At 39.7% G+C, this 144,179-nt stretch overlaps 4 protein-coding genes, 1 long non-coding RNA gene and 1 other non-coding gene across 12 annotated transcripts; 1 reads left to right on the top strand and 5 right to left on the bottom strand.

Annotated features, from left to right (window-relative positions):
• Positions 1 to 30,876: 30,876 nt before the first annotated feature.
• On the bottom strand, positions 30,877 to 42,879 carry LOC128074498 (uncharacterized). The gene is made up of 3 exons (XR_008203214.1): positions 41,641 to 42,879; positions 33,071 to 34,235; positions 30,877 to 32,602 (listed from the first exon to the last, which is right to left on the bottom strand). It is a non-coding gene; the product is annotated as an uncharacterized LOC128074498 (long non-coding RNA).
• Positions 42,880 to 51,523: 8,644 nt separating this feature from the next.
• Positions 51,524 to 62,977, top strand: PTGER4 (prostaglandin E receptor 4). Its single transcript, XM_052670376.1, has 2 exons — positions 51,524 to 52,861; positions 60,796 to 62,977. The coding sequence occupies exons 1-2, from the start codon at positions 52,031 to 52,033 to the stop codon at positions 61,387 to 61,389; spliced, it is 1,425 nt and encodes a 474-aa protein (XP_052526336.1). The 5' UTR covers positions 51,524 to 52,030; the 3' UTR covers positions 61,390 to 62,977.
• A 4,039-nt stretch (positions 62,978 to 67,016) lies between these two features.
• TTC33 (tetratricopeptide repeat domain 33) lies at positions 67,017 to 108,542 on the bottom strand. Of its 5 annotated transcripts, none has more exons than XM_052670387.1 (5): positions 108,413 to 108,542; positions 107,879 to 108,107; positions 87,866 to 87,947; positions 76,304 to 76,435; positions 67,017 to 69,720 (listed from the first exon to the last, which is right to left on the bottom strand). In XM_052670387.1, exons 2-5 carry the CDS (start codon positions 108,097 to 108,099, stop codon positions 69,370 to 69,372), a joined length of 786 nt encoding a protein of 261 aa, XP_052526347.1. In that variant the 5' UTR covers positions 108,100 to 108,107; positions 108,413 to 108,542; the 3' UTR covers positions 67,017 to 69,369. The 5 variants fall into 5 exon arrangements, with proteins under 5 accessions (XP_052526347.1, XP_052526346.1, XP_052526349.1 ...); XM_052670386.1 differs by having other exon boundaries at positions 108,446 to 108,541; XM_052670389.1 differs by lacking the exon at positions 108,413 to 108,542 and adding an exon at positions 108,231 to 108,390.
• A 358-nt stretch (positions 108,543 to 108,900) lies between these two features.
• Positions 108,901 to 129,644, bottom strand: PRKAA1 (protein kinase AMP-activated catalytic subunit alpha 1). Of its 3 annotated transcripts, XM_052670367.1 has the most exons (9): positions 129,479 to 129,644; positions 123,734 to 123,875; positions 121,610 to 121,703; positions 120,620 to 120,764; positions 119,238 to 119,325; positions 118,158 to 118,382; positions 115,496 to 115,982; positions 114,353 to 114,479; positions 108,901 to 111,988 (listed from the first exon to the last, which is right to left on the bottom strand). In XM_052670367.1, the coding sequence occupies exons 1-9, from the start codon at positions 129,606 to 129,608 to the stop codon at positions 111,744 to 111,746; spliced, it is 1,683 nt and encodes a 560-aa protein (XP_052526327.1). In that variant the 5' UTR covers positions 129,609 to 129,644; the 3' UTR covers positions 108,901 to 111,743. The 3 variants fall into 3 exon arrangements, with proteins under 3 accessions (XP_052526327.1, XP_052526328.1, XP_052526329.1); XM_052670368.1 differs by lacking the exons at positions 123,734 to 123,875; positions 129,479 to 129,644 and adding an exon at positions 122,091 to 123,348; XM_052670369.1 differs by lacking the exons at positions 119,238 to 119,325; positions 120,620 to 120,764; positions 121,610 to 121,703; positions 123,734 to 123,875; positions 129,479 to 129,644 and adding an exon at positions 118,824 to 119,231.
• Positions 129,645 to 133,946: 4,302 nt separating this feature from the next.
• RPL37 (ribosomal protein L37) lies at positions 133,947 to 136,548 on the bottom strand. Its single transcript, XM_052670397.1, has 4 exons — positions 136,422 to 136,548; positions 135,615 to 135,750; positions 135,294 to 135,378; positions 133,947 to 134,169 (listed from the first exon to the last, which is right to left on the bottom strand). The coding sequence occupies exons 1-4, from the start codon at positions 136,422 to 136,424 to the stop codon at positions 134,100 to 134,102; spliced, it is 294 nt and encodes a 97-aa protein (XP_052526357.1). The 5' UTR covers positions 136,425 to 136,548; the 3' UTR covers positions 133,947 to 134,099.
• Positions 134,256 to 134,335, bottom strand: LOC128074681 (small nucleolar RNA SNORD72). The gene has a single exon (XR_008203268.1). It is a non-coding gene; the product is annotated as a small nucleolar RNA SNORD72 (small nucleolar RNA).
• Positions 136,549 to 144,179: the final 7,631 nt, after the last annotated feature.

Genomic DNA, 144,179 nt, shown 5'->3' with positions numbered 1-144,179 from the left:
AAAATGAGATGGGTTCTTGACCTGTTTTCTTCAGAATATACCTAATTTCAATCTAATTCACTTGAATGACTCACAGGCTTGAAGAAGGGCATGTGCTGAATAGGGGTTTAAATCTCTGCGATGTCAAAATACTGATTGACGTCATTTCAAAGAGATGCTTTGCTTATATTGTCCAGAACTTCATACAGTGTATTGTTACATTGTCCTTTGGCTGAATGTGTGGCCTAGATTTTGGCTGGGAAAATCATTACTGTTTCAGAAATTTTCTTCCTTGAAATCTTTTCTTTTTTTTTTTTTTGTCTTTTTATTTGGAGCCTACCTCGATCTGCATTCTGCAGTTTAAGCTGCTTTCTTTTCTTTATTGCTGTTGAGGCAGAGTTAGTCTGACCATAATTCTGTTTAACGTAAATTAATAATTACTTTTCTGGTAAGTCTCCAGTGCTGATAGGACTAGGTCAAATGCCATCATCCACTGCTAATGGAACAAATTTTAAACAGCTCAGAGTGGAATTCAGGTGTTAAACAAGAGCTTGGTCATACACTCAACACATGTGCTTGTAAATTAAACAGCTCCAGTTTAATTAAACAATATCACTTACCTATGCTGTCACTGCCTAGGATGTTTCATATAAGCTAAAGCTAGAGGACAGTCCTAGAACTTTATTGCATGCTTATACGTTTGTGCAACCACAAATCCTTTCTGATATCAACTACATACTCATTCCTGTACAATTTCTAGGTTAAATGCATAAGTAACGATAAAATCTATGAAAAAAAAAAAATGTATAAACATGGACAGTTGAAACATTAAAAGAGCATATAAACATATGCAAAATTTTCCTTCCAGTAGGACAGGCCATAATGTTGTGTCTCACTGTTATTACATTGATTGATGTCAACTGATTTGTTAAGTAGCAAATAATAGTGTATAATATTTCTTTCAATCTCACACAAGATAACTAAGAAGAACAGATTAAATTCCAGCATGCAGAAGTATTTCAGAATGACATTGGAGACTATAAAGGGAACTTTAATGGCTATTGAAAAATGCTATCATTGAATTTTCAATTAATAAATCAAGAATATGAAGAATAAAGCAAGCAGAAAAGATGGAAAACAGCCCATTGTAAAAAATAATTTAATATTTATTCCAGGTGTGACTTTACTACAGAAAAAGAAGAAATAGCACACACATAAAAGAGAAAGAAATTGAAAGAGAAGAAATTGAATGGGCAGTTCAGAAACACATGACAGCATGGCTTAAACCCCATGATCTCCTGTAGCCACTGAAGGTCAGGAACTGGAGTGCTGTTACACACGAATTCACACTAAGGATGCTCGAACACTTAACCAAGAGCCCAGTAGGCAAAGAGTCCTAAAACTAACTTCAGTGAATTTCAAATCAGTTCCAGTTAAAGACCAGTTGCAGTTACATGTAAATTCATTTCTAGTCTTCCACTTGTTTCCTTAGGGGAAAAAAGTGCATGTGTGCACTTGCACACAGACAGAAGTTATCCAAGTCTCACACTACATTTCTTGCTTTCTTCTGCCAGGACAGAAGTGATGTGCCCAAAGAGTTTTCCAACTATGTAAAACCAAAACATATGCATTGCCACCTGGAGAGCAGAACTGCTTCGGGACTTACTCTGTGAGGTCAGCAGATGATACAGCCGAGTAATACCCTGGTGCTTTATGCAACAGTGTCTCAGTTCAGGAATTAGTCCATTCAAAACCATGTTCTACATTCTCAGCCAATGAAACATGGCAAATGAATCTGTAACCAAATAAGACTACCAAGTCAAATGAAGAAAGACACTGGTCATGGACACTGGGTACAGAAATGAGAGATTTTGACTTTCAAAAGTGGCTTCTAGCAGCATTAAAATAGTGAAAGATTAAAAAAAAAAAAAAAAAAAAAAAAAAAGTTGTATTTTCCTTTTGAATTACTATATAGACCTGAGAAATATGTACACACAAAACATAATTTCACAAGCCCAGAAAATAAATATTTATTTCAGAATTGCTACATTGTTTAATTGAAGTCATAATGTTATTTAAGACACTGACTGAACATTTAAGACATTGAAGTGCCTAATTCATGAAGGAATCACTTAAATGGCAGAATATGTCTAGCAGAGTGGAGAACCAAGAACCTAAAATATGACTATTGGTAATATGTGATATTAAATGATTTTCAACCGATTTATTTCTGGCAAGAATAAAGTAAGAACAAAAAAAGTGAATGTAAGAAGATACAGAATAAAATTCAAGGCTAAATAACACAGTAGCAAGAGTCATTTCTGAGGAGATTTTACTGCTGAAAAGAAAATTTCAAGATTATGGGCAGTTTTCTCAGTGGAAATAAGAAAGAAGAGGAGAGCTTGCATGGCAAGCACTGAGTTCTGGAAGAATTAGGTTTCTGCTTTCCTCATTAGAGTCTTCTTCTTACCTTGCATAATTATGTTCGTTTACTGACAAAATAAAGACTGCCATAAAAATAATGTGCCGTGCATGCCATGTATTTGACACAGAAGCTTCCCTGAATTGTGCAAGACAGAATAGTCATATAGAACTGGATGATCTAATTAAATAATCTAGCTGAAGGCCTCCAAATTAAATTCCAGATATTCTTTTCAAACTACTTAAGGAACTGAGCAAGTAATCCATATATTATTACTATCACCATTACCATCTCTGAAACTATTTCTCTTCTGTGGTTACAAAGTTTTTCGAAGCTACTTACACAAACAGCTGTGCATAGACATACTTTTGTGGATAGACAGAACATTGTCCATCTCCATCCAGCATCCATGTCTTGAATGTTATGTATGCATATGTAATATCCATAAGACAAGTAGACAAGCAGTATGTGTACTGTGTAAGAAGCACTATTTTCAGTTGACAGACTTTACCCTGCTGAACTGCATCTCACAAGAGAAACTTCCTATTCTCTAATTATCCCTGCACACTTAACACAGAGGGATATTTTTGCTTAAGGCCTACAGGTTGCTATACAAAAGTGAGATGGGTGTGAAATTTCTTATAAGAGTTATTGCAAGAGGTCTATGGAAGGAAAAACACAGGCAATCAAAAGACATAGACCATTGTCTCAATATAACAATGCCTATAAATGAGACTTTATCTTGAAAGTCATGATTCAAGAGAATTTAAAGTAAACTGTCTCTTTTCTAAACATTTTCTGACAAAATTAAAACTTCACAAAATTGCAAATGACTATTCACTGTTAAAAAAAAAAATAAATTGGATTTTGATTAATAAAATGAACCTTTGTTGCTGAGCAAGAACATTTATTAAACTGTGCTGTTAAAGAAGTTAGGAATCTCTAATACCTGTATATTATTTATATTATGTCAATAGTGAAAAACAGCAGTGAAAAATAAGTGAACATCACCTAATGGAAATGTTTTTTTCAGGAGCGTTATATCTAAAATTCATAGCATAGAAAGGTCAGCAGGAGTCCTTCTGTGGATTCAATTATAATTCACTTAAGTACCTTTCTATTTATGCTGCATCATGTAGATGAAAGTTGTTCTTTCTATACAGTTCTACAAGTTTCACTCTGAAAGGCAAGTAATTTAATACAGGACTTGCATGCTTTCCACAGAAATCCTTTGGCTGCCCTCCTTTGAAAACCCCTAACAGTTTGGATTCCTTGTGCAATCAGCATGAAAGATTTCCTTCTTATATTCCCCCGAGACCAGTTTTAATAGTAGCTTCTCATCTTTGCAGTGTAGCATTCCTTGGTCTGTTAGGTTTTAAAATTAATTACCAGTTACTTTTTTCTCACCAACCATGTTCTCTTCTATAATGGAAACAAATGTCAGTTAGGACTCTATTTTAACATATATCTTCTCCTTTTTGAGTTTCCCATAATTAAAACAACTTTGGCTGCCAGGGTACAGAAAAAGAAATAGATACAACGTCAATAGATTTAAAATTTCCATAATTCTCTCTGATACTTATTTCTGCCAAATATTTGCTTTTCCATTCTTTTCAGACAAGAAAAATGCAAATTAATGGTTCAAAAGCATGTTCCTTGTATCTTTACCAAGATTAAATTTCTGACTAAAGTCATTGATGCAAAAATTTAATTACACTTAAAATTATGAAAAAAAGATTGATTCTATTTCTTTATAGCATGTTAATTATTGATTTAACCAAATTATTTTGCTAGGAGTTCAATAGAACAGAACACTTTGTTATTACATGCTGAATGAAAGTGAGAACAGTGTTTAATCTTTAGCATTTAACTACATATAGAATAATATATTCTACTTTCTCTGGGCACTAATATATAACTAATAGCCTTTCTCTGAGATGTACTGAATTGATCCTCTTCTATTTGTAACCTAGCCTTCAGTTCATATCATCATCAGTTAACCTCTTCAACATTTAATTCATGAAAGTCTAGTCTCAAATCCAGCAAAGCAAAGTACTTACACACTTTAATTAGAATTAACATATTTAAGCATATAATTAGTCCTAGCATTGCTATGCAGCCTAACAGACAAACTGTGAGATATCATTTTTATCTCGAGTTGAGCATGCAATTAAGGTCATCATTAAATCAAGTGTGCTCACTCATCTGAGGATCGTACATCAGGTCTCACCTATAAGCACTGCATCTACTTCAGGTCTTCTTTCCGGCCCCTCATGTTGTGAGAGATTGTGCACGTAACAGGATTGTTAACAAATAAAATTACTTATCAGTGAGTGTAACTCTTTGAGATTCGTAATCTACAGCACAGTCCTGTTTTGGACATTTTATAGCAATACCCATTAGCAAACTCATTCCCTATTTTCCTTCACATGGTGATCAGAGAAACGCTTTGAATAGCGCTTAGCTCTCTTCAGGACAAACAGCCATTGGAAGAGATTGGAATAACTAGTAGTATTGAGTTCACCTACTTATACAAGGGAAGTTAAAGACCACCAGCTGCTGTTATATAAGCTTTTTTATTTGTTCACATATATATTCGAATTTTAACAGCCAACACAATAAATACTACAAACAGATACCGATCTTAGAGCTTTCTTGGGAAAACAAAATCTATACAGCCATCATAGCTCACAACAATCTTTGAACATTTCTGTTGGAGTGCATGACTGCACTGAGACTACAGCTTGTGATGTAATGCTTCATTATTCTAATTTATTTATCAAGTTTCACTGTGTGAACTCATTTCAGTGGCATAAAAGCATTCCTCTTTCATGTGGAATGACCAGCTGGTCACTGTTTAACACATGCTGACTTCTCTATGGAACAGAATACAATAGCACACAACAGGGCACCAAGGATAACTTTCTGGTCTAAGTATTACAAAAAAATAACCAGAAATGAATCACTGCTGAATATAGTGCACACCAATGCAGATGAGCTCTGTATGGCAAAGAAGGTAGTAACAGTGTCTTCTAATGGGATACAAGCAGAATAGAAAGCAGATAAGAGGAAAAAAATTGGCTCACTTCTGATGAAACCCAGTAGCAGCCCAAGACAAGGACAATTTCTGTCCAGAAAGATACTGCTCCCTTGACTACTAACCCTTAAATGAGCATGAGGAGGAGTGACTCCAGGTTCCACTCCTTCTGATCACTCAGGTGCATTGTTTGCACCTGAGCTCCCTGAGTTAGCCATGCCTTCATACCTGGTGCTTAATCATTGGTTCAGGCCACGTCCAGGTAATTCTGCTTCAAGCTCACAATAGAGTTTAAGAGTGGAAGCTGTTTGAGCTGTAACAACCGTGCCCTGGTTATGTTTGTGACCTTGTGAAACGTGGGCCCAACAAAGGGCAAAGTCAGAACCCTAAACTTCAGAAAAACTAACTTTCAGAGTAAGGAGTTATTGGATGAGATCCTAGAGAAGATGTCCATGAGGACAAGGGAACTGACTTGAATTTGTGACTGTAAGGATGCTTTTCTGAGAGCACAAGAGCTTTCTATCAAGCAGTATAACAAATTAAGCAGAGGAGGCAGAAAACCAGCATTGCCCTCTCTGGTCAAACTGAGTGATGAGAAGAAAATGAGTAGGCAGTGGAATCAGAGGCATGTGGCTTGGGAAGAATACAGCGATGACATTCAAATGTTTAGAATGAGTATTAGGAAAGCAAAGGCACAGACTTAACTGAAATTGAACTTAGCAATGGAGTTAAAAAAATAACAAGAAGAGATTTGACAAGCACCTTGATCAGAAGAGACAGGCAAAGGATAATGAAGCCCCTCTGGTCAATGAGAAGGGAGAACTGGCTTCAACAGACATGTAGACAGCTGAGGTAATCACTGAGATCTTTTCCTCAGTCTTCACTGGCAGTCAGGCTTCCCAAGCCTCCTGTGTTCTTGAATTTCTAGGTGGGGGACAAGGGAGAAAAATCCCTACCAGTGCAAGAGCAGAGTCAGTCTGAGATCTCCTCAGATTTGTACACTAACTGTGTGCAAGTCTATGGGACCAGATGACATACATCCCAGAGTCCTGAAGGAACTGGCTGATGTACTTACCAAGACACTCTCCATAATGTTCAAGAAGTCATGGCTGTCAGGTGAAGACTCCAGTGACTGGAAAAAGAGGAACATCACACTCAATTTTAAGAAAGGTAGAAAAGAAGACCCAAGAACCCACAGGCTGGTGAGCCTGGCTTCTGTGTCTGAGAAGATCATGGAGTAGATCCTCCTGGAAGTTATGTAAAGGTGCATGCACAACAAGGAGCTGAGGCACAAGGGCTAGCGCATCTTCACCGAAGGCAAATCATACCTGATCATTATGGTAGCTTTCTATATTGGAGTGACTACACTGGTAAACAGAAGAGTAACTGACATCAGCTACCTGGAATATTGGAAAGGTTTTGATATGGTCCTGCACCACATTCTTGTCTCTAAATTGGAGGGACATGGATTTGAAAGTATACACAGACAAGGAATTTATTGGATGGTTACAGCCAGAGGGTTGTGGTCTACACCTGGATGGTCTACATCCAGGTGAAAGCACATCATTAGTGGTGTCCCCCAGGTGTCCTCCAGCCTTCTGAGCTGCAAGCATACACTGCTGGTTCATGTCATGCCTTTCATCCACCAGAAACTCCCAACTTCTTCTCAGAAGAGCTGATCTCAAGTAATTCTCCCAGCCTGTACACATATAGGGGATTTCCCCAATCCAAGTGCAACACCTTGCATTTCACCTTGTTAAATCTCATTTGGTCCACATGTGCTTACTTTTCAATCCTGTCCAGGTCTGCCTGGGTGTCATCTTTCCTTCTTTTGTATCAGCTGTACCACTCAGCTTGGGTTCATCCACAAGCTTGTTGATGTACTCCATTGCTCTGTCTATGTCATTAATAAAGATACTGAAGAGTACAGAACACCAATGAATCCCGCTCATGAGTGGCCTTCATCTGGACCTTTGACCACAAAAATAAGAAAGTACAGAAAGTGTACTTTTTGTAAATTATAGTATAGTAACTTACAAATGAAGAAGATTTTAATAACTAATACGTTTTATACATTTGAGACTGGAATCTCAAATCAAACTGACAACTTGGGAAGTAGATGAGTCTAGTTCCCATCTCAACATTATTTTGGTAAAAAATAGAGTAATAACACATTAAATTCTTCATTGGAGTCTAGATACTAGAATGACTTATCATCCGTAAGGGTGGGTAGTAATAGGACAGTAGGAAACAATTTTAAACTGAACGAGGGTAGATGTAGACTAGACTAGATAGTAAAGAAATTCTTTGCTATGATGGTGGTGAGACACTGGAACAGGTTGCCAAGTGAGGCTGTCAATGCACTCTCACAGGAGGAATTCAAGGCCAGACTGGATTGGACATTGAGCAACCTGGGGATTGGAACCAGATGATCTTGAAGGTCCATTCCAAACCAAAGCATTCTAAGGTCCAGTGTTGTCCTATAATATTCCTGTTCAAAATTTTTTTAACATTTATGAAAGATGTTTTCTCTAAAGACAAATGGAAAAATATTGACTCCAACATTTCTCCTCATATCTCTGTGATTCAGACTACCTAACAAAAGCATATGTCTCTTGATCAAGAAAAGAAAATATGAATGACTTTAAACAAGATAAATCTTTGGATTAAATACAAATCACTTTTTAATAGAGGCTAAACCTTCTCAACTGCTGATAGAGGCTCTGGGACTTCCGCCCATAGAAAATTGATCCTGGACTGAATTTTTCATTATAAGAAACAGCTCCTGCCTTCCATTTACTCATATCCATTGTGAATATATTCACTAAACTTCCTCTGCTACCATTCTGCTTTCACTCAAGCACTCTGTTTGTTTGTTTATCTTCTACAGCATTACATATTTTTCCCCTCCTCTTTTTTTACTTTACTTTTTCAGCTTCTTAGCAGAATGGTACATGGTCTATCGTTATTTCAGCTGTGGGTAAGGTCTCATTGTTTTCCACTCAGACATAGAAATGCTTTCCGAAAACAGTTTGCATTTGCAATCTTTTCAGTCTACTTCAGTATTAAAATTTCCCTTACTCACTGTCTTCATGTGGTTTTTCTCCTATAGAAATGACTATTGTCTGGTCTCCAGAGAGTACAGTTGTGCCGCAGCACCTTTCTCAGCTTGCGTCACTCGAACATCATAGTCTGGAAAGGGTTTTCCATTTTGCGGTTTACCCATTTTATTTCCTTTGCCTTCTCTGAATTCTTAGCAAGGAGAGGTTTTTTTCTTTCTTAACTGCAGGGCTTAAGGGATCACTACATTGCAGTTATTTGTGGCTTGGCGTTCAATCACTTTCTCTCTCATCTTACAATACTACCCTCCCACCAGTTCAAAATTCTAAGGTAGCTAGCTTCTCAACATAAGAAGCCAGAAAATTGAGTGAAGAATATTTCTTTCTATTTTTTATTTTCATTTAAGTCTATCAGAAGCGGAACACCTTTGTAGCATCTGGAAAAAAATGGTGCAAAAGTGTACTACCTTTGTAATCTACAAGCACAAAGAACAAAGTCACAGCCCTTTATACATAAGTCACAGCTTGCCAGTGTGACCTTTAAAGAGTTCTAATGCACTAAGTCTGATCCGACACAGCCAGCATGGCTTCACCAGGGGCAGATCTTGCGTGAACAATCTGGTTGCCATCTACGATAGAATGACGGTATCAGTGGACAGGGGAAAGGCAATGGATGTCATCTACTTGGACTTCTGCAAAGCTTTTGACATGGTCCCTCACATATCATATCAATCATATCATATCATATCATATCATATCATATCATATCATATCATATCATATCATATCATATCATCATGGAATCTTCCTTCTCTTCAAATTGGAGAAGTGTGGGTTTGAAGGATGGATTGTTTGATGGATTAAGAATCTGTTGACTGGGCTCAGGCAAAGGGTTGTGATGTCAAAGCGTTCCATGTCTGTTAGAGGCTGGTCCTAAGCGGTGTCCCCAAGAGTCAATCTTGGAACTAGTGTTCTTCAACATCTTTATCAATGACATAGATGATGACATCAAGTGCATTATCAGCAAATCTGTAGATAACACCAAGCTGAGCAGTTCAGTCAATATATTGGAAGGAAAGGAAGCCATCCAGAGGTGATGGACAAGATGGGGAAGTGGACCTGTGTGAACCTAATGAGTTTCAATAAGTGCAAGGTGTTGCATTTCGGCTGTGAACGAGAATCTGGGCATAACCAGCAGCCCAGAAGGCCAGCTATATCCTGAAAGTGGTGGAGAGCAGGAGAGAGAGGTGATTATCCCCCTCTACTCAGATCTTATGAGGTCCCATCTGGAGTAGTGTGTTTAGGCCAGGAGCCCCAGCAGAAGAAAGACATAAAGCTCTTGGAAGAATGGGTCTAGAGCAGGGCCACTGAGATGATCAGAGGGCTGGAGCACGTCTCCTATGAAGAAAGATTGAGGGAATTTGGAGAAGAGAAGGCTCTTGGGAGATCTCACTGTGGCCTTCCAATACTTGATGGAAGCATATAAACAGGAAGGGGAATGAATGCTTACATGGGTTGATAGTGATAGGACAAGGGGGAATGATTTTAAACTAAGATGCGAGATCGAGGTTAGATATTAGGAGCAAGTTTTTCACACTTTTCCTTCCTTCACACTTTAGGGAATGGTGACTAAAATTAACTAAAAATTAACTAAAAGTTAATTTTTAAAGGCAGTGATACTCATTTACTAAAACACTGGCTATGTTTCTGAAGTTTTTACTTGCTAAAATGAAGAGGCACTTAGTTTCAAGAAGCTCATGGAGATAATACTGTCTAAAACTAACACAGCCTCAGCTGTTTTGGCAGAATTTTTACACGGTTAGAAATAGTCATGGGACAGCAATATTAGGTGAACTTCCAATCTATGGAAATCAACACTACCGTCTGTAATAGCCTGCAGATATCAAACAAGGTCCAGTACAATGATAAATAGATAGCCATGAAACAGTCTTTGTATAGCATGAAAGTCTAAATATTGCCAGCTTTTACTGTAAACTAACAGAAGTTTTTCTAGTATCTTGATGTTATTTTATTTTTCTGCGCAACACAATCTATTGTGCTAATGCAGATAGACTACTTCAGGGAGTAGGATGAGATTAGTGTGTTAATCTACTTTAAATATTAAAAATTATGAATTTTGCAGTGGAATATGAATTCATTTTAAAAGGAAAAATTTTCTCCAAGTTTATCTGAAGTATGCAGTCCACTTTGCTGCATGATTAAGAAATTGAATTAAGGCCTTCAAAATACCATGCCTGAAGTGGACACTCAGTTAAACTTTATTCTTGGAAACATATGTTCTCATACAGTTAACTTACAGCAATAGACCCCTAGAAATGAATTAAATTTCTCTCTTGGATTCAGTTAGATTTGGATCATATTATTAAACATAATCAGTTACAGAAACTACCGTCTAATTTTGAATAACAGAAAGAATTGATCTGTAATAATTCTAGAATAGTAATAATACAAATAATAATAGAAACAAAGATCTACAGTGCAGCAGAGACAGCACTACAGATCCAACCACTCATCCAATAAGAAAGGCTCTACTCTTTCACAGTGAGTAAAAATGCATATCATAATCAATTGAAGGGCACTATTGTCATTTCTCCCAGAAACCAAATGCAGAGAGCACAGCGCCTTCTACACCACAAATATATATGAAAGGGAAAAAAAAGGAGCTACTTCATCAACAAAGCTTCCATATTTTGGTTTGTAGTGCTTGCACTCTTTAAAATTCTCTTTGAAACCCCTTATACACATTATCTCTCTGAGACATCAAATATTGCCAAGGGACAACATTTCTTTCAGTTGAAATACTGTTTCCTGAATTCAGATCTGTCAATAATAATGAATTTAAGAACAAAATATAAGAAAACAGACATTCATTGTAAGGGTATCTGAAATTTTTCTCCCTTGTTTATAAATCAATTTATAAAGGTTGGTGGAGAGTATTCTCTCCTACTATATGATAACATTATTTATCAGTGGAAAAGGCTACATAGTACATTGCATGTGGTCTTTAAAAACATTAACTACTGGATACATAAAAATGATTATGAAACTTCACAGTTTATTTATGCTGTTGACATTGCTGTTTTTAAAAGTCAAGACTTTTGTGTAATTACTTTGACTTCCCTATACTTCCAATACTTGCTAGTGTTAGAACAAGTGAATAAAATACTTTGCCACCTATTTCAATGAGAAAGTGTCTCTTGGATCATAACACAGTGAGATCAATTGATAGAGCTTTAAAATATTAAAATAAAATAATGTCTATTCGGAAGAATATTATTAGGAAGTTAGGTAATGTCAAGGGATGGGACAGCACTGTCGGAAGTTGGAAGGCTCAGAGGAGCATCTGTGCTGCTCTAGGGAGCACCATGGGTTCAGGAATATGTCTGAAATGCTTATATACCTACACACAAAGTATTAGGAACAAAACAGACTAACTGGAAGCTTTGGCCCATTCCCGAAGTTATGATATCATTGGAATTGATAAGACCTGATAAGACTAGCTCCATGACTGGAGTGCTAGGATGGAGGACTGTAGACTGTTCAAGAGCAATAGGCAAGGCAGGTGAGGTGAAGGTGTTGTACTGTGTGAGAGATTAAAATGTATGGTCCTCTCTATTAGGAGTGTAGTAGAGAGTCTCTTGGCAAGGACTAAGGGAATGGATCACAGAATCACCATATTGTTAGAGTTGGAAGGAATCTCTGAAAATCACCACATCCAAAACGTGTGCTAAAGCAGGTTCCCTACAGTAGGTTACACAGAAAAGTGTCCAGGCAAGTTTTGAACATTCCCAGAGTGCTCTCCCCAGTCTCTGCAGGTAATTTGTTCCAGTGCTCCATCACCCTCAAATAAGTCCTCTATCTATTCAGATAGAGCTCCTTGTGTACCAATTTGTGTTTGTTATCCCTTATCTTGTCACTGGGCACCACTGAAAAGAGCCTGGCTCCTGACACCTGCCTTTCAGATATTTTAAAATGTTTGTAAGATTCCCTCAGTCTTTTCTTTTCCAGGCTGAGCAATCCCAAGTCTCTAAGCCTTTCCTCTTAAGCAGGTTCTCCAGGACTCTCATCATCTTTGTGGTCACCTGCTCAGCTCTCTCCAGAAGTTCTCTGTCTTTCTTGAACTGAGGAGCCCAAAACAGGAAACAGTATTCTAAATGCGGCCTCACCAGGGCACATTAGATGAGGAGGATCACTGTCCTCTACTTGCCGGCCACACTCGTATTAATGCACCCCAGGACACCATTGGCCTTCTTGGCTACTAGGGCACACTGCTAGCTCATGACCAACGTGACATCTATGAAGACACACAGGTCCTTCTCCATACAGCCCCTGGCTGAGGGGCTGGTGCATTCCTCTGAAGGTGTGGGAATCTGCACTTGCCCTTGTTGAACCTCATCAGGTTCCTCTCTTCCAAACTCTCCATCCTGTGCAGGTCTTGCTGAATGGCAGCACGGCCTTCTGGTATGTCAGCCACTTCTCCCAGCATTGTATCGTCAGCAAATTTGCTGAGGTGCATTCTATCCCTTCATCCAGGTCATTGATGAGGATGCTGAACAAGATTGTAGCCAGTACTGACCCCTGGGGAGCAAAGGCCTCCAACTAGAGGTCAACTACAGGCCTTGATAGCTAGAGGCCTCTGCACCACTGATTACATACTCTGAGCACTGCAAGTCACCCAGTTCTCAATCCACCTCACTGTCCAGAATTGACTGTGTTTCAAGAATGATATTTTAAAAGCCCCAAAGCGGGAAATCCTTCTGTGCCATAAGAAAGGAGAGCAGAAGACCAGCCTGACTGAACAGGGAACTCCTTGAGAAGGCTGGAATAATAATAATAATAATAATAATAATAATAATAATAATAATAATAATAATAATAATAATATTCAAGGTCAGGTTTCATAGGGAGAGCAGAATATGGGAGTTTGCTTCTGCAGGGAGAAAAAACGAAAAGCCAAAACTCAGCTGGAGTTGGCACAGACCAGCATGGTGCCAGACAACAGAAAACTCTTTTTAAAGTTTGACAGCAGCAAGAGGAGGTCAAAAGGAAACACTGATAGTTAAACAATCACAGAATCATAAAATTATATAGAATCCTTAGAGTTGGAAGGGAACATTAAAGTCCAAGTGAACAGGGGTAACCACAGATAGATCAGGGTGCTCAGATCCTGATCCAGCCTGGGCTTGAAAGTATCCAGGAATCCAGAGAATAGCAACCACCACTTCTCTGGGCAACCTATTACAGTGCCTCACAACCCTTACTGTAAAAGACTTTTTCCCTATATCCAGTCTAAATCTCACCTCCTTTAGTTTGAAACTATTCCCCCTTGTCCTGTCACATTAGATCTTGCTATAGAGTCTGTTCCCTTCTTTCTCACATCTTTAAATACTGGCAGGCCATGCTCAGTTCTCCCTGGAGCCTTCTCTTCTCCAGGCTGAACTTCCCCAGCTTGCTCACCCTGATGTCGTAGAGGTGGGCTTCCACTCCTTGGATCATTTTTGTGGCCCTCTTCTGGATGTGCTCCATCATGTCCACATCTATCCTGTACTGAGGACTCCACATCTGAACACAGTACTCCAGGTGAGGCCTCACCAGCAGAGAGAAGACGGACAGGATCACCTCTCTCACCCTACTGGCCCTGCTTCTTTTTATGAAGCTCCAGATACAGAAGGTTTTCTGGGCTGTGAAAGCATACTGCTGGCTCACGTCAAGCTTACCATTCACCAATACCCCAAGGTCCTTTTCATCAGGGCTGTGCTCAACCATTTAATCCACAAGCTTGTATTGTCAGTGAGGGTTGCCTCGACCCTTGCATTTGGCTTTATTGCACCTCATGAATCTGTCTATGTCCTGCTGGTTAGCTTCCCTTCCTCAGGTATGCCAACCACATCCCACAGCTTGGTGTCATCTGCGAACTTGCTCAGGGTGCACTCAACCCTATTGTTGATGTCACAAGATATTAAAGAGTATTGGTATCCCAGCACTGACTCTTGGGGGACACCACTCATCACTGGTCTCCACCCATATATGGAGCAATTGACCACCACTCTCTGAACTCAGTGTTGCAGCCAGTTCTTTGTCCAGCCAGTTCTTTGTCCACCAAAAAGTTCACTCATCAAATGCACATCTTTCCAATTTGAAGAGAGCAATGTTGTAATGTATTGAGGAAGGTGGCTGCCTCAACAAGTAACGGGGAGAAAGAGATAGAGGTGTTTAATGCTCTTTTTGCCTCCATTTTTAATAGTAATACTAGACCTTGGGCTGCCTGGACCTCAGACTTAGAAGACCATCACTGGAAGAAAAATGACTTTTCACCAGTGGTCACCCGATTTGTAAGGGAACAGCTGAATCAGCAAAATGTTCACAAATCTATGGTGTCTGATGCGGTTCAGCCCAGAGTGCTAATGGAAGTAGCAGACATCATAGCTCAACAATTTAGCAAAGGTTGTGAAAATCTATGGAGTCCAGTCATTTCTGACTGGAAGCTAGTTAGTATCATATCCATCTACAAAAAAGGCTTGAGAAAAGACAAAGAAAACTACAGACATGTCAGTCTAATCTCAATGCCTGAAAAAATTCATGGATAAAATTATGCGTAGGTGCTCCTGAAAGTCGGTTAAAGAACAAAACTATTTTCAAGCATAGTCACCATGAATTCATCAATGGAAAGTCCTGTCTTAGTAATTTGATCTCCCTTTATGATATGAGCTGCTAAATGGATGAAGGCAAGGTAGTGGGTGCAATCTTTCTGGAATTCAGTAAGGACTTTCACACTGTCCCTCATAGCATCATTCTGGACAGATTGTCACACTGTGACAGGTTCACACTACATAAAGTGATGAACTGGCTTTATAGCAGAGCTCAAAGGTTTGTAGTGAGCAGTGCTAGATCTCAGTGGTAGCCAGTCACTGGTGGTGCTCCTCATGTGCTCAGTTCTGTGACCAGTCCTGCTCAGTATTTTTATCAGTGATCTGAATGCAGAGATTTCAGCAACTTTGCCAATGATCCTAAATTGCAAGGTGCTGCTGACTCTCTGAGAGGGTGAGAGGCATTGCAGTCGGATCTAGATATCTTGAAGTACTGGACTATACTCAATAGTATGAAGTTCAACAATGGAAAAGCCATTGGAAGCTGCACCTGGGGCACTGAAATGCCAGATACAGGCACAGGGGGAGACAACTGGCTGGAGGGCAGGTCAGCAGGAAGGGACCTTGAAGTACTGGTGACAGCAGCTCAACATGAGCCCAGGCAGCCAAGAGGGCAATCCACACTGTGGTGGACATTGAGCACAGCACAGCCAGCCAGGAGTGATTCTCCTGCTATATTTAGTGTTGGTGTGGCCTCACCTTGAGTACTGTGTACAGTTCAGGGTTCTACAAAATAGAGAGCATGAAAAACCACTTTTATTTTTTAGCTAACCAAGAAAAAATGAGAGACTAACTAGAAGACAGGACTTCTTTAAGTAGTTGTTTTATGCCAGAGTAAAATGTTCAGAGAATTATATAACAGTTTTCTACTCTGAGATATATTTTCAAACTTGGTACAATTCCAACTGTGAACTGTACTTGGTCTAGGAAGACTCATTTTATATGCTGTACAGTAGCACCAGAGCATGCAGCCAAAGAAGTTGTGGAATCATCACAGAGTTTCTGGACTTGACCAGTCGAAGTTGTAACTCATCTAACATTAGTGATAGTCTTGCTTTGTGCAGGAAGTTTGACGAAGTCCAAACACATTTCTGTGACCTGAAATAAAGCTAGTAAGTACTCAAGAGATCAAAACTAACATATACAATATTGTCTCTCACTGTCTATGACATTTTCTGTGAATGGTTTTTACCTCTATTCTGCCAATGCACAATTTCCCAAGCAATTTTCCAAAGCAGATATTTGAAAAGGAAAAGTCCTTTTCAAAAGTAACCATAAAAGTTGAAATTATTTCAAATCACACCACCTTTTCCTAATACCGGCTGAAGGGCTGAAGGGTTGAAGATTAGATAATGGGTATCCTGATTGGGATTGCACTCTAGCCAATCTGTTTTAACCAACTTCCCAAGTAAGTAGTTACCAGATTCCTACCTATGTAAGCCTATCCATGAAAATGTTCTTGAGAGAAGGGATGTTGAACAGATTGATCATCGCAAGAGACCTGAACAAATATATCTTTACAATGAGAAATGAGTCAACTGCATGAGGAACATGCTGTACATGGATATGCAGGACAGAGGCTAACTTCATAAGAACCTCAAATTGTGTGCTTGGCAGTAAGGGGAGTACATGAAGAAAACAAAAAGATCCATGTCACAGATAGGAAGCGCTGAAGAAATATTTCTAATTTAAGATACAAGCGAAGACTATGACCACGAGGTAGAGAGATGGGAGTCATCGCAGTGTTGTGAATGCCCATGAGATTTCCTGAAGGAGTCTTTATTTTTTGAAGGTCATTGAGTCCTGTGCAAATATTTACAGTAATTAGATTGTACAGTAATTGTTTGGCCAACAAACCATCTTAGCCCATGTGGCTAGATTGTAATGCATTACCCAATGAAACCAATGGAATGATGTTCATTAACTACCACGAGAATCATGGTCACCCCAAGGCTGTTGGTAACAGCTCAGGGCTTATGACTTAGATTTCCATCGAGAGGATTTTACAAACACAGGAATAACTTAAGGCATCTGAGCAGTACCAGTGAAGTCAATGCAACTAGTCACTCAGAAATTTGCTTCAGCTGACTCATAAAAGAAATAAGGACTGAAACTCTGAGCAAGTTAACTATTGAAATAAGACCCTTCCTTTGAACAAGGCTCTTCAACAGTTTTCAGAATATTGTTCTAGCACATCTTTTAAAAGCATTGATAAACAGCTTCTGTCAAAGTTTATTCTGAATTATTTGTGCTGTTTTTTTTCAGTAGTCACATTTACTCACACTTCATTTGATTAAAGCAAGCTGCCTACATATTCATTGGCTTAACAGATATTAGATTATACATATCTCTACATATCACATCACTTATAGCCTATGGCTGCACAGGTCATGAGCAGGAATTTAAATTAATTTATTTAGCCTTCAGGCACATTGTTTTTCCTATAAACTAGTACATGGATATATCTAGTGTCCAACTTGATGAGATTACAAGAAAAAATGCACAGTATAATTTTGCAGAGCTTTGTCAAAAAGACTTAGAGTAGTTTTTCCACAAACATCAGATTAATGTGCTTAAAAGTTTTGAAATACTTTTTTTTTTTTTTTTTTTTTAATCAAAAAAAGAGCTGTCATATTACAGGAGCTGGTACTGTTTAAGATATTATATAATATCCTCAATACAGTATTACATCGTATCCTCAGTTTGCAGTTCAAAGTTAGTACATGTATCCAAACTCTCATTTTCATGAAATTTATGTAAATATTTATGCACATATATTAAAAAGCTGCAGAATATCTACTGAAATCTGTTGTATCTGCTATAAAGTGACACTGTAAATTTAAAAGAAAAAAAGTTTAAGTAAGTCCAGTGTAAGAAAATCTGCAGCAGCAGCATCGAATAATAGAAGCTGTCATTTCAAAGGACAAAAAAATGTTCCTGATTTGTTAGCAGTACTTATGGTTATTTTCTTATATATATATAGTAAAAACCACCTGTTAACAAGGTCAGTCTTGAGCTTTGCACACTGAAGAATGAATCCACTAGTATTCCACTGAGAAGTTTAATTGATGCAGCTGATTTCCTCTAGTTCTGTTTTAGTCCACAAATTCCATAGCAGCCCAACTTGCCTTACATAGGGTAATGATCAAGTATGCCTAATAAGATCTAATCGCTGTTAATGTTCGAGCCACCAACACATTTGCAAAAAGGTGACTGCACAGGTAGCTGTGTTTTTGCAGTAACACTAGCTAGAAAATGCAGACTGTATCATAGCACGTAAATCTAAAAGTGGCCATAACTACTATGGCATGTTGTGGTTCATCAAAGAAGTATCTGATGAAAAATGTTAACAGAAAATATTTTTTTAAGTCACAAGAAACATTTTTTATATCTCTATACCATTTCTTACCTAGTTAATATTTAGCACTATTAATTTAAATACTTTCTTATGAGTTTTCTTTCACATGAGAAGCTGTGTTAACATACAGCTCTGTAAGATTTATGTTTAACTACCTCTCTTAATTCTGATGACAAAAACAAGGACATCCATGAACTTATGTTATGGAAAGTATCTCCTCTACTGGAACTGTAAACAAAGGGATGTTCCACTATCATTTCAATTCTGGCCTGTTTTCAAATATTATTTTTTATTTTATATTTATATAAATATTTATAAATATTTATAAATATTTCCATATTTATTTTAATATTATTTTTCATATTAAAAAAAAGGAAAATTTGGATACCTCTCTTGTAATGTTACTTTTCCAGGATTTTACATAAAATACATTTCATAAAGAGTGAAAGACTTTTCCTCTATTAAAGTCATAAGAAAAGTATTTAAACTGTATTTAAAACAGTAAATATCTTGTCCTTAACTCAGGAATCCACATCCTATTACTGGCCACGGTAATCAACGTGGTGCAAGTTTTACCTGAACAACAGCTGTTCACAGAAAGTGAACAAAGTTTGTTTCTGCTCTCCTATTTGCACAGTAAGTGGGCTTAGCTTGAATGTTGGATTAAGATGTCACAGTGATGCAATGGATTAACAGGATAAAACTAATTTTTCTATACCAATAGTTCTTTCAGGAGAAAATGGTAGAACATATGAACAGAACAATGCTGCAAATTTTAAAACTGATTTGAGATATTTATCTGTATTGATCTCTACTGAAAACTTTCATTATGATAATACTTCTAGAACACTGGTGGCCCTAACTTGCACACTATAAGCATATAAGAAGTTGCATTTCCTCGAAATAAAAAGATTCAAATATTAAATAAGTAAGTCAAAAGCAGCATGTCTTTAAAAAAGTGAGAGAAATGAAAGTGAGGCAAAAAACAAGCTCATGCTACTGTACCAATAACAGCATCAGGGGAGTAGACATCTTCAAGACATATCATACAAAACGTATTTGTTTTTAAGCTTTATCCAGAAGTCTGCTATTGCTTGTTGGCACTCAGAGCAGCTACCCTCACTGCTTGGCTCAAGTGGGACTTCACACTGTTGTAAAAAATTTAAAGGCTCGTATTTCTCTTGCCATGGTAAAAGCACATCTACTGAAATCAGTCAAAACAAATGCTTATAAAAGTTGGTAGACATGAAAAGAAATTCTATTTCCTTAGACTTGAGACACCAAACTCCCCTCAGATCTCTGTTTTCTTTCAATAGGGAAAACAAAAATCTGATTCTGATATGGAGAATGCACTTACTCATGAGGTCTCCTATACACTGTAATGCAGGTGTGTGCCAGAGCTATGTGGGTATATATAGTGATAAACCTTATAACCCATTACTCTTCTTTTATTTTTTTATTAATTTAATTAAACAGCATCATCATATGGGTATCACCTGTCTCAAAGGGGGAAAGAGATCCTTGCCCAGGAGCTGGCAGAACTGCAGAGTAGGCTTTAAACTAGACATGAAAGGGGAAGTGGATAAAAGCAGGCCCGCTAGAGATGAGTATGGGGGAGCGGTAATGGGAGTAGGGGTGAGGCGAGAGGTTCAGCTGAAGTGCATCTACATCAGCGCACGCAGAAGAGGTAACAAACAAGAAGAGTTGGAAGCCATTGTGCAGCAAGCAAGCTATGACCTAATTGACATTATGGAAACATGGGTTGTAGTGAGCTGGGGGTCGGCCTCTTCTCTCGTGTAACTGGTGATAGGACCGGAGGGAATGGCTTCAATTTGCGCCAGGGAAGATTCAGGCTGGACGTTAGGAAATACTACTTGTCTGAAAGAGTGGTCAGGCAGTGGAATGGGCTGCCCAGGGAGGTGGTGCAGTCACCGACCATGGAGGTGTTCAAGGAATGTTTGGATGCTGTGTTGAGGGACATGGTTTAGTGATTGGTACGACTGGAACGATTGGTGATGTGTGGATGGTTGGACTGGGTGATCTTGTATGCCTTTTCCAACCTTGGTGATTCTGTGATTCTGTGATTCTATGATATTGTTGGTGTATGTTCAAAATACTTTCTTCAATTTAATCTACAATAAACCAGACCTACTTACAAAGCTAATATGTAGATGAAACTTGACACACTAAAACAGAATCATCTCACTAGTTTTCCTTGGTTTCTTTGGAACCAAAGAGGAATGAAACTGACACAATAAAATTTTGTTATGGAATCTAAACAGATACTCATTATGTATGTATTAAAACATGAATGATGCTTAAATAAGGAATGAGCTGAGAAGTGAAATTCTACTAGGAGTTTGTCATTTGTCATGCAGAAGAAAATCACTTTAGAGCTCAAGAGAAGCCTATCCACCTTCCGGGACAGTGACCCTTTGCACAAACATGGCACAGTATGTTTCAGTCATCTTTTTGTCATCCATCTGAAAAAAGTACAAGAACTATTGAATACTCAGTTTGTGCTAACAATATGTCTAGCTTACACTTTGGAAACAAGGAAAATATTAATCTGACAGCAATGTAGTTTAAAATAAAATGAGTTATGGGCCAAAAAATGAGGCTACAACCATCCCTTCAGCAACTTTATAAAACTGATATACTCCTGCCCTCCTGAAGGTCTTAGTGCTCCCAAAAAAGAAAGTCATGAACATATCCATGATTTGCAACAAATTTCTCCTCATTCCTACCATTCACCTCTGGTGCCACTTAACTTCCGATTGTAGCACGACTACAGCATTTCAGAAACGCCGTTTCTTCACAGAGCTGAATACTCACAAGGGCTGCCTCTTCCTTAGCTTCTCCCAATCATTTTCTCCAGTGCAACCTCCTATATGTTCTCTCCACTGCTTCCACAATGTACCCAGCTCCTACTGTACTTATTAGAACATAATCTGAATTAACCTAGATTTCTTGGTCTCTCTCACATTACTAGTACTCTAGCATCACAGTGGATGTTAGCACAGATACCAATGAGCAGAGAAACTTTTATCTCTAAAGAAGGAGAATTATTTTACTACCTAAAAGTAGACTTTTTTTCTGCTGTTCATCCTCAGTGCCAGACCTTGCCCTTTCACTTTCTGATCAGAGAGTTCCATTTTTTTTAAGAGAAAAAGTCTACGTCACGTTTTGAAATTGATGTTACATATATGGATATATGCATTATGATTGTTGCCACTGTTTTAAATTATTAGGGGTTGTCTGATGTCCCTTTTTCAGCTCTCCTCCCTGCTGTCCGTCCCAACTGCACACATCGCCTCTGTACCAGGGTCAAGGCCTTAAGCTTTCTGACAGTCTTTCTCTGATTACATTTGATTTATTAGCTTCAATTCTAATGATATTGTATTACGGTATGTTATCTTGCATTCCAATTCTATATTTAGTAAATTAGTTTGTTTCTTCTGGCAAGGGATGTGAAAAACAATAAGAAAACCTTCTACAGGTACACTAGCCAGAAGAGACAGGCCAAAACGGGCGTACCTACTTTGGTAAATTTAAAAGGAGAACTGGCTTCAACAGATGAAGAGAAAGCTGAGGTGCTGAATGAGTTCTTCACCTCGGTCTTCACTACTGGCCAGGATTCTAGTCTTCTTCACGTCCATGAACCCTGCATCCCCAAACCTCTTTGTGGGGACCAAGGAGGTAAATCCCTCCCCACTGTAAGGGCAGAGCAAGTCCGAGAGTACCTCCTTAGACTGAATGAATACAAGTCTATGGGGCCAGATGGCATGCATCCCAGGGTCCTCAAGGAGCTGGCTGAGGTGGTTCTCGAGCTGCTCTCCACCATATTTGAGAAGTCGTGGCTGTCAGGTGAGGTCCCGGATGACTGGAGGAAGGGTCACGTCACTCCCATATACAAGAAGGGGAGCAGGGAGGACCCAGGGAACTACAGGCCTGTGAGTCTCACCTCCGTGCCTGGGAAGATCATGGAACAGATCCTCCTGGACAACATGCTCGATCACATAAAGAATGAGCATGTGATCCGAGACAGCCAGCACAGTTTCACCAAAGGAAGGTCATGCCTAACTAATCTTGTGGCTTTCTATGATGGAGTGACGGCATTGGTGGACGAAGAGAAGGCGATTGATGTCATTTACCTGGACCTGAGCAAGGCCTTTGACATGGTCCCCCAACACATCCTCATCTCCAAATTGGAGGGAAGTGGATTTGATGGGTGGACGACCCGATGGATAAGCAATTGGTTGAAAGGCCGCAGACAGAGGGTGGTGGTCAATGGCTCTATGTCCAGGTGGAGGCCAGTAACAAGTGGTGTCCCCCAAGGGTCTGTCTTGGGACCGGTGCTCTTTAACATCTTTATTAAGGACATCGATGAGGGAATTGAGTGCACCCTCAGCAAGTTTGCTGATGACACCAAGCTGATTGGTGCGGATGATACAGTGGAAGGAAGGGATGCCATTCAGAGGGACCTCGACAGGCTGGAAAGGTGGGCCTGGGTGAACCTGATGAGGTTCAACACAGCAAAGTGCAAGGTTTTGCACTTGGGCCGGAAGAACCCCAGGCACCCGTACAGGCTGGGAGGAGTGGTCCTTGAGAGCAGCTCGGCAGAGAAGGACCTGGGGGTCCTGATGGACGAGAGACTGAACATGAGCCAGCAGTGCGCTCTGGCAGCTCGAAAGGCAAATGGGATCCTGGACTCCATCAGGAGAGGGGTGGTCAGCAGGGACAGGGAGGTGATTGTCCCTCTCTACTCGGCTCTTGTGAGGCCCCATCTGGAGTACTGTGTCCAGGTGTGGAGCCCTCAGTACAAGAAAGACGTAGAGATCTTGGAAAGGGTCAAGAGGAGGGCGACTAAGATGATCAGGGGGCTGGAGCACCTCCCCTATGAGGACAGGCTGAGGGAGTTGGGCTTGTTCAGCCTGGAGAAGACTGCGGGGTGACCTCATTGCAGCCTATCAGTACCTGAAGGGAACCTACACCCAGGAGGGGAGTAAACTCTTCAGAAGGGCTGACAACAGCAGGACTAGGGGAAATGGATCCAAGTTGAGGGAGGGAAGATTTAGGTTGGATGTTAGGGGGAAGTTCTTCACTAGGAGAGTGGTTAGGCCCTGGAACGGGCTGCCCAGGGAGGTTGTGGATGCCCCGTCCTTGGACGTGTTCAAGGCCAGGTTGGACGAGGTCCTTGGCAACCTGATCTGAATGTGTGCGTTTGGTGGCCCTGCTAGGCAGGGGGGTTGGAACTACATGATCCTTGAGGTCCCTTCCAACCCGGGTGATTCTGTGATTCTGTGATTCTCAGATTGTTGCCACTGTTTTTAATTATTTGGGGTCCCCTCTTTCCCCTTTCTGGAGACTTCTGCAGATTCACAAATGCCTCTGCCCTGCTGGTCATAGAATTGGGCCGAGCCAGCCCATAAACCATTGACAAGAACTTACAACACTTTTGGACACAGATGTAGTGCAAAACAGTGCACAGGGTGTTCTATTGCTCTGGATCACAGCAGCCTTCTCACTTTGTTTCTTTCATTTAGCTATTTCCCATGGGCTCCACTTCTCTGACACCACTTAACAAATTCTGCCTCTTTGCTATCCCCTTTCTCTCTTACAAAAATGTAGTGGACGTTACAGGTAGGACTGTATTCATACGTGCAGTCTGCACACTCCAACTGTGGGACTACTTTAGCATATTTGGATTCAAATTAACACAGAGAATTTCCAAATTTTCTGCAAATTCCAAAAGTTACTTAAAATTATGAAGCCAGAAACCGATCCTTGTCCTTCCAATATTTATCAAATAAAATAAGATTTCTATACTACAATATGCCCATTTCTCTTCAAAGGCAAATTCAATTACATGGGATTTGTAAAGTAATTTCTATTGTTTTCATATATTTCTTGCATTATTATACGAAAGTATAGAAGGCAACCTGATCTACAAGAAAAAGTTAAAGAACTTTAAGCAGCTTTAAAGAACTTGTGAACTTTAATTCACAACTGAATGTATAACAGAGATTTTTCTTTTCTACTCATTCCTTCTAAAACAAAGAAGGCAAAAAATGTTTTTTACACTACACAGAATTGTGCTTCACCAACATTTTAACAATGAAAACCACAGCTGGGAAGCTGGGATGTTTGGATGCTTAACAAAATAATGATATGACAGTAAACAAAGTCCAAATTTGCTGAGGCTACTCATGTCATCTCTCCCCAGCAAGCATGGGGGGAGATTTCCTCACAAAATCCTAGGAATGAAAGAGATAAAGACGTCAGTAAACTACAGATATCAGGGAATATAAATACTGGAAGCATCAGTGGAAAAAACAGAAGGCTTGGGATTTTCCCGCTCTTTAACACTCAAACCGGTTTTGTTTTCTGGTGCTCAAATCTGTCTTTCTGAAAAAAAAGCTTTATGTGATTTCCCAGGAAAAAAAGTATTTTGGTTCTTCTCAGTGTTGGAAAAAATGTCAGTTGCATCCAGCCTGTAAAATCAAGTGATTTCACATATTTACATAACCTATGTATTAACTGGAAATGGTACAGCATGGAGAATAATAATTAGAAATAGCATGATCTGTGAGGAAATTGTTTATGCTAAGGAAGGAAAGACTGAAGATGAAATCTTAAAGCACAGATACCTTGGTAATGCAAAAGAGAGCAAATAGTCAATCCTCAGTGCTTTTCATGAAGAGGAAAAGAAGCAACTGTTTTATGTTTCTGGAGCAGAGATTAGGTTTAAATAATTGGAAAGACATCAAACATTCTATTTTCTAACAGTATGGATAATTTAAGGTCTGCAACAAATTTCTCAAGATGTATTATCAGAGGACTTCAAAAATAAACAGTGTGAATAATAATAATAACCACACTTTTCTCTGACTCCTATGACTCACATACTCTGATACTCAGCTACAAGTATTCAAGAGTTCTTTTTGCCATGGAAAAAGATGAGAAACGGGTAGTAATTAGAGAAGTAGATCTATGCAGCAACAACTTGATCGGTCTGAAGTTCACATGTTACAAAGCAATGGGGAACAGAACACGTAAACTGATTGTCAGCTTATTAAAATTAAAAAAAAAAAAAAAAATCAGGCTTCTGACTAAGTCAATTTCTAAATGACACTAAAGAAAAAGAATAGAAAATATGTGGTCCACAAAGAATTGCCATAAATCAGTTTGATAACATAAAAAAAGAAAGGAGTAGCAATAAGTGGTCTTTTCTTCTTTCTTCTTTTTTTAACTCAAAAAGCTGAACAGAGTAAGTTACTTGTTACTGTTTAAATATACATACCTGAAAGAAAACTGGCACAAAGGCTGAACAGTAAGCAAGAAAAAACTGCAGGTGCTTCAAAGTTACTTAAAGTGGTCAAGTCCAGACAGGACTGTAAGAAGTTTACAACAGAAACCTCAGCAATCACCAAAATGGCAAATGAAACTCCATGCTGGAACTTACAAAATAACCCAGGTTGGACAGAAGAAAAAGGAAGACTTTCATCATCCTAAATTAAATGTGTGAAGCTGGGAAGAGTCTGGTATCACTGCAGAAAACTCATTAAAGACCTCAGCTCAATGCTGAGCTGTGGTAAAAAAAGCAGACGTGATGTATGGAAGGATAAGAAATAGGATGGTGAATAATACAGAAAGTATTGTAGTGCCATGATATAAATCAGTGGTGGAGTCTCAAGTGGACTGCTGTGCATGTTTTGGATTTCCCAGTCTTTAAAAGGACATTACTGAACTGGTAGAAATCAGAGAAGAGAAACTCGGTGTAGTGAGAGGTGTCCTTGCCTAGAGCAGGGGGTTAAAATGAGATGATCACAAAGGTCCCTTCCAGCCTAAACCATTCTATATTGTATGAAAAGTCAAATGGCTGGAAACCTCATCTGCAGTAATCAGAAAAGATGAAAAAAAATTACTCAGCTTCTGAAAGAAACAGACTGTCAATAGCAAGTTTTCTCCTCGATGAATTATGGAGAAAGCAAATACAAGTTTTCCTTCTCCTTGCCTCCTCTCAGACACAAGAACAAGTTCATTAACTGACATGAAAATATTACAGATTTTAAAATGATAGGAAATACTCACATCTAATACACTGTATATAGAGGTAATTGAAGCCATTGAAGCCATTGAAGCCATTGAAGCCAAGTACATCTGTGCATTCATTTTCACCTTAGATACAATCACAAAATTACAAGATGGTTGAGGCTGGAAGGGAACTCTGGACATGATCAAGTGCAACTCTCCTACTCAATCGGGGTCTCCAAGAATGTACTACTTGGCATTGTGTCCAGACATCTTTTGAACACCTTCAGGTAAGGAAAAACCACAACATCATTGGACAATTTATTCCTGTGCTCTGATATCCTCAAAGAAGAGAAACTTTTCCTCATGCTCAGTCAGAACTTTCTGTGTTCCAGTTTGTGCCCATTGCCTTTCATTCTTTTGCTGGGTGTTACTGAGAAGAGCATAGCTCCACCCTCTTGGCACCTTCCCTTTAGATACTTACGTACTTTGATCAGAACCATCTGAGCTTGTCTTCTCTGGGACGAACAGACCCAGCTGTCTCAGCCTTCCCTCACAGCAGAGGTGCTTTTCATCATTTTAGTGGCCCTTTACTGGACTTGACCAAGGAGCTCCATATCTCCCTTATACTGGGGAGACCAGAACTCTGCACAGTACTTCAGGTGTGGCCTCACTGGAACAGAGTAGAGCAGGAGGATCCCTTCTCTTGACCTCCTGGCCACTCTCCTTTTTGTGCACCCTAGGATAACATTGACCTTCTCGGCCAGCAGGGCACACTGCTTGCCCATGGCCAGCCTGATGTCCACCAGGACATCCAGGTTCTTCTTCGCTGAACTCCTTTCCAGAAGGTCAGACCCTAACTTGTACTGGTGCACCTGGGTTATTTCTCCCTGGATGAAGGACTCCGCACTTGATTTTGTTTAATTTCAGGAGGTTCCTCTCTGCCCCTCTCCCCAGCCTGTCCAGGACTTGCTGAATGGCAGCATGGCAATCTTGTGTGTCAGTCACTCCTCCCAGTTTTGAATCATAAGAAAAACTGTTGTGAGTGCACTCTACTTCTTCATGCAAATCACTGATGAATAGGTTAAATAACAGTGGACTCAGTATTGTCTCCTGGGGAACACTGCTAGATAGAGACCTCCAAATATGAAGTAATTAAAAGAAAGATAAATAAAAACAACTGAATGTTAAGAAAACTTGGAAGAAACAGTAAACCAAGTAGATGAAAGGTGTAAGCCTAAGAGGCAGACTACCTTCTACTTTACAAGCAAGTTCTTGTATTTCCTTAGCTACCTGGCAATGGCCAGAGTTGACAGCAGTTTGCTGAACCATATCAACCACAAAATTAGTGTTACTCTGGCCCTTTCCCTGTGTCTGTGAGAGAAACAAAGGAGTGCTGTGTAATGTATAAATGCAAGACATCTAGGGATCCCAGAAAAGGAAAGAGACGAAAAATCATCATCATATAATCATCACAGAATGCCTTGGGCTGGAAGAGACCTTAAAGACAACTGAGCTTCAACCTCACCTGCCATGGGTTGATTGCCACCCACAAGATCAGGCTGTCTGAGGCCGCATCTAACCTGGCCTTGAATGTCTCCACTAAAAGAGACCCACGACTTCTCCGGACAGCCTGTGTCAGTTCCTCACTGTTCACTCACTGAAAAATTTTTCCTCTAGCTTCTAATCTAAGCCTTCCCTCTTTTAGTTTAAACCTGTTTCCCCTTGTACTATCACTATCAGACTGAGTAGAAAGTCTGTTTCCCTCTTGCTTATAAGCTCCCTTTAACTGCAGGAAGACCACAGTGGGGCCTCCCCTGAGCTTTCTCATCTTCAGACTGATCAAGCCCAGCTCCCCCAGCTTTTGTTCATAGGAGAGCTGCTTCATGCCTCTGACCATTTTTGTGGCCTCCTCTGGGCCCACTCCAACAGCTCCACTTCTTTTCAGTGTTGCAAGCCCCAGACCTGGACTCAGTACTCCAAATAGGGCCTTTCAAGGGCAAAGCAGAGAGGGAAAATCAGTAGTTCTGCATTACAGCAAAGTGCTGGCATAGGTCTCAGGAAAGACATTTCTGCAAGTTTTAAAACTGACTTAACAGTGTTATACAGACAGGAAATCAGGAATTTGGTTTAGAAAAGTACTCTAACTCCAAGAAGGCATTCAGAAAAGTAACATATTGCATTGTGTACACCTAAAGTATTAAAGAGTTCGATGCAAAATTCACCTTGTGGCTTTTATTCTCTAAATTTTGGAATGAAACAGATACAACTCTCACCTTCCATAATGAGCAATCTGAGATGTAAATTCAAGGAGAAATCTTCAAGGATATAAACAGGAGTCCCACTTTTAGATCCCACAGATTTTCAATGTACATTGTGAATTGAGTATGCAGCCCTGCAGTAATTCTCTGAACAGTGCTAGGTTTCTTTTGCTTTAAATAAATGTGTTGCTTTGGGGTTTTATTGGTTTTTTGTTTGTTTGTTTGTTTCTTATATAGGCATACTAAATGTGGCTTTTGGTGGTAACCAAACTACTTAACTTTTGGTGGTATTTTTTCCTTTACATCAGAGGGAACATCAAACAAAATACAATTAGCTATCATTATTTTTTTATCACCGTGGTTACGAGAGTCCCAAATGGATATATACTCTTATCTCATCCAGAAAGCCTTTTTTTGTTCCAATGCACTTGGCAGTTCACACATAATGAAATGCGTGTGACATTCAGGTAACGTCAGAGACAGCACATGGCAACAACATAAAAGCCATATTTGGACAGGAAGGCAGACTGCCGCCTTCTACTGCACAAAGACTTAATAATGACAACATCATTCTGCAGGATTTGCATGACTAAAATTAGGCAAAAACATATTCTCCATGAAAGAAAGGCAAGGCAGTGTACAAACAGTAGCCAGAGGCAGCTTCAGACGTGTCAGTTCAGCTGTGCAAAGAATGTGCCAGTCCCACTGCTGGAATAATTTCCACACTTAACATACAGAACGAGTCATTAAAAATGAGGGGGAGTAACATGAAAGGGTGAGGCATATGGCACACAGTGTGCTACCACAGCATACCATATATTCCAGATAAAAGCATGCATTAGAAAATTCATTTACACTTTCAGTGCTGACAAGGACAGCTACTGCCAATTAACCTCCTTCTCCACTCCAACCTCAGTTTCTGTTTCAGGGTAAATTCCTGGCCCTAGTGAGTCAATGGGAAATTTGCCATAGAAGTTAGTAGGAACAATATTTAACTGCTGTGGCTTCTGCAAGTGTTTTTATTCCTCTAATTTGCATATATATACTTATGATATACTTTACTGCAAACTACTTGCTTCACCCCCCCACACTACTGTCCTCAATTTTTTTTATTAGCTTGGAACAGTAATGTCTGGAAAGTATTCCACCATCTGGTATATTACTATTAGATTCAGGAAAACTGGGCAGGTATCTACGGGGTAGAGCTCCTGCCTGAGAGAACATCTCATCTCTAATTCCAGCCCTTCTTTGAGCTTTGTCTGAGCAGACACCCCACACAATGAACAAAACAGGGCATGAACCAACGCAGCTACCGGAGGTCTGCGTGGCACAAGACACCGCAGCTGAAAGATCTGCTGGGTGCCATGACAAGAGTTTTCTCATTTTTCCGGGCCTAATCCTGCTGCGCAGCATCAGTGGAAACTTTACCATCCACTTCTGCTGTAAGAAAATTTGACCCTGGATTGCAATTTAAATCCCAAATCTTTTCTCTAAAAAAAAAAAAAAAAACAAGTATTTTTAATTCATAGATCACAGCCCCGGTAGTATTTTAAGTATATAGGATCAGTTCCAAAACTATTAGGAAATGGTACTCTTCTGTTCCAGGGAGACTGTTCACTCTTCAATACAAGCATTATATGGATTCTTGTTAGTAACTGATTAATACTGATATACATTCCATTTAAAAGTACACCAATACAACACATTTCTCCAATCCGCTGCCCTAAAGACTGTGTTTGCCCTGCAGAAACCAGTTTCAGGTTTGAGGCAGTTTGGGTATATATATATATATGTATTTATGCCTGTGAATAATGTGGAGAAATACGAGTAAACTCTGAAGAAATTGCTGGTATGGAATTCTTGTCACAAACAGGTGAGCACAACAGAAGGTTACATAGAAAATACAATGAGTAATATATCTCTCAGTGTGGATAATTTAATTTAGGTCAGAAATAAAGGGTAAAATATTCCCTTTGAACAAATTCCACGATTATTTCAAAATATCATCTGTACAACACTTTCTCACACTGCATAGTCCAATGGCACTATCTACACATTTGGGTACAATTTGCATGAAGAATGGTATGACTCAGTTTGTCTGCACTTTTTTATTTATTTTCTACTTAATTTAATCATAAAACTTAATCACAGAGATACAATTGTGTGAGCTTTAATTTCTTCAACAGAAAATAGAAGTGCCTATTTTATTGCAGCTACTTTGAACAGACCACAAGAAATCCACACAAATACAAGATGACTTTCAGTGACTCTACACACGCTCATACTTGTAAAAAGTATTTTTTATTAATTTCCTGTGTGCAATTCTGCTATTTAGAGAACATTAAGAGCTATTATTCCAAACCAATCTGCATTTGGGGTGAAATTCTGTGGTTCTTTAGCAGTCCACATGTGCTAGACACACTCTTTAAGCAGGAGTGGATTTTCTTCTTACATCATAACATACATTACGGTTGTAGGGCAACCAGAGAGAAGATTCAAGGTCATTGTGTAGAACTGCAGAAATTGTGCTATGAATGCTTCAGTGTATAAATGAAAGTGGGACAAAGGAGGAATGGAAGAGAAAACCAGGCAAATTTTGTAGAATCATAAGATAGTCATGCAGAATCACAAAACCACCAGAATCATAGGGGTTGGAAGGAATCGTTGACTTCAATCCCTCTGCTAAAGCAGATTCTCTAGAGCAAAACAGTGCTCTTCTAGCAGTATCACTCACCTCCAACATGGCATTTAAAAATGAACAGAAGAAAGAATTTAGCTTTTCGAGGTATAAGCATCTTGCAAATTACTTTCTTCTTGGTGCCTGCTGATAATGTGACCAGCCATGAAAAGCATTTATTCAGTGCAAAAGATTTATGATCAATACTTTAATTATAAATCAGTTCAAGGGCAATCAAATATATTAACCATGTAATTTAAGGTAGAAGTTTCTAAAACCAAACCAAAATAAAAACTTCTCTGCAGCACCCTCTATATTTATTATGTGCCAGAATGGTTTATAAACAAGAAAATTATATATTAATAATGCTGCAATACAGCTTTAAGAGGATTAAATATATTTCTAGAATGAGGTCTAGACCCAGACTAAACTGTTATCTTTATGTTCCACTTTCGATTTTGTGCTAGTAAAAAGCATTCAGAAGAAGAATTTCAAGCTGCTGGTTTTTGCATTTGGAGGTTTTTTTTGGGGGGGCGGGGTTAGTTTTGGTTTTGTTAGTTATTTTGGGAATTTTTTTGTACAAGACAATTCCATTCCAAGAGGATGCTGACATTCAGATTTTCATCCCTCTGCAGATAACTCTCGTAGTTGCTATCGACTTCAATAAAACTAGGCTTCCAAATGTAATTTTTTAATGGTATTTTACAAAATCACTGAACTGTAGGAAGAGACCACTGGTGATCACAAAGACCAATGCCCCTAGATCATCAAGACCAATGCTAGAGCAGGTTCCCTACAGTAAGTTACGCAGGAAAGTGTCTAGATGGGCTTTGAATATCCCTAGAAAGGAGACTTTACAGCCTCTCTGGGCAGCCTGTTCCACTGCACTGTCACTCTCAAAGTAAAAAAGTTCTTCCTCATGTTCAGATGGCACTTACTGTGCTCCAGTTAATGCTCATTGCTTCTTGTCCTGTTGCTGGGCACAACTGAACAGGAGTCTGGTCCCATCATTTGACAACCACCTTTTACATATTTATTAGCATTTATAAGATCCTCTCTCAGTCTTCTCTTCAACAGGCTGAACAGCTGCAGGTCTCACAGCCTTTCCTAAAATTGGATACAGAAAGATTATATAAATAATGGCTGTTAAAACATTACAGACAAACAAGAAGATGGTATTAGAAACCTAGACTTTAAAATGTAGCTGTAGCTTCATAGATGCAATGAAACCAGAAAAATTCTGGAAAAATTATGGTAACTATAGCTGTTTCTTTACCTTCTCACTGAGAGAAAAATAACATTAGAATGACAGTCTTACATTTCAATGATCACACATTCCAATATCAAACTGGTATTGTGCTGTAAGATTCAATAGTCTAACTCTTTTAGAAGGCATAAAATAAATGAGATAGATATTTCTTTGATAGTAGAAAATTCTAAAAGACCATTCTTCTATTCTTTCTTCCACTTAACAGTCTTGTATACATTTTAGCTCCAATTGAATCTATACCACCTTGCATGCATGAAGCAATTTAGGCTAAATAGCAGTGTCAAAATGTCTGAAAGAAATTATACCTGCTGACAGTGAACAAGATGATCAAGAGTTCAGGTCTGGTAGATGAGTCACTTTTTGCATGACCAGCACAACTTTATATCATACAAGAAAGATTTGAATCAGTAGCATCACATGTGGCACAGGCATTTGGAATGTCTTCTGATATGGAGATAATGTGTTGGTGAGATGCATTTAATAGCAGATGACATCAGAAACAAAAACTAAGAACAAATAGTCCCTTTGTACCTTGGCATAGTCTTCACCATACTGCAACATTAAAAATTATTTAATCTCACAGATTCCATTATTTCATTTCATTGCTCACTGCTAACTCTTTGGTTTTAAATATGATGAAAATTGGAAGATCTGTAGTAGCTGTCTTCGGGTGAAAATGTGCTTCTCTAAGCCCATATTTTCCTTTGTTTCTCCAGAATGTGCAGTTTAAATTGAGAGCCAAAGCACACACAGAAACCTCAATGGTTAAAGAAAAGCATTGGCCAGAAGACATGTGCACATGAAAAAAATTTCTCATTCTGTTCTCTTTTTGTTCCTTGGAACAAGCTTGTAAATCAGAGTTGAAACTCAATCCCTGTCATTAATTCATGAATAACATACGTACGGTGCTTAAAGCATAAAAAACACCAAGGCATCTTGTAATACAGTACTATTTAGTCCTGTTTTAGTCATATGACAAGGCACTATCATCTTCCAAAAATGATAAAAAGAAGATATTTTATACTGAAAAAAACAATGTTTTCAACCTTGTCTCAAGAAAACATATTGCAGAAAACAAGCACACAACATTTCCTTCTATTTTCTTTCTACATCTTGAAGATCTGTAAAAGTTTCTAGAGAAAAATAAAATGAAAAAGATGTCATCTAGAAAATTAGACCGAGTTCAACATGGAAAAAGCAATAAGAACAAAAGAGACTAAAGGAAAATAAGCAAAGCTATAAATACTGGACAGCTACATAGTTGGGACACACAGAAAAGACTGAACTAACTTTGTATAGTGTTTCCCACATTGAATCCAAAGACAATAATACTGAAAGCACTGGTTTCAATATAGGAGAAGCATGCTGTAGGCCTATTATGAAGTTTGACATAAATTTTCTGACTCTTCATTTCACGATGGTGTGATTCACATGGGTAGCAGTTGCAGAATCAAACCCATTCTCAGGTTTCTTTGAAACAAAAACAAAATTTTAATTTGGCTTGCACATGAGTTCTTAAAAAATGAAACAAATTGCATAAGATAAACACCTAAGTGATTTAAATATCTCCACAAGTTGACTGCATTGAATTCCTTTTTGTTCTTGTAGCTAAGAAAATGCAGTAGTGTTAGTTTATGGAACAAAGTTGCGGGCAACCAGTTAAATTCATAAGCAGATGGGGTAGTAAAAGCAGATTCTTATTTCTTATTAAAACAGACAATCTGGGGGCAGGATTCATCATTTTGTTTTAAGAATCAAGTGTATTCTCAGTAAGTTATCAAGACTTTCCTTCAGGTAAGTGGAGACAAACAAGCATTCCCTGTAGACAATTCCACATTAGCCCAGGTCAAGCCTCTGGCACTTCAAGTACACTTAAGCTCAGGCTGCTGCAGAGGATAATTGTGACCTACCGTATACACACCCCTGTTGGACCTTGTATGTTCACATTCTATGGGATCAGGGAACAGATTCAGCTGAAAATGAACCAAAAGTGCTCTACACAACTCTCTTTCAGAAACAGAAAACCCAGTATGAGTCAAAAAACACATATAAAATAAGCCTATTTGAGTAACTAAGTATGGCCATATAAGGCCATATAGGCCTTATGAAAGCTGAGGATGCTGAGGCATGTAAAACACAACTACGAGGCCTTCAAGCACACTGAAGGACTGTGACCACAGCCTGTGACACAGGCATCAAGTCAGATGTTGGTATAAGACTCCTGGAACCCTTTACAGACAGGTTGCAGCCCTGACTTCTGTCTTCCCTATCCGTCCTCCACCCCATGATATCTCCACCTGTCACTAGACTTACATAGTGTTGGTACTGCATATTAAAATGTATATCTGAAACCTAAATTTCAGTATTGCTTTTAATATATATTTGTGCTCTTTCTTAATTGCATCAGTTCCAATTTACACATTCATATGTACACACATACAACAGCCCCTGAAGTCTAGCGTGTCTACATGGTAACACCCATCTGTAAGCCTCAGATCTCCCTCTTCCTCTTTCTGTCTCTCCAGCTGACACACATATAAAATGTTGTGCAATTAATCTTACAATCCCATTTTAGTCAGATTGTTTGTTTTCCCTTCTGTTCCAAGTTGTTGTCCATTGCCGTGACTACAGACAAGTAGGCATGTTTGATCAGCTAACTATGCTGGATTACGGAAGAAATACTTTATCCAAGAAATAAGACTACTAAGTGTTAAAAAATGTGTATCCTTCCAGTCTTCTGAAGTATCTATCTCTCAATGTTAATGTCAGAAATCAACTCATGGCACACAAAAACTCTTAGCTATCCATCTTCTCCCTCTTTCAAATCTCATTCAGGAAGGTTTAGCTTTATAAAAAGCAGTATAGTTTTTCAAACAAAAGCTACTGTAAGCAATATATACACAGAAAATGTTTGTATTACCACATATTTTGGCAACAGAAGTCAATCCACATTTGCAAACTTAGAAGTGGAATATTTCATTATTGTGTCATTTTTTTCCTGTTTTTGCAGTGTGCAGTAGAAGGAAGATTCAGATCAGAGACACTATGTAAACACAGAAGGAGCCAGTGTTCACAGAAGTCTCTGAGATATTAAGATATGTTGACACACACTCGAAGTGAGAATGAAAGGGGAAGAGAGAGGACATTTCTCAGAAGCAAAAGGACAGAGGAAGAGGAGGACTTTACAATTAATAGGCAAATGGTGACATGGATATTCCTATGACTCAAGAGAAGAACAAGGAAATGCCGGACTTGAAGAATTCTTGGAAAGCAAAACTGAGGCTACCTAGCAGAGAAATGGTTTTAAATACATCTTTCATTATGTTACTAATAGGTAAAACTGAAAAGAAGCAATTAATTTCCTCTGAAGTGCTTCTTCAGTCTGTTTTCCTCAGATGAAGGACATAGAAACTATACTCTAAGCAGTATGCCTCCAGAACATATAATTCAACAGGTGAAGATCTGTGAAGATCTGCACAGAGTCATCATTTGGTTAAAAATCACCATACCAAATGTTTTTCAACCTAATCTCTATGAAAGCAAAGGTCTGCCTTTCAGCAATCCAAAGCAGAAAGGCTTAAATTATCAACATAATTCAACTACACAACAGTTTCTGAAATGCAGACATAAGGGCGTCAATTAAAACCTTTATTACACTTTTTTTAAAATGGTTGTTATTTTTGCCAAAATAAAATATCTGGCTATCATGGGAAGGACTCAGGAACAAGCTGAATATCAAATACCAAGAGGTAATACAAAGAGCAAGTTGATAACAAAGAGCAAGGGTAAGAGAATATATTTCTGCTCAGTAACGCTAACATAATCTACTCAACATGCAAAAAAATTACACACCTTAGTGAGCCATCCTAACCTGAGTGCATAAGCTTCTTAAGTAATTTAGTGAGCCTATTATGTCTACTGGAAATAGACCTGCTCAATTGTTCATTTCCCTAAACTGTTCATTTGCTGACAGTCTAAATCTCTTGTGCAATATTTGAGCCTTCCAGTTACTGTAACAGCAATTTTAACTTTCAGAAGGCTTCCCTTTCCTCTTAAAGACTGAAATTTGTTTTGCAATTCAGCTCATTTTATTTATAAATATTTAATTTTCATTTGCCTCCTTAAAATTTGTTCTGAGTGGATAGTAACATAAATTTATTATGAAGTGTATTTATCTTTCCCTACCTCATTAATGCTCAAGAGTTCTGCTGCCTCTATTAAGCATACTGCTAAACAAACTTCTGGAAGCTGAATCCATGTGAATGGAGAAATGAAGCGTAAATTCAGGGTGCAGTTCTTTTGTTCCCCTCTCCAATTTCTATCAAAGTCACATGCTCTGACAGATTTCAGAAAAGACATTAAAAATGTTGATGTGAAAGCAGGAGATGTGATCTGGAGTAATTTCAACCTTCAACAAATTACACCAACATTATCTCCTGGAATAATCTGAAGTGGCAATTCATAAATCACAGAATCCATACAGTGGGTTTGGTTGGAAAGGACTGCAAAGTTCCAACCCTCTGCCATGCGCAGAATTGCCAACCCCTAGATCAAGCACCAGATCAGGTTGCCCAGGGCCCCACTCAGACTGGCCTCTGACACTATAAGCACTGAACCAACATAAGAAAGAGAATGAAAAACTTCTTTAAAATGAAACAAGAATATCTGTACTGGGGTTTGTAGTTGTTACCAATGTTATTTGAAATATGTTACCAATGTTATTGTTTTTCTCCAATGTTACTTTTCATTAGCTTTGGTCACTGTTCCTGTCTCTCTGAGATACAACTAAAATAAGTTCAAATCAAATCTGAGGCTGCTTGAGAGAGAATGAACTGAAGTGAAGCAGAAGAATGAATGCAAATAGTTTAAAGATTAAAAAAGAAAAAAAAAAAATCAAATGCAGTTTGTCGGTGAGGATTAACTGACAAAGAAATAATTGGATGTTTAGCCTATTCATGTGCGTCATCATGACAATGGTTAGTGACATTTTCAGTGTACCTTCAATTAAACCAATCACATACAGTAAATATTCTGAGCATAAATATACTGAAAATACTGGCCAAACAGAGCACAGCACTATTTTTTTACTTACGTGCATCGCTACAGTTTTATACAAACAGTCACAATTCATTGAATTTTATTTTTTATTTTAAAATATTTATGTTTTAAAATGGCTGGTTACCTTGGCTGGTTATCAAACACTCTCTGATCTCTCCAGTTAGGGTGAAATCCGACAGAAGTTAGTAACTGGCCAGTTCCAGACATATCTGGATACATTTTCCCCCTAAGACCACCTTCACAGCTACTTTTTGTTTTATCAGAAATTCACAAAATGAATCAAATTTTCCCATAATAAATGAATAATTTGACAACTGGAGAGTAAAAGGCTTAGAAGATATTAAGTCAGCTCTGAATTACAAAATCAGAAACCACTGCAGTGCTAAACACCCTAAGTACAGCTTCTGCGTACATCTGTCTGAATGAAAGCTATACTGCTGCTGGATTAATGCAGTACAAAGGGAAAAAAATAAAAGAATACAGCAAACATTTAACAGAAGTATTGAAAGCATAAGTGCTTCTGCCTCCGTGCCTGTGCAGACCAAAGGGGTAGACAACGTGTGTTAGGGCTGAATGAAAGTGTATTATGCTCTTGAATCAGTGGGAAAGCATATAGCCAAAAATACTTGTACTGGCACTCTTGAAATGTCATGATGATCCATTTTCTTTGAAACTGACTAACATTAATGTATTTGCATCCTTGAGATAAAACAATCAGTGAGCTTTTAAAAAGTTCATCTTGTTCCACTAAAACAGATACTGCAGTTCTCTATATAAGTAAAATATCCATCCATTTGTCAAACAGCGATGTTTCAGACATCTGAGTATGTTATTGCAACTGAACTTAGGGTGGATTTTGAAGTTTATAAATGATGAGGTAGTGTTTGAACTCATTCTCTTCTTACTCCCAGACAAAACACAATGCTCAGAAATGCTGTGAAGGTTCTACAACAGTTGCACTTTTTCAGAATACCAAAATACCATTCACTACAGATACTTCTGGCATTTAAGTTCCCCGAATAGGAGCTACTCTAAAATTTGATGCCTATTCATCAACTTTGATACTAGATAATTCTACGTACTAGACATATAAAGAAGTCTCATACGTTATTTCAGAAATTTCTGAGTTTTCATGGGATTCTCTTAGCTACTGAATCAGTCTTACCAAACACAATATTTAGTTAGTAAAGCTTGGTGACACTGAAAGCAGTCTACCATAACTGGTTCGGTATTCTTGACTATTTCTGGATTTGGATAAAATATGTGGTTCACGAAGAAGTGTTAATGTTAACATCCACATCAGATCACTTATAGAAGTGTAACTGATTTGGTTCATTCCTACCACTTAAATCTTGGTACATTCACAAATATTGATAAAGCATTAATTACTCAAAAGGTGACTATAAATGACTTTCCAGTAAAATGATCAACAACAAAAAAATAAAAAAATAAAAATCTAGATAAAATAGATTGATTTGTTCCTGTAGGAAACAAAGAGGGAGCAGAAAGATCACTGATATAATCACTGTTATATATTAAGTCAGTTAACTTCCTATCAGAAAACACTCCAATAAGGAAGTGATGACAGCTAAAAACAACCTACTGAAGAGAATGCTAACATCATCAGTTTAGAACAGATACAGGAAATAGTATATTTGAAGGAGCAATTTTAGACATGAAGTCTGGGAGGAAAAGAAGGAACTAGCAGATTCTTGCAAGAGTGAGTGGCAACACACAGAAATGGGAAGCTGTGACAATAGAAAACACAAAGAGGAGGGTTCAAAATGTTTGTACAACATGGAAAGCAACAAAGCAATAATAGCTGCACAGGAAATTGCATGGGACTTTAAAAATGCCTTACATTTTCAGTATGGGCACACATGGTTAGAGCTATATGAGCACATAATGGGAATTTAGATGCTTGATTTGGTGCTTATGTTCCAAAATCAGATGCTTAAAATTATTACTGCTAATTAATCCTGAATATCTATCAACACACTCAGCTTCTATTGCTCAAGATAGCTAATCAAGATAGCCATCTCCAGTACCATCTTAACCTTAATGATTTTCATTTCTGTTCATACCTATGGACAGTTCCACATTCCTCTGCTTCCCTCTGCTGTGATACTCTAATCGAGGACAATCTTAGAAAACCAGGCTGAACACAAACTGCAAGACTAATGATGAGCATTCCCTGGAGCTAGGGCTTACAAACTATGACTATACTCCCAGATGTGTGAGCTAATCTGTAAACTGATCTTCTCTTGCTCTTCAAATTAATAGTTAATTATTCGATGTAAAGCAAAACATCTTCAAAAGGAGACACGGCAACTGTTCCACCTCAGAGTATTTCATAGCCAGGATACTTTCCTGGAAGATGGGAGACACTGATTAGTGCTCCCTCAGGCAGAGGAAGAAACTGAGCATAAGTCTGCTGCCATTTAACTGCTGAGCTAGTGCATAGCATGTGCTGGGAGTGGCAGGCAAGGAACACAACACTAAGGGGTTTTGAACAAAAAAAAGACTGTACGGCTAATTTCAGGAAAGCTGAAGGATACTGCAGTATCTGAGTCTCAGACAACCACACAACTTAAGGCTCTCTCTAAGCTTAAGTCCTTTTCCAGGTATACCTCTAGCAGCTCTCCATTCAGCTTGCCGAGATTTGCCATGTAACTCTCCTTTTCATAGGAACTTCTACACGAGTAACCACTATGATATTGACTGATGCCTAACACCTAGGCACTGCAGAACTTTAAGCTGAAGCACTTGTGCTGTTCTTTAGTGAGTGTGGTGCCTGCTGAGTTAGGTGTCCTTGACAGAAGGAGGAAATACATTGGTGGCTGCACATATCTGGGTGCACACAGGGCAGTAGAGTTTAAAAGTGAGTCCTGACTGAGTGCACACTCTGTAACCAACAGAAAGTCACAAGGAAATAGTGTGGGAAAAAAAACCCAACCTTTTTGATACACAAATAGTTAAGTTCAGAGAAAAGAAAGTTCACTTGACAAAACAGTCCTGTTTGACCATAAGCCATGTTGTGTTTCTCTCTTCAGTCCCCAGCAGTCTTATCACCAAACCTGCAGAACTAGCTGTCTTCCTGAAAGCTACCATCTCACCCTACAGCCCTTCCTTCATCTCATTCATAAAAATAACAAGATTAACAATTAATCATTCAAATAAAGCACTCTGTGTCAATCTCTATTCCTGAACATATATTAAATTGTTATTTAAATTATTTTTAACTCGGACTGTAACTTCCCCTAATTAGGAATATCTCCATAGTGATACAGACTGGAACATTTCCAAGAAAATCTGATTTATATTAAACGAGTATCTTGCTCATCTAATTAATATTCATCAGAAAATTATGCAGGAATGCTTTCCACATGGCATACATGTCCAGGAACTGAGTGATACATCACACACATTCCTTTCAGATCTGAGATGACAGAAAGGGTGTCCTACAACACTGCTATACTTGCACCTGCTCAGGCAGGTGTTGGGCAAAACATTACTGCAATAAGCAGTATTACAGATATACATTCAGAAAGAAGTTACAAACAAGAGGGCATAAACCTCTGTTATTTCCATAGGCCACTATCATCCAACAAGAAACACTGCTTTTTATGTTGTTTTCCATTTTTTTTCTTGTCAGCATGCCTAACAGGGTCTTACACAGCACAGAATTGCTTGGTACAAAACTGAGATAGTATTGTTCTGAGAATTATCTTATCATTTCCAGGATTTGACATTAGTCATGAACCCGAAAGTCAGTTTATCTTAGAAAGGATGGGAAGCACAAGGAAATTTCACTTACCATATTTTAACAAGTATTCCTAACATATAATCCTTCACATGACATGATGGCCACTTCAGTCTGATTCCTTTCTTCCTCCTCAGATCAGACAGCAGCCACTCCACTTCCTAAGACCCATCCTCAAGTTCTCAGGTAATTCTTTCAGCTGAAACCAAATCAAATAAAGAAACCAACCAACCAACAGAACTACACCTGCAACACTGTAGAGACACTGTAGAGTGTGTAGATTTTTTTTCCTGCTACACAACTAGGAAAGAAGAACATTAAGTCCCTTGAAAATTTTCAGACCCAACAGTCTTTCTCAAATTAATATCAGGCTTTGAAGCACGGCACAAGAAATCACAAGCCTGTAGGATCACAGGTAAGTTACTCATACCGTGTGAGTTAGGTTTTCATCACAATACCAGAAGTGTTACAGCCACAGAAGCTGTGGCAACTGAATGTTTAGACAAGAATACTCACATTATATCCACTTCTCATCTGAAATGTGCACACATGTAAAACTCAGATCCAATTTAAAGATATACATACTGAAATAATATAGAAATGAACAGTGACAATGCCAAGGTACATAAACCAAGGTTTATCTTGTGAAAAGTTATATTCCCATTGACATGTGGAACTTCAGGCTGTTGCAATCAAAAGGCGTGTTTGCAAGTCTAACATTTATAATTACACAAACATTCCCCCACCCTGAATGTCAAACATACTGAATGCCTTTCCGACAGTGAGAGGCTTTCCAGCTGGTAAAGAAAACAGCACAAGGAATTCAGTTGTACATTAATTCAAACTATTATCTATCCACATCTCTAAATCGAGGCTATTTTCTTCGGGCTACTCTACTAAAGCCAAATGGGCAGATAGAACATTTAAATATTTATGAAGATTCATTAGAAAAAGCTGAAAAGTATTACTAGATTAATACATGCCTTTAATAAATGGTGAACTGTTTGCTGTAGAAGGCAGTGGCTCAAAGGTTACTTATGTCTATTTAAAATATATTAATTTCTAACCCATACATTCTCCGTCTGTGAAAAGCTTCCATTCTTAATTAGCCAGACATTAGCCCTTTGTGAACACTGTTTCACTGAACCAGTGAAACAGTACAAAGCTCAGACTAAATGCATTAAACGAACAATAAGCAGGCCTCTCTCCTCCTACTCTGGAAGGCAACGTGGTCACCTGAGATTGTAAACGACTGGCAAGTCACAATTCTGGCACTAACCCCTTTGTATGACTCTGGAAAAGATGCCTCTGATTCTAACACCTTCCTTTCTCTGTTTTGCGTTTAGACAACAGCAGTCTTGGAAAAGTTCTGAGACCTGGAATCACCAGCCCTCATAAAACAACGCTGGCTGTAAGGAACATATGCCTGCTGTAAGCAAAGATCAGATTTGAGACCATCTAAAGAATCTAAAGGTGTGCAAGTACATGGGACTCGATGAGATCTATCCCTAGGTTCTGAGAGAACTGGTGGATGAAACTGCCAAACTGCTATCCATTGTTCTCACTGACTGGAAAAGAGGAAAAATAACTCCCACTTTCAAGAAGGAAAAAAAAGAAGATGCAGAGAACTGCAGACTAGACTCACCTCTGTGCCTGCTAAGATCTTGGAGCAGATTCTCCTAATAAAGCACATCAAAAATAAAGACAAGGTGATTGGTGATAACCAACATGGCTTTACCAAGGGTAAATCATGCCTGCCAAACTTGGTGACCTTTACAACAGAATTATATCAGTGGATAAAGGAAGAGCAACTGACATCATCTATCTGAACTTGTGCAAAGCATTTGATATCCTGGTTGCCTAATTGGAGAAAAACTGGATTTGAAGGATGGACCACTTGATAGATAAGGAATTAGCTGTACGGTTGCACTAAGAGAGAGTTGCAGTCAACAGCTCAATGTCCAAATGTAGAACAGTGACAAATGGTGTTCCTCAGGGATCAGTCTTGGAACTAGTATTATTTAACATCTTGGTAGGTGACATGCACAGTGGGATTGGGTGCACATTCAGCAAGTTTGCAGATGACACCAAAGTGAGTGGTGCAGTTTATATAGAGGCTAGAGGGAAGAGCTGCTATCCAGAGGGATCTGGACAGGCTTGAGAGTTGGGTCCATGCCAACCTCATCAAGTTCAACAAGGCCAAGTGAGAGGTCCTGCACCTGAGTTGGGACAATTAAAGTGCAAGTTGGGCAGAGAATGGCTTGAGACCAGCCCTGAGAAGGATTTCAGGGTGTTGGTCAATGAAGGATTCAACACAAGCCAGCAATGTGTGCTTGCAGCCCAGAAAGAGAAGTATGTCCTGGGTTGCATCAAGAGAAGTGTGACCAGCAGGTCGAGAAAGGTGATGCTGCCTCTCTATTTTGCTCTCCTGAGACCTCACCTGGAGTACTGCATTCAGTTTTGGAATCTCCAGCACAAGGACATGGAGCTGTTGGAGCAGGTCCAGAGGAGGGCCACAAAACTGCAAGATGGGGAAAGAGTCTAGAACACAGAGGGTTACAGCTACATTTGACTTATTAAATTGCCTGCCTGAGACTGACAGCTACAGCAGCTTACAAACAGCACTGCTCTATGACAATTACTTTGTATTAAAACACCAGAGAAAATAGAACTCACAAAGTGTCCCTGGTAGTCACCACACACTATCAGTACAGCAGAGATCAGTGCAAGGTGGACACCACCAGAGTGCACAAACATATGTGCTTCTGAGCATCAGCTGCTGTAGCAGTGAGTCCAATGGCAGAAATAAGGGTGATGGATTTGACCACCAGTGGAAGAACTCCCAACTTCATAGCAGGCTTTAATATCTGTATGCTATGCCTTAATACTACCAGTAAGATACCCTTGCCTTAGATAAAAGGGGTAAGATCAGTTGCATCATTCCAGATCTCAGAGTTTTTAGGCAACTATAAACAAGCCAAATATTCAACAGGAACAAGTCCATGCATTCAGTGCAAAAGGCTTTTGTGTTGTATCTACTTCACCAGCTGCCAAACGAAAGTCAAGTAGCTCTTAAGCATTAGGCTGATAATGAAACTGCTCTCAGCAAAGGCAAACTGCAGTAATTCTTAAAGGACAAATGAAGTGCTTTATGGCAGAACAGAAATGGAACTGCTGTTGAGTTTGGCTGACTTTTTCAATTCCAAACTAAGAACAGACTGTAGCCTAGCAGTACGTTTCTGCGTTTGTTCATCTGATGAGGTCAGTCAGTTGAAATTAATTTTTATTACTCTATATCAAATAAGAGGAAATGAGAATCATTAAGTTACCTTTCCTAATCAATTCCTTCAACACACCTGGCTTCCCAGAGGATAAACTACCCTCTGCTGGAATAACAAAGAACTTACAGGCAAGAAAAAATTCCTTATTAACTTCACACAGAGATTCTTGAAAGCATTCAGTTGCAAACACAGCCTGTCTGTTGCTGCAGGCTTACTAAAGCCGGGTTTTGCTCCAATAATTTTGCAGCAAGTGTCATCTTAGATAACCCATGATTAGATAACCCATTTAATACATTAATCATTCCCACAAAACTTACTTTCCTTAAATGAGCATGGATTTTTTTCTAAGAAACAAGCTACTGATTTACATAGCATCCACTACGCTTGTTGGTTTGTGTTATTTTTCTTAGCCCTGGAATCTTTCAGAATTCAAAGCTCAATGTGATATAATTCACATCATGCAAGATTTGATTACATACAGGAGTTACATATTGAAGGAAAAGTTCCTGAATAATTGTAATGGCAAGTACTTAAGAAAAAAAAAAAAAAAATCTTTCCCAAAGAGTCCAGCCACAGTGCTCACTAGGAAAAAGCCATTGCATAGCACTATTGTGAATTTACTAGCTGCTCCAAAAGTATTGCCTTCCATTTTACTGTGTTCGCCCACGACATCAAAGGCAGATGGTGGTGATAAGGCAGTAGAGCTTGAACCTTTCCACCAATACCCTGATACATTTCGTTGCTCTGTGACAGATAGCAACAGAGGGGCACTCTGATGAAATGGCATCTGACATGAAAGAACAGATGAAGCAAAGGTGCGTCACAGAATTCCTCCACTTGGAAAAAATGGTACCCACTGACATTCTTCCTGACATGCTTCCTGAAAGTTGATGGAGACCAAACAGTGGATGCAAGCACAGTGAGGCAGTGGGTGTTGTGTTTTAGCAGTAGTAACACTGACATAAAAGACAAGCCATGTTCTGGATGGCTATGCAGATTTTAATGAGTGCAGAATGCAGGCAATTCATCGCTGCAGAGCTAATGGTAGAAATTATACTGAAAAATAGTGTTCTGTAGCTGAGAATTTGCTTTATCAAATAGTGTTATTGTGGTCTTTGTATCTGTTGTAGTTTCCATGGAAGTAAAGAAAAGGCATTAATTTCCAATCAACTACTTGTCTTGAAAGCTGGAAGTACTTTCAAGCCAGCCCCAAAAGGCAGGATGGTACAAGAAGAGACTTTATTAAATTTGCTGATCATGGCTACCACCAAGATTCAAATCACATGCCAGGCCAGCCTTCATGCTGCAGATTCTGCCTTCTTTCCAAAGATGGTCCAGAAGCATATATGTCACCTTGAGACTACTGACAATCTTCTTGAAGTGCTTAACCAGCACAGAAACAGAAACTTCAGTTTGTATATAGGTAACAGATTTTTGAAAAACATCAAAGTCAAGTAGGAAAACAAGGAATGGAATGGTACAGTCATTATGAACTAAGCCACATCCCCGGCTCTTAATCTCACTGCAAAAATCTCAGGTCTGCTGATTTCATCAAAGTTGTTATATGGTTTTTCACAGTTGGTACAAGTTTCAACTTTCAAACACAAACAAAAAATCTCAGTTCTTTCTTCAAAACTGCAGAAAACAGTTGTTAACAGGCTCTTGGGCATATGTAAAGGAAAGAAAAAAGATGGAAATGCCACTTTGTTGAAATTTCCAGCACACAAACATTATCATGGAATTACAATAAGGATCCTTGGAAAGAAACTTACCTCTTCAAATCTCTCACGGAAAAGAGGAAGAGCTAGTCATCAGTCGGACCTGTTAATTAAAGACTTGCTGTGCGCTGCTGGGTTCTGTCTGCTTCCACCATGGCCATCAACTGCCATATACAACAAAACGAACAGCCCCTACACCCCTGCTGAAAAAGAATAATAATAATTACTAATACATCTTCTAAAATTCCCCCCAAAACAATCCTGCATATGTCCTAAAAAGCCATTCCTTCGTTTCAACGAAGGTGCAACCGTCTGTGCCCCAAAGGCATTTGTAACATTTTCGTCTGAATAGGGTCTAACATATTCATTTATTTGTAACTCATCAGGCAAGATCCCAGCTAGCCACAATTACTTCACTGGACTTAAATAAAGAATAGATGTTAAAAGCAAAGTATTTGTGTGCTTTTATGAACTTCCCTTTCACGCTTTTGCCCCTGAAAGACAGGTAAACTTATCTTTAAAAAAAAAAAAAATCAGAAAAAAATAGTACATGGATATAAGCAATGAGGAAGAGTTTAATTTTACATATATAGTTTCAAAGAAATTAGTTGAAAACAACGAAACAAAAATTAAAAGCGTTTTTACTCATAAAGCAGACTTTGTAACTTCTAAAACAGAAGTATGTTCCATGAAAGTGACAAATGTTATTACAGAGGAAAAAGCCATTTGGTGTGCCATACAGATTAATAGCCTAATTTAAACAGGGGGAAAAAAGAAGAAAAAAAAAAACAATAAAACTTGACAAATATGGAACACGTGAGTGTGCAGTAAATTACAGAGCTGTATCCTGTGGGAATGTAGAGGTGCCTTGCATGCCCACTCACCATCGGCTCCTCTCGCAGCTGCAGTCTGCGGCTACCATGGATGGTCACACAGAGAGGAAGAAGGCAGTGGTGGGGATTGCTCTCACAGAGCAGGGATACTCTTTCCTTCTCCGAGAATTCCCCCACCAGGGAACGCCCCACGCATCAAGCTGTTTTATGAAGCACAAAGAAAATGTACCAGAAGTACCACTACTGCTAGTCAGACTAGCAATAATCAGAACTCTTAACAGAAATCTAATAGCGGTTTATTTGCGCATCTGACACACCTAAACCTAATACTGATCTACTCGAAGTTATAAATCTAATACTGTAGTATCCACGATGATGCTACGTAAAAGTTCACAGGCAGAAAAATGCTATGTGCTTCTAGGTGCTTTAAAATACAGAAAACTGTATTTACTTACAACAGTATTTCCATTCCAATTCCATTACAAAATCTGCTCCTTCTTTTTAAATATTTATTCAACTTACTTCCTGTCTTTTATTTCCTATTGATTAATAAAGACCATTATGTAACTCTCGGTTCAGTCTATTTCTACTGCCTATTAATTTTATTTTGTCATCCAGGCATAGTTTAGTAACAGCTATTTTAATGTTGTTGGCTTTTTTCCTTAAAAAAACTTTATTTTGTCAAAGTATAATAGCCGAAAAAAATTTAGCAACAAAAGCAAGAGGGAAAATTTCCCACTGAAGGAAAATGTTTGAGAAACTGGTAAATAATTCAAGAACATTATTGAACGTGAGGCATTAAATGGGCATTTACCATGCAAATCATCTGTCAGGTCTGAAATACATGCCCAGAGCTCAGGACAAAGTTTCCAAAATTGGCTCTATATCCATTTCTATCAGCCAACTTACAAAGCTGGTGAAAACTCACTTCTGCTGGAGCTCTTAAGAGCATGCCCAGGAAAGAAGCCACCAACATGCAAGCCTACGTGAGCTTTCTGGTGTCAAAACTACACACATCTCCACACACTCAAGACCTCCGCGTAGGTTATTTGTCTGCGGTTTGACACTTCTGAGCAGTGTAGGTAAGGTTTTGGTACCATCAGCTGGCAAAAGAGCTTTAAGAAGGCTATCACGTGGCATCTGAGACATGCTGAATAATTATGAGCCTCCTACCACACCACAGAAAAAGCCAGGTACACTAATTTAAATCTCTTTCACCAAGCTAGAAAAAAAAAATTAAGGCAACTAGAATTTTATCCTCCCCATTTTCAGGAAATGTCACTCTTCTGCTTGAGCCAAAGAATAACCTAATGTATGCCTGGCCTGATTTAAATACTACAAACGGTAAAACAATAAAAACAAATAAAACCAATAAAACCAACAAAAGAAAAACATTTATTAATGAACTGTTCCACTGGTTAATAGGTCTTGTGCTTTAAAAGTCTTGTTTGTTATGTCAGTCACGACCTTGTGCTAGTAAACACAAAGCACATTTAAATCACCTGCACTAGAACAGTTTGCATGTATTTCATATATCATGTTTTCTCATCTACTAATTTTTAATGGGCAGTTTTATTCCACACATGATTACCACTCAGAAGCTGCTTTTTTTAATAGATATTCTGACTTGCCACACATGTGGTTTCAAAGAGAAGCTGTCTGATAGTGACTCAGTGATTCAGCATGTGACACTATTGCTGTGACAGAACGAGTGCTCACCTTCCGAGTGCAACTTCTTCGGTTTTTCAGTTTCTCTTTCAGTATCTTCTTTCCTCTAAAGTCTTAACGTGTGATTATGATTTTCATCCTGACTAGGAGTTCTACACATCAAAGCCATTAATTCAAAGGGAAATTCCTAAAACTTAGTACATGTTTTTAGTAACTTGAGAAGTTTTACACAACGGATAGATACAGTAGGGTCACATGTGGCCTGTCCCACAATATTGTGACTGATTTCCACCACTCCCTAAAAACTAGCAGTATTTAAAAAAACTGGCCTTGCTATTCTTGCACTCGTAAATGCATTTCTGTTGTTTCTTCACTGCTTTCCCTGATTTGTCTGCATTTTTAATTAGCTCTTTAGATGTATTCACTGTAAGGCAAACCTGGTAGAATGAAAAAAGGCATTCATTTCTTCACATACAAACTTCAGCACCATAGACTTCTGTAAGACTTCTGAAGACACACACACACACACACACAGTCTGTTCTGAAGTATTAACATAATTCACAAGGTTTGGTCTGCTGATAAGCAAAAAGTCAAAGGAGAAGCTGCAACACAGAAGACAAATGACTTCCTCTACCCTTAGTCATCAAAAACCTTTGCACACCTTCAGGGGAGCCGGGCGATTCCTCTCCAATACTGCTGCACTTATGTGAACTTAATGGCATATTATGGACTCTCATACCAGAAAACCAAAGTTTCAGTTTATGAAAAAACAATAAAGCAAACATGTACAGCTGGTTGGTCACACGGCTTGAATTCACAGCTTGCTGGGCACTGGGGCATTGGAATACCAGGCCAAGTGCCCCTTTCCTGCAACACATGGAAAACTATTTAATAGATAAGAAAAAAGAAACCCTTTGTGCAGCGCTTTCCTTTGGAAGTATTTTAGGCTGCTTGTAATTTGTTTCTGACAATTAGGCAAGCTTAACTGAGCAACCTCTCCTCCCACATGTAGCTCTGTGCTCATGACAGAATGATTTTCCAATTTAGAAAAGCCAGAACAGCTGTCATACCAGCCAAACAAATACCATCCTATTTATTATCTCAGAACCACTAATACAGCCTATTTGTTGTTTTAAAACCTCTTTTCCTAAGAATTAACTTTATTTCCAAAGTAGTAAGATAGCAATACTACAAAACCGAACGACGAGATAACAAAAATTTATTTTCTTCTTTGTGTCCGTTCACACAACACTGAAAGCTGAAATCGTTCACCCTCTTCCTTTCAACAGGCAGTCTCACATATTTTGCTCTGACAGTGCTTTTGCTGTCGATATGTTACACTGTCACAGGCCTAAAAAGAAAAGGGAGATGGAGGGTGGTTGAAGACAGTTGTACATCAGATAAGAGGTTCTTATAAGGATATAAATTTCATGCTCCAGGGTACAGGTTTTATATCTTCTGCAGGAGCTGATACCATCTAGCGCAAGGGAAAGGACACATGGCCAGGCGGGCGCGGGTGTCGGATGCGGTGTAACGCTCTGATGACCATGTTCCGGACCTGACATGACAGCATCCTCCCTAAGAGGAACACCATGCAGGTATGCGCCTGCTGCAGAGCAAGCTTTTTGTTGACAATTCTGCTCCAGGAACCCAGCAAACAGCACTCCTTATGCGAATTTCACCAGACAGGTGTCAGATGACACAGTTTTTATTCTTCCATCAGCCCGACTGGAGGATGAACGATCATAAGGAGGCTTTGTTAGATGGTATAACTCTATTGCCTAGTGTGCAGGTGGTTTTCTTATGGTCAAACTAAAAGAAGCATTTGACACAAACGTACAAGCAGGTCCCTCGCACACACACACACCCCCTTCTGTGCTCAGTAACGCAATTAACAGGGCTCTGAAGCCAGCTGGAAGCAACACATGGACGACAGGCTATGAAGAGAGGCTACGGCTGGCAGCAGGAGATACCAGGCGCGCTGCTCTGATGCAAGACTGTCTCACGCCCGTTTGCTCTGCGGTATGGCCCGGCTCTACCTGCGCTTATCGCTTCGGTAACTCGCCCAGCTTCCCGCCTCGCCCGGCCCAGCCCGGCCCGCCGGACGTAGCCGGGACGCGGCTTCACCCAGAGGACTGTGCGAGAAGCCCTCGCCGCCGCCGACTGCGAGCTAGGCAAGAGCCGGCGGCAGCCGCTCGGCCGCGGGGATCCGGCCAGGTGCCTCCCGTCCCTCCCGCGCCCCACGGCCCCCACCGCCTCCCGCCCCCGCGCTCCCGCGCCCCGCCTCGCCCTGCCGCCAGCTCCGGGCGGAGGTGCCCGCGCCCGGCCCCGCGCAACCTGCCCTCCGCGGCGCGGCCAATGGGGCGAGAGGGCGGGGAGGAGCGGCGCCGACTGCCCCGGCCGCCTCCGCCCTCCGCGGCGAAACTCGGCGGGAGCGCGGTGGGGAGTTAGACGGCGCCCGCGCCCCGCACGGCAGCGCAGCGCCGGCGGGAAGGAGGGAGAGAGGGAAGGGTTGAGCGGCGCCCACCGCGCTCCGGACTTTCCCGCACCGCCCCCGCCGACACCTGGGAGCCGGCCCGTCCTGCGGCGGCGCTGCGCCCTCCGCGGCGTCGGAGAGAGACGGACGGGTGCCGCGCTCCGCTCCGCCGGGCTCTGCGCTCGGGCCGGCCCCGCTGCCCCGGGCCCCTTAGGCGCGGCGTGGGGAGAAGCGGAGGCAGCGCTCGGCTGTCCTGGCGCTCCTCTACGGCTCCTCTCCTAGACTTTTTTTTTTTTTTTTCTTTTTTAACTAAACCAGACGACTTTTTTTTTTTTTTTCTCTTTCCTCATTCGATTATTATTATTATTTTATTTTCAGGCTAGACTGTCCTCTCCCTAGTTCCGCTTTTTCTCCCTCCTTCCCGATTCCTCTTGCCTCCCACGACCTCGCAGTAGCACGCGGGCACCATGTCCTACTACTCCACTACCATGGCACCTGCCAACGGCTCTGCCAATGGGACTGCCAGCGCAGCTGAGGGCAGCAAGCCTGCCACCATCCCCACCGTCATGTTCATCTTCGGCGTGGTGGGCAACCTCATCGCTATTGTGGTGCTCTGCAAGTCCAGGAAGGAGCAGAAGGAGACCACCTTCTACACGCTGGTCTGCGGGCTGGCAGTCACTGATCTGCTGGGGACCTGCCTGGTGAGTCCAGTCACTATTGCCACTTACCTGCAGAATCGCTGGCCAGGAGGAGTGGCACTGTGTGAATACAGCTCCTTCATCCTCCTCTTCTTTGGACTCTCTGGCCTCAGCATTATCTGTGCCATGTCTATAGAAAGGTACCTTGCCATCAACCATGCTTATTTCTACAGCCATTATGTAGATAAGAAGCTGGCAGGGCTCACACTCTTCGCCATCTATGCTTCCAATGTGCTGTTCTGTGCCCTCCCCAGCATGGGGCTCGGCAGATCAACCTTGCAGTACCCTGACACCTGGTGTTTCATAGACTGGCGAGCAACGAATGCCACTCACGCAGCATACTCATACATGTACGCCGGCTTCAGCTCCTTCCTGATCATGGTTACGGTGATCTGCAACATCCTGGTCTGCGTGGCCCTCATTCGCATGCACCGTCAGTTCATGCGGCGCACATCACTGGGGACAGACACCACCTCCAGCCGCTTATCTGACTTTCGCAGACGCCGGAGCTTCCGTCGGATGGCCGGAGCAGAGATCCAGATGGTTATTCTGCTCATTGCCACTTCCCTGGTGGTGGTCATCTGCTCCATTCCTTTGGTGGTGAGTAACATTGTGCAACCCTACTTCTTTCCATCATCCACACTGCTGAATCTTTTCTCCTCCTCTTCTGTGCCTGTAGGTCAGAATCATGTTTAGATGGTGCTGCAAACTCTTAGCGTAAGTCCAGTGCAGTTAGCACGCACGCATGGTAATAGAAAGTTGTACTGGTTTATATTTACAAGGAAAGAACCCACGCTTATACCAAGCCCTAGACTACTTTCATTGGTTGAAATGCAGTGCCAAAAATTCTTAACAAATTTTCCACTGTTTAACTGGAATCAACACAGTGAAAATTTCACTGAGATCTGAGGGCACTTGAAAGTTCACTCCCAAAATTAATTTGTGATGAGTGAGGTTTGGAGCTGGCCTGCTCTTCGGATGCCTCTTGTGTTTCTAAAATATGTGCTGTTGCTGAAGGATATAGCAGTCCTTACTATGTGGAAGGAGGTGAACGTTCTATTTGCATGGCACCAGCAAGGTGCAGAATGCTTCCCACCCAAACCCAGAGCAGAGCTTCCCATCCAAAGGACCCACTGGGGAGGTCCCACGCTATTTCACTCCTCCAGCAGCTGTCCTGGAAGGCTGGAAGCAGCCATGCCACTTGTTGCTGTCATTTTTAGTTGAGTGAGACTTGCAAGAACCTGGCCTCATGGAGCTAGAGAAATACAAGAGTGCCAAACAACATTACCACTAACTATTTGCTAATTTTCTGCAACAGCTGGTACAATTACTGCCACTGACTTCAACCTGCGGATCCTACTTTCTTCTGTTTTTTCACCTTATCGCCAAGGAAGACAAAAAAAACCACCAGCTCGAGGCTCAGTTTTCATGTGCCGCCCACCATAATACAGCTTGGCGAACTTCTCTCTCTTCCTGGCTTAGAAATGTTAAATAGTTGGCTTGCCATACTCGCCACCTTCCAAAATACAGTTTAGGGAGCCAAGAAGTTGTTAGACATAAAGCAGCACTGGAAGATAGATTGCTTTGAGGGAGTTTGGTGTAGATGGAAGCTATTCCACAGTCTCTGTATTACAGAGGGTTTGCGATGTGTGTGATGTATGAGTGGCCGTCAGGGGATGTGAAACAGCCATGCTGCTGCGTAGTAAGGAAGTTCAGAGAAACACATCTGCAGAGAACTTGGAGAGGTCAGTGAGTCCATCCCCCTATTCAGAGGAGGGTGTAGTTGCAGGGGCCAGGCCAGTTTTGCCACATTACTGAGATAAACAGGAGCCAGCGGAGTGTGGCTGTGCTGGAGCACCAGCAGCTGTCACCCAGTGCTGTCGCACCTCCTGCAGCGCTGTGACTTCATGTCATGCTGTGGCTTAGCTGAGCGCTTTGCCATCTGTTTGCTGCTTGTCATCTAAAGGAAATGGAAATGTGCTGCTCGAGCTGTGCGCGGGCTGTCTGCGAGGCACGCGTGTGCTTGATCGAGGAACCGCGCGCAGCCTGTTACACAGTGCAGCAGCAGAAACCTCATGGGTAAGCTGACTTGCAACACTGGGGGAGTCGGATCATGAGGTACCAAGCCCCAGCATAGGGTTTTAGAAAAAAGCCAAAACCTCATCCCTTGGAGGAGCAGCTAGAGAAAGGCTGAGGATGCAAAATGAAATGTTCCTGTATGTTAGGAGCAAGATATCTTACAGAACAAAAAAAAAAAAAAAAAAAAAGGAAAAAGAGGGAGGGGCTACCAGAAAGGAAACTAGATTGTTAACAGTTCAAATTAATGATCCTGGGTGGGGCAAGAGATTTATTATTTAAACAGTGGCTGCTGAAAACCTTACGTGCAGCCGAGAGCATGTGAAGATGCAGGTGACAAAGTTCCGCACACTGTCAGGCCTTGATTCTGCTGCTTACAAAGGCATGGTGTTGCCTTGAGAGTGTTCACATGCAGTTGTTTTTCTCAGCTAAAGCAGCAGACTTCTGTGTGCATAATGAAGTAAAAGAATGTCGTTTTGCTATCTCCATATTTGACTCTGAAGTGTGCTGAGGAAGAGGAAAAAAAAAAAGTTTTCTTTTATGGCACTTGTAGATACATCGTTACAGAGTCCAGTATGGTTGAACTGCTCCATTGTAAGGGTAGCTTTTGTCAGCCTCCTGCTGTGGGAATAAGCCACAGCTGTTTTTGTTTTGTTACACCATGATGATGTCCCTGGAGCCATTCAAGGCCAGGCTGGACGGGGCTCCGAGCAATGTGACGGAGCTGTAGGAGCCCCTGTTCATTGCAGGGCAGTTGGACCATACAGCCCTTACGGGTCCCTTCCAGATAGGACGATTCTATGATTTCATGTACTGCTGCATATGTGTATTATTAAGCCCTCTGCTTATAGACGGAGGTTAAGCATTCCAAGATAAACTCTGAGCAGTGACACCTTCATGTTTTACATACTTAGCGAAAGCGGCAGAGACAGGAAAATCACTAACTTATACGTACATTTTTATGACTCAGAGGAGTTCCCTGGAGTTATGGGGGGAGCCCACACCGCAGAGGAGACTGCGAGGCTCGTTTGTCGCGCGGAGCCTGGCAGACACAGGAGCATGCGAGTAGCAAGGTGGTGGTGGCATGATTCAGATGCACAAAGCCGGCTCACAGGGTGCTCGGTGACTGAGATTTTCTGACGGGCTGATTTCCTACTGATGATTTCAGCTGAATAAACTATCTCTGAAGTCAAAGCAGAGCAAGTTCTGAGCAAGATACAAACTTTAATACTTTAGAGTGAATGCTTTCACAGTGCAATAAATTGGGAGATAGAGGGAGCCCGGCATTTATCAGTATTTATAAGAGTTTAACCAAAAAACCCTACATTTAAAAATTCTAAATACTCTGAACTACTGAGAAAAAACTTGTCTTGATTGAAGAAGTGTTTAAAGAGCAGTGAGCTGAGTCACAGAGATCAGCCGTTCTCAGTAATGACGCTGCAGCTCTGAGCTTACAAATAGGGTTGTTCAGCATTTTAATGATTTATTCATAAAATCATCAAAATCTTACAGTGATGTGCTGTAGCAAAGCTATTGAGGATTGTACAAAGCACTGAATGAACATTGAAATGAAGGTGGATCAGATTTATCAAAGGAAAAAGAGCAAAAAAAAGCTTTATCTATAATAACCTGCTGTACCTATCTATATATAACCTGCTGTGTTCTCAGTGTACAGAACGTGGTTGGAAAGCATGAAGTCTGACAGGAATTTAGGAGTGAACTGGAGAAAAGTACATGAGCTGTATGCTGCCTCTCACCTGCACTTCACTTTTTTCTTTTTTTCATCTTTTAAAACTGTGAGTTTTTAGAACATAGGATTGATATAGGTAGAAGTAGTGAATGAGGCACATTAGGTGGTACTTTATCAAGAATGTAGTGGAAATTGCAGCCCAGCCCTTAAGAATGACTATCAAGAGAAAGTAGGCACACACTGCTGATAGTATAGTTCACTCCAGCGATCTCTCAGACATTCTTAGGTTTACAAATGCATGACGTTTTTCTTATCCCGACCTCTGCATGCTGTTGAGTTGCACTGAAAGTGTAAATAAAATGCTGTGCTTCAGGATGTGTGTGTGGTCCATCTCATGAAATAATCAAGAGTTTCTAACATGAAGTTTAGTTGAGATAAAAGTTTGGGTTTTCGTTTGATTTGGTGTGGGTCCTGCAGCCAGCAGCACGGTGGCAAGCACAGCTACTGGGCCATCTCTTACAGCAAGAACCCTTAAAGGCAAAGGGTGCTGGCTCCTAGAGATGAAAATCTTGTTTCCTGATTTGTATCATTTAAAATTTATTCTATTGGCATGTGGGACATTTTAAGAGGGGAGATTATTGCACCAATTGCTCTGTGACAGTAACTATACAAATTGCTTTATAGTACTTGACAGAAATTGAAATCATGATTTGCATTTGTATTTAGTAAAAAAAAAATGCAAAAGCAAACCATGCAAGGGCTGTGTTTCTACCACTACCTATTGCTTCAGCATAAACTCAACACACTGTGGAGCAAAGTGCTGCTTAACCTCTCCTGTGAAGAAAGGCTGAGGGAGGCTCCGGGGTCACCTCGCTGCGGCTTTGTAGTACCTGAGGGGACTGATAAACAGGAGAGAAAGAAACCTTTTACATAGACAGACAGTGACAAAGTGGAATAGCTTCAAACCTACAGAAGACAGATCTGGACATTTAGGTTAGTTGTTAGGAAGAAATTCTTTACTCAGAGTGTGATGAGGTGCTGGCACTGCTGCCCAGAGAGGTGCCCCATGCCTGGAGGTGCTCAAGGCTGGGTTGGATGGGGCCCTTGGCAGCCTGAGCTAGTGAGGGCACTGCCCGTGGCAGGGGCTGGAGCTGGGTGGCCCTTGAGGTCCTTTCCAAACCGTTCTGTGATTCTAAGGTTTATAACATTGCAAAGAAACCACAGATACTTTCAAAATATGTTGCCTGAATTCTGTGGCTGCAGATATATCACATAAGTCTCAGTTATTTGAAACATGAACTGTTCTCATTTGCTTTTTTCTTAAATTAGGATTTCAAATTGGAGAAATTGGAGAAATTCAAACAGATAATCAGCTACTGTAATATAAAAATATAATCTACTTTCTGAGCACTTATTTAGAACATAAAAGGCGATATTCCTTATCATGCTATAACCTGTAGGGGAAGACTCATAGCCAAAAGAGGTATATCTGTTGCTGTTAGTGTGGATGTTTTACCAGGATGTAAAGAAATGTTAAAACTGACATTCCAATGCAGATTTTATTTCTACTGTGTTGTGATTAACAAGTAATCCATGCAATGTGTCCGAGCTGGTAAATGCATTTGACTCTTTGGGGGCTTCTATGAAAAGATGTGGGACAGTTCAAAGTTTTCATTAAATGGGTGCTTTTTAGGAATCTGTCACCGCCATGCCACACACCATCAAAAAGGAATGAAGCCTACAGAGGTAGCATAAAGCAAGCTGTATGACTTTTTTTAGCCGCAGCGTCAGCACTTAGAGATATTTGTCCCTGATCTCTGCCAGGCAGAGAATGGTGAATAGAGTGCCTGAGTTTCAGCTGGTGCTTATCAGAGGAACAATCCCACCATTAAATCACTGGTGTGCAACTTTAGCTCTAAGTTAAAAGGGGAAAAAAAAAAAAGAAGAAAAAAAAAAGTCAGGTCTCCAGAGCTGGTCTGTGTGCTGCCTTCAGAGTGTGCGCCCGGCTCAGAGATGCGGACGAATCCATCAGGAGAAGCTCTGCCTGTCACACCTGTCGGGTTCGTGGCAGCGCGAGCACCAAGGCTCCAAGGCTGCTGCTCCCACAGCGCTGTCCTTTCGGCCGCTGGCTGCGGGCAGGTCGCTGTGCCGGGATCACAGCCCAGCGCTTGCACAGCTCCAGGGTGTATCTCTTGCCTAAGGGGAAGAGGAGGAACGATGGGAAAGAAATGTCATGACACGGGTTAAATTTTTAGGAGAACTTTGTCCTTCGTGTGTTTACAACCTTTTACAGTTTTGTTTTGTTTTTTGGGGGTTGTTTTTTTTAGGTATGGTTTTTTTTTTGTTTTTTTTTTTCTGAGGGTGAAAAAAATTCTCATAGAAATGGCCAAGCATATTTGAAGAGCAGAGTACAGCCGGTGCCATAGTCGCATCGGCTCATCTTCCAACCCCTCCGCGTGGAGGAATCCCGGCTGCTGCTTCAGAGGTTCCGAGCCCGCGGCTCTGCGAACGGGAACGGAGGCCCAGAAGGAATTCCCGCCGCGGCCGCGGGCTTGTCCTCGTGGTCGTGCCCTGCGGCAGCGCTGCCACCTGGCGGTGCGCCGCGGGACGGCCGCTGTGGGGAATGTGACGGCCATCCGTGCCCGCCGGGAGAGCCCGCTGTGGATCTCAAGCTCCTCGGGCTGTTCTCGCAGCTGGCGGTATGCAGGATTCATCGGTGATGGCTGTCAAACAAGAGAAGCAGAAGGTTGGAGGCTGTGTAAATACTGAAAAAAGCTGTAGTGAGTGAAGCCTGATCAAAGTGAGCTGAGGGTCAGCCTCTTCTCCGTTGTAACTAGCGATAGGGCTGGAGGGAACGGCCTCAAGTTGTGTCAGCGGACATTCAGGTTGGATGGTAGGAGATACTGCTTCTCCAAGAGAATGGTCGGGCGCTGGAACAGGCAGCCCATGGAGGTCTTTTCTATAAAGTAAAACTTTATAGAACTCTATAAAGTAAAATCACAGAAATAGACATTGCTGGGTGTGCAGGATGCGTGTCAGTTGTGTCTCTGGCTTAACAGAGGATAAACTAGTTGTCAAACAGCCACCTGCAGTGTTGAGAACAATTAGGAAGGATCACTGTATTGCTCTATAAATTCATTATTTTCCCATATTTTGAAATTCCTGTGGAAAGGTTTTGTTACCAGTGAAGCTGGATGAATGTGCTGAGAAAGCAAATAGGGAGGATTATCAGCTTCATGTCCAGTCATTTGGGGTTCTGTGCATAGCAGTGCTGAAGAAGGACTCTGCAGTGCTTTATACGTACTTTGCCACTCACACTCTAAATCCTGACAAGCAGAACACAAGCAAGCATGGCTCTGCTGCAGGAAAATTTCATCAAAGAACTGTGATTTTTTCGTTTTTCCAGTCTTGCATAGGTTCGCAATCACAACTTCTAGTAAAAAATTATACACTTGCTTTTTCTCATGTTTGTAAGCTCATAGCTAGGCCAGACTTTACTCATCTCAAGAGCCAAAGTGGAGGTTTTAGAACATCCATAATTGTGCTACTAGATTTTCACTGTGTCATGTAAGAAGATAATTAAGGGATTTAATTAAGGAGTATGAAGAATACAGCGTCTTCCTTTGTCAGTTATTTTCAGTGGCTTTCCTAGGCCTTCCTAAAATTCCAGACATTGCATAGGTCTTGTTAAAATGAAGAATAGCTATTTGAGACTTAACACACTTATATGATGTCATGCTCCTTGTGGACACCGAAAATGTAACAATTGATACCAAAGAACTGGATTGTGCTCTACAGCAGCATTTTCAGAAGTGGCTCCAAAACAAGGGTAGGGACTATAGTATTGTTTTTTCTTGGATTCCATGGAAAGCCTGAAGGAGGCATTTCTGACAGGATCCAAAGCAGTCTTAAATTTTTTGCATGATAAACTGGAAGTGCTAATTCAGTAGTCATCTAGCAGCTGCTTCAAAATCTTGAATTCCTAACCACTTCATATGTATTTTTATGCTTTGCTAATTAGAACCAAGTGCCAGCTCATCTAGGTAAGCAATGCACTCCAGTCCAGTGCTGGAATCATCTAATCGTATTGACGTATTAAAAATCTTCTACCTGAGAGACCTTTCATTTTGTTACTTTATTTTTTTTTCCAAAACATGCTGTAACAAGAAAGCCACTGAGGTTACACAATTTCAGTAAGGACAAGTGCCAGCCGGAAGTATTTCTGTACTTGGCAGTCAACAGCTCTGGGCTTGTTTCTGGAGAATAACATACCTGGATTATAACCTTAGTTTCAGTTTGTTTTTGAACACACAATTATTAGACCTTTGCCAGAGGAAACAGTTGGCTACGTCCCTCAGAGGACTCTGATATCTCTTTGCAAATAGCATAAGACCAGAGGTACAGTAAGGAAGCGGGATATAGCTGTAAGTTGTAAGACTTTGTTCCTGGGTTATAACCATTAACAAGGAAGTTGTAAAAGCAGCATCCAAAAGTTGAAGATTCGAGGATTAGTTATGAGGGGTTAAGAGAACGTCACTGCTTTCTTACTTGCAGCACATAAGATCAATTTACAGCAGATTAATCTCTGATTTTTTTGCACTTTTGAAAAAAAACCTCACAGTTGCCAATCTCAGCTGTATTGCTTTGGCAGCCTTTTTTCTTGTATCTTGCAAGTTGCAAGTTGAGATCCATGCTTTGATATATAATCTTTGATTTCCTGTCGCAGTTGTAAAATTTTGCCTTTATCCTCCCCCTTCTCTTTCAATAGGTCCGTGTCTTTGTGAACCAGCTCTACCGGCCCGAATTAGTGAGAGATGTAAGGCAAAACCCTGACCTGCAAGCCATCCGCATTGCCTCAGTGAACCCCATTTTGGACCCCTGGGTCTACATCCTTCTCCGCAAGACTGTGCTCAGCAAAGCCATTGAGAAGATCAAATGTCTCTTCTGCCAAATTGGAGGAGCTCGGAGGCAGCACTCGGGGAGCAATTTCAATTGCGTGGATGGTCGCAGGACCTCTTCTGCTGTGTCAAGTCAGTCACCCTCTTTCATCTCCCGTGAGCTGCGGGAGATCAGCAGCACGTCCCAAACACTGCTCTATCCCCCAGAGTTAAGTGAGAGCAGTATTGGCGGTCGTGTGCTGCTTCCAGGCCCCAGTGCAAGTTTGGCTCAGTCTGACACTACATCCGTAAGGACACTGCGCAGCTCAGAGACCTCAGACTCCTCACAGGGGCAGGACTCAGAGAGCGTCCTCTTGGTGAATGAAATCAGGCCTGGTGCTGGGGTCAGCTCTACGTCCAAGGGCAGTCCCCTCCAGGTCACCTTCCCCACTGAGACACTGAATTTATCAGAGAAGTGTATATAGCAACAAAAGGCATCAACCCTGGTGATCTTTCCTGGTACATTGGAAAATTGGTGCAATAGATAGGCATTCTACCTATTCAAGTGGAAAGGGGATCAACTATGCTCCAAAGGGCTAATTTTCTCTTGCCATGTGATGGGTACATTTCTTTTAGACTACTGAGGACTGTGTGGAATAGACACTGTGCTTTGTGCTGCCATCAGAAGTTATACAAGATGGGTCTAATGAGACTGGAATCACAAACATGTCTTGTTCTGGGTCACAGGAGAGCTACTGGGCTTCTCAACATAGAAAGATCCATCACTTTCTTTTCCTTTTTTCCTTTCTTTCTTTCTTGCTTTGTTGGTTTGTTTTGTTTTGTTTTTTTGATTTTTTTTTCATTTCTTTCATTCTCTTTCCAAATCTGGTAGAACTGTGTTTTTCTGTGGCTGCTCAGCTATCAAGGTTTGGTACTAGAGCAGAATGTGAGGCAACTACTAGAAACTAGACAGAGCTACTCTGACAGCTGCCTGCAGTAGGATTTCAAAGTGTCTCACTAAAGCATGAAAATGTGAATTTTTACTGTTGTGTATATATCAGGTTTGAAAATATTTAAAAGTCTATTCTTCTCTATGAGAAGGGTTCTTATTAATACCAGGTATATAGAAATGATTGCCAGCCTTCTCTTCCCCATTATTTCCTGCTGATAAGACATTCTTGGTTTAGATTTGTTGTCCGTGCTAGATTCATGGTTGATAATTCTTTAGCTGAAAATATGTAAACACTTTGAAATGAAAATGTACATACTATTGAGAAAAAAGAAAACATATCTTCAGTTAAGAATATTCCTTTTCAGCGTATGTACAAGCCAGATTTTATTTATGTGCTGATAATGTTTCCGTGTATAAACACATCCGCTCCTTGCTGAGTACTTCGGCCCACGTCCTGCACACACTTAGGCACACACTTAACAATGCCCATCCGAGTAGCCCTTCTGCTGCCAGGGAGACTCTCATGTAAAGTTAAGGACATATAGAAGTACTTTAATATCAGGGCCTAGAACTTTCAACCCCTGGTTAATAGTCATAATATTCACTTTAGTTAAAGCATCACTGATGTAATAAAGGTATTTTTTCATAACATTTATCATTTTACTTTAAATAGTAATTAGAATTTTATGACTCTGTAATCTGATATTCCACCAAATAAATGTATGATACCGTGGAAGTAGAATCTTCATTTAAAAGCATAAGTTATATAGAACCAGCTCCTGGTCTTGCACTCCCTGTACATTATTTGTTCCTAGAGTTTTAATGGAAAAGACATCACCAAAAACAGCTGTTAACCAGTGACAAAAGGACTTCTGGTGTTTTATTTTGTGAGGTTAGATCTTGTTACAGAAATACTGTTTACTAAAATAATTCTGTACAGATATTTGGGGATGTTTTGTCAAATACTAAGCATGTTATGCTGCTTAAAGTGTTCTTATGTGATATGCTTTATTGTAATTAAAATCTTGAGCCTTATGTTGATGACATGTTTAAGCAGTTGTATTGACCAAAATGATTTTGGAGATCACGATTAAATGGAAATGTTCTGCTTGAGATCAAAAGTTTATTAGTCTGCCATTCGGTGCCAATTCCCTACTTTAACAAGCCACCCTTCTGGAGCACCTTGTGCTTAGCTGCTTCTAAAACCTACTGGAAGTTTCCAGAGCTCCACAGAACAATTACCATCAGCAAGAAGGAGCCATCTTAGAAAACGTGAAAGGACTATCACACAGCCATGAAAATCTCTCAGAACGACAGAAAAATCAAAACCCCCACTCAATTAAACCTCAACCTGCCTATTTCCCTCTTGCACAGGAGCAGTAGAGTTTATTTGTACGTAGGAAGTTATGCACAAATATTGCAGCAGAAGCTACTGCTGCACTGATTAGAGAACAGTGCTACTGAAGTTCCTGCTGTAGCTGCAGGTATATATCTGCCTTTGTCTTTGCAATTAAAGCATTTAGCTGTGGTCTGCTACTTGCTAGTGACCAACAAACAGCCCTCACTGTATTATCTAAGACAAGGAACAGAACCTGACAGTCTAGTTTCTAAAGGCCTGTGCATTACTGATGGAAAATAGTTTGTTCTGATAGACTTCTAAGCAAGAATAAGAAAGAGGTGTTCTTTCTTCCCTTTGCAAAAACAAATGGTAAGTCTTCCTTCTCCCCATAGCATTGCTGATTTACCAGTGCTGGGCAGGACTCACAAGCCCACATCAGCATTAGTTGCCTTAGGAATGAATGAAAATCCCCCAAAAAACCATGTTAATGGAAAATGCATTAATTCACAATTCAAAAGTGTCTTACTCCAAAATCCTATCTCTGTGACTCCATCAGTGGTTTATCAGTGCTGGGCAGGACCCACTAGCCCACATCAGCACTAGTTGCCTTAGGAATGAATGAAAATCCCCAGTCAACCCACGTTAATGGAAAACGCATTAATTCACAATTCAGAAGTGTCTTTTTCCAAAATCTTATCTCTCTGACTGCATCTTGCCAGTCCCACCACCCCCAGTCTCACACCCTTACTTCCAGCATTCTGCTTCTGCCCACAGCACAAACTGCAGCTTCACCAAACCTTATACCCCACACCTAAACCTTTCCCCAGACTCCAGACCCAAAATCCATTTATTCCCCTGTCCTCTGGCATGGTGTGAACAGGATGAGAGCCATTATTGGTAGGAAACTGGTAGAAATCAGTTTCTATGAGTATTGTAAATTAATTTGAACCTATGATCTGTAAATGAGCATTACAGTTGGATCCAGGTTTAAGGAGCAGAATATAGTGTACTTAGGCTCCACGCATGGGCTCAAAGATCCTGTTACAACCTAAGCTTATACATCTCCACGGTCTGCAACACCAGTGCTACTATCAGTGCTGTAAATGCAATGCCAAAGTGATAACGATACCAATGTAACCATTATCTTCAAATGGCACCACGACATCTTGATCAAGAAGTCTTCTACAAAACTTTTCAGCCAATATTCTTCTGCAAAACTGAGTATCTGATTTACTTAAAGCAGATTTACTTTTCGAGTTTCAAAATAACAACAGACCTTTTCCACTGCTAGGCCCTGTTATAGTCCTGTCAGCTTTATCAGATAAGAAAATAAAATGAAGTCAGAACCCCAAGCTTACTGAACCTCAATACAAAACTCACTCCTTACATCCAGTTTTTCCCTTTGACCATTTACTCTCTAGAATTCAAAGAGCTACTAGAATCACTTCTTTCAGAAAGTCAGCCCCCTAAACCAGGACAGTCAATCTGCCACAATGGAATTTCTGCTGCTTAACAGGCCAAGAACTTCAATCCACTTGAGAATGTGATAGCCAATGACACCAACCTACAGTAAATCTGCATAGTCCAAGCCCACATGCTTCTGCTTTCTTGAACCCCAGTACTACGTAAGTTCACAGCTCTTATATGATCTAGAAATAAAACTCATTTTGACCTTCTTACCATTACTTTTAAGATCTGGGGGACACTAACCTCATGTTGCAGGTACATTTTCAGTGCTACCTTTCTCATCTTGATCCCAAACATCAACAGTTACTCAAGGAAGTTTTAGGGATGAGAAGAACAAAGTTCATTTTTTTGCCTTCCATAACCTGTTTTAAAATCCAGTCCCATATTGTATTATTAAATTAGTCGGTGTTATCTGATCCATACTTTGCCCTCTAATATTGTTGGAAAGTATTCTCTCTCTGTGTAATCTAAGTATTTCTGATTATTACCAAAAAGTAACCTTCCTATATATTTCCATAGATACTACAACAAAAAGTAACACTCTGACAGAGCAAATTCTCAGATTTGCAGAACAGTATTTTTCAACACAGTCACCACCACTAGCCATGTATTTTCCCCAGCCATGAACAAGAGCCTGCATGCTGCGGAGGTGACCCACTGTTTCACAGCTGCTATGATGGCGTTGCTGCTGCTGAAACTCTCACGGTGCCAACATCTGCTCACTGGTATCTATCAACATTCAGCAAGCATCAATCACTGTCAATGGATGCCATTTTTTTCTGCAGAGGAATTCAGTGACACACCTCTGCTTTATATGCACTTCCACTTCAGATGCCGTTTTGTTACGCTGCCTTTCTGCTGCTGTCTTTTCCATCTGTTGTTCCCACGGTAGAAAGGTTCAACCTCTACTGTTCTAACATCAACATCTGCTTCTGAAGTCGTAGGCAAACACAATAAAATAGGAGACATCACCTTCAAAACAGCCGTCATCTGTTCAACTTTCAAAAGATCATTATCTCATTCCGTAGGGGTGGAATTCATATACTCCGTTTCAGTATCTGAAGCTGACACCTAGTCAGCCACTTCAGGCTTCTTTTTTATAGTCAATGGAACTAATTAAGCACCTTGATTCAATTTTTCCAAAGATTTTTATCTAACATAAGGCACATGAATGTCCCTCTAAATTACACATTTCTTTCCAGATATGGAATTTCTTTCCAGATATGATGCTTGGCTCAACATGAGCCGACAGTGTGCCCAGGTGGCCAAGAAGGCCAATGGCATCCTGGCTTGCATCAGAAACAGTGTTGCAAGCAGGAGCAGAGAGGTGATTGTTCCCCTGTATTCAGCACTGGTGAGACCGCACCTCGAGTACTGTGTCCAGTTTTGGGCCCCTCACTGCAAGAAAGATATTGAGGCCCTGGAACGTGTTCAAAGGAGGGCAACAAAGCTGGTGAGGGGTCTGGAACACAGGCCATATGAGGAGAGGCTGAAGGAGCTGGGAATGTTCAGCCTGGAGAAGAGGAGGCTCAGGGGAGACCTCATTGCTCTCTATAACTTCCTGAAGGGAGGCTGTAGTGAGCTGGGGGTCGGCCTCTTCTCTCGTGTAATTGGTGATAGGACCAGGGGGAATGGCTTCAAGCTACGGCAGGGGAGATTCAGGCTGGACATGAGGAAGTATTACTTTTCAGAAAGGTGGTCAGGCACTGGAACGGACTGCCCAGGGAGGTGGTGGAGTCACCAACCCTGGGGGTGTTCAAGGAAAGGCTGGATGTTGCGCTGAGGGACATGGTTTAGTGGGAGCTATTGGGAATAGGTGAACGGTTGGACTGGGTGATCTTTTAGGTCTTTTCCAACCTTGGTGATTCTATGATTCTATGATTCTATATAAAATTTTCCAAGTGAAAAAGTCAGATTTAAATCCTCAGCTGTGTGTATTTTGCTCTTTAACTACCTTGCTACATTTCAGCATTTTCATATATGTACGATTCATATGGAAGACAAATATACAAAAGCTACTGAAGCCACTGACTGTGAGTGATGATTATGAATAATAAATTTCAGTTAGTAAAGTAGCAGTAGTATTTCCCTTTTTGCTTTCTCCTTCGGATCACATTCTTTTGGATACTCCTGAGATGCTCAGAACCGCTTACCACTACCTTTTATTAAATATTTTTCTTACGATGGCTTTTTTTTAAAACAAAACAAAACAAAACAAAACAAAACTACAACTAGTCAACATGTCCAGCAGAGACAGAGGAAGCCAACTGATTATATGACTAACATCCTAAAATGGTCAATGGTTTAACATTCTTGTTACTAGCTAAAGAATAAACATGCATCACTACACAGCAGAGAAGTCACTATTTTATTCAAACATATCCAGAAAATCCTGTACATGCAAAAAATGGCATGCTGTACAAAAAAAAGGAGAGAGGTTGCAGTATCAGTAGTGAAGCTTCCTCCCTAAGAGTAACATGTTCACAATAACTTATCTGCTATCTGTTTCAAGATATTACTGACAATACCTAGAATTTATAACCTCGTGACATCAGAATAAAAAACACACTTAGAACTGCGAATGGGAACAACACCCCCTCCAGCCCAACACAACTGTTGAGCCTGATGGTACAGATGTGCACTGCCAGAACTTTGACCAACAGCATTGAATTCAATAGTAGTTTTGCAAATCATTTCAGTGGAAGCAGAAAGAGTGGTAACAACGACCTGTGCAAGGAATAAGGGAGTCCCTTCCACATGAGTAAATACACAACACTGATACAATTAGAGAAGGCAAACAAAGGAAAGATTTACTTGGCTACAGCCAAATTGCTTCAAAATGGAAAATTGAAAATGTCTTACAACTTTTTTGCACGCTTCCTTTTCCAAACAGAGAACGTCTCTTCTTTGAAGAGAGTTATCAAACTCTTCTAACACCTCCTATTGCTGAACAGACTGTATTATTTGTTACAAAAAAACAAAACAAAAACAACAAGATGAAGAAATTATACAGCAGAGCATTTCAAACAAGAATAAGATACCTATTCAACGAGCATTTAAAAATCTATCTCAGAACTGAATAAACAAAAAACATAGTATGGTGATGTCTGATATTTTTTTAATGGTCACTGTAATTATAATTACTTTGGATATTTAAATGTGAAAAAGTGCACATTATTTGTGGGCATGCACAGAGATCTAAAAAAATATGCATGTATTTGCAAAAATATAATGAAAGCTTAGTCATGTGAGAACATGGAAATTAAGTCTTTTAAAAGGATAATTAATTTCTGCAAAAAACTTAGCCGTCCTCTTAAGAATTAGCAATATTCAAATGAACTAAGCTGTGAGTTGGGTGACTTTTCTACAATAAGCATTCTATTGCAAAATTCACCATGCTTCATGGCAACAATAATATATATACATTTTTAATAGAAATCAAGTATTAAAGATGTAGAGATTTCAAAAGGCTTCACTGTTATTTTAAGAATTTTTTTCCATTCAAATTATTTCAAAGTGAATATTTTAATATTTAATATTTAATATTTATTTAATATTAATATTCACTTTAATATTTTAAGTGAAAATATGTTCCCAACCCTGTTCAGTTCAGTCTGGAGGCTCTCATCTCTATCCTGTCTCCTCTGACAATAAAAAGAGGGTAGTCTTAGCAAAGAGTACCATCAGAGAAACTGCCTGACTTTGTTTCTCTAAATGGCTTGTTTAAGGAACCAGTAGCAATCTTCCCCTAAACAAAGATGAAGTCTAAGCAAGCACGTCTCATAAGTTTGTTCAGTTATGAATATCCACCACAGCATCTAAAATCCAGAAAGAATAAAAATGGAGACTCAGCCAATGCGGCCCTGAACAACCGAGACCATAATTTAATTGGCAGCTTCCAAGAACTGTAAAAAGAAAACTGATCCCCTTTATAAGACTAGCCTTACTAAGAAAGGAAAGGCTACATAAAATGTACAAATATCTACTTCCAGCTCCCAACATTTTACTTGCAGCAGTATTTGTAGCACAGCACTGAAGAAAAGCCCAGTTTCAGTCTCAGCTGAACTTCAGCTCTTCTACTGAAACATTTAATAACAAAGAAGCATCCAGGAGCTTGTTCACTATAGCACTGCCTTTCATGTAGTGTTTAACCATTCCCCTTTGAAAGCAGCATGAAAGGCTTTACCAATTTTGTTTGAATTACAGATCAGATCTCCAGTCCATCACAGACACAACAAACACAGAAGTTAAAGTCCATCTCTGCTTCATAGAAAACAACCCCATAGGAAAATAAATGAAAATAAAAGCTTCTGATAACAGAGAACAGTTCACAGTTCACAGAACAGTTCCAACATAGCTGGAAGATAAATAATGACTAAGGATTGAAATATATATTTTGAAATCCCTTTTTCTCTTGCATTTTAAATAAGTTCATTAATTAGTCAGAAAATGTAGACGTTAACCTGTAAAATTATGAAATATTGTAAGGTCAGCGAGCGAAACTAGTCAAGTGTTTTAACATTACATTTCTTAATGAGATTCTCAAAATAAAATCTTGGGTTTCCTCTTGAAAAACAACTCACGTCATTTTTTTTTTCACTTTACAAAAGAAAAATGATTTCAATCTTCTATTTTTGCTTAAAAAAAAATCAAAATCCAATGTGATAAATGACATTTGAAGCAGCACCAACAATCCACAGGGCTGCCCTATCGGGCTCTGATAAAAATGGATTCATCAGGAGTTGAAGTGCAATTCTCTTTCTCAGTAACGGTTTCTACCGTGCCTGAAGCAGAGACGATCACTACAGTTTTAGCTTCTGAAAGAGCCTTCTCCTTCTCTGCAATGGCAGCACAGACTGCCACAATTTCATCACTTTCAAAGTCATAGTCTGGGATCGATGCTTGTGCAACCTCTTTTCCTTTGGCTTGTGATTGCACTGCCTCAGTCTGTGTTGCCTTCTGCTGTTCATGTAGTTTTCTTGCCCAAGAAAGGTCCTCCTTCCATACTTCAGGGTTCATTGGAAAGATGTGTAAGGATACCTGAAAACTCCGGATTGCCTGCAAACATAATAAGGAAGAGGGATTGGAAAGTTTGAAGCCAATATATTTCATCACAGAAATTTACAGAGAAAAAAAGAACTATGTACATCATTTGAGCAAAGCAAAAAATGATTTCACTATAATCTGACTTCCGAAGAATATTCTCCCTCAACTCTAAGTTCAATAGCAGCATTAACCCCAAACAACACTGCATGCAAGTGTCTGAAAACACCAGGAACATGAAAGCACAATCAACAGACCAGGTATTTGGCAGCAAAGATAAAATAAGAGTTCATATGTCAAAAACAATACTGCAAATAAGTAGAAGACAAAACTATTGCATTATTGTATTAGTCTAAAAATCAGCACTAGTGGAGGAGACCCACTGTTCTGCAGTTGCTATGATAGCATCGTTGCTGAAACCAACCCACCACCCACCACCCTCACTGTGCTCATATCCACTGTTTGGTCGCCATAAATGTTCACAAATATTAATGAATGTCAGCAGGTGCAATTTTTTCTGCATAGAATAATTCAATTCCATCCTTTGGCTTCATGTGCATTTCCATGTCAGACACCACTGTGTCAGACTGCCCCCCTCTGCTGCCATCTGTCACACAGCAACAACATGTAATGGGATATTAGTGGGAAGGTTCAGCCTCTGCTGCTGTACCACCAACATCCTTCTCTGAAGGCTTGGGCCAATACAGTAAAATAGGAGGCATCACTTTTGGAGCAGCCCTCATATGTCAACAGTGAAAAGAGTGACTTCATCTACTGTGATTTACAGGCATGTAAGTATTTTACATCTATGACTTTATTGTCAGTTATGGAAGTATCCATCTGAATGATCAAATTCTTCTATGGTGAAGCATATAAGCCTTCCCACAGGGTGGAAAATCAATAATTATACTGCTGGTAGTATTCGGGGACAGTTCTAACAGCTTGCATGCAGTGACTATAAAGACATGAGCAATTATCAAATACTGTGTTCATTCATTATTTATAAATACAAAAAGAATGGAAATTAATTTGAAAAATGACTACTTTTCATCTGAATTGACAGAAACTGCCAGTTCATTCTTCTCCTGGCCACAGTAATACACAAATTCCACAACATGAACTCAGCAAGAACAGACTAGATACAGATCAGATCTTAAGAAATGCTGATTGTGCTATCAGTATTACTGAAGTTGTAATAGGCAGCCTTTCAGTTCCAGGAAAACGGAAGACTTTATAACTGGTCCTCAGCCAGATCTGAAGTATAGGAGCACGCTGGAACTTTAAACAGAAGGAGTAGTGCAGTTTAATTCTTGCAGAACAATGTCATTTTATTCAACTTTGCTAATCTTCATTTCCAGGGATAGATGAGCTACAAGTAAACACTAAATGCTCTTTTTTTTTCCTGTTAAAAATAAATGTAAACAAACACCATCTGCCTTTAAGCTTTCCAAGGAAGGGGTCTCTTAATTAAAACCTTTCTATATAGTTCTGTTAAATTTTCTATGTAGTTACGTTTGTGCATATTAAGTGACATTGAACACAGTAGTAAAAAACAGATTAATATAAGGCAACACTTAATAAGCTGAAAAAGCTGCCCTCAGAAACGTTCAACAGAAAATGAGCATCTTTGTAAATCTTCACATCCCACTTATAATTTTAATAATTACAAACTACTGCTGAAAGCAAATTATCTTGTAGTAAAGCCATTCACATGGATCAGTTCAGGAAGAGCCACTTTCACATTCTGTGCTGATGGAGACTATACACAGCTGACACTGGGGCTTACCCAACTCACACCTGACACTAGTGCTTATAGCAAGCTTTTATTTTACATCTCAACAAGAGTCTACCTGACCTATTTTAAAAGCTGTCCAACAGTTGAGATGTACATACAACTATAAGCAATCTTTCTCCGTATCTAACACTTACAGATGGACATTTTTCCCTAACATTCAACATAGCATTTTATTCCAATTAAAGTCTGTTATATCTTGTGCTATTCACAGTGACTACAACTCATTTTCACAGAAATCTCTACTATATTTAAAGACACTGACCAAATGAAATCCAGATATTTTCACTCTAATTACTTTATATAATTTAATCTGAATAGCAAATGCCTTTACCTATTTCAACTTTAAACAAGCTGATTTTTTCTATGCTGATTTCTGTTCCAATTATTTATTCTTTTCAGTAGCGATTTTTAAATTGAAAATTATTTCCAGCAGAAACACTAATTCTGCATTCAAGAATAAGCTGAACAGTTTATTATCTGCAGTTCTTAAGTTCATAAATCTATTTTTTTCAGAAGTATCCTTGCAAGACACTGGGGCAAACTCTGTGGAAACATCTGCCTTAGGCTGGCTTTACCTTAGAGATCTGTTCAGCTCTACTGCAGATAGGCATAATCCAGTTTCATTGTTGGAACAAAAAAAACTATCCCATTCGAGAACATTTGACTCCTACCAAATGATACTGCTAAATAGGATGCATCCCCAAGAGTGGACACAGATCTGCTGGAAATACAGCTGAAAGAGCACTTAAACTTTCAGAAACTTGTTTGCTTTTCTGCAAACTGAAAATAAAAATCAGCTCTCAGTAGAAAGGACTTCCATGCATTAAAAATACATCATAACCTTGTATCACTGAGAGGTACCTACTCTTGAAAAGGATCACTAAAAGCTGTTGAAAAGAATTCAACATAGCTCCTTTTCATCTGACAAAGTCTTTTATTTTCTCTCAAACTTCAGCTTAATGCTTCCCAAATCCTATACATTAGAATATGTACGTGGCTGGCATGTAGTTCTGTACACCAGAACAAGAAATATGTCCCGTGCTTTCTTTTTTTGTTTATCTCCCTACAGAAAAGTCTTTTATCAAAACCTGATGCAAATAATGTAATTTAGAGTTTTTGTTTCACACTTCAAATGAAATTACAAGAAATTCTAGGCCAAAATTACAAATCAAGTAGCTATTTTTTCAATTGCAGCGCTTCCTTTTAATTTCATTTGTGCACATAAAAAAAGTCCTGATTACTCTCATATATCTTATTAATATGCTTAAATAACTATAACAATAATCTATACATTATGTTGTAAAACAATAACCATCACAGCACTGTAGTTAAATATTTTAATTTCATATGAGTCTAAAAAGAAAATGTGAGTTACCTGACTCAAGAATTTGGCAGGAACACAACCAGGTTTACAACCAGTTTACAACCACAACCAGTTTACAAATGCTAAATATAAAATGAAACCTTGTAACATTCTCTTAGGTTAACAAATATATTCTGTTAAAAATGTAATAATTATTCTTTGCATGACTCCTATCGCTACATAAAAGCCCTGACACAGAAAAACATATTCTCTAAAAATGAAAGAAATAAGCACGCATCATTGGTTTCCATTTATGCATCTGCCCAATGTTATCACAGTTATCAACACTCCAGATTTGAAAATGAGGACCCAGTCCACAGTAAACTTACATCACAGAATGGACGAGGTTGGCAGGACCTCCGGGTCCATCTGGTCCAACCCTGCTCAAGCAGGGACACTGAGAGCAGTGTCTCCAAGGCCATCACCTGGTGGGTCTGGGAGATCTCCGATCTGGGAGACTCAGTAGTTTTCAGTTGGTTATTTTTTTTAATGCTGCATTTGCTGTGTGCTTTTTGTTTGTTTGCCTGGTGGTTTGTTTGTTTATTTATTTATGGTTTTTATTCTTTCACAGAAAGTATGCCTCACTTTCTCTCATGGAGAAAACTGTTCCAATGAAGAACAGCTGTATGAATTTGTTACTTCAGAGCGTTATCAACAATACAGTAAAATTCACCCAAAGACAAACATTTACAATTACAGAAATGGACTAAGCTCAACTATGCATTTCTACAGTTTCTGTATTCACAGTGACATTTACTCAGGTGTGCTCTTATAAGTCAGCTTCGAGAATGTAAGAAATTACATCTTACTTGATATGCACTACATCCTGCTTTTTTGTAATTAACTCTTATTAGTGAACTGATTTACTAAATTCAGGAAAAAAGAGTGCATAGCTTCTCTGAAAGTTAAATAAATTGGGGCTACTTTACCTCATTTTGTCTCTGTCACAAGTTTAATCCTCCACAAATCTTCCATTTGCAAGAAATAAATATATTACACACAATATAGATTAGTTTGTTTGGAAGTTGTATTTCAGACAGAGGAAACAAAATCAAAATACAGTACATCTTTTCCTATGAAAAGTACATCATTCTCTGTGAATTAATAAAAATATTTATGACAGACCATTTGGCAGGATGTGGGCAGTGAGGAAATACACTGGAGTGAAGAAAAGGAGATTTGAAACAATAAAGCACTGAAGCTGCTCTTGAGAAGGGCAGGAGTTTCCAAATCTCAGACATTACAAAAAGCACTGACGTTCATGCTTTATTAACACTTCTTTGTAAAAAATTTAATGCAGTGAAAGATGAGAATATCATGGCAATGAAAGGCTAATGGGAAGAGTATAATTACAATAGATAATTTGTTCAAGAAGTCTCCACAAGTTCAATACTTACGAAATTATTTAACCTTATAAGGCTTCTCCAGTCTTTTCATAGATTCCTTAAAAATTCTTCTGTTTGACAATAGTGAGCATTATCTGAAGTTTATAAACAACCCCAATGCTATTCTTTGTTTGTGAGAGCACTCTCATTAGGAGGCAATTCAGTATGCCTTAAACACACCAAAAAGCAAACAGTGCCTCATGTTAAAGCACTGGAGATGGCAGCAGGAAGTTACCCATCACCAAGCTCCCTGCTCTGACACCTCAGTGTCAATACAGCGTAACTATAGGTGCACCTATAAGGGTGTTTTAGTTCAGATTCACAATGTACTTTGATGCAAATCTCTGTTCCAATTTAAAATGCTTTGGTTAGCGCTGGGGACTCAGACAACCCTTCTGGTTAAATTCCACATTACACTCCAAGATAGCCCCTGAAACTCTCCAAATAGAGCTAGTCTGAATTAAAACAAAATGAACACAGAGTGTATATTAAGTCCCCAGCTATACTTACTGAAGATATTTGCTCTTGTTGGAATCATGCATTTAATGCAGCTGAAGCTTGCATGGCCTGGTGTGCAGACCTGGTGGTGTAACTAAAATGGGTATATCTGTAATTTTGATTGCTGTTATTGTAGCTTTTTTTCTGTTTTTCTTTTTTTTTTTTCTTTTTTTTTTTATAGAATAAGCAGCACCAGCTACCTGGTATTCTTGCAGGAAATAACTTTGAATTTCCTGAGACTAACGTATTTAAAATCTCAGACATAATTTACAGTGGCAACTTTAGGCACTGAAAAAAAAAAGAGGATTTATAGATTATTAATGCAGACATGACAGCCCATCCGCCCTTGCCTTCTGCAACACAAAAACAATGCAATGTCACCAACTATTTGACATCATGCAGATATGGATTTATATTAAATATTTCCTGTTTTGATACCGTGACAACAGAAGGCAGAAGACTACACATATATCTGCAACACTCAGCTTCTACCTCATGTTATTCTCATGTTTTGCCCTTTTTTAATTTCTTTTTTTCAAATACTGTACCCTAAGGTAGTTTAGAAAAAAATCACGCTCTCCATGATTTGTTAGCTTCACTCAAAAGCATCTTAATTTATGCTTGAAAAGTCTTCTGTTTAAACACTGCAACTTTCCAGAAATACTCTAATGACAATATTATTCATTTCTATAAAACCAACACTCAGCTACTCAAAACAAAAACAAAATAAAGCCACTATCTTTTTATCTGAGAGCCCATTACAGTTTATTTTTCTAATTGACTTTTGTGAACATATCTGGACTACAGAGCTCATTAACTCTGTTTCCACACTTTAACATGCAGACAGCTATTTAGAGTTGGATGACCTGCAGACTGTGGGTGATTTGATGTAAGGGATGTTTCCTCTTGTATCACTTAGCATGCCCAGTACAGCACCATGGCATTCAGCAGGAGCTAGAGAAAAGCTGTACTCCAGCTACTGCAGAGCACCCCAGCCTTTTTATTCTCTTATTAGCAAAAGCATCAATTTCATCTCCCATATGGAGTCATGGAGCCACAGGGATGTGTGGAAGCGCACATGTGATTTGCTGCACTTGAAGCAAGAAAGCAGGAGCTAGGGAAAACAAGATATCTTCTAGCAGCTGTGCATAAAACTGAGGACAGGTATCACCTGGGACTTTACAGTACTTTCAGCTCTAAAGCCTGGTGTGTTGTGTTGCAACATACAGCATCTAGAATGTAGCATACACAGTTACATCACTGAAATTATTCTGCTGCATAAAGCCACCACTTAAGCACAGCATACAACACAGAAAGCTTTGAGCTAGGCAGGTCTTACACAAGCCTGGCAGCAAAACCACACAGGAAGCATTTGCGATAAGCAACCAAGTAGAGGGGCATACTGGCAACAAACAGCAAACATCTTTTTCCTTGCCTGCTTTCAAGCTACTTACGGCTATTCAACTGCCTTGGTATTTCTGTACTTTCACTCTCTCACACACAATTCAGAGGATGTAGTTCACAATTTTAACATGTCAATGTTATTTATTTTCCTACCAGTGCTATCTCTCCCAGTCCAAGCTGGGCACGTCCCAAAGTCTGCCAGGCATCCCAGGAACGTGGGTTCCTCTGAACAGCCATTTCTGCTGCATGCACTGCTGGGAACATTTCATGTAAAGACATCAGAACCTATGGCAAAAAAATAAGAGGAATAAGAATAAGCAACTGAAAACAGAATTAGGTTTTCTGGGATTACTCAAGTAACCACCATTTTTCCAGTATTAAAGACAGTTTCATCTCACCTATCTTTTCATAGTCAGCTGTCTATGACACTTATACTTGCTCCATAGCTCATGAAGAGAAACAGGCATGCTACAGGATGATTCATCTTAACTGTTCCAGCAATTATCCTAGAAGTAGATTAATTGCTTTGGAAGGCATCCCCTCTTCCTCCCTACAAATCCCATGCTCTGTAAAAGAATATTAGAATTGTGGCATTACACCATGGGACAACATCGAGAATTAAGCACAATAAATAAGTACTGTTGCAAAACTCCTGAGTTTTACTTTTTCTTTTTAATAGAAAATTGAAATCTACCCAATAAAGTTACAGTGCACATGATAAAATTATGGGAAAAAAATGGTAATCAGAATGAAAACAACAGTGTAACAACTGCAAAAATGTTACACGAGAGACAACTTGCTGTTGAAGGATGCTTTACTTAGATATGAAGTCATCTTCATAAAAAAAATTAAAATAGTGGTTTCTGAACATGGAGATCACTTTCACTCAGCACTGCAGGTTAGTATGGGCCCACTACTACTCTATCCCTTGTACTGAATCTTCATAACTTAGAATATAAATCATAGTTAACAACTCATAATGTGGCTCAGAGCTTGCCTTGTTTTTCCAAGACCTCCATGAAATTGGCATGTTACCTGAAGACCTGCATCACTCTGAGATCATTATTTCAGACACCCACATGCTATGGTGATAGGTAACAGCAAAAGAAACAATGACAACTGCATTCCAACAGCGTGATGAAAAAGTTAACCACACAAGTAAGACTCATGCATGGCTAGCCACTTTCTTCCCAATTGGTCAACCCTCAAGCATGATAAATAACAGAATACAACAGCACAGCTGCTTAAGTGTAGAACGCATTTAACCTTACTTTCCCATAGTATATTAAACAGACAAATATGAGTGTGGTGTAGAGCAAGACTCAAATTCAAGTATCTTGAATTAATATTAACTTTCATTCACAAAGTACTCGCACAACATTACAGTAGCAACAGTAAATAGCTTTTACTGTAGAAAGTAAACTGTGCATGCAAGAAATTCAGTAAGCGAAATCTCCAATAAAGCCTTTGGATCCATACCTGTCATCTCTTAGTAAGACTTCTTCTAAAGAGTAGTTGCATGGTTTCACTTTAACTCAACAGGCTACATACTGGAAGTTAAAAATACCTGAACTGGTTTCACTTTAACTCAACAGGCTACGCACTGAATTCAAAAATACCTAAACAATTTTAGGTACAACCCCCCACAGCTGTAAGTCACTTCATATCATTTTCTCCTCTTTTTTTTCCTCAACAGTTATCAACAACTGTGCTTTCTCATGAAAAAAATAATATAATGAGTACTGTGCATTTTTTCAAAACTTTCAGTTTAACTGCATTTTTCTGGGTATCTTCTTCTGACTGAAGCAAATCCATTAATTGAGTCAAACTGTTACTAGTGGAGAGGTGTACATCCCACCAAGATCAAGTGATTCTGCACCTCTCAACTAGCTTTTACATTCATCTCTTAATGTGTTTATTCTCGTAACAGAAGATAAACCCAAGTATATAACCACTTGAATAATTTTATCTCTCTGAGTAGCCAGTATTTCTTACAAGTACTTTCTACTGCAACAACTCCAAAATACCATTATAAATATTTAGGATGTAATTTGCAGTGTTGAACGAATTTTACTGCCTTGTCTCCTGAACTACAACCTTGCTGATAATAATGCATCCCAATTACTATACTTCCATCTATGTAAAACTGCTGTGTGCATTAATTTAGATAAGTTGCTTTAAAAGTACTCCTCCAAATCATGATGGTAAACACTGTGCTAATAGCAACTATGGCATCAGATTCTCAAGTTACTAAAACATTAATTTGAGTGTTCCAATTAGCCACCCAGCACAATTACATTTTTCAGTTATTAATAAAGGCACACACCTGTACTTGCCAGCCATTATAGATAAATAATCTTAATGCACATTATTTTCATGCAATTTTATTTTCAAGCAAAAAGTCCATCAAAATGAACATGCAATGGCAGATCTGAATGTGTGCAGCTTTGTTTTAGGTTACTCCACATGTGACATTACCGTCACTTTAATAAAACAGACTGCACACAAATTTACTTTATCGTCTTTTTAATAATCTTTATATTTTGGTTCCTTTTATTTATTTCTTTTTTTTTTTACTGTCACTCTGAGTTGGTCAAACATGATATTAGCATAATGGTCTACTTTTCTGCCTCCCACTAAGATGCTTCTAGTCTTCGTTCATCCCAGTCCATCTGCTTGAAATACTTGAGATGATGTATGATCATCTTTCCTTCAGATGTGCAACTGCAACAGGAATCTGTCAACCATTAGTGCTCCTTACACCTGCAGCATTAGAATGCTGGCTGCTAATCTTCTAATTTTATCTCTTCATTATTACAATCAGTTCTTATATTAAGATGTTTGGTTATACTTGGATATTTACCTTCACTGCTTTGAAATAATTCTTCTGAAGAAAACTAACTAAATAAAAATTACCACCCCCAAAGGCTCCCTCCAAAATAAGCACTCTGTGATTTGGCTGAATTCCATTCAGAAGGAACTACAACAAGAATGCATCTTGTTGGGAATTCTTGTCAGAATCCAGACACATACAACTAGAATACATTATCAGCAACTTTGTGTAAAGCTCAAGTTACACTCAAACCTATTTCAACGGTGGGAATTTTTTTGATAGTGGAGATGAATAATTGCGCCCTTTGCCAGTCACGTCCACAAAAACTCATAAAAACTCATATTACTAGTGAAAGCAGGAACAAGCAAACATTATTTTAAGTCATGAATCATATCACAGAATCACAGAATGGCATGGGTTGAAAAGGACCAGAAAGATCATCTAGTTTCAACTCCCCTGCCACAGGCTGGGCTGCCAAAACTGTAAGAATAAATCAGACTTGTCAGAATATTTATTTAAAATGCACCTTTATTTTATTTATTTTTTTTTTTTTAACAGAAAAAAAAGACATTCAGTTGCACTAGGATATTTTTCAATGACCAGACAAATAGCATGATCCTTCAGAGGAACGATGTATTCTCAGAAAAATGCACCAACATTACCTTTCATTTGAGAGAACATCAACCTTTTACTTGTCAAAATTATGCTGGGGAAAACCTCCATGAAGAGACAATCCTATTAACAAAACAGATCTTTGTTTTGAAGCAAGATATGCCAGGAAAGAGCTATTTTGCCAAAATTACCTGCCTGTATAGTGAGGATTAAAATATATTCCTTAATGAATGTCCTCTCTAAGAGCTGACTCTCTAAGATTCTGTTTCACTTCTGTTACTCTAATTTCTTGTATGAATATTCTTTTGCAAAGTCCATTAGCAAGGCAGCACTCAGATTTCACAATTAAGTAATCTTATCCCATATATGATTTATTTCTAGTTATAGTGAAGTTTGTGTCATTCACAGACATACATCTGTGAAGTCTTTATTTTAGGAGAGAAATGAACCGATCTATTTAAAACACTAAAATATTTATCAGTTTACTAGCTTGCACAGCAGAAGTAACATTAGAACATTACATAATTACTGTAAATCACAAAATGGCTAATAACAGACATTACAAGAAAGCTACAAATACATAAAAATACAGAAACACAACTCTGCAGAGTCAATATAATACATACAGCTACAATATTGATAGAGAATACACGAAGAATCTGGTAATTCCTTTACTGAATTTCATCAACTGCTGCACAGACTAAATGCAGTTCATGACCACAAGAACTTCCAAGTAGGCAGATGCTGTGCCGTAATCCTCTCAGTAAATCTCCCTCCTCTTAAACTTACACAGGTACTGAGTTTGTGCTGTAGCATGATGTACTGTTTTGTTTGGAAGTAATTCTTTGTTTTAATTAGTAAGCTTTTAGATTTTTTCTTTTTTTTTTTTTTTTGCAATCCACAGAAACGTACAGTAATGCCATTTTAAAATCAACAGATCTCAATACTCATTGGTAGCAGAATTTCAGTCTGTTACATGAAAACAGCATCTTAGGACTGTCTGTCAGAAGGGTATGTTAAATTCAGTTCAGTTCATACCTACATTGAGTTCACAAAATCCGGATGTTCTGGGTTGGAAGGGACATTAAAGATCATTTTGTTCCAAACCTCTGCTCTGGGCAGGGTTGCCACCCACTAGATTATGCTGCCCAGGGCTCCACGCAGTTTGGTGTTGAACATCTCCAGGGATGAGTTCACTAACTGTAAAAATCATGTTGGCCAAAGGTCTGTTCCAGCAAACAGATTCCAGTGGAACCAGGAACAAATTATTCCTACATCTCTCTTTTTTTTTTTTGCTATATTTTGTCATGGATGAATGCGCAGCAGCCAGTCTGTTTTCAACAACCTGCCACACATGTAGGCCTTGTATTAAACTAAATTTCATTCTCTGTAATATAAACATATATTAAATACCAAAGATCATACATCTACTAGATATAAACCAGCAACTATTATTAGCTGATTTGTTATAACCTTAACTGATTAACAGATTATGAAATCTGTCCATTTCTTAGGAAGCTTGTCAATTTTTTAAGTATGAAGAGAGATGAGTGGAAGTTGAAATTATTTCTTCATATGCAATGGATTTTTTCTACAGCAATGGATTTCTTAATCCTTAAGAACAGTAGTTGGAATGATTTAAATAATGGACTTGGCCTATAAAAGAAATACGTAGCTGAAATCCTGTTCACTGTATGCCAATTGAGGATGCTGGATGGTTCAGAAAGTAGATCAGACAGCTGATAAACAGCCAGAAAGCTTACTAAATTGAGAGAACTGTTTTTTCTGTTGTTGTTTTCATCTGTGTTCACTCATTTCTACAAATATCTAAAAACAACTGTACTGTATACTTTGGGATCCCTTTAAAAATGTATTAACTTATGGTGGGGAAAAAAAACAACAGTCGTAGATCCTCGTCTTCCCTCTCCCTGCAGTACTAAACCACGTAGATTCAGTGTCCCTAAGAAACAGCACAAATGCTGTCATAGTTGCATGGCATGTTTGAGAACATGTTATCTGAGATTTCTGCAGTACAAGTATCACTGGATGAGCAACATTAGCCAGGTGAACTCTCAGGAATTCTACTTGAATTCCAGGAGAGTTCATTACACAGCCGAACCACTGCCCTCTGATATGCCTCTTCCTTCAGGAAAGATTCCTGGTTGGTCCACTGCACAAAGGTTCAGACTCAATTTCTACAACTCCTATGTATTTTATGACTTCTTATAATTCAAAGCAGCAGTGAAATAATGCACTGGATGTTTAAGAATTAACGACCTTCTTAAAGACTGAATATAGGTGAGCTTCCTACACTCCTCTGAACAAAATGCTACTGATCTAGTATCAGAATTAACAATAGGAGACAGGGGTTTTTTTCCAAAACGTTTAAATAATAATAGTACAGAAACGAGCTGCTCACATAATCATTCACTTGCTATCCAGCATTTTCAACAGAGAAGCAGTTAAAGCTGGTAAGGGAAGATGAACTATAGAAACTGAAACATCTTGCACGAAAAGGAGAACAGTATGTGCACCCCTAACTTCCTACACATCATAATCAGAGATCAAAGAGTAGCTGAGAGCAATGAAAAGAAACTCATCAGCTTTCATGGATTTTGAACCAAGATTCAGTTGAGCAACTTCACAGATCCCATATGGCTTTCTGGAAGTGCACTTATTGCAAACTGTCACTGACAACTGAAAACTTTAAACGCTATTTCCGCTCTTCAGAAATTAGGAAAGATGTTTGTCCCACATCAGTCAGAATACAGATCTTTTAATCCTTTCCATAAATATTTACAGATTCCTACTATGTCATTAGCTTATTTTGCTGAGCTGCATATTAAACAACAGAATATATACAATGTTACTTTGTTGCTGATAAAGCAAATACTGATGAACTGGGAAACTGCTATATAACCCATACTAAAATTATAAGCCTTGCAGAATACACAGATCTTAAAGCCCATCCACAATCTTTCATTCCATGTTAAATCTCAAAAAAGAATGACTTCACAGGGAGATTTTTCTTTACTGACAGAAAATGAGTACAGGCCATAAAAATCCTCTGCACGCAGTGAAAAGTTACTCCTAACATGAATCACTCCCTCAAATATATGACTTGCACCAACAGTGATGAACTTCATAGGCTCTAAGCACCAGCCAAGGCCCTGCAGAAATTGGTGTTCTTCCAAATCTGGAGGTACCTAAACTTTCCCATTTAGCTACACAGTAATAGCTTTAGTAGTTGTGTTGGTATGCTGGATAGGAACAATATACTCAGTCAGAAGACAGTTTCATTTAAGCATTAACCACAGTATTTTTTCAATGATTTAAGTATTCCTATTTCGGCAAAAATGGATTTTTACAGCTCACATCAGTGCATTAAAAGTAGAAAGATATCAAATTACACCTTAAAGTAATCAGCTTCCAGTAAGCATAAGTCATACCACAAATAACATCTGTAATAGTTACTTGTGCATACTAAACAAATGCTGCTGATTTAAACTTTTGTTTAAAAAGATTTAAGAAATAATTTTATGAAGTATACAATTTTGTACATAGACGTATCTTCTACTGCAATGTGAATAAGAATGTACTATGGAACAACAAAAAGTGAATACAATGAGAAACAGTCAAACTTCCCAGCTGTGGTTCCTTCTTCAGCAGAGAGCAAAGTTCACGCTGAAAGTAAAAATGTAAATTCTCTTATTAAAATCATAGAATCATACAATCCTTAGCATTGAAAGGGACCTTTAAAGGTCATCTAGTCCAACTTCCTTGCAATGAACAGAGACATTAGAGCTAGACTCTAGATCTGAGGTAGGTTGTTCAGAACCTGGTCCAGAAAGTCTCCAGGGATGGGGCATCCAGTGCCTCAGCACCCTCACTGTAAAAGATTTTTTTTTCCTTACATCCAACATAAATCTCCCCTCTTTGAGTTTGAAACCATTTCCCCTTGTCCTATCACCACAGTCCCTGCTAAAGCATTTGTCCCTTTCATTCTTATAGCTTTCCTTTTGATATTGAAAGGCTGCTATCACGTCTCCATGAAGCCTTCTCTCAGCTGAACAGCACCAGCTCTCTTAGTCTGTCCTTGTAGAGGAAGTGTTCCATCCCTTGGATCATTTTTGCTGCCCTCCTCTACACACTCCAACCGGCCTATGTCTCCCTTGTACTGAGGACTCCACATCTGGATGCAGTACTGCAGGTGAGGTCTCACAGTGTAGAGGTGCAGGATCACCTCTATGCTGGCCATGCTGCTTTTGATGCAGCCCAGGATATGGTTGACTTTCTGGGCTGTGAGGGTACACTGGCTCATGTCCATGATATTCTTTCAGGTTTTGCTCCTCTCCAACAGTATCATTAAGCAAAGAAATTTTACAAAACCGAATCACAATCATTCAGCCGATTTCTGAGTCCTTTCTGGTGAGCTGGAAAGCAAAATGCCGTCTTCTACCAATTCACCTCAAATCAAATTCAAAACTAGGTAAGATCTAAAACTTCTGTAGCTGCACACAACAAAAAACTCCTTCAGCATTACTACACTGAAAGCAACTTCTAATTTTTCAATTAATTGCTCTACAAAATCTAACTCTATTCAGTTTGCAGACAACAGAGGAGGGGTAACAAAAAAAAAGCCACACTGACCACAACCTGTGCTTCTTTTTGTTTTCTTTGTACTAGAATCAAATACAGTAGCAATAAGGATTTGAAAACTGAACAACAGAATCACAGAATCACAGAAACACCAAGGTTGGAAAAGACCTTCAAGATCACCCAGTCCAACCATCCACACATCACAACAGTTCTCACTAAACCATGTCCCTCAACACAAAACCCAAACATTCCTTGAACACCTCCGGGGTCGGTGACTGCACCACCTCCCTGGGCAGCCCATTCCACTGCCTGACCACTCTTTCAGACAAGCAGTATTTCCTAACATCCAGTCTAAATCTCCCCAAGCACAGATTGAAGCCATTCCCTCCAGTCCTATCACCAGTTACATGAAAGAAGAGGCTGACCCTCAGCTCACTACAGCCTCCTTCAGGCAGTTATGGAGAGCAGTGAGGTCTCCCCTGAGCCTCCTCTTCTCAACACTGAACATTCCCAGCTCCTTCAGCCGCTCCTCATAAGCCCTGTGCTCCAGACCCCTCACCAGCTGTGTTGCCCTTCTTTGAACCTGCTCCAGGGCCTCAATGTCTTTCTTGCAGTCAGTGGTCCAAAACTGGACACAGTACTGGAGATGCGGCCTCACCAGAGCTGAGTACAGGGCGACAATCACTGCCCTGCTCCTGCTGGCAACACCATTCCTGATGCAAGCCAGGATGCCATTGGCCTTCTTGGCCATCTGGGCTCACTGCTGGCTCGTGTTCAGTCCAGCATCAATCAATACCCCCAGGTCCATTTCCTCTGCACAGTCTTCCAGCCACTCTGCCCCAAGCCTATAGAGTTGCCTGGGGTTGTTGTGGCCAAAGTGCAGAACCAGCATTTGGCCCTATTGAACCTCATCCCATTGGCTTCAGCCCAGCTCTCCAGCCTGTCCAGATCCCTCTGTAGGGCCTCGCTACCCCAGGCAGATCCACACTTCCAGCCAACTTGGTGTCATCTGCAGACTTACTGAGGGTGTACTCAATGCCTTCATCCAAGTCTTCAATAAAGATACTGAAGAGCACAGGCCCCAGCACTGGCCCCCCGGGAACACCATTCGTGACCGGTCTCCAGCTGGATTCAGCTCCAGTTACCACCACTCTCTGGGCCCAGGCCTCCAGCCAGTTCTTTATCCAGCCAAGAGCATACCTATCCAAGCCTCAGGCTGCCAGCTGCTCCAAGAGAATACCGTGGGATACAGTGTCAAAGGCTTCGACAGGGTCAAAACCAACAAAAAAAACAACAGTTACATAAACATTCACTGATCTACAGTTTTAACTTTCTCTTGTACTTCTCCTGGATTTAAAAAAGCATATGCTCACTAAGGAAATATGTTGCTCACAATTAAGAATTTAAGTATTAACTGAGAATTCCAGAGAACATGAATGAAGAAGAAACAGCTCTCACTATTTCCTCTGATACAACAGAAGTCTCTCCCAAAATCTGAAAATGCATCTATTGTTCTACATTAGCATAAACAAGATTTTCGTATTTTCAAAAAAAGAAACCTAATGTGTCATGTGAGGAAAAAGGCCCTGTTCACTCTTGTTTGAGCAGTCTTTGTAAATGCAAAGATATACATAACAGTGCAACTGTGCATCTTCCCCAAAGCCTAGTAAGCTATGTTCTACAAACATAATAAAACACAGGTGACATTTTCAGAAGCTTGGCAAGTATTTTGTTTCCATCATGTTGGTTACAATGTTATTTTCCTAAATAATGAAGAATAAAAAATAATTAAAAAGTAGAAAAAATGTGATGGAAAGATGGACAATAGTCTTTATCACCTGAAATAAGAAATGCAGCTTCTACAGGTATTAAACACAGGAAAACAATATAAGAAATCTGAAGCCACACAATCCTTGTTCTCATTCTTAATCCAACTTTAAAACATTTTTGTAGAACAGCATCTTTATTTAATGTGTGGGTAAAAGCAATTTTGTATCTTGTCACATAGATAGCAACAGGAATTTCACCATCCAAACAGAACAGTACAACCTGGCACTTTTGCCACCTAAGCTACAAAAAGAAATCAGAAGTCGGTACCATAACTTTAGTGAGGTGTTGATGGATGCAAGCCTTTGGCTTTGATGAACTTAAACCATAATCATACTTCAATTCATTCTCTTTTCCAAGACTGATTTATCTATCCTTTCATTGGTTACAGCCAGTACAGGTTCATGAGTCCAAAGACCTCTTCTTCCTGTATTTCAGTGTACTGTGTCTCACAGTATCCTTCTAGACAAAATGTCCAGGATACAGATAGATAAAAATATAATGCAATTGGTAAAAAACTGGCTAATGAGTTAGGCTCAAAGGGTTGGTTATAGTAAATACAGTTATAACAGGCTGGCAGCCAGTTTCACAGGTCTCCATAGTGAGGCCAGTTTCCTTCAAGATATACATGAATCACAGAATCACAGAATGGCCAGGGTTGGAAAGGACCTCAATGATCATGAAGCTCCAACCCCCCTGCCACAGGCAGGGCCACCAACCTCCACATTTAATACTAGACCAGGCTGCCCAGGGCCCCATCCAATCTGGCCTTGAACACCTCCAGGGATGGGGCATCCACAATCTCTCTGGGCAGCCTGTGCCAGCACCTCACCACTCTCTCTGTAAAGAACTTCCCCCTGACATCCAACCTCAATCTCCTCTCCCTCAACTTAAAAACATTTCCCCTTGTCCTGCTGTTATCTACCCTTTCAAAGAATTCAAAGAATTGATTGCCCTCCTGTTTGTAGGCTCCCTTTAGGTACTGAAAGGCTGCAGTGAGGTCACCCCACAGCTCTCTTTTCTCCAGGCTGAACAAGCCCAGCTCCCTCAACCTGTCTTCGTAGGGGAGGTGCTCCAGCCCCCTGATCACCTTCATGACCCTCCTCTGGACCCTCTCCAACAGCTCCCTATCTTTCCTGTACTGGGGCTCCAGACCTGTACACAGCACTGCAGATGGAGCCTCACAAGAGCAGAGTAGAGGGGGACAATCAACTCCCTGTCCCTGCTGGCCACCCCTCTTCTGATGGAGCCCAGGACACCATTTGCTTTCTGAGCTGCAAGAGCACACTGCTGGCTCATGTTAAGCTTTTCATCCATCAGGACCCCAGGTCCTTCCCCACAGGGCTGCTCTCAAGGACTGCTCCTTCCAGTCTGTATGGATGCCTGGGATTCCTCCGGCCCAAGTGCAAAACTCTGCACTTTGCTGTGTTGAACCTCATCAGGTTCACCTGGGCCCATCTTTCTAGCCTGTCGAAGTCCCTCTGAACGTCACATTACGTAAATTTGCAGATGACACTCCATTGGGAGGATCTTTTGATTCCACTGAGGGTAAAAAAGCCTTGCAGAGAGACTGCAATTAATTAGAGGGTTAGATGGTCACTATATGAAGTTCATCCTAATTCACATCCTAGCAAAGATGTTACTTACTGTGATTGGCTGGGATATGCCACATTTTTAATTCCTACTATAAAGCATCCTGTTGTGTTGAGAAGAAATGGAAATCCTAAATAAGTTTTGTTGTACTCTATCCACACATCAATTTCACATAGCTGGACAATATGTAGTAATAATCACAGTTGTTTATTTCTGAATTTCTAAACTGATAAAGAGCTATGATGATTTACCTGTGATTTCATCTCATAAAGTGTAGCATCCTCTGGAGTTAACTGAAGTGCTTCATCCCACCTTTGAATAGCCTCCCGGTACCTGCAATTACAACAATATTACAGTCTCACTGCAACATTATACTTAGGGAAGACTTAAATCGTAAGTATTTCTATTTTTAAAGCTGATGTCTTATTTAAAATGTCACAGCATCGCAACATTAATGATTTTTGTGGTCATATCCCTATAAAATATGTTTAATTGCTTTAAGGAACTGGGTATTTGCTATGGAAAACAAATGGAGTGCTAAGTACTACTGCACAACTGGCCTTAAGTGAATGACAAAGTTAACACAGAAACTTATGTCAAACTAAAACTGAAATTCTTGAATTGAATTCAGTTCCCCTCATCGTCAAAAATCACCCTCAGCCAGGTATAAAAAAAAAAACAACCAAATATGCCTTTCTACATTCACCATGTAAAATTTCTTTTCATCATCAAAAGCTACTAAACACTGGCATTTCTGTATTTTGGTAGAGAGCAAAATACAGAAGTCTGAGTAATTTCAGTATAGGAATAGAAAGTAAGCCAAAAATAAACACGTATCCCAAAATAACTCTTATTTGAAAAGAGATATGGTTGTTCTTTAATGTTATCCTCCTCTAAGAAAATGAAGAAGTGAGTCTGCTGACAGAAGAAGTAGGTCTTCATCTTGAACTTGGCGGAACTTGGTGAAACTTTATCTTGAAACACTAGAGTTTCAAACTGAAGAACTGTAGCAGCACAATAAAACAGCTACTGGAGCGCAGTCTTCAATCCTTAAAGACAACTTCATACTAATAAAATCAATGCCACAAGCTCTCTGAATCCTGTTTCACAGTTCCTTTCCAGAACTGTGCAGGAACACTTATTTTTCTATTAAATTCACTGTGAAGGTAGAAAAGCTGTTAATCTAGATACACTGCATTCTTAACACAGCACTGATAAAATTAAATTCATACACACTTCACATGCAGTTTTTATCTTCCTTTACTTCCCACTCTTTCTCTTTCCCTCCTCCCATTTTTCAGTGATCCAGCTTGCATCACATCAGACCAGATACATGACAACTTGAAGTTATGAACTGACTGGAATGATAGTTGGAAAAGCAACAAAACTGAAGCTGAGGTCCTGGCAGCAATTCAAGTACCACTCATCTGTAAATAACACTGGTAATTATGCTTAGTACTTAATTAATCTTGAGACAATTTCCCCAACCAGCTAAGCAGTTGTCAACTGTTCATTTCCTATGTTCAGGTGTTCACACTAGAGGACACATCACTACATTTTCTATATAAATAAGCAAAGGTGTTAAGCTGTCTTTTAGTTAGATAAACTACTTTTGCAGTAGAAGACTACAGTTTTGCCTAAGATCTTGCACAGGCAGCCTACCACAAACCCTTCACGAGCTCTCAGCTCAATAAGGTGGTGTGCTGGCCAGGCAGTGAGCTGCAGCACCATGAAGGTCGCAAAAAAAAAATTCAGAAATGGAGGATTTCAGAAACCTGAGCAAATGTGATGGAGACATAACTAATGAGAAGGAAGGAGGAACACTGACTTTCTGAAAACAGATGCAATACCAAGGTTGTGTTTCAAGAACACACATTTTTACCTCTATGGAGAACACTGCTGCTCATTGATGAGTGTCAGTCTGAGTGAGACAAAATTCACAACGGCCTACCTCTGAAGATAGTGCCAATACAGGCAAGCATTGCCCAAATACTGTTTTGCTGCGTATTTGTCAACAGTTTGCCACCAGAATAAAGACAGGCAAGGGAAGGGAGGTTGCTCATTCACAAAGATGTTAAACTGTGTGCAAGCAATGTCTGTGAACAGTGCAGTGATCCAAAAAGTTGCTATCATCCACAAAACAAAAAAAAGTGGACAATAATTTGTCAGTAAAATACATGCGAACCTCAGAAAGACCCATCTGAGAGAAATTAAGACAGAACACCAGAGCTGCTTGCTAGGCTTGAGGACACATCAGAAAAAGACTGAAGAAGAAATACTTGCCTGCAGGTACACGGTGAACCATCTGCTCAAAAACCATGATTGGTTACAACTGTCTCAAAGTCTGGAAATATCCATACAGCTTTGAAACACTGACCTTTCCAGTTATGTACATTTCCCTAAGAAAAATGTATGACAAAATAGAACCATTCTATCCTTTTATAAATACTCAGCATAAAAAGCGTTTCAGTTGTTTTGGGAATAGGGACTGTTCTTAAGAGAAACTGAGCCATGCTACTTGCTCCAATGATGCAAACTTAGGGAAAAAAGCCTTTTTTTTTATAGTTCTTTATTCAAATAATTTTCTGCCTCATTCTTCTGAAGGAGAGGATTGTATACTACATTAAATATCAGATGCCCTACAGAAGAAAATTGCTTGGGATATAAAATACAGTTGTAAAATCAGTGTTCCAATAGAAGTTTTATGAAAACCATAAACCACAGCTGACATAAGAGATGAGCTAACACGAAGTAGTATTCCTAAACTTAAAAAGTAAAATCTGGTAATTTTACCACATATCAGGAACTTGGAAGAAGAATTTTGTTTTTATTTTTTTAGAAATAGAGCTTCAAAATAAATATACATACTCCAAGTTTAATTAACACAAATTTAATAGAATATTCTATGTGTTATTCCCATTTCTTCTCAGAAAGTAAGCTCATACACACAATTGAGGTACCAGCATGTAACAAGCTAATACGCATCAGCTGAGCTGCAGAAACTAGCATGTCATGGCTGGTAGGAGTAAGCAAGAGAATTTTAGCTTAATGCTGTGCCATTCATCTTAACACAGATCACAAACATGGCTGAACTCCTTGCAGTACATCTGCTATGGAACAAGAGCACACATATTCAGAACACATGCTGTGGCACAGTGATGTGCAGTAACGTGTTCGAATCTTAAGGTCTTAAAACGAAAAATGAGATGAAACTTCGTACTTGAAATAACTTGCATCAAAAATAGCTCGTATCAGAAACAAGAATGAGATTCAAAATCACAGAATGGCCTGGTTTGAAAAGGACCACAAAAATCATCAAGTTTCAGCCCCCTGCTATGTGCAGGGTCACCAACCACCAGACCAGGCTGCCCAGAGCCACATCCAGCCTGGCCTTGAATGCCTCCAGGGATGGGGCATCCACAGCCTCCTTGGGCAACCTGTTCCAGTGCCTCACCACCCTCTGTGTGAAGAACTTCCTCCTAATATCTAACCTAAACCTCCCCTGCCTCAGTTTAAAACCATTCCCACTTGTTGTAGGGAACCCCCAGATCCATTCACTTGTGATGTTTTAAACGTTCTTTAGAAACCTCTGATGTTTGATCAGCATGGTGTACTGTCCTGGGCACCACTAGGCTGGACACATACTGGTTGTAAAGCAGATCATAGAATCACTCCGGTTGGAAAAGACCTTAAAGATCATCAAGTCCAACCACAACCTAACCACACTACCCTAACAACCCGCTGCTAAATCACATCCCTGAGCAGATTTGTAGAAAAAATATCTGTGGGTCCTGGTGGCCAACAAACCGGCTGTGAGCCAGCAATGAAGTCAAACAGCATTGTGGGCTGCTTTAGAATCACCAGCTGAGGAGGATGAAGTTTCTCAGCTTTGGCAAGAAAGAGCTCTGGAATGCCAGGTCCAGTTCTGGGCTGCCAAGTAGAAGAAAAACGTATACAGACCTGAGCAAATTCAGCCATAAAGAAGTTTTAGAGCTTCTTACATACAAGAAGAGCCTCAAAGAAATGAGACCATGCAGCCTAGAGAAGAAAAGGTTAAGGGGCATCTTAACATAGCATAGTGATTTAGAACTGGGGGCAGCAGTAAAGAAAATGGAAACACAACTCTTCTTGTCAGTTCCCAGTGACAGAACAAGAGGAAATGGACACAAACTGAAACACAGAGAAAAACAATCATTATAAAGGGTAGCTGAACATTGGAACAAATTGTTCACAGAGATGACAATGTCCACCACTGTAGATATCCAAAACCCAACTGGACAATATCCTGAAAAAACTGCTCTTGTTGACCATGCCTTGAGTTGGAATTGGAGGAGAAAAATGTTCTGTGTTTTGTCAGTATTCTATGATTCTACACCATCAACAACCTCATTGACATGTGATCTAAGAGGACAAATGATTATCTCAGCTGAAAAAAAAAAATTAGAATAAGAAAATTTCCATTCACCCAAAAAAAAAAAAAAAAACTTGAGCTATTAATTTTTACATGGCTTGGATTGCTGTAAGAGCTTATCTACCATAACAATAAGAAGTCGCAGAATGTTAATATTGGTATACGCTGTGCTTACAGAAAATCAAAGTAAGATTTCCAGCAGAAGTAAAATCCCAACCTATGTGACATCATAACTAAGCTTCTAAGCTCCAGTAATATACAGCTTTTTTAAGAAAAGACTCATATTTTGAGGTATTGAATTATTATTTGTGGAGTACTAAAATACAGTACATTGAATTTTACCTACAATTACTTCAATCAAATAGCATGTCTCACTACAAAGGAAAAATATGGCGATTTTAAACAGAACACAGACATTACTTTCTTCACTGAAATGCCAAAGAAAGAAGAAATCAATGAAAACTGGATATATTGGGGAAGATTCTAGATACAAGACTTGATAGATCTTGCCAATTTTATTAACAAGATACGAAATTCCACAGCCCCCTTGAAGCACTAAAACTTCTCTCTTCAGATACGCTGCTAACCATCTGGGAGCTATACAGATTTGGCAGACTTGTACAGCTTGCTGAAGTTAGAAACTCATCTCATGATTGCACTTCACTTTCTCAACAACACTTCTGGGAAAACACGATCTCTTCTACTCCAAAACAAAATGATTATACCAAATTTGTTTTTTCATAAAAACATGTTCAGTTGGAAGCTTCTGAATAAACAAACAAGCAGCAAAAAGTAGCAGTTGATACAAATTACCTATGAGAGATCACACAGGATCTAGAGTCCTATGGACAAGCTTGCCACAGCTGGTACTTGCCATGAATTGAGACAGGATGCATGCAGAACAGCACTGAAAACGTGTGAAGATATTCTGAATAGATGTAGCAAATTCAGACAAAATGAGACAGGCCTGCAGGAAAAGACACGTCAGTGATGTGCTGTGTCACAGAAAAAAAAGAGGGAATAACACCTTGGAATTCTTAGGGAGTTGGACGGACTCCTGCAATCAGGTGTTCTAGAAGGATGAGCACAAACATGGTTATAGGCAAGAGGAAAACAAGATTTCAAAAAAAAGAACATGGCTCCTTCTCAGGTACTTTCACCACATCACAGAAGATGAAGGTGACTGGCCTTCATCATTAAAAACATCAGCATTAAAAACATCAGCAACTTTAGTCTAGCATTTGACAAAATCCAACAGACTTTGGTGGAAGCTAGAATAAAAGAACACTAGTCAGTAACTATACAGAGTACATAGAACAGGAAAGGGAGGGAAAGGTAAAGCAAAAAACAGCTGATCATAGGAATATAGTTTCAAGGTAGGTGATGATGCAGCACTGCATGGTGGAAAATGAAGACTCACAGAACAAATGAAGAAGGAACCTCACAAGTAAACTTCACAAAATTATCATGTGCTTAATTTTTTTTTTTTTTTTAAATTGCAGATAAGTCTACATCAACAAATTGCTGCTCTACAGTGTAACTTGTTTACGGTAAATAATGTGCCCTGTATTACCTGTGATTGTCAAGGCCACAAGTTAAGACTGCCTGCTTTACTACCTGATGGAGCTTCCAGAATTTTTTTGTTGATTTAACAGGCTTATTTTAGTATGGTCACACTAATTACTAGAGGTAAAGATGTACATGACAGCTCTTCAGTGGCCAGTGATCACATACAAGTCCTTAGCATACAGCAAACAACAGATAAATGTGAACAGGCTTTCTGTAACTGCCATGAAAGTAGGTAAAATATACTGAACTTAACACTGGAGAACACTGCATGCACACAGCTGATGCTCGTATTTTTAATGCATAGCTGTTCTCAAGAGCTCATATTCCTGCATTAGATCCCGTGATATCAAGCCACGTGGTCCAAATATGAAAAAAGTCAGACTTGCACACACAATTACATAACTTCACAAATACTTCAAAGAGATGCATCCTTCAAGAACTTCCAATGAAGACCAAATGTGAAACACCATTTCACTAAATGCCAAAAACAATTACCATCCATCACCACATTCAACTACAAAATGAGGTTTTCAATGTGTTTGAGCTCAATTTCTTAAGTTGTACTTCAGCTACACACATACCTATGGACACTTCTTATTTCCTGTATTAGGAAACTTACTTCCTGTATTATAAAACTACTTTTGACAAAGAAAATCTATTAAAACTAATATTGGAGACAAGTATTCCTGTAGTTAACATACAGAAGTGAAAATCATATAACCAACATTCTGGTATCATCTCTGAAAGACACCCTCACTCATGTAGGAACAACACTTAATTTCCTCATACACAATATGAAAAAGCATTCTTTCATAAATGATCAGAAGTCATTACTAACATGATTAGTTTATTGCTTTGAGGCACACGAATGGAACAAATGGCAATTATTTTAACAATTAATGACAAGTTACTGCAACAATCTGAACGCATTAGATAATAATGGAGGTAATCATTGTCTACCCTTGACAATCTGTCACAAAATGTCTTTCACATTTTATATTTAAGTGTGAGGAGCCTGCTTCCTTTACCGTATTTTATTTCCTTCTTGAAAATCTGGCAAATCATTGTTTCACAATCAAACTCACTCAAATACTATACTGTTAAGAAGGCAAGCTAATTTGCAACACAAGCACAACATATCCAACAGCTAGTCAATTCTCTCCCCACTAAATGCTAACTACTACTATCAGTATGCAAAATTACACAGGGCTTTGTCCTCAATGAAGTCTTTGACAAGTATGCATGCCCATTTGCTGTTTTTTTTCTAGAACCATGAAATATATCAGTCCGTGATGAATACAGAATTACATGGCTGTCTGACAAGCAATCTGCTGAAGTAAGTAAGACCAAAGCACATATTTTTCTTTAAAAAAAAAATATCTTTACGTTCAGCAGAAACTCAAACAAGTTGCTCACTACAAAATCCATGTTAAAAATGTCCATTACATGCATAATTCCAGAAACTGAGAATTACATAATTTTGTTTCTGGCTTTCCTCTAGAATCTCCTCAGGCCTGGTACTGATACTTCATAATTATGGCCTCAAATATGGATCAAACATAGAGCTTACTTTATCACATAACAGAAAAAAATTCTTAACTGCAATAAAATAACACAACTGAAGACTCTAAAGAGCTTCCATAATGTAGACAAGAACCAAACTCTCACCCCTCTTCTCCTGGCCACTCCTCCACTATGCATCCTACTGCATCCTAGGCACTGGCTTCCTGCTAACCAAAAAGACTTGTTTATCTTCGTGTGACCCCAAAAAATATTTCAATGAGCCCAAATAACTAATGTTATTTGACAAATTCAGGCTGATTTTAATAGATGTGGTAGCATTCAGAAATCCACAGTTCCACTTTGAAAATGAGAATAGTAAACAGCAGAAGATCTCCGTTAACTTAGGCACCAGAACTGGTGGTTTTGCTGTTCCAGTTTTGTCATGAAAACCCCAAAACCCTACTGTCCACCACGTACCTTATTAACTGAAGAAACATTAACAGATAGACCAGCAGTGACTGCGTTGCTGGTATATAATAATGAAAATATTACCACAGAAAAATATGCTACTGTAATGATAAACATTTAACCTTAAGGATTCAAAAAGAAATAAGCTATTTCTAGCTTAAACATCTCAAGGAACAACCTGCAATTTCTAGAATCTGTTTTGCAACCATCTACAAACATGGAATATTTCAGTAAATCCCAGCCTTGTAATTTAATATTGTATGATTAAAATCAAAATGACATCACTGGTGGAGTCCCCCTCCCAGGAGGTATTTAAGAGACGTGTGAACATGGCAGTAAGGGACATGGTCTAGTGACAGGACTCAATAGGCCATGGTGATGGTTGCTCCTCATCATGCTGAAAGTCTTTTCTGACTGGATGATTCTGTGACTTCATGGGTGACAGTTCCGCAGGAAGCCAAAATAAACAATGATAAATAGGAGCAGAAATTAGGTTGGCACGTGGAAATTCCAATTAAGAACAGGAATACAATGCAATACGACACCTGCTATTTCATAATTATTTCAGTAATAACAGGCCACAGTAACCTTGTAAGTTTTATAGTAAAAGGAATTGCACTGCTAAGGTAAATCCCATTAACTACTTTAGTATCTTTAAACAAAAACTGCAAATTAACACAAGTATCAGAACTTGAAATAGTTATACTACTTCTAAGATATTTTAAATATATTAGGTAATGAAGCAACATATTTTACTGCTAGACTGAAATCGTGACTACAAAGCTTCTGTTCCCCAAAACAGCTTCAACAGCACTTCCTCTGAAAGCAACAGGAAGAAGAATGTAGAAGAAAAACTGTTGTGCTGTATTTAAAGTAATAGTTGTATTCTGGGCTTAATTGTTATTTATTTGTTCAGATTATCCTTTAGAAACATAGCAGTAGATCTACAGTGATTGATGCCATCTGTTTACTTCTTAGTTCAATAGGCATTTAATTCTCCTAACCTTTCAAATACTTCTCTACAAACAACAGACAGCTCTATCTTCCAGTCTTCACACTATGGTCCTACTGGCTCTTACAAATTAATCAGCAGAACTAGGACAAAGTCAAATGCTGTTCACCAAAAAAAAGAACACACACAAAACAAACAAACAAAAAAAAAACAAAAAAAAAAAACAACAAGGTAAATAAAATAAAAGCATTTCCCTACCTTTCTCCCAAATGACCAATTACCAAATCAGTGTGGTTAAGGACGAGATGTCAGCCTCACTACAAGAAAGGCGGTGGATGAATGCAAAGGGCAATGAAGCTGGTGAAGGATCTGGAGCACAAGTTTTAACAGGAAGCAGCTGAGGGAACCGAGATTGTTTAGATTGCAGGAGGCTCAGGAGAGACCTTATCACTCTCTACAGTGATCTGAAAGGAACTGTAGCGATGGAGAGGAGAGGGGTCAGTCTCGTCTCACAGGTAAGCAGTGACAGTACAAGAGGAAATGGTCTTAAGTTGCATCAGGGGTGATTCAGATTGAATATTAGGAAATTTTTCTTCTAAGAAGGAGTGGTCAGGCACTGGCACAGGCTGCCCAGGGAGGTGGTGGAGTCACTGTGCCTGGTGGTATTCTAGAAAATTGTAGACATGGCACTGAGTGACATGGTTAGTGGGCATGGTGATGGGTTGATGGCTGGACCAGATGATCTTAGAGGTCTTTTCCATCCTTAATGATTCTATGATTATACAGTGCAGATACACAAAAAGCAACAGCCTTTAGTCTGCTCTCATTCTGTACTGGGCAGATGCACTTCATCTAGATGATATGCCCTCATTACTTTGGTATGATTTATACCAAATAATGTGGTTCCCCTTATTTTCTTTTGTTTCTTCTGGACTCATTACGTTTGTTGATATCAGTATTACAGAGTAACAACTACTGAAGCTACGTAAAAAAGCAGACACAAATGGATTAAGGTAGGTGAAATGTGTAATTCTCCACAGCATTTTGAGATTTATAGAGGACAATTATAATGTGTGATTCATGAAAGTATCTGTAAATTAAGTAGGCAGGTACCCTTTAACTCTCCCAGTATAAATGAAAAGATATACAGTACTGATATAAAATGACTATAACATCTCTACAGATAACAGCAAGTAAAAAATGCCAATTACCTGAAATAAGTGAAATATTATTTTGCAACAGTACACGTCGAAGGACATAACATGCACAAACATAATTGTATGTGAGCTGGGGCTATTGCCAATCAATACCAAAGGAATGCATCAGAACTTTAAAATCTCACGACGGCCTGCAAATTTACACAAAGATATGAATTTAAAATGAAAGTGTCAAGCAGAATGGGGACTCTCGCTACCAAAACCTCAGTTACCAGAAGTGGTGAGCCTAAAACTCATGAGGCCAAAATGTTTTGTAAAGAAGGGAGAAGAAGCAAGCTTAAATTGTGCTCCCATTCCCACAAGAGAATTGAAGTAACTTAAAATGCAGTATATTTCTAAGGATGAGCAACTTCACAAAAAGCTACAGATTCAGATTCATGACTTTTTTGGCAGTGTAATTTTGCACACATAATACTGCCTGTTGAGAGAACAGCAACAAGAAACGTCTGAACTATCTCCTTCCATTTTTATCCCAGAAAAATAAATTACTGAAGATTCAATAAAAGATTAATATTGCATGTATTTTTATCTACACTGGTTACTGGAAGAAATAATTAAGTCATTTAGACCACAGTAACTTATGCTTCTGAAGCCTAACTTCTGAAATAATCTCTGTCTTCATTTTATGACTGAAATTCCATGCCCCACACCTAGAGGTGAACACATACAAAAGGAATATCTTGAGCCCCAACAATTAAAATACCCACAGATTTACAGCGTAACTTCAGACAGGGACATGACAGCAGACATCAATTTGCTTAGACCATTAACTAACTAAAACATCTCTTTTCTTGTGAAGAAGTGAAGCAAGAAAAGCTTGATAACTTCAACCCTTATCTGGAGAAAGGACATCCTAATTACACTTTTATCTTCCTTATAGTTCATCCTAATTACACTTTTATCATAGAATCATAGAATCACCAAGGTTGGAAAAGACCTAAAAGATCATCCAGTCCAACCGTTCACCTATTCCCACCTATTCCTATACCTTTATAGTCCTTATAGCTCAATAGTTTTAAATATTAGATTGATTTCAATGATTAGATGAACATAATTAAGTCAGAGTGGCAAATGCTTTACCTTCTCTACAGATCTTTTTCATTTACTTAATGAAAGGTACCATCTACAAACTCAAAACACGAATGAATTCACTTCAGAATTATAAATATATTCACCCTGTTTCAGTGTTTTCTCTTTCAAGTTTTGCTCAGTATTCAGAATTCCAACCTTCCAGTTTCAATAAACAACCATAAAACTTAGGCACTTTTTGTTGGTGGGAGACCGCAAGGGTGGTCTCTGTGAGCAGAGCCCTTGTCCTTTGTCAGAGCAGAGCTAGCTTCATTGTTTCAAAGGGAACCCACTGCTGCCAGAGCTGAGCCATAAGCCACACTGGATGTGCTCTTGGAGAGCAGATTGAAGGAAGGGAAAAACTGCTGTGCAACAGCAGTTGGGAGAGAGGAGTGAGAAAACGAGGGAGAGAAGCAGCTCTGCAGGCATCAAAGTCAGTGCAGGAGGTGCTCTAGGCGCAGAAAACTTGCAACATTTCAAATGAAACACCCAGGAAAACCAGTTGCATCAGTAATACCAGGGAAAGCTGATATTTTAACAATCAGAACAGTTCAATCGTCAAACAACTTCAGTCAATTAAAAACACCTATGTCAACATCCAGATTCATTGAGGTAAGTTTATCATCGTCATCACAGAAGCTAATTGCCAGAAAAATGAATGGTTGTATTAAAGCCTGCATACAAATACAAATTCCAACAAAGAAACCTAGGTAGCAGAACACCCTCCAGTAAGTTCACGTTATTTAACATACTTAATAGGTGTCTTTTATTTTTAACAGTAAAATAGGATGGCAAAACTAGTTGACTACAAACCATTATTCATTGCCAACATCCCCCCAAAATTCCCCGAAGACGTTGTTTAAAAAAAGTCTAAATCCATGAACCCTACTATGTCTTAAACGGCTCTTTTTTTGCAAAAGAGACAAAAAGACTGAGCCATGGTATAAAACATTAGCTATTTATTACCAGCTGGCAGGTCAAAGATAATGTTTTCTAAGACCTGCCATTTAGCTGCAGAAGTCATTAAAGTTCCAGAGATCAACATGAAAATATATCCAGTGCACACTAAGAATGGGAGGATTCAAAAAAATCATCAGTTTGAAATGGATTCAAAAGAGCAAGCTTCAGTCTCTCATGGAAAGATTTCTAGGATTGTTACAGGGCACCAACTAGTGGCTGACAGAAAAAAAATGAGCAGAATATTATATGTGTGAGTCTTCGTTTGTGACTGAAACAGATGCGCTGATCATGCACCTTCAGCAAGCTCGTGGATGACACTAAGCTAAGGGATACAGCTGACACATTTGGAGGGGATGCCAGCCAGGGTATCTTGAAAGACATGAGAGGTAGACCTCTGCAGACTTCATGAAGTTCAACAAGGCCGCATGCAAAGCTGTGCAACTGGATCCACCTGGCACTCCCAAACATGCACGTAGGATGGGCAATGAGTGGATAAAGAAGTTCTGGGCAGTTGTGGTGAATGAAAAATTCAACAAGAGCCAACAACATACACTTGCAGCCCAGACAGTGAATTATATCTTGGGCTGTAATAAAAAAAAAGGTGATCAGAAGGGCGAGGGAAGAGATTCTTCTCCTCAACTTCGCTCCCATGAGATTCCACTTGCAGTAATGCTCCCTCTGGGGGCCTGAGCACAAGGAGCACCATGATCCTGTTGGGGCACGTCCTGGACAGGCAGGTGGACCACTTTTCCTGTGAAGACAGGTTGAGGCACCTAGGTTTGTTCAGCCTGGAGAAGGCACCAGGGAGGCTTCACTACAGCCGTTAAGCAGTACCTAAAGGGTACCTACAGAAAAGACAGGGAGGGGCTTTTTATCAGGCAGTGTAGTGATTCCACAAGGGAGTACAGGCTTTAAATTAGAAGAGTGCAGCTGTAGATTAAACATTCAGAACAAATTCTTCACTTGGAGGGCAGTAAGGCACTGGTACAGGCTGCTCAGAGAAGCTGTGGGTGCCCCATCCCAGGAGGTGTTCAAGGCCAGGCTTGATAGGGCCCTATACAACCTGATCTAGAGGATGACAACTCTGCCCCTCTGTGGCTCTATAAACTAAACCTGAAATACAATGGTTAATTTGAACAAATGTAAGCATTATAACATTGCAACAGAAAGGCGGGTTTTTTTTGTTTTTAAAATGCTGGCGTTTTATTTTTGGGGAGGTGGTTTTGATTCTTTAAATTGATGCAACTTTTGATAAATTGAGCTTTTTATAACACAACTGACAATGACACTAAACATGATTTTAAAAGGACTGTCATCTTATGCTGACTCATTACGGCTATCTAGTGAGAAAAAAACTCACAGAATATATATATATCTCTAAGGGACTACAGACTACATGCAAGAAGTTAATAATAAATTAATGTCGGGGCAGGGGGAGAGGAGGAAGGAAAAAAAAGTATGCTAGAATATGGATTAATTAGCACATCTTGAAATATTCTTTAAAATAAAGCAATGGGTTAGAAAATTTCACTGAGAAATTCTTATGGAGTAATTCTCCTAGAAGAGTAAAGCATGTCATGGGAAGTAACTTATTAACTCGTCTGTTAGTGGCACTTTGGAAAGGCCTTGTTTAATCTGGTATTGCAAAAGCTAAACCAAAGATAGTATTGGTTGGTCTCATTTACATTAGCAACTGACAAAGAAACATCAATTATTTATTTTAATATTGGAAATTCTCCATAAGCTCAGCCAGAATACTGTTTTCCAGCTGAAAGCATGATCTTCCAGCTTTAGAAGCGGAGACTTCTAATTTAATAGGGAACCAATAGCAGTAGAAACAAGAAACTAGAATTAACCTTTAGTTTTCAGAAATTATTGAAACATTAAATGCAAATCAACAAGAACATAAACCCAGTCGTGTCTATTTGTAAAAAATAAAAAATAATTCAGGTAAGTATTTTCTGCAGTCCTTCGGGTTTAATGAGAAGAACTCTATCTCCACCTACTGGACCACTAAAAACATGTTTATTTTTTTAAAAAAGGAGAAAGATTGCAAAGTTACCTAAACGGATATGCAGTTTAACTATATGAAAGATACTAGCATGACATTAGTACTCCTCTCCTTACTGTCAGCTTCAAAGCAGCCTACTTTACAGGATTTTTCATTCCATTATTTAGTCTCACCTGAGCTCTTAACTTTGAATCTTCCATTATTTAATGTCATCCAAATCTCAAACTTGGGTCCACATGCAGAGATTTGTGGTTAACATAAATTGCACTTGCAAACTGTTGTTGTCGTTGTTTTTTTTTAAATATATTGAGGCAGAGCACAATTTTTTATACTTTCATGTAGAGAAGTATTCAAAAATACACATACCTATACAACAACCAACAAAAGCTTTTTTTTTTAAGAAAAAAAAAGATATTCCAGTGCACGGGGACACATCCATGGTAGCATCTCTGTTCGGACGATATGCAGGCATTTTAAGTTTTATGTAAAAAAGAATAATCTCTTAAAAATAGTCTCCACATTTCTCAACCACAGAGTATTCTGTTCCTCAAAAGTCTGTGCACATATGCCTGTTTTCTTCTGAATCTCTTCTTCCCAAAAATGCACGGAGCAGACAACTGTGGACTTCTTCCACTTATTTATTTTCTTTCTGTTCTGACAGACCACTGTCTACTGATCATAACTGCCTATCTACCAATCTTCTAGAATCGTCCTCTATGATGCATTAGACTGTGGGTGTCCAACCTTTTGGCTTGTCTGGGCTGCACTGAGTGAAGAGGAATTGTCTTGGCCTCAAGTAAGTTGCTTGGAAAGTAATGCCTGCTCTATATTTCCATGGAAACTACAACAGATACAAAGAGCACAATAACACAGTTTGATTGAGCAAATTTTCACCTTTGCTTCATCCACACTTTCTTATCCTCAGTGGTCACATCCCTGCCACATCCAGTAAAGGATGGAGATTCTTCTTTGCCCTCCTCTTACTGTTAATATATTTGTTAATAAATAATAATAATCAAATTGTTCCCCTTTATTGTCAGGTTGAATTGTCAGGTTGAATCCAAGCGGAGCTTTTGCCTACTTACTTTTCTCCCTACTTCTCCTTGCCATTTCTTTGTAGTCTCTCTGAGCTGCTTGTCCCTGCTTCTACAGGAGATAACTCTCTGCTTCTCCTGGGCCCTCAGGAAAAGTTCCCTGTTAATCTACATCAGTCTTCTTCCCCTCTCGCTCATCCTGTGGCACAAGGTAAAGCCTGCTCCTGCCCCACTAAGAGCTCCTTCTTGAGGAGCATCTAGCCTTCCCGGGCCCCTTCAGGACTGACTCCCACGGGACCCCCCCTACCAGCACCCTGAAAGAACAGTTCCATGTTCTCCCCCCGAAGTCCAAGGCAGCAGCTTTGCTGCCCCCCACCAACCTTCACCAAAAATCAAGAACTCTACCATTTTGTGGTCACACCGCCCAACACAGCTCCCAGCCTTCACATCTCCCTCCACTCCTTCCATTTCTGAGCAGCAGGTTTAGCAGGGCACCTCCCCTGGTAGACTCTCACAGCTGTGACAAGAAATTATCTTCCACATATTCCACATTCTAAAAAAAACCTCCCACACTGCTTATTCTGTGCTGTATTGTACTTCCAATATGTATCAGGGAAGTTGAATTTCCCCTTGAAAACAAGGGCTGGAAATTGCACAACTTCTGCCAGCTGTTTGTAGAAAGGCTCATCTGTCTCCTCATCCTTGTTAGGCAGTCTGTAACAGACTCCCCACCAGAAAGTCTGCCTTGTTGACCCTCCCCCTGATCCTTATCCATAAAGACTCAACTCTATCATATCCAGCCCCAACTTCTAATCACAGTCACACCACCTCCCCTCCTTCCTTGCCTATTCCTTCTGAAGAGCTCATAGCCATCCATTGTATCACTCCAGTCATGGGAGCAATCTCACCATGTTTCAGATTTGCCTACTGAACAATGGCTTCAAGCTCCTCCTGTTTGTTGCCCATGCTGAATGCACTGGTGTAGATGCACGTCAGCCGAGCCCCTGCCTCACTCCCAGTGCCCTCATAGTTAACCCGGGGTCATCTCTAATGAGCCTGGTTTTAACCCCCTTCCCTCTCCCCCCTTCGTATCTAGTTTAAAAAGCCCCAGCAGCGAGCTCTGTCAGCTCCTGGGCTAGGATCCCTTTCTTCCTTTGAGACAGGGGAGAACCATCCACAGTGATCAGGCCAGGTGCAGAGTAAACTGCCCCATGGTGAAAGAAAGAGCAAAATTCCTGCAACCACGCTAGTCTTTCAGCCACATATTAATGAGATGGGTTTTCCTGGTCCTCTCAGTATCCCTTGCTGCCAATGAAGGCATAGAGGAAAATACCATCTCTGCTCCTGCTCCACCATATAACATCTCCAATGCCCTTCAGTCTCTTGGTAGCTGTCAGGATTCTCTCAGCAACTTCATCATTGCCAGCCTGAAATATGAGTAAGGGACATCAATCAGAGGGGTGAACCACAACAGGGAGCCTCCTAGGAATGTCCCTGCCCCAGGGAGGCAGCACAATTCAGTATGTCTTCTGGCTGACACAGGGGGGCTCTCTGTTCCTCTATAAAGGGTGTTGCCTAGGATAATTACCCTTCTTTCCTTCTTTGCAGAAGGAAAGCCATGCAGACAACCACCTCACCCTAGCCAACCTTTTGGGTAGACCTCCCACAGCATTCTCCTTATCTCTCCCTCAAGTTCCAGAGCCTCAAACATATTACATAGTGGCACCCAGAGAATCAAAGTAGGCAGCAACAGCTTGCCTGCGATTGCCACCTGTTTCCATTCCTCCTGATTTTTTAGGTCCCATTCCACTGCCAAATGGTGACAAGGTTCACCATTGTTTGGGGGTTATTACTCCAGTGGCTTTGTCCCAGGTATGACTGGAAGTTACTCCAGCTTGCACTCCCTGATGCTTCTTAATCTCAATTTCTCCATGAGCTCTGACACATACCGAGCAGATCATCCATCTGTTCACACCTCATGCAAGTGGTATCCCTGCCATACTTTACTGGTAGCAACAGGATCAGGTAGCCCCTGCAGCCATGCTCCTGAACAGACACATTTTTGAGAAGGCTCAAAAATACATGGATCAGGAGAAAAATACATTCTCCTCAACAACATATCTTCTGTATCTTTTCCAGGCTTTTAACAAGTCTAATCCACACGTGGGTATAGTAGACAAGTGCTTTCCAGGCAGTTGTCATAAAAGCTCAAATGTTTAGCTGGTGACAGCTTCCTTCTACCGTTCACCTGTGCCACTCCTGAGTTTTCTAAAGGCAAAGAGCAGGCTGTACAAGTTTTTTCTAGCTGTATGTTACTCCATGCCCCCAGAGAAGACTCACTTTGCAAGCACAAGTCAGTATGATCTCAGACTGAAATACGCTGGGGAAGTAATACCATCACTACTGTGATTATCCTTTACCAGAAGCTACCTGGCCAACCCAGGCTTAAAAGCAGTGAGCACTATTCCATACAAGCAATAGCGGATCTACTTGTAAAACTCTATCACATTAGAATAACAGAGTAACTTGAGTAGGAGGGAACCCGTAAGGATCAGTGAGTTCAACTTCTGGCTCCACAAAGGACCACCCAAAAATCAGATCAAATCTGAGAGCTCTGTCCAGGCACTTTTAAACTCTGGCAAGCTTGGTGACATAACCACCTCCCTGTGGAGGCTGTTACAGTGTCTGACCATGTTAGTGGTGAAGAACCTTCTCCTCATATCCAACCAGAACCTGCCCTGTTGCAGCTTCATACTGTTAATATACTAATTTTACTGTGCACTGTAGTTTCTTTTCAGTAAGAAATGAACATATTACTTTCCACTCTTTTTAAAATTTAGTCTCTGCTTCTTTATCAAATATGTTTCCTCTCAGGATCCCCTCCGTCTCTTCATCTCACAAGCAACATCAGCTAAGATACCATCTTGGTTTCCCATTAGCTTTCAGTCTTTTGATTATCTACAACTGAATCAATACCACTCCTTTACCTGAATGCTGCACCACGCAACTCAAATGTTTAACTGCTACTACACTATTTCAGAAAACCATTTGCTTTTAGTTTTTTATTTTTACACAAGTCTCTTTATGTTGTACAAAATGTTTAGTAAGAAAAAAATATACCATGTGAGTCTAACAGAGTCACTTTCCACCACACAGAAAAAATATAACTTCACAAACTGCTTCCTTGTAATGGTATGTCAACTATTCCACTTTTTTAAGCAGTAAAAGCTTCCCACTGAGAGCTCAGCTTTAAACCTGTGTGAACCTTTTTTTAAAAAGAGGTCTGCTTGAAAGTTACGTACACCAACAATACCATACTGCTGAAATTGCCTAAACTCTACAGAACATGAGAAAGTTGCTGATGATAGTAATGCTCCTTCAAGTATAAAGATTACAGTGTTAAGTACAGAACTTCTGCTGAGCCTCAGATACAAGCATTAGCACAAAAGATAGTGAAAAATCTTCTGAAAACAACATTTTAATTTCTTATTACTTGTTTTCCATGCTTCTTATAGACCACTCAGCTTGTATTGGTGGTTGCTGTAAACTCTCTGTCAAGATACAGGTCTCACTAAATTCACAAGTTAAACCACACTGCTAGTCATGAATGGACTGAGTTCAAGTACTGTTCTCTAACAAATGTTAAAATGAAAGTTTCAGGACAAAACTCAACCCCTCAGAATAATTAGCAGCACCAAGAATTACCTGTTCCTAAGCTGTTCTCTCTGAATGCCTCAGCCATCCTTTTTCAGACTGACAGGTATAGCTTAACAGAAGACAAGTATATACTGACTTCTTGTGAAATTACTTCTGTTAGGAAGTAATTTCAGATCATTGTTGATCTGCAGCAATGAATAAACACAGATGTCCATGCAACTACAGCCAGAACTCAGGTATCAAGTATTCTAATGTTTTTAAGGGAACTATTATTATACTGTGTTTTTCTCTCCTCTAGAGAAGGTCTAACCAAACTATGGAGTTTTGAAACACAATTTATAGTGTCTCATTCTGCTTCTGTTCATCCTCCACTCCAAAGTTACTTCCTGCTTGAAGTGTATCAGGAACAATTTATGAAATGCTCTTTCACACAGAATCACAGAATGGTCAGGTTGGAAGGGACTTCAAGGATCATGAAGCTCCAACACCCCTGCCACACGCAGGGCCACCAACCTCCACATTTAATGCTAGACGAGGTTGTCCCAGCCCCCATCCAACCTGGCCTTGAACACCTCCAGGGACGGAGCATCCACAACTTCTCTGGGCAGCCTGTGCCAGCACCTCACCACTCTCTCTGTAAATCTCCAACCTAAATCTCCTCAAATTAAAACCATTTCCTCTTGTCCTGCAGTTATCAACCCTTTCAAAGAGTTGATTCCCCTTCCCTCTGCAGGCTCCCTTTAGGTACTGAAAGGCTGCAATGAGGTCACCCCGCAGCCTTCTTTTCTCCAGGCTGAACAAGCCCAGCTCCCTCTGCCTGTCTTCATAGGGGAGGATTTTTTTTTTCAAAAACATCCTGCTTGAATCCTTATTGAGTACTACTATCAGGAAAGACACACAGTGTCTACTTGAACATGATCTGCCACAAGAATTAGATAAATAACAGCACATTTATTGCTGTGCACTATTTCCCTATTTCCTTAGTCACTGTGTACGTATAAATGCGCTTACTCTTTGTAACATTAAAGTGAGATTACAACACATTTACAAGACAGGAGAGCTCCCTGAGCAGCTGAAGTACGAGCATCTACAGTACGACTTACCTCACAATATTCCATTTGCCCTCTGAAATTTCAGATGCAATCAGTCATCTCTCCCCATCATTTCATGTTAAGCAAACACACTGATATGAGACTTGAATGCAGACTTTGCAGCTGCCAACATCAACACCAACAAACAGAAATAAACCTACTCAACATCACACCATAGACGCAAAATTTAAAAACAAGCAATAGATCTGTTTTTCAAACATGAGAAGCATGAATGCAGCAACTAATACTCAGTGTTTAGAAAAAGGAATAAAATAAGACCCAGCACTTACTGAGTCAAAGAAAGACTAGGATAACATCAGTACCTCCTATTTTCAGCCAAACTTGCCCCCTCGTCTTTCAGCTGTTTGCTCTTCTTTATGCAGTCTTCGAGGAGAACTTCCTTCCTTCTCTTCGTGGCGTGCACCCAGTCCTCATCTTCATCACTACCCGGACTCTTCTCATCCGCAGCCTCTGCTTCAAACTGCTGGGAAGTGGCTCTGGAGACCTTCTCGCCGATCTTTCTCTTCCAGCCAAAAGATGCCATCGGGAGAACTAGAGAAAAACAGATTTCAGCGATTAGGTGCGCTAGGTTTAAGGCTTGCAGAGAAACAAACGCAGCTCGCTCATCTCGACCCTGAAAGCAATAACACGAAGCAGAGCACCCTTCATCCATACAGATCCTGCCCAGCAGCTTCACGTCGGTCGCCAGCGAGGCGCTCCGCACCAACGCCAGGCAACCGCACCAAGCGAGGCACGCCCCCGGCCCAGCAGCTACGCCGAGCTCCCCGAGAAGCCGCACAGCCCGGACCGCCAAGAGCGCTGCCCGCCGGGCCCGCCCCGCAGCCACAGCCCGCTACCTGCGGCCCGCGCCGCCTCCCAGCCCGATGCACCTCTGACCCGCCGGGAAGCGGAAGGGCGGAGCGGCAGCGGCTCGGCCGCGGGCGGAGGGGAACGACGAGAGCGCGCCCGAGCGCGGGGAGGGGCGGAGCCGTGGCGGAGGGTTCCGTGCGCCCAGGCGCCGAGCGGCCCGAGTGACGGCACCGCCGCCGTCCGTTCGTTCAGCTGCGGGGCGGTACGGAGCGCTCGGAGTAGCGCTCGTGGGCCCACGGCAGCCCGCAACGCCGCAGCCGGCGCCGGGCCGAACGCGGGCGGTGTGTCGCAGCTGCTATGGCGCTGCCTCTTCCGGCAACGCTCGGTTACCGTCCCGTCCCCTCCCAGCTGTCGAGGCGGCAGCCTCTTTACCGTGACAGTACAGAGCAGCACAAAACAGCACACGCCTCCAAACGCGATGGTTAAGTGCTTTGTTTTTACTTGAAGCTTCTGAAAGTATAAAAAGTCAACACAGTTGTAAACAAGCATTTTTGCATTTATTACTTTATCAGAAAAAAAAAAAAAATCAACATAGGAAGTAGGCACATCTTTATTAAAGAATAGGACTTCATATCTTACACTGGTAATCAACTGGTAAAATAACACTTCCAATTTTGTAGTTAACACTCATAACAAGACATACGAAATTTTCTTTGTTGCTTTTAGCATTATGCATCAACTTATACTTTTTTTTTTTCAGTTCATTACCTACTGAGCTCAGAGATGACCAGGTTTATCCATGCTTCCATAAAGTTAGAACACACAGGAAAAATAATTCAGCACACTCCAACTAAATATGCTTTGGATTACAGAGTGACATACTCAACCAATCTGTTTATTTGCATCAATTACATCCTTACACTCCTGGCATTTTTCTCAGTGACGTTCACTCTCAGCCTGATGGGATGCTAAAAAAGGTCTTCAAGCTCAGTAGGAACATCTGAAGAAAGCAGTTTCAAAGTAAAGATCTACAAAGCCTAAGAAAGTGATATGACAAACAACTGCACTGAATTCAAATAGGTTGTCAGTCCCATCCTCCCTCCCCGAACCTGTATTAAAAAAAACCCCTCTGTTCTATCACAAAACCTTTGGCCATCAAAACTGTTGCGTTATACCAACAAAATTCACCTCATTCAGACAAGACAAAGTGAAAACCACGGCTGCCTTAAAGCACAGGAGAGCCAAAAAAAGTGTATAAAAATTAAAAGCTGTTTGCACCTTTACATCTTGCAATGGTGATCAGCATTACAAATCTACAAACCAGGAGCAGATACCATTTGTAAATAGTTAAACATATGCAGGAAACAGTTTCGGTGATCCCAAACCAATTCCAGATGAGGAATTACTGCAATAAAAAAAATCTGTGCGTTTGTTATACTTGTACAAGTGCAATATTTAAGTTTCAAAATAAAAGGATAACAAACTGAGCACACCTATTTATTCAGAACATCGGAACCTTTCCTTACACAACTGAAGAAAGAACTTAAAAGTATGATTGATAGCTGGTCCCACATCCTGTCATCTCCATCTGAATAGTTTAAATGCAAAGTTTTATCGAAGAGAACCCTTCCACTGTGAGCTACAGTAATATAACCCCGCATTACAGGGATCGTGTGAGACGCCACTTGAAGACAAGAAACTGAAGTTGTGCCTACATACAAGACAGGCCACACAATTGCCCAGTTGAGAAGAGCTACAGTAGTTCTGAGAATTAAGCAGATACAAATTTCTTCAAATTTCTAACAGGAATTTCTGGACTGAAGCCAATTGAGCTGCATTAGACTGTTCTTGTCATCTGCAGTTAGCAGTGTGTCCAGGATGGAATCATAGACTCATCGTTGGCAAGAATTCCCATCCATTTCAAACAAAGACCAGGTTTCACTGTTTATATTAATGCCTTGATTTCTAAATTAGAGAGTAATCTTTCAAACTAAGCCATGAAGTCTATTTTGAAAAGAAAAATCCCCAAATAAGAAATTAAAATGTTTTATGGCAATTTATTGATTAACGCATCTTTAAATGCTAAAATTAAGTGCTAAATGAAAATGGAACTGCAGGTACGTACATCCAGTTTACAAGATATTTAACATTTTTGAGCAAATATATCTGATTCAGCATTTAAGGTCATTTTCTTAAACATTTCTTTTGCAGTTATGGTTTTTGTGTTACATGCATGTTATCCATGACTGCAATCTGCATTTCAAAACTTCCTAACTATTAACACTTTAGTCATCATTTTCAGGTTTTAACATTCAACTGAAAAACTGCACTATTAATTTCCACAATTTAAATGATAAAATTCGTACGAGGGTAGCCTGGAAAAACTTAGCTTATAGATGTATTTAAACTGCAATGTGAATTCTATAGAGCATATAGTAAGTTAACATGGGATGTAAGCAGACATATCTAAGTATTAACTTTTTTTTTTAAAGGTGTGCCAATTTCAGATTGCAGAATAACATGCAACAACCCAGCTCTTCACTACATGCACATACTTCAAAGAATTCTCAGCCTGCAGTAGCCGTGCTGCTACTACACCATGGTATGAGCTAGCAAACCTGCACAGAGCAGCAGCTTGCTCACAGTGCTTCAGAGCAGTGATTTGTTTCAGGCCACTGCGTGGCATATCTTCTCAGCATCGTCTCTCTTGGCACTGCTGTGGTTTCAACTGCTTTACTTCCACCCCAGAGAGTTTTATTCATAACTGTGCTGCGGAGCACTTACATGTACTGAAAATTTCAACTGGTTGGATTTGCCAACATCTAATCAAATTTATCAATTACTGAATTTCATATTATAGCACATCAAACTTTGTTTAAAATCTCATTTACTGCTGAATAAAGGGGGAAGAAACAGCAGTTTTAATGCTTTGTTGTTAGGAGACATTAACTGTTCCGATCAACTGAGGCACAAATGTAGACAGTGACCAACAAGTCATCCTTAGGTCATTGAACTTGTAAGTGTACATTTTCTTACAGTGCTCCAGATGTATGCATCACCAACAAGAAGGATAAAAATGACTGTGTAAATGTTATATAAATACTAATGTGCACTCACTGAAAATGTTACAAGCACTGCCCAAGGGGCGTGTGATTTCCTGTACCTGTATTAAGTTACTGAATAGCAGAAAATCAGAATTCACTCCAGCTTCAAAGCAATATACCTAACTGCTCATAATCACTTCAGTCCCTAGGTAAATTGCATTTTGCAGGTATTTTTTTCAGCGCCTTTGTTAATTTAAATTGATTACAACTGGAAGCATCTGACTAAGATTTATGCATGCTTATTGCTGTAAAAGAAATAAGCCCTCCTTCAAAGTTATTGTGCAAGTATTTTAATAAGATTTGCACACATCTCAAAAAATTCTATTGTATGACTGCCTGGTCTTGGAGTTAAGTCAGCTGTTGAAGAATCAAGTGAAGAGGTCACTGATGAGGTAAGGGATGTATCTGCAGATTTTCCTTGTGCATCACCATCTGAATCTTTCTGACAAGATCTGTAGTTGCTCACAGAACCAGATCTCTGTGGAGTTGCAGTCCCAGACTTCGCTTCAATAATTTCATCTGAAAGGACAGTAGAGAGTAAAAAATTAGTCACCTCAAAACAGCCAGAAAAACAGCAAGACATCTTTCCCTTCTCAGACTTGATCTTATTTTTAAAATCTTCATTAATATATAAACAGCTCTTTGAAGTACATATAGTTACTAAAAATAAAAGCTTATACAAGAAGCAATCATTACAATCATACAGAAGCAGTCATCCTTATGCAAATTAGTACCGCTTATGAGCTGTGCTTCAGGACTATCTGATGAACATTAGACCAGCAGCCATCATATTTTTCAGTCAGTAAATAATTTCAGAGGCTAACAGTTCAATTGATTTACCTGAATTATCTTTATATGGTTATCTTGTTTATCTTGTTTAAGCCAAATAGCAGCTCGAACATTTTGTAGATGCTTTTTGCTAGCATCTACTTCATTTTTATTGTATTTGGTTATTAATGTTTTATTGCTAATATTCTTAAGAGCAATTGATGCATTGATTGCTATTATTTACTAAAGTAAAAGACAAATTTAGTATTTTGTATACCCTGGGCTATAGTTACAGCAACTTAAGCTTACTTTCCATATTAGAAAGAAATACTTCCATCTTAGAAGTAAGTTCTGCTGAAGGATCACTTATCTTACTTTAGAAACTGAACTAGCTTGACTCACACTTGTCATTAAAACGTTATTTCCATGAAAAATTAGTGAGTAAAGGAGGGACTGTCTTTTCAATCTGTCAAAGCTACTTGAAACTACAATCCCATAAAAGAAATACTGAATAGTTATTTGTGGCAAAAAGGAACATCAAATCAACTTCGTAACTGAAAGGACTGTCAAACAAGTCCATGGCTTTAAGCTGTTCTCAGGAGCTGAAAAGCAAGAATGCAACAGGCTGTCCTTTCTAAGCTGAGTGGCTCTAGGCAGTCTTCTACCCTCCCACTGTGTTGGTATTTTTCTTATATTACATATAATTTAAGAAAAATACCAAAACACACACACACACACACATATATATATAAAAATATATATATATTATATTATATATATAATACATAATAATTTATTAATAGTGGTACAGGAAACTGATTAATACCTTTTGTCAAGTATCATTGGATCTAAGCAAGAAGTTGTATCATTCTAAGGGACAAAGGAAGAATAGTAGTGCTGAATTATATTAAACTGATCAAAGACTCTGCCTAAACCATCCTATACTGCAATCCAGTTGGACTCCAGCAAATCCTTTTTCCCTGCCTTCATGTTTTCCTAGGTATGTTACATAAACGATTGGCTGTAGATAATCTCTTTTTTCTACTCTGCCCCTAAAAATGTATTTAGACTGTAGCTCTTTTGTTCATTTTCAGGCAAATACCTAACTTACAGTTGTACAGTGCACAATGGTGCACTGATTTTGTCTTGCAGCTACATGCCCAGCAAGCTCCTCACTCCCTCCAACATTACACTGCTCAATGGCAGAAGAAAATCTTATGGCTAAAAGCAAAAAAATTCACAGATCAAGATAAAGATGTTTTAACAAGAGAATGAAAAAAACCAAGGTAATGGAAAGGTGATCACTCACGCCTCTCACAACATGACTAATGCCCAGCAAGTCTCTAAACAATGGCTACTTTCCCAAAATCTCCCTTGTCTGTTTTTTCATTGGTTTGTTTGGTTTTGGTTATTTTTTTGGCTAAACATGCTACTGTATGTAACAGAATAACCCTATGGTCTGTATGAATCACCTGTCTAGACTGTCTCCCTTTCCAACTTCTTGTTCACCCTTGGCCTATTCACTGGACATAGCAACATAAGGAGAAAAGGAAAGCCTTGATACACTGCTAATACTGCTCCACAATATCCAAAACACTAGCATTATCAACACTTTTGGTCAAAAATCCGGAACACAACACCATACAGACTGCTATAAAAAAATACCATCTCAGCCACACTCAGTACAGTAATGTACAAATCAAGAAAGGACAGTACACCTACATGTCAAGCTTTATCTTCACTAGGAAAAGATGTTCACATGCCTACCCCATATCTAAATTAACATTTAAATCTGGCCCTCAGAGGCAGGTTAAATTGATCTAAGTATTGCTTCTTCATAGCACTGTCCCTTTTAGCACCAGTGACATCAGTGCTGGTAGAGACATACAAAGCACTAACTCGGGAGTTAATACACCTATAGAGGGTTTTGAGAGAAGAACCAGCTAATCATTTGATCACAGGAGCACTAGAGCAAGGAGTAAAGAAACACCACAACTCAGATCTGGCTTTAACTGATAAAGGCCAACAGTTTAATTTACCTATTCACAAGCAAATTAAGACCCAGCATTTAGAACAATTTCCCTTAGTGCTCTATTAACACAAGTTTTTCCATACCATCAATGCTACGGAAGTCCAGCAAGTATGTTCTGCTGTCCACCTGATAGAGCTGTAAACTCATTTTAGAATATGCACTTGTCACTGGATTCTTCCTTCGAACACGCAAGTAGTAAGGATTTACAACCTAGTAGAAAAGAGATTTGAGTTAGTTACCAGAACTGCTTGAGATGCTCATCTCACTTGCTTTTCAGGGTGCAGTTTTATGTGGTTTTTTTCTTATTGACAAAAAAAAAAAAAAAAAAGCACATCCTCAAGGCCCCTGTAGAAAGGTAGACATGTTAACAAGACTTTTTTCTTGTCAGCATAAATTGCCTCTTCCAAAACCATTCTTATACAGTAAGCAAGTAGTCAGTGTGCACACGCTCACTACTGTTTTCCTGCACAGGAACAGCACCAGAAAAATCAGGGAAGAAAACTTCTAATTCTAATGTAAGAAAAAACAGCATTCCTTTTAATTCATGATACATACCAGGCAACTTGACAAATCAAGCATGCACTCTTGGAGTTTACGTTCTAAATTTAAGCAGTTAAGACTGCTTATGCAATATGCAATACATTTCCTGGAAACCACATACATATTCATTATTATCCAAGATTCATTAACATATGTTAATGTCCCTTAGGGTGTGCCCAGTGGGAATTTAGGGTGGTCACAGACCACTTCCTTCATCCTCATTTTTCCATCTCCAAATTCCTCCTGATATCAGCTGATCTTTAGCTGTTTTCTTTTTCCCCCCGTTTGACAAATTTTCATTGCTTGTTATGTCACAATGAGCAACCTTCCATCTTGGTACCCTATAACTCAAAACAATTTATATGAAACCCAACAAAAAGTCCTCACACCTGGTGGATGCAAAGACAAAAGCAGTCTATTGTGACTTCAGTGCTTCAGGGAACAAGGATTATTCAGAAAAACATGACTGTTCACATATTAAGCAAAGCTAAACTGGAAAGTTTTAGAACTAGCACACATTAATTTCTTTTTGCTAACTTAATATATTGGTCCTTAAACTAATGCATTTATCGCTATTGCTGAACCAGCCTACATCAGGAAGATGCAGTTTTTTAGACTTGTAGGCTATATAAAAACACAGCTCAAAATCTCCTGTTGCTTGTAGCAAATAAATTATATTCTTTTACCTTCCATTCATAATCCAGCTGCTTAATTGCTCGACAGACTTCAGCCATTATATCATTTGGTCGACTCTGACTCCGTATCCCCAAGTGCCACTTTGCTCTTCTCACACCTTGGTGTTTTGATTTCTGTGGATTCAGCTCATCAAGAGTATGGCGAGGCCGTGGTGCTTCAGCTACTAAGAATGGCACTCTCTCTGGATGAGGGCGAGACAGATGGTGATCATCAAGAAAAGAATCTGGCGGGCTTGTAGCCAGGTAGAAGTCTTTGGCCTCGTTCATTATTCTTCTATTATCTATAATGAGGTGATAAGCAACTGCTAAAGGATCCTGATGATTTCGGCTATACAGACAACTTAGCACTTCCTCCTCGGTACATTCAAACTTCTCACATACTTCTTTTAAGGCTTCATCATCAATCATGGTAGAACTATATGAAGGGTCTTCGGGAAACAAGTATTTGGGAAGGTCCTGCTTAAACCATTCGTGTTCTCTAGATTTAAAAATAAACAAAGTGTAAGTGACGTGGAGCAAACCTTCTTAGCAATAAATTATTTTTTTAAAGTTATATTTCATATGTACACAAAGAAATCACAACTGTCAGCCCAAGTGTCCCTTCTCTGTGCTTCCAACAAAGCAATTCGCACACTAGAGCAACTGAAAAATTCTATAAAATAAAAAGCAAGCATTAATGGCTTCACAACATTTTCTTAGACATTCAGCTTTAAAAAAAAAACAAAAACCTACACTCTCTTTCCTAGAAATGTTGCAATTACCTGAGCTTTGAAAACTCCTTATTGTAACTCATCAGCTTGATGAGTATATGAATGGGTAGTTGGTTTTTTTCCTACTTCTAGTATCTTTGATTTAAGACTATTTCAGCTGAAATTCTTATGCTGTCCTGCTAAAATTCTTAGGCTATGCCATCAAATGTCCCTCATACATACCTAACACAGTTAAGAAATCTTGATGGGTAATAATTTCTTTGACAGATATTCAAATGAGCATTTTTGAATAAAATCAATTGTGCTGCCCTTGAAAATCATAAAAGTTGGAAAAGACCTCTGCAATCATATAGCCTAACCATCCACCTACCAGCAATACTGCCACAAGACCATGGTGCTGTCAATTTTTTTCCCCCCCATTCAGAACCCCAGCTTGTCCCCAAGACATACAAAACTGACAGAAGGATATGGAAAATATCTCTACTGCTGTATTTATAATATAGTTTTCATAGAAGGAAAAAAGCCAACATACAGATACTTTTTTTTCTTCTATCATCTAGTAACCTATGTGCCTGGAGTAAGCTGCTTAACTAGCCAAATGATATGGCATGACAAGGTGTTCCATACAAGAAAACTTTCAAAACTAAAGATCTGCTACAGATTGAAGAGCAGTTGCATTCATGAAGCTCTACTTTCAGACTAATGAGTTGAGTAAAATATACTTTCATCAATAATGAACACTTTAGAAGCAGGAAATGCTTTTCTTATGTCACTACAAAGCACAGCCCAAGCGGAGTAAATGTGCCTAGAACATCGTTAGTATTTATTAAAATGAACCACTCCTCTTGCACTTGCACAGATATGGCCATGAAACAACTAAGGTATTCAGTTAATTAGTCAGGTTGCCCTTTAAACTGACATGATGTCTTATGGATAAGTACACAATTGTTAAGGATTCAAAATCCACCCATGTTCTGCAACCAAAGTTTTTTAACATCTTTCCCAATACTTGTCTAGACTTAAGATGACTTAAATGGGCTAAGCTCCTATCCACTAAAGTTGAACAGCTCTTAGTTCTCAGTTTTTTGTTTTCTGATAGGACCTGGAAAAAACAATTTCTTTGTTGTAATGAAGTAGTGAAGGACATATATGATATGCGCCACATTTTTTTCTTAAGATGAAAAAACACAGACATAGTTTCCTAACTTCTAAGACTAGAAGCAGCAGCATCTTCACTAATATAGTATTTCAGTACCCTCTTCTTAGAACTCCTCACAAAGGAAACAGAAAAACCTGAAAGCGTACTTCTTCCAGCAGCTTACCAGGTACCAATTCTTTGTTTTAAACATTTCACATTTGCCAAAGCAATCACCCACTTCAAAAATCACAGCCATCATGTGCTCCAGATTCAAATATATTTGTAGTTTTAGCTCATCAAAATTCTCTGTAGTAATTGTCAGTCTTAACACATTCATGCCAGGATTTTGAAGTCAGAACAAGAAGTGTTATCTTAACATGGAATATTAATCTGAGCGTGTCTTTCTCAGAGTCTCCAGACACATGATTTGAACATAATTATGCTGAATTGAGAGTGGTAATGTTTCCTCAGATATTTAAAGCACAGAGCAGTGGTTCTTAAGCCAAGAAGTTCTTTGTCCAGAAATCAATAGCGCTGTGCAGTTTTGCAAGTCATTCTGCAGCGACTGTATACACAGTTCTAAATCAAGTTTCTCAAAATTCCTATAGCATTTAACTGTGGTCTCCAATAGAAACTTTTTTGTCCAGGGAGATGAGAAACACCAAAGGCCAAATGACCAGAAGCTGATTTTTTCCTCTTATACTGTAAAACAAGGATAAGTTTCTGACTAGTTTCTTTATATCGCATATGTGCACTAAGATAGTAATACTAGCATTCTTTCAACAGACATCAGTTAGTATTTTACCTAATGTCTCGGATTGTTGCTCTCTTCATTGGATCCACTTGCAGCATATGTTTCAGAAGACTAATGACAGATGGATTTAGGTACTGAGGGGTATAAAAGATACCATCGCATATCTTCTTAAAAAGTGTTGGCACGTGATCATCATCAAAGGGAAGTGTTCCACATAACAGTGCATAGAGAATAACCCCACTGCTCCAAATATCTACTTCTGGACCTGCATATAACCTGGGAAAAAGTTATTAGCGATTTCTGTTTAATACTTTAAAAAAAAAAACCTTAAAACATACTATGCTTGCTTACAGTAATTGCACAAACTTAGGGATAACTAATCTGCAAGTACTTTAGAATTCTGGTTTACATGCCACACCTCTCCCCTTTTTCAAATACATACGGAAAGCTAGGGAGTAAGTATGTAGTTTTCCCCTTTATTATGTATAAATACTCCACAAATACAATTTAAGACAATGGTCAACTGAAAAAAAGAGTTGTTTCTAATACCAAGAAGCCTGTGTTACATGTTGCATAGATTCCACTAAAACAATGTTAACAAGATCATCCATCTATTCTCCAAATCTGAGATGCTAAAAAAATTCAAGGAAAGACCATTTACCTAGACTTACCACATCTATGCTACTGCCCAGATAAAAAAAAAGACATTTGGCCTACCGTCAACAACAGATGATATTAGGGTAGCTGTAAACAATAGACTTGACAATGACAGTCCAAAAAAAGTGGAAGTTACGTTCAGGCTGAATATCCATTCTGCAGCGGATATTTCATGGCCACTCAACTTCGCTGAAGACGCCGTCTCTAATTCTATCCATACCTCTACTTCCTATATGAGGCACATCGCACATACTAGATTTGGGGCATTAGACATCACCTCCAACTTTACAGGAGCTATTCAAAGCTAGTTCAGAGAAGCCTTATACAGTTATGAAAAATTTTTAAGACAATTAACAGCTCAGCATAGTTTCTTCACATCAAGCTGATAAAGAATTATGCAGCCTTCAGAATAAAGCAGTAAAGTAACCAAAGTACAAGCACACATGTATCCAATTAAAAAAAGAAAAAACCTACCTTCCTGAAATTACTTCTGGTGCAGCATAGTTAGGGGAGCCACAGCTCGTTCTTAAAAATTCTCCATCAGACATCATATTTGATAGACCTGAAAGTGCATAAGAGTAACTACTAAAAATTCAGAAAACAAAATGGTTTCACACTGTATATAACATCTAGAACAAATCACTAGTAATTTGATAGAAGTTAACAATTTATCTAAGCTGGTAGGCACACTTCTGTGGAACCACTGAAGTTTCAGGCATGAGAATACCATGTAATCCTATACCCCATACCCTGTTTAGTTTATCAGAAAATACCAGACAAAAGTTACTACTTCTGGAATAGCTGTGGAGAATGTTTTCCTGTTTCCTCAGTGGAAGCCTCAATAAGATTACTGCAGTCCTGAGAACTCAATTCGAGAGGAGGCATTATACCTTTTTACCAGGGAAGGGCCAGGAGATGGAAGTACACAGCCTGACCAACTCTGACACTGCCACACATGAAGCTAGTATTAAGCTCTCATTTAACAAGCTAGTCATGATTTACTGAGTGCTGTGCTTTTGCAGATGCTTCTGTCATGGAAAGAGTTTTTACTGTTTTTGTTTTTTTAAGTTGCTGTGTTTTATTTCTTCAAGTAAGTAACTGTATCACAAACAATTTCTATGCAAGAAATTACTAGGATTCACAAGATGCACATACTTGAACACTTCAGAGAGTAGATATTATGTACTATTTCTAACAGGAGACACATTGTGATGACACAGCTGTATAGATACCTTACTATTTTCATACAGTCAGATTTCTTCATTCAGAACTAGCTACCAGTCTCATCACCAATTCTGTCACAAACGGCTCATACAAACTATCAGATTCTCTGACTAGTTAGGCACCCATGTAGCAAAGAGCTCAGGTGTTTGTAAAATCACCCATTTTACTTTTTACGCTACATTTTTCTTCCCCAGTCACATCTTTGGAATTCACATTTTACTGAATAATATGCTTTTTAAATATAAAGAACTGTCCTTGCACTGTACTTCCAAGAGTGCTGAATATCTGCTTTTTACAGATGGAAGAACAAGCAATAGAAAAGTTAGTTTGCAAGTGATAATGTGGGGAACTAAGTCTTATTTCAGAGAATTATTGTTAAGCAAAACAAAAAACGACAGCTCTTGGTAACAAAAATAACAGTAACAAAAAATACCTGATTTGAAAAAGAAGAAAGCACAAGGAAAAGCAAATTCCACAGATTCCCAAGAACAGTATTTTCTCTTGCATTCATGCTCTTCACAGATTTTATCTCACCATATAGGACACTCAAGTAACCAAATATTAAGTATATTCCACAGCAACTAGACCTAAATAACACAAAAAAATGTTTCTAGGGTGATATTAATGCTTACCAAAGTCAGCTATCTTGGCATTCATGTGTGCATCAAGCAACACGTTTTCAGGCTTTAGATCTCTGTGAACTACCATGTGCCTATGACAGTAATCCACACCAGAAAGGATCTGTTGGAACAGACGTCTACTTTCCTTCTCATCAAGCTAGAACAAGAATTTTAAACAAATCTAAGACAGTGGAAGATGACTTTTTCATTTATATTAATTACAGAAAGTTTTCCAATGACCTAAAGCTATCATCTATAGTTTTGATACTTTACACAGCACATCTCTGTGGCAGAAAATTTCACATCTTACATCATTTTCCTTCTGCCACAGCTCTAAAATGGGTAAGATAAAACAAGATCCACCTGCTCAATAGTCACTGACATTTGTCAAACATTCTTTGGAAACTAGTTAGGTAAACTAGGAACATCATCACCCAAACTTTTATTCTGTCTAACTGAAATACCAAGGTACTTCAGTACTTAAGTACATAATAAGATTTAAATAAAACAAAAGATGCTGACAGTTAGAGGCAGTAAATTTTATATAAAATGTATGCTCTTAATGGCAGCTTTGCTCAAATAGCAGACTTAGTTGGACATTCCCATGGAACATGCCCTGCAATATGTCAAAGTTAGCCAGGATGCTTTTAGTTATTTGTTAGACTAAGCTTTCTAGATAGTTTGTCTTAGAGGACATTAGAGAATTAACAGAAACCTGTAAAAGAGGGCAATAAGGGCAGTATAGCAGCTTCTCAATAATGGAAATAATGCTTTACAAAGTGGAAAAAAACAGCATGACAGGTACATGTGAAGATCATGTTAACATGCACTGGAAAAAAAAAAAAACATTGACAAAGATGAAACCATAAAATATCTTTATTTTAACTGCTAGCAGCAAAAATAATGCTGAATACATAAAAACAAACCATCATTTAATAGGAATGTTGCAAAAGCAATAACAGAAGGCAAGTCATTGATCTCTAGAATTGAACTACTTCTTACCCTTCCATTTTTACAGATATAATCAAACAGCTCTCCTCCTGAAACGTACTCCATCACCATGAAAATGTCAGTTGGGGTACTGATGACCTGGTACCTGATACAGAAAAGTATCTATTAGTTTAAGTACTCAGTATGAGAGGTTACACCTGTTTAAGCACTTTAAAATATATTTCAGTGTAACACTTCCCACAGTACTGGTTTTATCAGTCAATTTACAATCACTGCCATAATTTCTCATCAGCTGTTTCCTCACTTTTTATTTAGGGAGGCTGCTGTTGTGAAGACTAGCAGAAAGTTTATATTCCCCCACCAAGAAATTTTGAAGTCTCACTACAAAGGAAATGATATTTTAATCTTTTAGAAAGAAATTACAGTGCAACCTCACTTCTAACATTACCTTTCGTGATTTTCCCTATAGTTGTGAAAACAATAAGATGTATACTTCAGGCAATCATGAACAACAGTTCATAGTTGGAATTACCACAGTGATTTCCACTTTTTGGGTAGAGAGACTGTGAAAAATGCTGGAAGATAAACCTCTCATGATCTCTGAAAATAAGCCAGTCCACATCTCTTGGAAGATGCAACCATACTTCTCTTCAGGCAGTTCATTTTTCTAGTTACAGAAAAGGCAACTGCAGAACACAACAGTTACATACCAGTAACATAAGCAAGGTCAAACTCCACAGAGTGGATGACTTAATGTAGGAGGAAGAATTTTTACAGAAGAAAACACAAGCCATTCTATTACTAGAGTCTAAAGAACAGGGAGGAGACACTTCCGAGGTTTTTTAATTAAAGCACAGTATAGAAAAGAAGTCTTGCAAAGATAGATCTAAAGTTATAAATACTGATAAATCATTTTATAAAGTTTTTAATAAAGTGTTCCAAATTAGAAGTTGTCTTATTTATCATTAAGCAGAAAAAAACTGTTTACTTTCATCCCACCAGTTCCCCAGTCTAATTTCTAAGAGCATAAGCAGCATAACCCTAAGTTACCAGCGAGTCTGGACACGAGTATCAGTTATAGCTCAAATGGCATTTTTACACAGGATAACAACCCTTCAGCTTTGGAAAGTCAAGACAAACAGTTGAAAAGTTGAGTATAATTAATCTTTTCTGTCATCTCCTACATCTTGATCCTTCCCTTCACATGCTGAAGAGAAAGAATTTTGCACCACTATTCACTGAGTAATTGTTTACTTGAAAACAGTTAAGCTGCTTTAAGAGCTACATATTACTATTCTGCCATAGATCTTGGCTAGTATATTGAAAATTTGTTTTGGCAGCAGATGTGTTTTGGACTTGTTCTTGAACTTTTAACTGAAGAAAGTTACTGAGATGATCTGGAAATCTGATTTAGAACCAGTTTATGTGTCATTGTTAAACCTAAAAGAGACCTAAACCAAAAAGAATCAGTCAGTGGTATCCTGATCCTAATAGCAGTCTGACAATAAAAGAATAAACTACCGCTCCACAATTAAGAGCGAGAATCATCTGCACTCTAGATGTGCCCTAATATATGCGTAGGCAGGCTATATCAAAAGCCAAAAATGAATGGCATTTGTATCTAGTCTTAGAAAATAAATTACAGAGCGTCTCGCCTAGGACATAGTTAGCTGTACTCTGAACCCTACTGATGATTGCCTAACAGATAGGCAAGCAACGACCTTTTTGCATACTAGACAAGTGGTAACAGCTATATCAAAGAATTCTGAAATATCAGATCACACCTAACAGACTGAGGCATCAACACCGGAGAAATCACAGGTAACTGATCAGCATGTTGTTAAAAAATATTGAGGGAAAAATACAGTAAGCTTCCTATAGAAGTACACTTTACAACCTTGTTCTTAACTTGATTCTAGGCCAAAAACAAACAAACAAAAAAAACAAATACAATTAGAAAAATAACATTAAAGCACACTTCCCTTACCCCCAGATAAGATCAGTGTTGTGAAAATGCATAACAAGGGATACTGAAAATTGAATACTGCTTCTTAGAAGCTAGTTAGTTCCCTAAAAGCTACTGCTAATACTACTGCCCTTTGGACACATTTCAAGTCAGTGAGAGCGAAAGAGATTATTGCTTAAATAAATCCGATTATAGCAAATAAAACTTACAGCTTAATTATATGAGGATGTCTGAAGAGTTTGAGGTTCTGAATCTCCCTGCGAATTTTTCCTACAACATCAAGGCTGCGAATCTTCTGTCGATTCAGAATCTTCACTGCAACTTTATGTCCAGTTAACTCATGTTTGCCAACTACAAGGAACAAAAAAGAATTTAGTGAGATTTTTCAATTGCTCCATAAAGGACATTCACTAGATCATTTCAAATACAGCCAAGAAATACCACAATAAAGATACTAAATATTCCACAAATCCCCATTACCTTTAGGGAGTTTGAAGACCACATGGCACATCATTTCTGCTGTACCCCAAATACTTCTCTCAATTCTACTGAGACCTTAAATCTCACACTTGGAACTCTTGCAGTATGACTGAATTTTTGCACAATTGCAAGCAAAACATTTTTGCATCCCAAACCACTGCCATCCTTGTTAAGGAGGAAGATCATTTCATTTCTCTGTATGACTCAATCTGAGTTTGCTTGATAATCCTCTCAGACGTGCTGTCCCTGCAGCTTTTCTACTCAGACAGCAAGCATTGCTGTTACTAAAATGACTATTTCCTTTCCCTCAAGAAAGGAAAATTGCTGTTTCAGCAATCAGAATTATTGCTAATAGTATCCAATCTTGAAATATTTATCTGTCTTTGTAGCAGTTTTATCCTATAGGACCTTACGTAGTAAGCAAGTACATCACACCAGAGTTTCGTTGTATAAACGGCAATACATAGATGAAATGCACAAAATAAAATCCAATGTTAACTATGACAAGCAATCTCTTACAATTCTAAGTTTCTCTCCATTTCTAGAAGAATTTTTGTTTCAGAGGAAGTTGGTAGCGTAAAACATTAAATTCCTTAAGTTTGCAGGTACATTTGGAAAAGACCACAACAAAGTTACTAAGAAAATGCAATACCAGATCACAGACATACTACAGAACGTAAGCATCTCTCTCACCATAAGACTTGAATGAGTGCCTGCGGAAATTTATGCAGATATCCAACACTGCTAGTATCACAACTACATCCACTTCAGTTCAGTTTGCTATTCAAAGTCCTGCTTTCTAAAGGCAGGCCAGATTCCAGGACACCTAAATGGTTCATTTTTGTCCACCTGACTGACTGGTACCGCTGCAGAACACAGGGACTCACCCACATGCACGCACCTCTTCACTGAAGAATTTATCTAAAACCCAAGCTTTATTTAAATACAACCATGGGAAGGCTATGATAAGCAATTTAATGTTTTTTTAATAACTCCATGCTGAAGAACCAGTTCCTATGTATTATACATCACATATAATAAATTTATCTGCAAAGCCTTCAATAATTTTGCATTTGTTATTTTACAGTGCAGCTAGTTGAACTGGAAGCACTTATCTTGCTTTTAGAAAAAGAAAACATTAGTGAAAATGTCAAGTCGAGCAGAGAATCAAGGACTGAACTGGTATTCTGATGATAAAGCTACGGGCCAGTGGTATGTGACTGCCTATCTCTTCTGAAAGGCACAGTTCCTTCTTGGATTAATAGTCTGCTGCAGCAATACACAAAAATCTTTCTGCGTTCAAGAGTTAAATTTGGCAGAATTATAAGTAGTCTATCAATCATTTGTAGCTCTCTACACTGAGTTACAAATCCAATGCAAGTGAGACAAAAAATCATAGTAGAGACAGATGTCAATAAACCTCAATATTGTTTTTGTAACAAAAAGATGATTACGTTGTAAAACAAAGCAGTTGGTAAGAATTCCAGCAGAGAAATTACAACACAGTGGATCGTGCAAGTCCCTGAGCCATCCTGACAGGGTGGTGGGATACATTCTGTACCTGGTAAGGCAGGTAGGCTCACTCCAACTGCGCTGTGGGGAAAACAGAAAACAAGCCTCCTCTGATTCTGAAAAGCCATTATCTAAAAAGCAACAGAATAACCAAAACACTGTGCAAGAATGTTCACAGCACTGAGCAATGCAGGATAGCATACACATTTGAGCAATTACACAGGTTAGCACATATTCAGTTCTGGCATACACGGTCTCGTCTATCAGTAAATTTGTTTCATTTATGATTTGCCAGTACGCCCTAGATGAAAACAGGCTTTTCTGCTTCTTTAGCACTGTTTGACAACTTCAAATAAATTACTGAAATGAAAACATAGCAGCTTTCCACAAATACAGAAAGATTCCAAAACCCTGAGAAGTCTTTAAGAAATGAACAAGTCTCTTCAGAAGTTTTTGCCCCTCTGCCCTTTTTTCCCCTCAAGTTTAAGTTTGTATGAAATCTGGCTTTAAGATTGGAGTTTCCAATAATCACCTTCATGAAATAAGAGTGATTCTTGCAAATGTTATCCACAGAGAATACGTGGCACCAGACAACCACCACAGATCACATACTTTAAATACTAGACAGCACTCTTCTCAGAAAAAGTCTTTAATTCTTCCCAGATAAAAGTAATCTTCACTGTCTAATGTAATAGCAAACACAAGTGTTTCTACATGCTTTAAAAAACGTCAAGGTAAAAAGATTTGTTGTTTTATTTCACTACTGTAAGACAGCTTATATATCAGATGAGAGCTGATCTGTAATTCCACAAATAAGCAGTCAGATGTCCACATGCCATAAAATATAACTTTAAGATGGAGCAGTTTAAAGTTTATTGGAACTGCTGGCTACTTTTGAACTCAGCCCAAGAATGGAACTGAAAGGAAGACCTCAGATGATAACATCATGCATAGCCCATAGAAAACCAAGAAGCCAGTGTTATCTTTCTGTAAGCTACTCTGTATTACCTCTTAGCATAAGTTTTATCTAGGGGCTGGCTTACAATTTAGAAGTATATTTAGGTTGGTCAAGTTAATCATTCTAGTACTCCACCAGTCTTAAAAAATAAAAGCATTGCAAAGAAATGTCCCTTTGTATACCTAACATACCTCACTTTATTCTTTGATAATAGACTCTGGGTTGATAACCATCTTGGCTCAAAAAACCTTTATGATCACCAGATCCAACTATAATGTGACCACTGGAGTCCCATCACTAAACTATGTTCCTTAGTGGCACATTCACACATCTCAAATACCTGCAAGGATACGGACTCCACCTGAGCAGCCCTTTCCAATACTTGCCCATTTTCTCAAGGAAGAAATGCTCGTTGATATCCTATGCAAACCTCCTCAGTGCAACCTGATACCATTTCCTCATGCTCTACCACTAATGCAAGTTTCAATATGGCTATGCCCAGCAGCAATTTTTCAAAGACACTTAGAGATAGATCTTTAAAGTTGCAACAACTTCAACCACAGTTTCAGCTGTTTAAGTGCAGAGATATTTGTCTAAATTCAGGTCAGTAGGCCTTCAGCTGGAAAAGAAAAACAATCTCAAGCCACAGGAAGTATGATGTTCTTATGAGATTATGTATGAGTTACGGGCACACTGAGGAGCGTCTCTTTGGATGCCCTCTGCAACAGGAGGGCAACTGGAGGTAGAAGCAGCAGAAATACACAGCTGTGCAATACACAGGGAGCTCTCACTAAAACCTGGGCTTTATTGTCCCATGTAATTATATAGCCTCCATCAGGCAGGTCTGGTATTTGCTGGGTGGTTCTGACTTGGCATATCTGAAGCTGCATAAAACGCAGAAGACTTACAAGATCTTTGGCATAGGAGACCACAGAAGGTGAAATTTAGTCGCAGGAGCATTAGGTTGCCTCGTTTGATGTTTGGACTAGATATTTTAGTAGTCATAAAATCACTAAGGTTGGAAAAGACTACATGTAATCAAACACATTGCCAGAAACCAACAATCTAAGCCAAGGCTCAGTAGAGATAGCACCCTTTAAAATTAAAATAAACATCATTACTAACTTGAAGGAAAAAAAACAGTAGTTAATGCAGTAAATTAACAACAAAGCATAACAAGCAAAGACATATTACTTAACAAATACATCAGAGAGCAAACTTACATTCACTGTTCCCTCTCCAGTTTCAACAAGGCCTGTTTACGTCATTTTTGCAGTTTATACAGATCAGTGTTCTTGGCCTAGTTTTAAAGGTTTGGACAAATATTTTGTATTTACAACCACAAACAGTATCCTCACACTCATTAGAAATCACTAGATGTCTGACTACTCCTTATGAAATCTAACCATCTGGAACACGTAGAACTAAAATTCTGCCTTTGGATTCAGCAGAAAACATGATCAATTTTTAAAAAAAGACAACACTGAAACAGTAATCACGGCGTGGCTTGGGTTAGAAGGGACCCTAAGGATCATCAAGTTCCAACCTCCTTGCCACAGGCAGGGCCACCAGCATCAGGTTGCCCCATCCAACCTGGGATGGAACACCACCAGGGATGGAACACCTACCACCAACCTGGGCAGCCTGTTCCAGAATCTCACCATTTCCTCTGTAAAGAACTTTCCCCAGATATCCAATATCACTAAGGTTAGAATGAGTGTTTTATGTCAAATGCTCGTATAATTTAAGTGAGAATGTACTTCACAAAACTAATTTACTTCCAGCAGTCTTTTTTGCCTTTCATGTCAGTAGTATTTTTATTTTGCCTGGATGTGAAAGGCAAAAAATGCTAGAAGCAGTAGTCTTCTCCATGAATGCCCATCTCAGGCACAGTCACATGAACTAAGTAACTAACTCAGGATCACAGAACCAAATTAAGAGTTAAAGAGGCAGAACATCACATCAGTAGCAACCACCTGTGATAATAAAGCCAAGACCAAGCAAAAAGACGAATTCATCTGACAACTAATGTAACAGTGGGAAATCTTTGATAGTTACTCACAGATATTTTTCCAACTCATTTTTAGGGCTGCCACTGCCATTAAATACCCTCTCCCAAGAAGACTGTGTAGCTTAACCCAATTTAATGTGGCATCATAGCAGATACCATGAAGAAAATCAGCTCTGCATCAACTGAAGCCACGACAAACCCCACAAACTCAAGGAAAATCCTAGCTGAATAAAAACAGGACAAGCTTTTTCTTATAGCATAAGCTCTCACTGCCAAGTGAGGAAACCTTATCAGAGCCACCGAAAGAGGCAGAGGAATTAAAGAAGTCTTTAACTCTTTTCCTGGTAGGCATCATACTTTCTGCATGCTGTTTACAGCTTCCCTTGTGCAAGTCTGAGCTGTAGAGAAACTTCAGTTACCACCAGCCTCAGCATTAAGACTTCCCATACATCTGTGTCAGCAGCAGCGCTCATTGCTCAAATAATCTCAAGTTGTTTTTTTCGTTTGTTTGTTTGTTTTTAATGCTTTACCCTCTGCAAAGCAAGAAAACTCGTCATCCTTATAAGGACGTCAAGTATTTGTGGGACAAAACGCAATCCCGAGGGCTGCACTATCTATACGTCGGCCACCTCCGTTACAGATGCGCTCATACTTGCAGCGCACACAGGAATTCTGCTCCGGGTACGATATCGGCCAACGGAAGAGAAATCCCCCACCCGAAGAGCCGCCCCGCCCCACCCCGCCATGCCGGCTGCCGCCACCACGACCCGGCCGCCGCTCGCAGACAGGACTATCGCCCGCGGCCACACGAGCCAAGACTCAGAGCCCAGACCTCGGCCCCGCGGCACCCCGCGATACAGCGGCCACCTCCCCGCCCGACAGCTCGGCCAGCCGCCGGCTGGGGCTCCGGCAGCCCCCTACGCCCCCAGCCACGTCCAGCTGGCAGCGAGCCCCAGCCCCGACCCAGAAGGAGAAGACGGCGCAACAGCTCACCCTTGACTTTGCCGAAGGTGCCGACGCCAAGCGTGTCGCCTAGGATATAGTGCCCAATCTTCACTCGCCCGTGCTCGTGCTTCTGTTTATCTGCAGCCGCCATCTTGAGCCAAGAGCCGAGTCTGCGCATAGTGCTGGGCCGGGCCCCCGGCGAGGAGGAGCGCCCGCACGCAGCCGGCCCCCGGAAGTGAGCGCCACTTTTCTCCCTTCCCGCCTTCCGCCGGCGTGAACTATTTCCGGTACGGGGCGGAGGCGGCGTGCTCTGCTACTTCCGGGCTGAGTGCGGTTGTTGGTGCTCGTAGGTCTTCATGGCACTGTCGTGAGGGGATGTGTCTTCGCTGCGTACCTGCTCTTAATTCAGAAACGGCCCAGCCGTGGCTCAGCAACGGGCGGCCTTTCGGCGTGTAAGATGAAGAAGGCTGGCAGAGCCATGTTTCTGTCACTATGTTGTATTCTGCCTGCTCCCTCAGAGAGGTAGCTGAGAAGAGTTAGCTGCCACCAAACCAGTCCTCCTGCTCCCATGGCAGCAAATTCAGCTTTCAGAACAAACAGGCCTGTCAAGTCTTTGCATTTCTAATCAACATCACAGATTAAACCTGTTAGTTTTTCTCACCCATTTCCCTTCACCTGGGCCAAATCCAGAGCCAGCAGAATTCCAATGAGAATAGGTGAGTGGGACCTTCCCGAGATGGAAACAGAACTGCCTTACCCACTCGTTTACAATCAGTGCAGTGGTGCTTTCTGGCCCTGAGAGTCCACCTGCCTGCTGCTCTGCCTTGATGCACTTTTTACATACCACAGACCAACAGCTATTCTTGCCTGCAAACATTATTTTCAAATTGTTTTCCTACCATGCCTTCAGATGGAATTAGAAGAAGAGCATCAATTAGGTTGTCCATACTGTGGTCCAGAGGAGGGCCACAAAGATGGTGAGAGAGCTGGAGAACCTCTCCTATGAAGACACTGAGGGAGTTGGGTTTCTTCAGCCAGGAAAAGAGGAGCCCTGGGGAGATCTCATTGCAGTCTTGCAGTACTTAAAAGAAGCTTGCAAGTAGAAGGGAGAGCAATTATCTAATAGTGATAGGATAAGGGGAAGGCCTTTAAATGGTGAGAAATTTAGGGTTAAACGTGGCAAGGCACTGGCACACATTACCAAAAGAAGTTGTGAATGGCCCATCTCTGAAGGCATTCAAGCCCAGGTTCAATGGAACCCTGGGCAGCCTGACATGGTGGGTGGCAACCCTGCCCATGGAAGGGTTAGAACTAGATAGTCTTAAAGACCTAAGCCTTTCTGTGATAACTGGGCAGTTATTTGTCCTGGAAAGATCACTGACTCAAGAGGAATGTTACTGCCAGACCCCAACCAGACTGAGTGACAGCAAATGAAATGCTTTCTCCTGCCTCACTAAAGCACAGCCACTGAACTATTAGCAAGCACAAGCATAGCACTAATTTACTTGAATGTCAATTCCATAATCTAATGAGGCCTCAGCCTGAAAGTGCTAACATTACAAGGTATTTGATGTTGATTTATATAAACTTACCACCTTTTTACTGTATGACATTTTATTCGCCACTATTGCCTCCTACTCCAGCAGCAGAAGAGTAAGTATCAGGGATAGACATTGTATTTTGAAAACATTTTAACAGAAGGCCAGTTAGTAGGCTCTCATCTGAGAAACTCACAGGAAAGAAACCATGAGAGAACTATGAATAGTTGATAAAAGCTTCAGAGATACAAAAAAACAAGCATGTAATGAAAACAAATGTTTGACTGCAAGAGTTTAATGCTGCTCAGTTGCATGTGAAACAGGTGGCAGCTGCAAATATTGGAGCAAAAAACCTGAAATAGTTTACCAGTATTTCTTGGATGTGAGAGAAGTGTATGGTAGGAATGCAGATATTTGATGAAATAGCTAAAAATAACTTCTCTAAGTGTTCCTTAGATATTTACAGAATGCCAGTGATTGATTACATTTCAAATTCTGAAGAAAATTCAGAGCACTACAGGCCTTAGTTCCTAACAGTAAGAAGGCTGTACTCTTTTCATTTTCCCATGTTATTACAACAAGAGCTCATTTTTAGTAAAAACAAAATACAAGTGGAGCCTGCTAACAATTTAGTCTGCTTGGTTCTTCAGCTATTATCTGTTGGGAAAATACATTTCAAGTAGGAATCCACATTTGAGTTTTGCTCCTTCATTTTTTTCCTTCATCTTCCTGTAAAATTTTTGTAGTTACAAAACAAGGTGACCTAGATTATGTAATCAGGATCTAGGTGCTTGAAATCTGTATAGTATCCAATGTACAGCTTGTGGTAATCTGTAATACTATAGGAAAATTACTGCATTTGCAGGACTCCGTATCAAGTTTTAATACAAAAGCGAAGGTTAAGAATCTAGAGTAGTAGTGAAGCTGCCTGTGGAAAACTTTCTGCTAGGTCTTAAAATCATTGTCATGAGTCAAAGCACACTGTTCATGTAAATTCTTAAGGAAAATGTGATTAACTTCTCCCCAACTTTTTTCTCATAGATCCTGCATGTTAGAGCCACCTTTTCCAGGAGGCTCCTAAATCTAGTGGGTTTTGTTTCCTTCTGTCACTGTTCCAAAAACAGCTAGACCAGTCTCCACACTTAATACAACAGAGAATTAGATTTCAGCTTCTACATAAAATGAAATTAGTACTACATGGTAGCATACTAATTGTAGGCACATCTACAGCTGTTCCTATTGTGGGGGCAACAACCTCACACTGACAAAAGTCAAAACACCCTTGCCAGTGCACACATGAAAATGAGCTAAAATAGGTGCTAATATTTACGCGTTTTTGCAGGAAGTACAGTATTAAAAGGCAAAATTATCTTCAGGGTATTAGCTTTTATTAACTGCAACATATAAACAAAGTCACTCTAATGTAAAACTAAAACTCTGGGTTAAAAGTAATTTTCTAATTAGTTGTCTGTTAACTGTGGCTCACTACATCTTCAATAGCTGTGTCAGATTGTCAGGTCTTATACTTTTGATTTATCAGAGGAATCAACACAGATGAAATACTGCTCCATGGCACTAGGCAGAATTCCTCCATAAAAGATGGATACTCAGAACTCTGACCATCATTGTCAAGCTGGCAAGGACCTCTTTTTCTTTTTAAACTCTGGTATTGTTACTTCTAGAGCTGGACATTGGAACATGGAACACTGACTTTGAGAAACTTTTAATTAAAATAAAAAGATTGGCTGTTGCCTGGAAACAGAATTCTTGCTTCAATCAATATGAAATTTGATAATTTTTCATGTAATTTAGACTACATGGTCTAATAGTCTCTTGGATTACCTGTGCTTGATCTATCAGTCAGAGGAAAGCAAAAATCACCGGTCTAAGTTAGTTCTACACATTATGATCTAAAGAGCACAGTACAAAGGCTCAATTCTAATAACTCCTGAGCTAGGATTATTTTACCAACTTTACAAGAGATTATTTGTATACAAAAGAAATCACCAAGGCATTTTCAGTTTTCAGCACTTAGGAGAAACAGTAGGAAGTGAGTACCTGAGAGTCTACATTCAGCAAAGGCCAGTTCATTCTTCTAGGCCAGTTGTGACAGACGTACTGCTGAGCTATCTGAGCTTTTCTGAACGTTTACCATAACCCAAATGAACTTAATACCTGCCTCTCATCAATAATTTTAAGAACAATTACAAATGTAGCAAACCTAACGCTGCTTCAGAACAGAAATTAATGATGAAACCAAAAGAACTACAAGCAGTTTCAGAAGCTTAAAGCAAGTATCAGGTTCCTTCCCACCTTATCCTAATTTCCTTTTCAAGGCACCTGAAAATCATCCGTTGTAGGATCACCATCCTCTATTATTTTAAGTCAGTTTTAAAGCCAGCAAGGACCCAGAACCACAGTGTAATATCTAAGCTCATCAGGTATCAGTCTGTAATTCAGACATACTTACATGTGGCCTACTCTCATCTGTATCTTACTACCTATCATTTGATTTACTTGTTCACACTCAGCTTAACTTACCTATTTTTCCCTTCACATTGATTTTCCAACATGGTTTGGATAGTTTTCTTCTTTTTTCAACGCAATACAGCCCTTGGAGCAATTTCCCCCACCCTACCCCAAGAAGCAGTGACCCAGTGAATAAGTAATACTTTAGTTGGCCTTTCAGAGTCACAAAGTAACGAACAATGTGGCTAACTCTGGGCATCCATCTGAAACTACTGCATCTCAGAACAGCACTTAAAGGAATTAGCCACGTTACTGGATTTGAGACGAATTCTCCGTGTTACCATTTGCTGTGTCTGTGAATTACCCAGAAAAACTTAGGAACAAGCCCACAGCCAGCATTCAATTTCTCTTGCAAGTGGAATTTCTCAAATAACCCATAAAAGCCTCTTTTTAAATGCAGCGCAGAGATAATGACTGTTTCCAACGTAAAGATGCTATCAAATGAGGAGTCAAGCAAAGAATTAATTTTAATGTATCTTTTCGTATCACTGAAAACTGTATAAGTATACATATTTTCAGATATCCCCTTTTTCACTGAAGTACATATATAAAAGGTGACATTTTATGAATAAGACCATTTATTTTAGCAAATAGATGAGTCTTTATGATGAGCTGGATGCTGCAACAGCTGCTCTCTTCGGCTTCGGTGTGGTTCCCTCACGGAATCCATTCCTGCAAGTAATAATACAGTTACCATGTGCTGAAAAGTGGGCACTTCCTCAAGGCTGTTTTATATACTAAGTAATACGCTTTTTTTCAGCTTATCTCAGTCATGCACTGTAATCACTATGAAGTTCATATGTTCAGACATTTTATTAAGAAACATCATTGACAAGCTGTTTGGAATACACGGTTTGTTTTCTCTCTCTTCTGAAAAAGTAAATTTGACATTTTCAAATAGAAAAACTTTAGTAACTAGTAAAACTCAGATACAGTACATCTACTGAAGGCACCCCATTGTTTAGGTAGCTCAGCAATTTCTTGCAGAAATTTTCTTACAGAAATTCTCTATGTTCTTAAAAAAACTAGAACAGTAGTGACAAAAGAGTCAGTTTTAAGCTTGCTATTCTATGCAACACTGATATTTCAGCCACTCTTAGGGGAATGGGGGTTGCAGTTGCACAACAAAGTATTTTCTGGCTGCAACTGGGGAAAACTGATAATTAAAAGAAAAAACCCATACAAAGGATCCTTCAACTATACCCAGCTCCAGAACTTAAATTAGGTAATTTCACAGTATAGTACCCATACTGTAGTATAGTACCCATCCCTACAGTATCCTGTAAGAACAGCTCAAAGCTTCACACTGACTTCTAGAAACCTGTAACACAAAATCTGATGAACAGCTACTTACTGCTAATTGAGCTCTAAGTAACAGAAAAATAGGTAATTTGTGTGTGTGCTTAAGTAGGGGGATTGGAACACATTTTGTGAATTCTGCTACAAAAATCCACACTAGAGTGCAACCAGCAACTTAAGTGACTTACAAATACAGGCAATGGCAAACAAAGCACTATTCTCTTTCAAGTGCAGCCATTTTATTACTGTACCCTGTGTTCTGTACCATTCATATTTAAAAGAAACATCAGAGCTTCTTATGTAACCAGTGTGTTACTAACAGCAAGCTTTTCAACCTCAAAGCAACATGCTGTGCATCCTTTATATCACAGCATATTTTAGAAGATCACACCATTCTCAGTGTTCTAAACAAACGTGTCTACTCTGGGTGACTGATTTTATAATCAGGTGAATACACAAGATATCATGTTACACTAATTAACAATGACACATCATACCTGAAGCGACGGTACACCTTTTTCAGGTGCCTCATGCGACCAGTACCAGTGGTGTTGCGTCTTTTAGCCTTTGCGCTCCAGTTGTCTGGAATATATAAATTACAGTTAATGCTGATCTGCACAACTATTCACTAACAGAAGTACAAAAAAGTTTTAAACAAGATCAACTTTACCCAGTAACACTATAGACAGCTAAACTAAATAGTTTCAAAAAGGCATCAAACACCAAATTATTCTTCCCTAGTCTGAAAATAACCTGACATCCCGAAAACAAAGAAACACAAGCATTTAGCTCAAGTCAGTCAGAACTTCCTTACTTACACTTTCTCTTACGCTTGGCAGGGTATCCACATTTCCCACAGGTAGACTTCTGCAGGTGGTATGCCTTGGACCCACATCGACGACACAAGGTATGTGTCTTATTCCGTCGCTTACCAAAGGATGATGTACCCTTTGTCTAAAAAACATTTCAAGACACTTGTACATACCAGAAGAAATAAGCTTTAAAAAAAAAAAAACAAACAACCAAGCACTGTTCTTTAAAACCAATAAACATGATGGTGGCACGCTGCACTCAGGCACCAACCCTGTAGGCCAATACCTGTAGGCCTCCTCCATTTTTAGAGATCAGCTCTTTACAAGTCTCTTTGCCACCCAGCCCTGTCCCCCACCTGCCGCTGAACGAAACTACCCAGCAGTTACCATCAAAGCTGCCCCCAAACTCATTGATGTTAAATTTCTTCCCGAATAAAGGTAATTCCATCAGTAACGTCAGACATACGCTCGCCACCGATCACTGCCGATTCCCCTCTAAGCTAGCCCCGGCCCGCTCGGATCCACATTATTGAGAAGCCCCTTGCAGACAGCGCAGCCCCGTAACTCCCGCTTGAGGAGACGCCCCACGTTCGCTTTCCGCAGCGAGACCGGGCCCGGGCCCAGCGCCGCGCCCGCCACCAGGCTCCCAGGCCTCGGCACAGCAGCCGCCGCCCCGCGGAGCCATCCTGCCACCAGGCCCGGCTGCAACAGTGCACGGGGCCATTCCGAGCACCACACGAGGCCCGCCAGCTGCCAGGACCCGTCCCTGTGGCGGATGTCGGCCGATGCCCGCGCCAGCAGCACCGCACTCACCATCTTCGCCGGCCGCCAGCACCAAAGAGGCCGAGCCCCGCCCCGCTTCCGCTATAACCCCCACAACTGCTTCCGGGTGCGCGGCGGGGCTCGGCGAGGCGGAGCGGAAGTGCCTTCCGCGAGCTCGGATTGGTTCCCTGCGCTGTATGTATGCGGTGCGGCCGCCTGCCGGGGAGCAGAGGGTGGGGTGCAGTTGTCTGTAATCCTACATTGCTGGTAAAGAAAACAGTATCTCGGTAAAGCTATGTTACTCACACAGTGAGCTGTTCTGTGTTCCGCGCGGTCAGCTGCAGCTCATGCCAGGCTGTAGGATCTAATTGATAAGTTCGCAGAGAGCTCTTCTCACAGTTTGCACCCGGGACGTTGTGGTTGCAGTACACATCAAAAGAACAGCCATAAACAGAGACCCCACTGCTGTCCACCACATCCCACAGCAACCTGTCAATTGTCCAAAGCAATCACTGAGGCAAAATAGATTCTAGCATAGATACGCCACATAAATTCTTACATGCTAGCCTACTGTACACCTCCAGCACACTTACAGTCTGTAGAAAATTGCACCTTAGAAAGTGGCCCAGGTCACTCGCCCAGCTCTTTCATTTTAGCAGTTTCTGCCCCCAGAATAAAACTGAAGGCGAAGTCTACATTCACCTTGCATCACCGATTTTACCTGAAAGTCTTGGCATCTAGTCTGTCCATGTTCTGCCTGTAGTTAAAGGGGAGAGATAAACGTTTCCAAAGGGAAGTTGTCTCACCTTATATGAGGGATCCAAAGTGGGCTATACAAATTGTTATTGGGAAGAGCCCTTCTCCTAACAGGAGCCTAGACAGCCCCCTTAGGCAAGGTACATAGATGGCTAAACATAGGTAAGATGACCTTTGCCCTAACAGAATGGAAATATTTTTAAAGAATCTATTTTCTTTGAGAAAAGAGAAGAAAAGAGAAAGAAGGGAGAAGGGGAGGGGAGGGAAAACAGTTTCCCATGGATGAAATAAATACCATGCAGAGAAAAAATACCAACTAGCTCAAACATTGTGAATACATTGTACAGACACAGCAACCTTGCTGTGCGTCTTTTAACTGTTACCTCCTTTTCTCTTTTCTCTTAATCTCAGAAAATAAGGATGCTGAGAAGAGGCTGGATAGATGCCATGGCAACAGCCTCCCAAAGAAGTGTGCTAGTTTGGTGTCCTGCAAGGATATGCTACCAAATAATTATTCTCATCCACTGTAGGATAAAAATGATCAAGTTCATTTAAATGTTTTCAAACCTGCCAGGAGATAAGGACTTCTGCTATCACCATGCAGTCAATGTTCAGGAACTATGAAAATGTACATGGTGGGGAGTGAACAAGTCTGTGGCTAACCCAGCGCCACCCAGCAGCTCTCAAGCTCCATCTGAATTGCAGTTGACAACTGTGTATACTGCGGCTAGTGAGCTGAGGCCTGCTTAAAACCATGGGCTCATATAATAATAGCTGCCAAGTGGTACCAGCCTAAATTTTGCACTGGCCAATTCACTCTTATCCAGTGGGACAGCAGGTGTTCCAAGAGACACAGAAAATCTAGATTTCAGAGCTGTCTTTCTGATGCAGGAAATGGCAGTCTGTCACTGCAGCATGTGTCCCAATGCTGCTTCCGTGCAGCACTGGCATCCAGTCAGTGTTGGAGCAATGTTGGCACATAATGTGATCATAGCACCCATCTAGCTAGGGGCTTATTGGATACTGCGGAAGCAAGAGCCTTTCTATGTATCCCTGTTATAACACCATATTCTGCAGCCCACCTGATTTGGTTAGGGATGAAAAAACAAAGCCAGTTATAACAGTGGAGATGCCCACTCATTTTTCCTTTTATCCCTCAGTACATAAGGTCCTCTTCCTCAGCCTAATCTGGTGGTCTTCCACAATGGAGTGACAATATCAGTGGACAGAGGAAAGGCAACTGATGCTGTGTTCCTGGACTACTGTAAGGCCTTTGACATGGTCCCATACCACATCCTTATATCTACATTGGAGAGATATGAGTTCACAAGATAAGTTTCGATGTATAAGGAATTTGTTGGAAGGTCACAGCCAGAGTGTTGTGCTGGTCAGCAGCTCTGTGTCTAGATGGATGTGGTGACAAGCAGTGTCCCCCAGGGGCCTGCTACTCTTAAAGGGGTTTGAGTACTCCCTCAGCAAATTTTGCAGATGGCACCACTGTATAGTGTAATTCATACAACAGAAGAAAGGGATGCCACATAAAGGGAATGACAAACTTGAAAGGTTGGCCCATATGAGCCTAATGTGGTTCATCAAGTCGAAGTGCAAAGTGTTGAACTTGGGTCAGATCAATCCCAGATATGTGTACAGACTAGGAGAAGAACTTGAGAGCAGCGCTGCAGAGAAGGGTGTTAGGATCCAGGTATTTGAAAAAGTTAACATGAACCAGCAGCCTGTGCTTGTGGCCCAGAAGGCCAACAGTATGCTGGGCTGCATCAAAAGAGGGGTGGCCAGCAGGGAGAGAAAGGTGATCATTCCCTCCTCCCCCCACTCAGCTGTCATGAGACCCCATCTGGATTATTGTGTCCAGGTCTGGTGTCCCCAACACAAGAAAGATGTGGAACTGTTTGAGCAGGTCCAGAGGATGGCTGTGAGGATGATATAAGGGCTGATGCACCTCTTCTATGAAGACAGGTTGAGGTAGCTGGGCTTGTTCAGTCTGGAAGAGAGAAGGTTCCGGGGAGACTTCATTGCAACCTTCCAAAACTTAAAGGCAGATTGTAAACAGAAGGGACCCTGAAGGCTGACTTTTGACATGGATAGATGGTTGATAGAGCAAGTTTAAAACTATAAGGAGTGATATTTAGGTTAGATATTAGGAGGAAATTCTTTATTCAGAGGGTGATGAGGCACTGGAACAGGTTGCCAAGAGAAGTTGTGGATGCCTCATCACTGAATGTGTTCAAGGCTAGGCTGGATTGGGCCCTGGGCAACCTGGTCTATTACCTGATTTAGTGATTGGCAACTCTGCCTGTGGTAGGGGGTTTTGAAGTTTATGATCCTTATGATCCTTCCACCCCAAGCCATTCTATGACTCTATGATTCTATGATTCTATGGTTCCTATCCTTAAACCTTCCTGACTTCTTTGCCCTACCACTTTTCTGGGAAAGTGGAGGAGCAGCACCCACTTCAGTGACATTTGCTTTGCACAGGTTTGGTGTTATGCTGTTACCTAGCACAGGCATGTCCAACCCCTGACCTGCAGGCCACATGCAGCCCAGTACAGCTCGCACTGCAGCCACCCCCTGCTCCACACCATCATGGCAGCAGCTCTTCCCACAGGGCAGCCTGGCCCGGCCCCTCAGCTCCAACCAAACAGCAGTGCGCTATGAACCCATCTGGGCTGAAACCAGGGCATGGGGTGCAGTGCGGTGCCAGCTCAAGTTATGGCAAATAAGTTTATGAAGTTTGATCTCTTTTTTATACAGGTTAATAAAAGCATTAAAATTAAAATAATTGTTGTTACTTATATACGCTAACTTTTTAATATATTTAATGAGGGCTGCTCTGAAAGTAATGCCTCCTATTTTATTACATTGGCCCACAGCATCAGGGGCAGATCTTAGTGGTTTGGTGGTAAAGGTTGAACCTTCCCACCAGTATTCCATTATATTTTGTTGCTGTATGGCAGATGACAACAGAGGGGCAGTCTGACAAAATGGCATCTGACATGGAAGTGCACATGAAGCAAAGGTGCGTTATCAAATTCCTCCATGAGAAAAAGATATCACCCACTGACATTCATCAACACTTAATGAATGTTTATTGAGACTAAGCAGTGTTTAATGTAAGCCAGTGGGTGTGAGGTAGTGAGTGGTGTGTTTCAGCAGGACAACAACAGTAGGTCATGTCCTCTGGTCCAGATTTTTACAAGCGTGTAATGCAGGCTCTTGTTCATCACTGCCAAAAATACTCAACTAATGGTGGTGACCATGTGGGCAAAAATAGCATTTTGCAACTGAGAATTTGCTCAACCAGTGTTTTTGTGCTCTTTGTATCTTTTGTAGTTTCCATGGAAATAAATACAAGGCATTACTTTTGGAATAACCTCATAGATGTGGCCCAAATCAATTCCTTTTCACTCATGCAGCCCAGGCAAGCCAAAAGTTTGTTCCAAAACAGAGCAGTTTTGCTGAAATTTGCTGAAAAAACTTCTGTGTGGCAAATGCAAGACCAACAGCTGCTGTCAAATATCATCATATGGCATCACTTAGTTATGTATGTATAGCGTGTCCTGTGCACAAATGGCAGGACTACAGGGGATTGAAAAAGCAAAGGTTGATGCATGACATATCATAGAATCATAGTTGGAAGGGACTTTTAAAGGTCATCTAGTCCAACTCCCCTGCAGTGAACAGTGATATCCATAGGTAGATCAGGTTTCCCTGGGCCTGATCCAGCCTCACCTTGAAAGTCTTCAGGGACGGAGCATCAATCACATCTCTGGGCAGTGCCTCACCACCTTCACTGTAAAAGTTTTCTTCTATCTAACCTAAACATACCCTCTTTGTATTTGAAACCCTTTTCCCTTGTTCTATCACCACAGACCCTGCTAAAGAGTTTGTCCCCTTCTTTTCTGTAGCTCCCCTTTTGATACTGAAAGGCTGCTATCTGGTCTCCTTGCAATCTTCTCCAGGCTGAACAGCCCCAGCTCTCTCAGATTTTCCTTGTAGGAGAGGTGTTCCATTCAATGAATCATTTTTGTGGCCCTCCTCTGGATGCACTCCAACAAGTTTATATCTCTCCTGTACTGAGGACTCCACATCTGGATGCAGTACTCCAGGTGAGACTTTACCAGCGCAGAGTAGAGGGGAAGGATCATCACCTCATTCACACTGCTGGCCATTCTTCTTTTGATGCAGCCCAGGATACGGTTGGCTTTCTGGGCTGCGAGAGCACATTACTGGCTCATGTCCAACTTTCCATCCACCAGTACTCCCACATCTTTTTTTTTGCAGATCTGCACTTAGTCCTTTCATCCCCCAGCTTGCATTGGTAATGAGGATTGCCTCAACCCAGGTGCAAGACTTTGCACTTGGATTTGTTGAACCTCATGAGGTTCATCTGGGCTCACTGCTGAATGCTGTCTAGGTCCTGAGGGTGAACTCGACCCTACTGTCTGTGTCATTGATGACATTGCCAGAAGCCAAGTGCTAGATAGCAAGTGCTTGATATCATCTTCAGAAATGCAAGCAAGTCCCTTGGACCAGAGAAATGCTTTTAGATTCTGTTGGGCAATGAAGACGTTAACCATGCTTACAGTGTCTCAGGGAGGCTGAAGGAGAACTGAATAATTCAAGGACAGCAATTTAATAAGGGTCAGTTTATATGCCTTTCTTTCTGCATATCATCTTGGATTTCTTGCTGGAATTAGTATGGAAGAAGCTACCCTAAATATCTGTTATCTATTATATATATTATATATGTATATATAATGGCTGTCTGGGGAAGGGTGTCTGGTTTGGAAACACACCTTCATTTGTATGTATCCAGATACTTGAGTTTGAAAATATTAGTTTGTTTGAATTTGAGCGAGACACACTGTTCACCACAGGATGGTAGTATAGTTCAACTAAAACTTCCGACCGCTGAACAGTGAATTAGGTTAATAAATTAAAAGAACTGTTATTTATCCAGTCCTTAAATCTCTATGATAGTAGCAGAAAATATGAACAAATAACAATGGTTATGAAAAAGGCAGTTGCATCCTACTAAGAAACTAATGATTAATGCAAACGGCTTTATTTCTATTTAAAATGAAAATGGGTAGAAGAAAATTACACAGCTGCCACTAGCTTACGAAATTACTTGTTAAAATATAGTGAATATAAATTATCAAAATTATCAGAAGGCTTTGCATGACAGAGGTTATACGAAATGTATTAAATACATTTTATATTGTTGCCTCCAGAATGAGTCTGTTTATTACAACTATGAACTATTTCCATGTATCCAGACTCTTCTTTACCACACACATACACAAAAAAGAAACAATAACAGAAAATGGCATGCCGAAATAAATACCAGAATTTATTAATTAAAAAAAAAAAAAAAAAAAAAGTGGCTCCCCAAGTGTTTTTCTCAATACTGAATTAAAAATGTACACAGCCATTCCATCAGCCGTCATGGCATGAAGTGCATTGTGCTGGTGACATGTGACGTGGCATCCCTTCAATAGTGCTCATGTGCAGTGCTTATATAAGCAAGTTGCATTAGAAAAGCAATATTATATTTTTTTAATTACTAATCTTTAGCATTGGACAAAGAGACCAGGATGTGGGCTGAGTGTCAGAAGACATGCACAGAAAGCTACAAGCTCCTTTACAAGTTAATAGCTGTTAAATATTATTATGATGATCAAAATAATGCTACACAGAACAAACTTTTTCTGGATAATAACTTAAAATCTTGCAGTATTTTTTTCTGGACATATGAACACACACAAGCATAGTACAGAATTTTACTGGAGATCTGCTGAAAGTTGCCTCTGAGCCTCCATAGTCCAGAGTTGTAACTTGCATCACATTCTAGATTGAAAGGTTCAGCTTTTGATTGTTCTCCCCTGACACTGCAGCAGGAGATGTTTCAGTTACTGGGAAATCTTTTGTACCACCACAGGTTGCAAAGCACTGGATTTAATTTTTCCACAGATGGCTCTGTAGTTTTTGAGAAAAGGCTGGGCAAGTGTTTTTAGTGGTGTGGGGGATAGGCTAGATGAACTTCTGGCATCCCTTCCAGCTGTATTTCTTTAATGCTGCCATTTTATAAGAGATCTGTAAGAGTAAAGGCATGACTGTACCTCCAGTGTCTCCGAGTGTCATGTTTTCAAACAAATGCTTTTTATCAGTTTTATGCTTGGAAGAAAAAACCTTAGTGTTCGTATGTTGACTGCTTTTTCCCACTATTCTGGTTAGTCAAATAAACCTGTAGCCTCTATCTTATAAACTTGCCTTTCACTGACATGCGTGCATTTTAAACATCTGTCATTTGCCAGAATGATGCAGGTCTCTGGCTTTCATTTGCAGAGTTTTTCTAAAGGACTTTAATCTGAAAAAATTCATTATTGAACAAAAGAAAAGCAAATGTTACTCAGTCACATGCATGTATCTCAGTGTGGTCACATACACAAGGATGGTACACATTAAGCAGTACTAGCAATGTTTTCTTTCTTTTTTCCTTTTTAAATATAAAAGTTATATCAAAAAGCTTATCTGTTTCATAGCTAGATATAAACTAGACCTAAGGTGAAGTGTGCTAACTTAGAAACCTGCAGTTGAGCATTAAGATGTAATTTACAATGATAATTCTTTCATATTTCCCAGGTTCCCAGTATATAGGTTAGATGGGAATATTGACTATTCGGAAACAAAGTATAATTTAAACTGGTTGGAAATAGAACACCTTTCCTGCAAGAAAAGTTAAAGACTTTGTCAGAACTTTGTGAAAAGAAGCCCTACACTTAAGGTTAGATTCAAACAGCTGACTACCTTACCCTCTCATTTTTCACACATTTTATGTATAATTACACATCTCTGCCATCACATTCACTCCATGTGGTACTCCACTCAGCATCAAGTGAATGATTTCACTTTTAATAAAAATGTACATGAAGCATGCTAAGTATCTCATTTTCTTTTACAAATACACATTTGCTTCTAACAAAATATTTGCTATTCATATATTTCCTATCTTACTTTAGATCCAATATTCTA

This window comes from Tympanuchus pallidicinctus, unplaced genomic scaffold, assembly GCF_026119805.1.
Source record: "Tympanuchus pallidicinctus isolate F22 unplaced genomic scaffold, pur_lepc_1.0 scaffold9, whole genome shotgun sequence".
Classification (NCBI taxonomy): domain Eukaryota; kingdom Metazoa; phylum Chordata; class Aves; order Galliformes; family Phasianidae; genus Tympanuchus; species Tympanuchus pallidicinctus.
The sequence above is the reverse complement of the archived record's forward strand: the minus strand, read 5'-3'. Positions and strand labels throughout refer to the sequence as shown.

Excerpts from the sequence above, each read along its gene's own strand:
- PRKAA1 (XM_052670367.1), bottom strand. The coding sequence starts at position 129,608 with ATGCGCAGACTCGGCTCTTGGCTCAAGATGGCGGCTGCAGATAAACAG. Across the intron at positions 123,876-129,478 it reads CACCTTCGGCAAAGTCAAGG|TTGGCAAACATGAGTTAACT; the intron begins GTGAGCTGTTGC and ends TGTTCCTTGTAG. Across the intron at positions 114,480-115,495 it reads AGCTGGATTATGAATGGAAG|GTTGTAAATCCTTACTACTT; the intron begins GTAAAAGAATAT and ends CTTTTCTACTAG.
- PTGER4 (XM_052670376.1), top strand. The coding sequence starts at position 52,031 with ATGTCCTACTACTCCACTACCATGGCACCTGCCAACGGCTCTGCCAAT. Across the intron at positions 52,862-60,795 it reads TCTGCTCCATTCCTTTGGTG|GTCCGTGTCTTTGTGAACCA; the intron begins GTGAGTAACATT and ends CTCTTTCAATAG.
- TTC33 (XM_052670384.1), bottom strand. Across the intron at positions 76,436-87,865 it reads TTTATGAGATGAAATCACAG|GTTCTGATGTCTTTACATGA; the intron begins GTAAATCATCAT and ends TTTTTGCCATAG. Across the intron at positions 69,721-76,303 it reads GACTGGGAGAGATAGCACTG|GCAATCCGGAGTTTTCAGGT; the intron begins GTAGGAAAATAA and ends TTATGTTTGCAG.
- RPL37 (XM_052670397.1), bottom strand. Across the intron at positions 135,379-135,614 it reads TGCCAAGCGTAAGAGAAAGT|ACAACTGGAGCGCAAAGGCT; the intron begins GTAAGTAAGGAA and ends TATATATTCCAG. Across the intron at positions 134,170-135,293 it reads AAGGTGTACCGTCGCTTCAG|GAATGGATTCCGTGAGGGAA; the intron begins GTATGATGTGTC and ends TATTACTTGCAG.